The sequence below is a fragment of the Chlamydotis macqueenii genome, chromosome 21 (assembly GCF_036417535.1).
Source record: "Chlamydotis macqueenii isolate bChlMac1 chromosome 21, bChlMac1.mat, whole genome shotgun sequence".
NCBI lineage: Eukaryota > Metazoa > Chordata > Aves > Otidiformes > Otididae > Chlamydotis > Chlamydotis macqueenii.
The window spans coordinates 6900933-7040289 of NC_141576.1; the positions used below are offsets into that span (position 1 = coordinate 6900933).

Sequence of the window (139357 nt, forward strand, 5' to 3'; positions counted from 1 at the left end):
CTTCCACCACAGAACTGTTTGTGCTGGGAAGTTGTAACTGGGGTATCTCGGTGGTGTGGGATGAGTGGACAATCATGAGCATCCTCTTCTGCAGGAGAGTTTTATTTTCCAGGATACCCCACATGCCTTTATTGCTATAATAAAGGCAAGGGTATCTGGGAGCCAAGTGAGGTATGGGAGCAGTTCAGAATTCCTCTTTAAGGACCCCTGGTTTTGGCATGGAGAGGAAAAGCAGGAGAAGGGGGAGATGAATCTGTGCAGAGCGTGCTACTCCTTGGGTAAAAAACAGTTTTCCGGAGAAAAGGAACTTTCAAAGTCTACTTAGCAGTGTTTGGGTTTGATAATCGCTCTCTAGCCTATGTCCAAAGTGTCCCCCACCATAACATCTCACCAGCTTTAGCCCAAGGTGTGATGCAGCCCATCAAAGCACAGCTGTTAACTTGCCCATTGCAGTGAGCAGGTTGTTTCTCAGCATCTGCTTTCCAGCAGAGCTGTTTCCTCTTGGTGTGGGTTTTTGAGTCCATCTGCCCTTGTAGGCGATGACCCCAGTCAAAACAAGTTGTCACCTTTTTCCTCACGACAAATGACCTGATTTCTCACCAGAAAATGACTTGTAAATCTCTTCTAAGTCAAGTTTTCTCCTTTTAATTGTTCCTGTAGTTTGACAGCTTTGTAATTAAACTTTTTAGAACTTTAGTTCACCATGATCTTTTCTTAAAAAAAAGAAAACCCCTCCTATGCTGTAACTACTAGTCTTAATTACCTCTTGGTACTTACTGACTCTGTAGACCACAGGAGATTCGATCTAACAGGGCAAAACAGAGCTTGAAAAATGTCCCTAAATGTGCGTATCTGTGTTAGATCTCACCTCTGGAGTTGTTACTGTTCTCCCAAGTCAATAATTTGGCCAATTACATGTTTGTAGATCTACGCCGCACTTGCACAGAAGGCGCACATGATGCTGATGACAGTAGGCTCACGCGCTTGAAGGGTTTGTATCATGAAAATCCCACTCTCTTTCAGAAACTGTGGAAATGCCATTAAAGACAGCAGACAATTATTGCTGTGACTCTGAGTTGTTCGGGTGTAGTGGGATAATTCCTGGTTGCCAACAGAAATTCTTGGTTTCGAGGCTAACTTTCAGTATCCCTTTGTTTCATGCGGCACAACTTTCCTCTCTGACTAATACGAGATGATTTACTGGATGCCATGTCTAAGCTTCGATGAGATCTAAAGTGAACCTTCAATAATGTAAATATTTTTCAAGAGCACGGAGCCACATGCCAAACTAAACAGCCAAAACAACCCTGGTTCTGCTGCCTGCAAGCTGTTGACTCCCAGGACGTCAATCCCCCAGTAAAATTATTTGCGCTATGCGATGATAAGCTTACTTGCTGCTTAGATATCCAGGAAAGTTAATAAATTATATTAAAGATGATCCACCCTGGGGTGGATGTCCCTCTTGGAGGCACCCAAGAGTGATGTTCTGTTCCTCACAGCCAGCGTGGCTTCAACATCTGCCCGTTCGTTTTTTTGGTATCTCCTTTTTCCTGTGAAAGTCCTTGTAAGCTGCATGCAAGTCACTTCTTGGTCTTCCTAGCATGAACCGAACAGATTATTTATGTCTGGGTGACTGTTGAGTAAGATTTGCAGGATCAGACCTCGAATATCCTACATCTTCCATTCCAACATAACCGTGTCGGGGCGATACGTCCATGTGATGTTCTGGGTAGGTTAGCAGGGTGCCAAATTAAAATGAGGGAATCGATGCACGGTGTACGTGTTGAAGGATCAACCTCTTCCGCTGTGTGCTTGTACATACAGATTAGGTGTGTTAGGAGCAATCAATGCATTCAATTCCTACGGAGTTGCTGGAGGCATCTCAGGACTGCAGGGATAAAGCAGAGGTTTTGTCGCTCTTTCATCAGTAAACATTGCAAATGATCGATTAGACTGTGAAATGTCCAGGACAGCTTTTGATTATTAGGTTTCCAGCTTCTTCAGCCTCTCTGAACCAAGCCAGGGCCCCTTCAGCCAGGAGTATCTCTTCCCTCAGCAGCGCTGCTGGACCAAGGGCTTTTATCCCTCCTCCAAAATGGCTCATCCCTTCAGCACCGTCCGCGCCAAGGGTGCGACATTTCTCTCATTCCATCACATCTCAGGCACGCCACAATTATTGAAACGAAACAACTTTAAAATATCTCGGGAAACAGCACCGCTTTGGAATTAATCACAATTTTAATTTGACAGAAAGCGACGCGGCTCCGCTTGCTGCGATTTCTCCTCTTCCCCACCCACGCACGGAGCCTGCTGCAGGGTGTCTGAGGGAAATGAGACGTGCAGCCTGCCCCTGCCTGGTAAAAGCCTATTTAAGTGATCAGCCATAGACTTGGTTGGACTATTAGGCAGTAAAACAGGTTTTCTAGAAAATGAGATTGCCCCTGGCACTGGTAAATCCATTCAAAGATTGAAGGAAGTCGGGGGGATACGGTGACGTTTGGGAGGCAATAGGTATTTTTCTTTCTTAATAATTTGTATTCTAAGAGACTATAAATTAAATAGTTTTCAAACACAAGACCTAATCCTGCTCGTTTTATACCTGTTTCAGTCTCATGTATTTCATCGGTTTTAATAAAGGGAGAGAAAGCTTGGGTGTAATTTCTGAAATGACGTTAAAATCCAAGGACCTGCCTTGGTATCTGGTAGGGTCTGTAGTGGGAAGTGACCGGCTCCGCTCATTCAAAAACCTGATGTTTTAATGCGGGGGGAAAGCCAAAGAATGTTTTGCCCAGGTCAGACAGTGACAAGGACGATGCTTTTGGCCTCAGATATCTCTGGGAAAGGATTGAAACCCTTGTGACAGGTCTCCATCCAAGCTGGCTGCTTTAACGAAGCGCTGATTTCTCTGAATGAAGGAAGATGGGAGAGCTGTGCAATGTGCGGTTTTAGTAAATTAAGCATTACAAATGCTGCCGCCAACCATCCCCCCTCGCATATGTTCCCACTTTCCCCAGTATTAAAAAAACAAATAGTCTGCAAAGCAAAACTCTCTTGAATCTCATTGCCTTGTCTACCGCTCTACGAAGAAGGAGAAATCTGATGGGTGGTGTATTCCAGCTGTATATTGCCAGTCCTGAGCAGAACAGGACCATAATCAAGGAGATTATGCATGCTCGTGCGAAGTCCTTGCTAGATTAGCTTTTAAATATTTCTGGTTTCCAAGAGGAAGAAACAAATAAATGAAGTGCGCTTCCCTGGGGCTGCACCAACTGTTGGGAGGATTTTGATTACTGTTGGCTGTGAGGAGCGGGCTGTGATTAAATATTTGGTGTGGAACTCAGAGATGAACCCCAGCAGCGGCAGAGGACGCAGCGGTGTTGTCCCCGCAGCCCTCGGATGGTAGTGGGAGGTGAGTCTCTGGGAAATGCAGAACATCTCATAGAATCATGGAGTGGGTTGGGTTGGAAGGGACATTAAAGATCGTCTTGTTCCAACCGCCCTGCCCTGGACAGGGACACCTCCCACAGGACCAGGTCGCTCAGAGCCCCATCCAGCCTGGCCTTGGACACTTGCAGGGATGGGGCATCCACAGGGCAACCTATGCCAGTGACTCATCAACCTCAGAGTGAAGAGTTTCTTCCTTATGTCTAATCTAAATCTACCTCTTCCAGTTTAAAGCCTTTACCCCCTATCCTATCACTACATGCCCTTGCCAAAAGTCTCTTCTCAGCTTTCCTGCAGGCCCCCTTTAGGCACTGAAAGGCCATTATGAGGCCTCCCTGGAGCCTCCTCTTCTCCAGGCTAAACAGCCACAACTCTCTCAGCCTGTCCTCACAGCAGAGCTGCTCCAGCCCTCTGATCATCTTCATGGCCTCCTCTGGACTGGCTCCAACAGGTCCACGTCCTGCTGATGTTGGGGGCTCCAGAACTGGACACAGTACTCCAGGTGGGGTCTCACCAGAGCGGAGCAGAGGGGCAGAATCCCCTCCCTCGACCTGCTGGCCATGCTTCTCTTGATGCAACCCAGGATGCGGTTGGCCTTCTGGGCTGTGAGCGCACATTGCTGGCTTATGTTGAGCTTGTCATCCACCAGCACTCCCAAGTCCTTCTCCTCAGGGCTGCTCTTGATCCATTCTCTGCCCAGCCTGTATTTGTGCCTGGGATTGCCCTGACCTTGCACTTGGCCTGGTTGAACTTCATGAGGTTCTCATGGGCAAACCTTTCATTTCCATTTCTTGCACTCAATGCTTTCTCCAGAACTGGGAATAAAGGAAGATTTTCCAACAGTGCCGAGCCAGGACTTGTGCAGGGAGGAGAGCAGTCAGTGTGTGGGTGGCAGGAGCAGAACAAAGGCGCGGGGACTGGCCTCTTGGGGTATCAGGCTGGAAACGGAGGAGGTGTGAAAGGCAGCCCAGCGCTGAAGCCTTGCGTAGGGGAAGAAGCAGTTTTGTTCGGGCTCCACGCCTGTCTCGCCCTCCATTACCCTCTTGTAAATCAGGAGGAGCTTTGCTGGCCTCAGCGAAGAGCAGACTTGGTGCCCTCACTTCAGGGGAGGGCTGATGCTGGAACAGAACTGGCAGAGCACGCGGCCTTATTTTTGGGAAGTGCTGCAGGTAATGCTGGCTTCAACCGAAATCCGTGGGAGCTGCATGTGTTTGCATCACTGGGTCTGACAGAGCAATAAATGCATCCTCCCTGTGCTGCCTGCCTTCCAGGAATATTAAGAGGCTGCTGTTAAGCAAACTGTTACGGCATTGTCTTCAGGGCGCGTGCCAAGTTTCAGCCTGGTGCCACGTGAAGAGTGAAGGTAGAGAACCTCAGAAATGGAGGTGTGTGATGGAAGTACTGACAGATGGTTAGTTGAGAGATTTGGCAGGATAACTTTGTGTCTCTGACTTTATTTTTAGAGTTTGGTTGATAGCCCAGGAAAGAGGAAAACTTGAATCTTTGTTCGGAAGGAGTCTGCAAGTCGGGGTTTCCCGTTGTGCCGTGTTACGGTTACTTTCAACGCAATTCTTGTGTCTGATTAAAATAATTCAATGTGTTTCTGCAGCCGGCGGGAGGTTGAAGCTGTTTGTGCGATGCGAAATGTAAGAAATATTTCTGAAGACAGGGAAAAATATTTAGCGAATCTAAACCAGAGCCAAGTCCCATCTCTCTTAATTTGACTAAACGAGGCGGTAGATAAGGGTTCTGTTTTTGCAGAGCAGGAATTTCAATTACTCACAGGAAGTTTTCAAATTAAGAAGAAGCAGGCTAACAATGAAAATCATTTCCTTAGGTTTCAAGTTTTGCAGTGTGATGAGCCAGGATTTAGAGGTGATTAAAACGATAAGCAGCTCCCTAATCCTTGCTGGTGCCCATGCACTCCAGCTATTTACGGCAAGAAGTGAGGGGGGAGCGGGACGTCCTCTCCCAGCAGACGGCTGCCACTGGTTTGGGCCCAGTTTGGCACCTTGTGTTGTGTGAATGAATTGCTGGTCCCTGTTAAAACAAAACAAAACAAAACAAAAACAAAACAAAACAAACAAACAAACAAAAACCACAAAAAAAACCCCCAAAAAACAAACAAAAAAAACCCCAACCAAACCAACCCAGACTGCAGGAGTAGAGCATCAGCTCCACATAGGAAAATGTACGGAGCGACCACGGGGCTGCTTAGGCAGGTCCGGGATGGGTCTATGGGAAGGCAAAGGCAAGAAGCCCAGAGGCAGAGTAATACTGGTGTTATTTTTTATTTTTCCTAGAGCAAACATGTTTTCATCCTTTCAGACCTCTCACTGTTTCTGACGCTCTGCTCTGGGTTGTCCCAGTTTCCTTGCAGCTTTCCTAACGTGCAGTGGCAAAAGTGGGCAGCACAGTTCGAGCCATGCAAGAGAAGCAGGATACTGACCTGCAGCTGTGTCTCTAAAAGCAGATGGATTCATCTTAGTTTTTGTACCAGTGGACCTGAGGACCCACCTCATACCTGTGGCATGACGCAGGCACAGGAGGGATGCAGCCACCAGCCCAGTGCCTTCTCGGCGCAGCGAGGAGGTGCCATCTCCAGATGTGCCAGCACCTCTGGAGCCTCCTGGCCTCGCCCACATGTCTTGGATGCTTTGATCTTTCCAGGGAAAAACCAAAGGAATAGATGTCAGAGGCGGCTGCGGCACCAACCTCCTCGTTAGCACAAGTTCAGCCCAGGGAAAGCTGCTGATCCCACAGAGCCTCCATGGAGGCTTGATCCAAGCCTAGGTCTACCCGTGGAGCTCATATTGTGAGTATTGGCCTGCGACTATGTTAATAAAGAGGCTAAAATAAGCCTCAAATATTGTTCTAAGAAGCTAAACATCAGCCATCCTATTTAAAAAAAAAATTTAAAACCTCAGTATTGAACCTGAAATAGAAACAGGACTATTCCATAAAAGCTGCAGTGACAGGATGTTTGAGGAATGTGGATTATTGGATGGGAAAGCCCGGATTAGCCTGCGCTGGGCTCCTCTGGCCCCTTTCGGAGCGATGGGACGGTGCGAAGGGAGGAAAGCAGGCAGGGGGCTGGGACAGCCAGCAGCCTCCCCTTGCCCCTCATTATTCGTGGCTCCATCAAAATCAGCAGGAGGTCATTTTTCAGCATAACACTTGTGCGTAAAGCCCAGGGATAGAGAGATCATGGCCAAATTTAATAAAGCTACTAGCGTTTTCGGAGTTGTTTTATTTATTTTCTATTATGTTTTTTATCACCCTCTTATTAGGCAGCAGCTCTTCTGTGGCCCCTTTCAATCTCTTTCCATCAGACATCTGCCTCGGTAATAATTTTTTTTTTTTTTTTTAAGCACGGATCTCTTCCGGGTTTGAATTATTTGGATTTTATTTAAATAAATGTGCATTTGTGTGGAATGGAAACTTTGCTCCTTATCAGGATCATCCGTCTTGGTGAAATGACTGGCAACAGCTGTTCCGTGAAGCAAAATCTGATAGAAACACTGGGGCTGGATATAAACACAAACATTAGTCACCATGGAAACAAAAGTTACTGCGAGATGCCTCCAAAAGCTGTGTTTCTATATGTTTCTCCTCCTAACTAAATATTCCCAGGGGATTTTGCCAGCCACTTCATTTCAAGTTGTCGATGACACGTTCTGCTCGCATCCCTATAAATCATGCCGGAGCGGTGCAGCCAGATTTCGGTACCGCATAACTCCGCTGTGAAAAGCGATGGGGTTGTTGATTTATCCCGGCTCCCAGAGGCTGGAGAGGGATAAAACACCATTTAAAAATATCAAATGTCAAAGCTGACCTTAGGTACTGGCAGAAAAGTGTGCTTGTGTTTTAGGCTGCTGGTTTAGTCCAGTTCCAGACTGGGATGCTTGCTCTGTGTCGCACCATGTGAGGGGTCTGGGCTGCTCTACCCACACACTGGGCCATAATCTGGAAAATCCGGGGGTTTTGCTCCTCTATCTGCCAGTCCTGCAACGACATTGTGCATTTTAAAAAATACATCAAGGAGGGAAGAAGGTTCATCCCCCACCAGAAGGGCTTCAGCTTAAAACCAATTTGTCTGTTGAGGGAGGAATTGCATCCTTGGATCACCCTTGAGGACTGCCAAAATAAATAGAATTGCTGGACTGGGACTGGCATCTTGCAGAGAGGAGCCAGCAAAGGCCTCATTGGAGATGTTGGCCATGGTACGGCGATAACCACCAAAGGGCGAACCTGGGCCTGTTTGAAGGGAACAACTTTTCCGGCCGGAGGCGGTAATCGCGGCTCAGGGTCTCGGGCAGCATCCGTATGTGGCCTTAAGGCCTTCCTGCAAAGGGGCTGCTGCTCCTGCGCTTTCTTGGGCCTTCGGTCTGCTTTTTGCAGGAGTTTTAAGAAAATCCACAGTCACCATAGCAACCGCCGGCTCTGTGGCTCGGCTTCCTGTGGCACACGCAGGGGCTGGGTGATTCAAACAGGGGTGTGGGGCTCAGCACCCTAATACCGTCTGGAGCACTGCCTGCCCTCAGCCCCCGAACCTTGCCAACCAGTCAGCCCAGCCTGAGGGGACATGCTGAACTGGTGTGTTTTCTCCCTTGGGCTGTTGATATGGCAAAAGTTTGTGTGCTCACATGGAGCTGAGATGCAAGTTCTCACCACCGATGTGCTTCGTGTACCACATCCCTGTCCTTGTGCTGTTGCTGTCCTTCCCTGTTTGGCTGCCTTGGGCGAGGCAGGGAAATCATTATTAATTGTTTTAGCATCTGCCCGGGTGGCCCCCTGGGCATCCTGATCTCGCTACGCAGACCGTTAAAAGGCCACCTTCGGCCTTCCTGTGCCGCTTCTGGGGTCAGCCGGCCCCCCGCACCACCGCCGAAGGGCTTTGTACGCAGCCTTCCCCAAGCTCTTTTGTAGCCTGAGTCGCCCAGCAGCGTCGCTCTGCGAGGCAGGTGGTTTGTCATGGGCTTTTGCATGGTTTTGCACAGTTTCCATCAATGCAGCGCTCAAGCTTTTCGCAAACTTTTGCTGAATTCCTCCTGGTGATGCCTGGCGGAGCTGGGAACACATCAGAGCAGAGAAATGGGTCGGGCACATGTCTGCGTGTAAAGGTGTTGTTTCTTTGGTGACTGACAGCTGCTGGCAAAATGCGTTTCATAGAATCACAGAATGGTTTGGGTGGGAAGGGAGCATTAAAGCCCACCCAGTCCAACCCCCCCCGCAAGGAGCAGGGACATCTCCAACCAGATCAGGTTGCTCAGAGCCCTGTCCAACCTGGGTTTGGACACTTTCAGGGATGGGGCATCCACAGCTTCTCCGGGCAACCTGGGCCAATGCCTCATCACCCTCACAGTGAAGAATTTCTTTCTTATATCTGATCCAAATCTACCCTCTTCCAATTAAAAGCCATTACCCCTTGTCCTATCACTACATGCCCTTGTCAACAGTTTTGAGGTTGGGGACACTTGGTTGATGCCTTTGAAAAGTCCCACTGCCTTACTTCAGAAAATAGTGACGTATAATTGGGTGAGCCAGCAGGCACATCAGTTCTTCTATCAAAAAGAAGGTAAAATTCAAATTTTTTTTTTTTATGGCTCCTTTCTGTAGGCATCTTGCTCCTAGCTAAAGAGCTCTTTTAAAGGAACAGAGAAGAAAAAGCAAAGAGCAGAAACTGAGGTGGCCAGCTCCCTTTGAAGTCTGGCTTCTCCCATCTCTGCGGCCATTCGAGATCAGTTTGAAAATGGTGACGGGCTGACTTCTATCTGCTTGGGAAGCCCTGGGTGCCGGAGGTCTCATTGACCCAGTCGGCACAGGCGGATACTGAAGCTTAGAGAAACTTGCTGCTGTGTTCAGTGACACCAAGGGGTTACGAAAATTAACACTTTTAAGGAACTATTTGGGACAACATTGAGAGAAGCACGCATTAAGGGTTTTTTTTTTTGCGTGGTATGCAAAAATGCAATTTATTTTGTTGTGGGAAATGTAAGCATTGTTTTTCTCCCCCTGTATCTTTCTTCTTAATTGTTTTATTGCCCATTAACTTTACCTGAAAACCCCTTTTTAACTTAACCCCTCCTTCCCACGCACTTGATGGAAACCTGTTGCTCGCCGTTGCTGGTGGCATCTGAGCTGAACCAGAGAAGGAAACTAATCCCGGGCTGTCTGAATAGCCAGTGCCTACTGAATGGGGCGAGGTCTGGGTATCTCATTCACTTAGACTCCTCCTCCTCTTTGTAAATCCCAGCCTGGTTGCTCGCAGTGAGTATCCCACGCCAGACTGAGCCGTGTTGGCAGGCACGGGGCTCAGCAGAATAAATTATCCTGGCTTCTCAGCTCATCCCCCTCTCGATGTTTTTGGGGATTTCATAATTACTGGGGAGAGCGGGGTGTTGTGCTTCCGCACCCACGCTGAGTTTGGCCTCGGCGATTCCGTCAGTACGGCCACAGCAAATATTTTGAATAAATATTAAACAATCCTGCCAAGGCAGGCCTTGTTAGCAGTAGCAGCAGAAGACGTGTGGCTCCGTCGCCATGGGCCAGGAAGGGAAGGCTTTTGCCATTCAGCCCTTCTGAGGAGCCTTTCAGCGCGGGCGCGCTGAGGGAGATGCCTTCCGCATCACTAAACGGGTTTGCCAGGCCATTGGGATTCAGTAGGCCGCGGGGAAGCCCTGGCGATCTCCTGTCCGGCTTGCAGCGGAGAATCTTGTTCTGTTTGCAAGAGCTGCTGCTTTGCCTTCTCTTAGCGTTTACCAGCCCTCGGGACCCCCAGAGACCCCCTTTTCAAAACAAATAAACAAAACCTCATCAAAGAGAATAATAATTGGAATACTATTATTATCAAGGATAATGATAATTAGAAAAAAAACCTGGGTTCTCGCTCATTTTCCTCCCTTTTCTGTTGAGTTTGTGTCAAACTTGCAGAGGCCAACCCAGCAAAGAGCTGTGGTGCCCGTTTCATTGCATCCCTAAGGGAACGCGCCTAGAGTGAGCGTCGAGGTGGGATGCCAGGTCATGAGAAGGGGGTGAGAAATATCCACTGGTAGATCGGAATAGACATAACCCCCAGGAGATAAGGGAATTGCTCCAAGAAGCTGGTTTTGTGGTCGTTGCACAGCCACGGGGGTGCTGGGGATTGGTGCAATACAATGGTCTTACTGGGTGAGCGAGGTTGCGGGGGCTGCAAGGTACCGAGTGTTTAATCTGGGGTTTGATAAAGCACAGCAGATTGAAGCTGGACAGTAGGGCAGCTTCCCCAAACCCAGCATAATTGGCTCTTTAATCTGCTCTAGAGATTCCTGAGCTGGGTACCAGCGCTATCTCCTCCTTTTGATGAGGGTGGTACAAAAAGAAAAAGAAAGAGAGGGGAGGAAAAAAAAAAAAGGCACATGATGTGAATTTATTTGCATCTCCCAACAATAATCCAGTCATTCTGCCCAGGAAATGCGTGTCCTGCCTAATGCCCCTCTATGCAGTCTTTTTATGATGCCCAAGGGTTTATTTGTTTATGTGCAGATTTATTTTGCAGAGGTGGAAAACAAGAGGCAGAAAATGCCTTTCCAATTTTTATTTTTTTCTCTGTATTTTATTATGTCTTATTTGGTAAGCAGCGAATGGGCCAGGGCTTGGCTGAGCCTCCTGGCAGGTGGGAAAACGCCGGCTCCCGGAGCCCCAGCTGTGCCGCTGCGGAGAGCCAGCGGAGCAAGTCCCGAGGCCTGCCAAGGAATCGCATTTCCTAGGGAAATAAATGGCGGTTGTCGGAGCTGAGCGCTTCTATCCCGCTGTTATCGCCCGGTTTTGCCCATTCCGGCTCATCCTGGTTGGGGTCTAAGCCCCGGCTCTTCGACGCCCAAAATTTGGTATTTACTAAATACCAAGGCCAGGTCAAGACTCTGGCTCCATACTCAGATATCTTGGAATCCCAAGTAGAGAACTGCACCGTAATGTTTTTCCTCTTTTGTATAAACTACATCTGGAAAACAGAGAATTGCTGGGATTTTGAAATAGGTGCCTTATTTCAACTTCGCCTGCTATAAACGATGCTGTTGCACAGGGTAATGACATAATAAATTTGTTAGAGGAATATAAAGCCATAAAAGCAGTGGTAATGGTTAGCAATTTAATAGCTGAATTGTAAATGAATTTTCCTATAGCAGCTTTAATGTACCAGGCTGCCACAATTAAGAGAACATTCTTTGGGGTGCCTTTAATTTTTTGTTGCTGTTGTGAAGTTCAGTGTCATTAATTCTCTCGTTTAAAGAAGCCATAGAGTTAACCACTCCAAGCCGTAAAAAGGCAACTTTGACTTCCTCTGTGACCAACAGACTATTGTCCTGCAGAACGTTTTTCAGCCCATTTGGCACTTCAGTTTTCTTATAGTTGCTACTACGGAGTTGCACCAGGTACTGAGCTTGTGACCTTCATCCTTGGTACCATCCATGCATGGTGGTATCTCCCACCACGGTGGTGGAAAGCTATGCTCTCGTGGTAGAGACACCTTGCTCATAATCTTTTTTTATTTCATTCTTTGTTTGCTGAAAGAAGCCATAAAGGGAATTGTATGGGTATTGCAGTGCTGCGTGTGCCCCTCCAGCCCTGGACCTCTCCGGGCAGAGGGAAACTCTGTTTTTCCTCCCACTGCAAGGATGCTCCATCCAGCGACAGAGCCCCATTATTCCTCCTTGCAGGAGATCATCCCCCTCCGCAGTGCCAATCTCTTTCCCTTCCCCTTTCCGACCCTCTGGATCTCAAACGTCATTCAAAAGCAGCTCGAGTGTACTTGGAAATAATTCCATTTGAGCAGGTGTCCCCGGCTGTGGGCACGCTGACCCCTCACGTGGCGTTTTCAGCGACGGGGTCCCCCAGCGCCAGTTTCTCTAGGTTTATCTCATCAGGTTCCTCTTCTCCTTCTCACATTCGCCTAATTACAGCTTTCCACTTGGATACCAGCGTCGCCTCGGTGGCCCATGTTTGAAGGCAAACGCCGTGAAACACCAGCTCCGACTTGCTCGCAAGCATCTTTGGGGCAACTTAATTTTTTTTGTAGTTAGTGATGGCACATAATTACATTGCCAATAACGCCTGCTATGCCCATGGAGGAGCGGGGAGGTGTTGCGCCGCAGCGCGTTGCAAATGCAAATTGACGTAGGCAACCCTCATCTGGCTGTGGCGAGCGATAATTAAAAGTTGCAGTCGTACGCGAGGCCAGGGAAGCTGCTGGAGACCCGAGGCTGCTCCGATGGACGGCTCTGCATCCCCTTCTCCCAGCGGGGAATCCAGCTTTAGGGGAATGCAGAACACAGTGCATGTCCTAATGCAATTTTCTCTCTTGTGCATCCTTATTGCTGTAGCTTGAGCTTCAATTTTAAGGGTTTTTTTGTTCATCAGCCCTTAATAGATGGCAATTTGCGCTCCAGCCCGCGGGTGCGATGTGTAGAGCCCTGCCCTGCTTCCAGTGGACATGTGACCTTGCAGTTATTCCTCCATAATCATAAAAAATCCATTCCCTCGTTGCATTCTAGACGGAGGCAGGCAATAGGGAAAAACAATTCAGTGAAGATTGGTCTGAAAAGTGTCCTCCCGACGTGCCCCCTGCCCTTCTTCCAAAGACCAGGAGTACAGCAATGCTGCTGGCAGGCTCAGGCAGGGATGCAGCCGGAGTGCCGGGATGTGGCCGTTGTCAGCGTACCCCCTCAGCCTTCTCCCGAGGGAACCAGGCAGCCAATTCCTGCGTCACTATGCCCGCTCGCTTGGGAGATGACTGCAGCCCTGCTGTGCCTGAGAGTTGGGAGAGCAGGCTGGAAACCATCCTCTTCCTCCCTCCAACTCCCCAAAAATACAGTTGGGATACTGCTACGAGGTCTGTGGGGCACAGAAGACTTGTAGGGTGCTACGTGACCGAGCAAAACCAGGGTCCTCTATTGCAGAAAGTGCTACCCAAAATAAAAAACCAAATCCAGGGGTGTTTTTGGAGCAGAGGGGTGAGCTGGGAGCTCCTGCTGCCGCCTTCGGTGGATAGGAAGGTACCCACCGGGCTGGTGAGCGGGGATGCGATGGGATGCCAGCACTGTCGTGCCAGGAATCTTCTGGGAGAGGCAGCACCGTTGTGTGTGGCCATGCTGCATTCTGGAGCCTTTACAGGTGCAAATGGGGAGCAGGGGAAGGGAATAGAAAATGTAAGGATCCATCGTAAACCCTAAAAGCATCGTGAGCACTGAAATCTGAGCTCCTGAGCGAAAGCTGGAGTCCATGCCATAGGACTTCAGGCAGTAAAAAAGCTTCTAGGAGGATTTTGTGATGCACGTTAAACCCCTGGCTCTATTTCAGATGTCCTGTACAAACAGACCCCGGGCGAGGTCGTGCTGTTTTGTGGATACACCACAACTTTCTCAATTTTTCTCAGAAAAATTGCCGAGGCCTTTCAGTTTCTCACCCCTCCACCTCAGTGCTTGTTCTTGACCTTGCAATCCGCCGCCTGCCACCTCACCTCTTATGCAACCGAGGCCGCTCAAACTCGTCACACGTCCCCGTTCGTGTTCGCCGAGGTAATTTCTGTAAGCCTGGGCCAGTGTTTGTACAGCACCCAGCGCCGGAGCATCTCGGCCTTTTTATCTAACAGGTGCTTCCACAATATAAATATTTAAGTACAATAAACAATTATGATCAAGTTTCTTGGGTGACTGCACACAGCAAGTGAATTTAAAATTCATTTCCCACAGGTATTCAGGCTTCAAATTCACTTTCTGTGGATGTTCATGCTAATAAAACTCCATTGCAGAGAAAGGGAACACAAGAGATGCAAATACGACAAGGGCAAATTTGCTTAGGAGTTCAAATGAATATTCACCTATTTTTTATGATTTTTAAGTATTCCTCTCACTTTGCTATGAAAAGATTATTTTAGCTTTACTCTCCAAGCTCAGCGAAGCATGTATTTCTGAGGTACAGTATATATTTCCTGGTACTAATGGAAAGTTTTGTTCCTAGCAAGGAAGGAGCGCATTTAAAACATACTTTATCTTCAGGAAAAGTCTCTGCGAAACCCACAGGAGTTCTCACCGTCCCGATTAACATCTGTATTTCAACACGTCTTGCAGTTCATGGCTGGGATTTTTCCAACAACCCTAAGGGACATAAGAGCTGAAATGAAGGGGGGGTTCAGAAGCAAATTCCCTTCCTCTCCTTCATAAACCCCGCTTGATAACTCTGGCTCAGCATCCTCGCAGAACTAAGCCCAGCCCAGGAGGTTTTCTCTGCTATTTCTGCGGCTGGCTGCCCCAGTCCCAGATTTTCCCCCCCTTTTAAAGTCGCAGATTTCGGATCTGAATCCTTATCCTGTTATTTTCCTCCGATTCCCTTTGCTCGTCTTTCACCTAGCGCTGACCTTAATAATCACGAGGATGCCAGAGATGCCTTCTCTTCACACCCTCACATTTGGAGGGACTTGGGGGTCACCCTGTCTCCTTTCTGCCTCAGGCAGAGGTAGCACTGTTGTGACACCTTCATTTGAGTTCCATCCTAGGACTGAAAGAGATGCAAATTAGCAATAATGAATATTTTCATCAAGAGTGTTTAGACATTATCTCTGCGAACAGGATAATGATGCTGCTGCTTTCTGTAGAACAGTCTGAAGTAGACCCAGGCAGCTTTTTTTTTTTGTCAGAAAAGACAACATTTATTTAAAAAAAATAAAAATGTACATGAAATTAGGGTAATTGCTAATTATGTAACTTTAAATGAGGCAGATCCTTTATCATGAGGCAAGTTGGTCCAGTGCAGATGATGAACCGTTAATTTTAATGGGCTGCTGTCAGAAGGCACAAAAATCAGCCAGAGGGTCCTCAGTCATTTCTCATGCTCATCGGGACAGCGAGGGGTGTGCGGGACGGAGCATCACCCCTCTTGCTGCAGGTCTGGCCTGGCATTTAGTCTAGGAACATAAATGTGGATGTTTTAAATGGCACCATGTTTTTCTTTTTCCCTTGTCCCTTCGTCTTTGTGCGGTGCCACCTACCAGCCCCATGTGCCCCACATCTTCCATCTCAGGTTTGAGGTCCCAGATTTTCCAAGCTTATTATCCACCCTTGGGCCTCTGGCAGTATGACCGACCGCACCCAGCGCCCGACAAAATTTCATCCTGGGGTTTTCGACGGGGAGAGGCTTTATTTTGCTATACACACTGGAAGGAAGTCAATAACACAAGAACTGCCCTAGAGCCAAGTGCTGCATCATGAAGTCACAGGCTTTGTAGGATAAACATATTGCCCTCAAACACTCTGCAGCACATGGGTATTGGAAAAATGAAACACACTTGAGTAGCTCTGTAGATCTGTATCTCTGCATCCATAAAACTTACTGACAGTCAGCAAACACAAGAGCTTGACAGTTGTCCTGCTCTGTTTAATTGCCATCGATGGGTTTTTTTATGCATGACCTTAAAATCCCTCTGCCAACATCTCTGCCAGCTTAGTGACCGGAGCCTTGTCCTGCAGACCTTTGGGGTGACAAACTGGTCCCCAGTACCATCCGTGGGTGCTGGTACCCATGGAGAAGCTTCTGCATACACCGGAGCTCAGCAACATAGATTTTCCTAAGGAATCCATCCAGCTGTGCTTTTAAAAAATATATTATTTACTTAGCATTTTGCATCCTTTTTTGGGACAGTCCTACGTACCTGCCCTGACTTTCTCTGAGACCTCCCGTCGCGTTCCCTCTCTGAGAAGGTCAGCTTTTCCTTCCATCCCTCTTGCTCTGCCAAGCCTTCATCTGAAGGCATCTCCCTCTTCTCTGGTGCACCAGGCATGGGGAAAACTTCCCCGCTTTCCTGAAAAGCTGTTAATATCAATAATATTAATATTAATAATTCTCACCCGAGTGAAAGGCTAGATGATGCTTCAGACCTTCTCTCTAGCAAGAGGACTCCTCTTGGCATGCTGGCTGATGACCAGCGCATCATCTGGGACCACAGACTGCTCCCAGCGGCAGCTGGGAATCTGACGGAGGGACCTGGGTCTGGCTGTGGCAGCTCATGGCCGGTCAGCCTTAGCTCCAGTTTTCCCCAGTTTTAGCGTAGGAAACGATAAGAAAATCCTGGAGATTTTTCCCTGGACGTGGCCGTCCTGTGGATGGGGGTAGCTCGGCGAGAGATGGGTGGGATGGGTGCCTGGCTGTGTGGTGCTCCCCTGAAGAAAAAGGAGAAGTGCAGGAATAATGGGGATAATTTTAGATTATTTTAACTGTTGTATATTAGAAGCAAAGTAAAATGCCCAGGTGAGTTGCCAGCACCTCCATTTGATCTCTGCCATGGACTGACTTAGAGCCAGAACTTTTCAAAGGCTGCTAATTGCCCCGGTATTGATTTTATACCGAGATACTTTATCGCGCTTGTGTGTTTTTTGAGGGACTGTGTTTTTTTAATTTTTTTTTTTAAGTAATCTATGTCAGTCGCTACACAGACTTTATTAGAAGCAGCAGACCCCCGGCTCTTCCCTGCCAGGAGTGTCACACTGTATGAGAGTACCGGTAATTTTTTAGGCAAGAGATGAAGGAATTGTTCCGTATTTAATGGGAAAGGCTTGCTGTGTTTGATGGGTTGGAGTAGGTGCCCTTTTCCACTGGGTCACAGCACCCCTTCACACCCAGTTTCAGCCCATCCGTGCCTCAGTTTCCCCATCCTGTGAAACGAGCTCTGCGGTATTTTCCTACCTAACCAAAGAAATAATAAAACACCTGTGAATTATCTCAATCCTGAAAAAGTGCTATTTTTCACAGAGTCAATGACCAGTTAAGAGATGGACACCAGTGTGCTCCGAGCCCCAAATGCATAGAATCAATTAATACATCGTGAAGCCATAAAATACAACAATAGATCATGCAATGTGTAACGTGTAGGAATATTGCTCCAGTTTTTCAGCTAGAAATGTTAATGCTAAATGTTATCTAGGTATATTTTTAGAGTTTTTACACTTTAGTGGGAAATGTAATTGTACATCTGTAATCTTAGGCAACACAGGATTAGTCTGTATTTTTAAGATGCTGCCTGCTGGGAGCATCAGAGGAAAAGAAAACAAGCAAAAAAAAAAAAAAAAGCTGGTTTTATTATTCCATCCTCCCTAGCCCACTCTTTTCCTGTGAAAGCAAATGTTTTTTCACTGGGGCAATCCTCAAACTGGGTGTTCCACCAGTGTCGGTGCTGCCGCCACAGAAACAAGGGAGGCCAACGGCGCTTACACCAGAGCACGCTTCCCCTGCATGGAATGCAAAGGAAGGAGGCCTTGCCTTGGGTAGCCTTGCAAGAATAAATTAAGTTTCACTCTTGTCTGGATTGCACTGTTCGCTCCCCGAAACACCTGCGGGAATTTTGCGGATGCTAAGGTGCTCCCTGGGCGGCGGGTGGCAACGGGGAAGGTGCGCTGCACATGCTAAATCCCCTCTCCTGTACTCCCACTCTCCATCTCTGCATCAATCTTTGGATTATTTGAGGCCTGAACCACACTAGAGATCTCATCTTTTACTTCCTTCACAAATATTATGGTCAAAAATTACATTTCTCTCTAGCATCTTCCTTCTCCAGGGTGCCCCAGCTGACTCTTCCCACCACATTTCTAGTTTTCTTCACTGGGGAGGGAGGGAAGGGCTGCTCTTCCCCTGGTTTTGCCGATGGTATTTATCGGCACCATTGAGACGGATGGGTACACATGTTGCCTCCTGCCCAATTTAGGACAGCAGCCTTGCCCGTCATGAGCCAGGCTAAAGCATCGAGAGGGTCATGAAGTCAAAGGTGTCTGAAATTCACCGTGCCTCTCGCTAACATCAAATCTTCACAGGACAAAAGCTGTCAGATCAATGCTGATGCTGAGTTAATGAGAGCGTACGGTGACCCACCTCGGTGCGTCATCATTGTTGCCGAAGGAAACACACCTAATTTAGGTATATATTTGTCTGCTGATTGATCACACAGGTTTTTCTGGTACCTATCATCCTGCTATCTGAGCGCCTCGGAATCTCCCCCCGTTCATTTAAGTTTTTATATGATCCTTGTAACAACGTCTGAACAGCCGGTGGGTCAGTTTTGCAAAGCAAAGTCTCTGCTTTGGGATCTTCCCATTCTTCCCGAGACCACAGACCATTTCTTGTAGCAACTCAGTAGGACTCCATCTCCCAAATGACCCCTGCAGTTCTGCAAACACCTAACCGCGTTTTTTTTCCCCATCTAATTTGCAATGGGGAAAAGGTATTTCACACCAACTTGGCCTGAAGTTCCTTCTCCTTGCTCTCTGGTTCTCTCTTCCATTACGGACAGGTATTTGTGAAATCCAAGCGGTTTGACAGAACCAGCGTGCAGACCTCGCCGCTGCTGCCAAGGGTGTCAGTACCATGCACGCACATTTGGGTCTGCACTCACTCTCCTTCCGAGTGCATCCCCACCGCGTGCTACAGAGCTGTTTTGTGATCCCCAGCTGTGCTGGTGGGTCTCCAGCACGTGCTGGTGTTCCACCCACCCACCCGTGACCGCGAGAGTTTTAACGGCTTCATTCACCTTTCAGTTGTGTGGCACAAGCCACAGATGGGTGGGAGGTGTGGGACTCTTTATATCTCTCAGGTGACAGTTTATATCTCAATGGGGAGAAAAGTCCCCAAATTTCAGCTGAAACCAAGCAGGTTTATGTTCAGCAGAGACCCTGAAACTCCTGGGTAATTGCCCTTCCAGTTCTATAAAACTCAACAGCAACTAACTCCCCACACCAGTCAAGAGAGTAGAAATGTTAAAGGGTTGCGGTGGGCGCTCGTTGCTGACACCGATACCTGCTCGTGAAAAACTGGCTGCTGACATCTTCCCTAAAAACATTTAAATATAGGCTGAACGTACACGAATTCGTTGGATTGCTGCAATTCGTTAAACAGTTGTTGGGTTTAACAGAGCCGCGTGGAAAGGCCGGTGCCATGGATGTGCTCAGCTGTGAAATATGCTGTGGGAGTCGTTTGTTTGCAAGGGGTCTAGAAATCTGCTTCCTATTAACATAAAATTGGCTTATGGGAGAAAAAAATCTCTAGGATCACATTTTTCTCTCAATTATCCCTTCTCAGTGGGATTCCTGGAGGTTTGCGCCGGGTAACTGAGATGCGTCTAAGCTGGAGGGTTTGGATCTGGGGTTTGTTTTGATCCATTAAGCGTGTATCTGGCGGCAGTGATGTAATTCCCCCAGTCCGAGACGCTTTATCAATGTTAATGGGTTTGTTTCCACGGCCCCCAGGGATGTGCAGCACAAGAAGGTCGCCGGGACCCTTTCACCCGCACAGGAACGGAGATGGGGAAAGGTGTCACCTCAGCATCGCGGGGGAGAAAAAACAGAATATTCACCCAAATTTTCAACCTGGCCATGCTTAGCTCTGTTTAATCCGGTTTTAATAATTTATTAATTAAAGTGCAAACATTGCAGCTGCAGCGTGGCAGTAACGCGTCAGCAAGGTTTGCGTTGAGATGCTGCTCCAGACTCCGACCGAGGAAGAGCAGAGTTGGTGCTCAGTGTTTTATGAGCGAGACAGGGGGGTCAAATGCAGTTATAAATACACAAATAAAACGTGACTTCTGTAGAAGGGAAAAAAAAAAAATTGTAGACGTTAGCAACTGTTGTAACTCGGCTGGAAATTGCTTAGCGGAGATGTGCTAGGAGAGACCATGGAGCTTGGGGCGCGCTGGGCTTTCTGGTGATGCTGCTAAATTCTGCTGGTCTCTTGGACCGGATTTTCTCAGTGAGCTTTTCTTTGCTGGTGAATGGCCCTACAGATGCTGGTGGTGACATTTGGAAATGGGCAAATTGCACTGCGGCGTGCCAGGGCTTAAGAAAATGAGATGCGAGGATCAAAAATCCCATCTTTGGTGATGATCTTTTCCAGTCACAGAAGGTCCATGTTGGAGGATGGGCTGGTACTTGCAGCCCGTTGAGCTGGGAGTTGTTACTGCAAACAGGGATACAGGGAGCAGATGAGAAAATAACGTAAATATACAGGCAGAAGGCAATTTTTTGGGGGTGGAAGTGAGGCACAAGCAGATACAAAGCGATCAGCAGAATTTACATAAGCCTTCAGCATCTCGGAGGTCATCATTCTGCAGGATGACACAGTGAAATTCATTTTTATTACGTTCTGGCTGATTATTTAATTGGAAAAGAAAGGATTTAATTGAATCAAGTCAAAGGGCTGTATTAGATTAGGTTCAACCTTGACAGAAAAGGCTTTTCCCGTTTAGTTCAACTGGTTCCCTTGCATATTGCACTCACGGAATGGTACAAACTGGTGTCTGAACAGCAAATTGAAGAGTTTGGAAGGCCTGAAGGGTACTCGTGCGCTGCACAGCCCTTTTTCACCTCCTAAACCTTCTCATATTCCCTCCACCGCATTCTTCAGGCTGAAAAGAGAGCAAACAGGACAGGTAGTATTCTCAGATCTTCCTCCATCCATGTTCATCCCATCTCCACGTTCGTAAGAAGCAGCCTGCCCGGATGCAATGCTACTACAAGAACGTGTTGCCCAAAATTGAGTTTTTTTCAAGTTTTCAAGGCTGCCCTTGCACTGCCAGAAAAGACACTGAGCGTAGCTAAGGCTGAATGGAGACTCAAGACTCGCTGGTGTTGATTCAGGTTTCCCAGTGGTATTTTTAGGAAATATCCCCAACCTCTCCGTGCCTCACCTGTGTGGCCAGGGACTCCCATCCCTTAGGGACACAGAGTTGCTGCACAGCTGTCAAGAGCTGGAATTAAAAAAAAATCAAAGCAATTTGGGGAAATATGATGTTTCTAATTTTGGCTATGTAATTAGCTTTTCATTTAAATTTTTTGTTAATACAAACCTAACAGGAGAAAGGGAATGAGGGGCAATTCATTTCCTAACACTTCATTTCATCCCAATTTTGAGGATTTCAGCGGAGGCTTGGCCTTCCGAACGGGAATCAGCACAACCCAAAATAACCCTTTGAATGTACACCCTGGTGATATTTGTCATCCTTCCGTCCCCAAGGCCCTTTCGGGCTTGGGGGGTCACCCTTCTCGCAGAGCCAGGGAGACAGCGCAGACAGATTTTGGGTCAGGAACACGTAGGGGGGCTGTGTGGGCGACAGGGTGTGGGATGGTGAGTCGGCATCGCAGGCGGCCAGCGAACCCCAGCCACCCTGACACTGGAAATCCCTTTGCCGCTCGCTTTCCGTCAGGCTCGAGCTCTGCCAGCCGGTATCTCAGGATCGCTGCGACACCGTGCAATCTTGCTGGGCGGAAGCTAGGAGAAATCAAATCCTGCTCAGAGAGATTGAAATCAATTTTAAACAGACCCAGCTGCTCCCTAGTAAGGATGGGAGGAGGTATGGGGAAGGGGAGGAAATATTTCAAGATATCTTCAGGGGAATCTTCAAGGGACTTAAAGTAATAAGGAAGATTTTTTTAAAGCAAGGTTATTAATTTACGGAGGAGTTCCAAGTTTAAGAAATATTTTTTAAATAGCACATGCGCTAATGTAGAAATTCTCTTGCGTCGGCAAATTAAAAAGATTCCAGCGCCGCCAGTACAGCGACTCAACTAGTCTGTTATTAAGGTTCGATTGAGTAAGAAGCATAATTTGGACTTTGCATCAGCAGCTGAATGTGTTCTTGGAAGGCTGGAAGCAGTTTTAACCTGATTTTTTATCGTAAAAATAATGTGCCAGTACTTTAAAGTTGAGTTCCTTTCTGCTGAAGCTTACGTTTTATCCCAGCGCAAGGACCGAGTTTTGCATACATGATACTGTGATTGCGCATTGGGGTTATCTGGTTACACACATAATTCTCTCGTTTGCAAGTGCAGTTTGCAGCAAATACTCATGCAAATGAGGCACGAAACCAGGCATTTATCTTGATGAGAATTTAGTTTCTACATATACTTAAAGAACTTTATCTCATTCGGGATGATGAAGAAAGAATTTCAAAAATTGCATTTATTCCCCTTGCGGGTTGTTTGTCCACCCTTCGGGAATCCATTAAGGAAAAATTCCAGCAATTTTCCAAGTGCCCCGGCCCAGCGCTAGCGGTTGGGTTGCAGGCGCTGCTGGAAACTCGCCGTGAAAAACAACTTTCCCTTGAAAAAGCCGCTGTACCATTTATCCAAATACTGGATTCCCTTTGTTTTACAAAATCCCGTGACACGTTACAAGGTCTAGGTGCCACTTGACAAGGACTCGCTCTTGGAGAGCGGGCTGTAAGCACGATGCAGCTCAGGTCCAAGGTTCTGGGGGGACCCAGGCCCATCTTAGTGCTGTTTTCCAGCTGATGGACATGACAGATTTACCCAATTTCTGTTCCTAACCGCTGCCTGCGGACACCACACGCCAAACCCCTCTGTGTCCACAGAGCCGTGACCCGGTGTTCCCTGGGGACCGGCACCGCACGGGACGGTGACACGCTTCTGCTTTATCTCGTGTTGAGCCTCTCCCAGCATCATCTTCGCAGCTTTCTGAGAAGTGAAACCCTTTTCTATAATTTTTTTTTCCCGGCATTCTGGCTAAGGTCTTTGCCATGCCAGCGGTGATGCAGGAGGAGCATCCTGATGCTCCAAACAGGAGCATTTGGGAAATGCCCCAAATTTTCAGGTTTGTTCATGCAAAACCCTGAGTTTAGGCAGATGCTGGAGATTTTAGCAAATCTGTTCTCTCTCTTTTCTTCAGGGTTGCAATTTTCCCTGGCTTTTCCCTTGGCCAGAGCCGCGGGTTCCTTGCTGCCCTTCCCACATCCACCCACACTTTTGCAGTCCCCCACCCTGCAGCCACGGGGTTCTCCTGCCCCGTTCCTAAACCCTTTACGAACTTTTCAAGACACAACCTGCCGCTTTCAGAGGCAGGGATGCTTTGGGGAGGTGCAGCGGCACAGGCCGCAGGTTCCGGAGCGGGACGATTTCATTTTGGCGGGGATGAAGCCAGCCTGCATGGCTGCCTCGCTGGGGACGGCGGCTCTGCGGGTTTACTGTGGCCCACACAACACAGATCCCTGGGATGCATCCATAAGGCAGAGGGAAACATCAGCGCTCCCTCTAGCAGTCGCCAGTGATGATACCAAATAATTCTCGGTTTTTTTTTTTTTTTTTTCCCCCAACCCTGGGTTTGTGCCACGCGAAGCGGCATCAGGGCTCTCGCGTTTGCCACAGCGAACGGGGGGCTCAAAAATCCCCCAAGGGAGATGTCTGGAGCTGGATTTCCCTCCACCTGCTGCATGCAGCTTTTGGCGATTGGGGTGAACCTGAGCCCAATGAGCAGAAAAGGCGCTTAATTAGTGCCCTTCTCACCGCACCCGCGCGGCACCGCCAAAATTCCCCCGGGGCGTGGGGAGAGGGGGTGGGTGGCTAATAAATGCAGCGCTGCCGGCCTAGGGCTGCCCCTCCATCCACTTTTTTGGTTGCCTGCCCCTCCCCTTTGCTTGCCCGCTGTGCAAGGCCGCGTAGCCCCGCTCGCCTCCAGAGGGTGGGGGGGCAACAGGTAGGGGGCAAATCCTTATTACCCCAACCTGTTCCCCCTTGCACAGCCCTCCTCTCCCTTTGCCCCCCCCCGCTCCCCACCTGCATAGCTCCCCACCTTGCACAGCCCCCTCCCCGTTGTCCCTCGCTGCACACCCCCCCCCCTTTATTCCCCACTTGCACAGCCCCCCACACCCCCCTTTCCCTTTGCCGCCCCCTTGCATGGCCCTACCACTTCCCCGCACAGGCCCCCCTGCACCCCCCCCGCCTTTGCCCTCCCCTTGCACAGCTCCTCCCCTTGCACGCCCCCCTCCCCTTTGCCCCCCCCCCCCGTTGCACAGTTCCCCCTTTACCTTCACATCCCTCCCCACGCCAAACCCCTTTTGCACAGCCCTCCCTTTACCTTCGCACCCCTCCTGGCACCCCCCTTTTCCCCCCCGTTGCACAGACCCCCCTTTACCTTTGCCCCCCCTTTTGCGCGCCCCCTCCCCTTTTGCGCGCCCCCGTGCCCCTCTCCCTTTTGCATCCCCCTTGCCCCCCCCCCCTTTGGACCCCCCCCTTTGGACCCCCCCCCTTTTGCGTCCCCCAGCCCCCTCCCCTCGCCCCACCCCTTTGCCCCGCCCCTTCCCCTCGCGCCGCTCCCCCTCCGGCAGCCCCTCGCCTGCGCGCGCGCCGCTCCCGCTCTCTCTCACCTCTCTCCTCCTCTTCCTCCCTCTCCCCTCCCCTCCCCAACCCCCCCCCCCCTTTTCCCCCTCTTCCCCCCCCTTCCCCCCCCCCAGGCCAAAATCCTGCACATGATGGACGACAACAAGCAGCTGGCGCTGCGCATCGACGGGGCGCTGCAGGCGGCGGGCCAGGAGGTGACGGCGCTGCGGGCCGAGCTGGCCGCTACCGGCCGCCGCCTCGCCGAGCTGGGCAGCGACCCGGCCATGGAGCACGGCCCGCACAGCGCGCAAGGTGGGTGCCCGCCGCGGAGTGGGGTGGACTGGGGGGAAGGGAGAGGGAGGAGGAGGAGGTGGAGGGGTTACCCCGGCTCCCTTCACCGGTTCGGTAATTCGGTCGGGAAGCGGCCATGTTACAGCCGCCATCCGGCCACGCTGCCGCCTCGCCGGTGTGAGGGGGGACAACTGGTCACCTCGGCAGCAGGACAGCCCCCGTGGCGGAGAGCTCACCCCCAAACGGCCCTTACCCCCCAAAAATAAGCGGTTTTTTGGGGGGCGAAAGGCTTGCGCGGACCCGCTGCCGTGCACGCACCCCCGTCCCGCCGCCCCGGCACCCCTCGAAAGTTGTCAGCGGGGCTGGGAGAGGCTGGGGGGGTGCCGGGCGTGGGAATTGGGGTGTGTGGGAAGTGGTTTTGGCTTTGCCCGTAGGTTAACGAGCAGGGTCCGGATGGTTCCTGCCGCCCTCTCAGCGGGGTCCGGCTCTCCCCCGGCCGAAATCCGGTGTTTGCTGCTGGTCGGAGTAGTGCTGCCGTCACTGTCACTTTCAAAACATTTCGGTACAAACCTCTCCAATATATTTACCAAATAATCGCAGGCTTGCGTGACAATTCACCCTGGAGCAGCCCTGGTGTCAGAACAGAAATCCTGCACGCCCTCCCCTTCTCCGAAATTTACACCTGCCTGATAAAAACCTCAGTACTTGTTATTTCCTTGTTACTTACTTACTGTGAGTATCTCTCGGCGTGGAGATCCTGCGAGTATCTCCTGGTGTGGTGCTTAGGTGTTACTTAACAGTTGCGTTTTGTTTAAGCCGCTGCTTTTTAAAATAGCCTGGCTCTTGGTGGGCATCGCCGCTCCTGCACGGCCCGTGTTTTGTGGCATTAACACAAATTGATTTTAGAGCGATGAATTTGTGGATTTCTTCCATCCAGCTTGTTGTATTTTGCCGTTTCGGTAGCTGGGGGGGGGGGGGGGGTGTGGCGTGTGGAATCTCACCTGCTAAACAGAGTTAATCCGTCATCAGGTGGGTTTGCTGTGCGGAGGGAGCCGGACTCGGCAGAGCTTCTCGCTAGCTGCGGGTATGTGGGGAGTAAAGTTACCTGTGGTGTGGTCAGGTATTTTCAGAACTGATACGTACGGTGCCTGTTGGTATAATGTGGACTGGACCCTGCTGTATACCACATCCATGCTACCCAGGCGTTTTATAATAATCTGCTGAAAGGGCAGGAGGAGGATGCCTTCCTCCCTGGGGGATCAGGAACGCAACCGGTGACATGCTGTAGAGAGCATCAGTGTGAGTGTGGAAAAACAGCCTTCCAGCTAGAAATGCAGGTAAAATCCTTTGGCTGCTCATGCACGCGCCTGTTTCTGTGAGCACACTGTGCTTTGTTTCTTCTCCAGGAGACTTTTGGAGAGATGCGTGTGTTTTTTGCAGAGGGGTGGTGCTTTTGTTCCCACAGTGTGCCCTGGCAGGGCTTCTTTTTTGTGTTCCTCTGTTGAGTGATGGAAGAACTCCTCTTTGGGTTCCTTTACTGTCAGCGTGCTGGAAAACAATGGGTATGGTGTAACGGTGCTGAAGAAATGCTCTCTGTTCCACAAACTATGTGCACTTCTGCTTAATAACAGGGATTACATGCAGTTTGGAGTGAAAATTGAAAGGCCAGGGCTTGTGGGGTCCCTGCGACCAGTGGTGGTCCCATCTTTGGGCACAAGAGTGGTACCTCCAGCGGCTACTGAAGTTGCTGGAGGGGTCACTCCATCTTCCTGCTCCTTAAGCTGGCAAATTTGTCTCAGCGTGGTAGTGTCTAGGAGCTAGGAGAGAGGGCACTTCCCTAACGAGGTGTGACTCTGCGGCCTGCTAGCTGTAGATGTGGTTTTTATCTTCCCTGTGAGTTTAAGAGGCTGTTGCTTAAAACATGATATATCCAGCCACATTACCACTGGTGGCGTAACAGAAGCCAATCAGTTAAGTGTAAAATCTGGAGAGCATTGCATTCGTTGAGGAGAAGGGGGAGATTATTTGGTCTCGGCAAACCCCACTGATGAGGTTCACTCTCTTTTGCGTTTCCTCCCGAAGTTGGGTACTATTGTTTACATACTGCCATAAATGCTCTCCTACATCACTGTTTGTACAGGCGGGCCCAAGATAGCTGTAGGCAGCCTTGTGCTTCTCCTCAAGGTTTTTGAGATGACGTTGAGAAGAATGGGGTGAAAACAAGCATCTCTGAATAGCTCAGCTGTCGTGTGTCTCCCAAGTAGGAGGGTTGCCAAGCTGTTTGATTTACACAAATACGTTAAAGGAAGGCAGGATGCTCGTGAATTGGGTGGGCAGCTGCTTGCCTGCAAGTGCAGATGTGGGGTGTGCGGTGGGGATCTGCTTTGGTCCTGGCCGAGAAGCACGTGGCAGAATCATCAGGTCCCTTTGCTCCCCGTGGGAAGGAGCTCAGAGATCTCATCGCTGCAGGCGGGTGCTCCAGGTCACTCCCAAGTTGCATGAAAGGAGGCAAACGGGTGCCTCCGTGCTGCACTCAGTCAGTAATTAATACTGGGTTTGTGAAATGTGTGATTCCTGTCATTGTGGTGCAGCTTGAGGTAACGGGTCTGCCCCTTTTGTGCACAATGTGATTCTTCCCTGCTGTAATGCGCTGGTTTTGCAGTGGCGAGGTACCCTTCAAGGGCCTGTTTTACGTAATTTAGAACAAAATTGGAAGAATTCAGCAAAGAGGGAGAGCACGAATGGATGGTGGGTGTGCGTAGGTGGGGAAGAATGAAACTTGAGTATTGTTACAGTCCTTAGCGTGAGTGTTAATCATTCAAACCTCTCAGTCCTCATAGTTGGTTTTTGGTTGTTTTTTTTTTTTTTTTTTTAATGGCAAGTTTGCTGGTGGAAGTATTTTGGCTGCAGCCTCTGTCTAAGTCTGGATGCGAACCAGGGTGGAAATCAATACTGCATGTCCCCGGCGCTTAGCACAGCAATTACAGGCAGCTCTTGGTAACATCACTGGAGCCGTGTGTCAGCACCCTCGTGTTTGAATTAATATTGGTTGAATGATTGCAAGCAGAAGGCGTGCCTGTGCCCTCTGGTCCGGGTCAGGCTGCTGCGGCGGGGCGGGATGTCGGTGACGCTGGGGGGGGATGCAGGCAGAGCATCGCGGCAAGCGCTGCTGCAGCTTTGTGGTTGGCTGTGGCCCCCGTTTGTGCTGGGCTTAGGGTCTTTGCTGAATCTATACCTGTATTTTCAGTAGTCTGAGTAAAAGCAATATCTATGGGGAAATCCAAAGTTTGGGTGCAAGGGCTTGCTGTGCTGAATGAGGCGGTTGGTCCATTTAGCCTCGTGTTTTGGCTTTAGTCTCCTCCCAGTGTTAAATGGAAAACACGTTAATTAATGTTGGTAAAGTGCTTGAAGATGTAAAGCACAATCAATAACTGCGTGTTGTTAATAAATACCTTGCTCAGCATTTGGCTTATCTCGCTTCTTATTTCAGAGTGTCGGTTGCACGCGGCAGTCGCTGTGTCCCAGCTCACGTTGCGTGGTGCCGGGGATGACGGTGTTTGCACGGACACTGCCGAAATTCAGCTGGGAAGGGAGTGGGAAGTTGCCCCCTGCTCCTGGAATAAAGGATTTTGCCCTGCTGTGCAGTGATCTCGCGCGTACGCAGCGTAAGAGAGATTTCAGTCATGTCTTGGTAGTTGGTGATGCCAAAGGGCCAGGAGGACCTTTCTGCTCGTGACTCCCTGAAACAGAGTTTTCTCTTTGATCTCTGTACGCTCTCATAGCTACAATGCAAAGACTTTGACTTTTGCCCAGGAGGCAATCAGTTACCTCTGTGCTGTTGCTATTTTGCGAGTAATCATCTCGGGCTCTTGAAAATGTACCATTTTCATCTTTTCAGAAATCTTCCCTGCTATTTGTTCTTCCAAAGCCTGAGAGCTGGTATTGTAAAGGAACCTGAGGAATTTTGATACCTCAGTCCGGTCATGTATCGCGAGCATTTTTGCACCAAGCTTGTTGCAAGATCGAGATCTTGCTGTGCTATTACTCTTTCTAATGATTTCCTACTTTATTTGCTGCTGTCCTGTATGGTTCATGGGATGGGGGAGCAATTAGTTTCACAGGCTGGAGCAGTTGCATGCACTGGGGAATAAATTTGTTGGTAGTAATATTCACATGGTTGTTTTAGACACAAGGAACTGCCTGTAGATAGTACTTCAGGTCCCTATTACATCTTAATCTTCGAAGATGTTAACTTAAAATATCCTTTCTTGAGTTTTCCTATTCAAAAGCCTCATCTGGCATGGCTAGCATAATATTTAGATTATCATTCCTTTAAGGCCTGTCCGGGGGAGTTTTAGCGAAGCTCCTGAGGATAAGTAAGATCAAGTAAACTCTGAAGTTGAAGGAGGGCTTACTCTGGGGTTTCTGACTCCCCAGTCTGTAGCATAACCATGAAGATGTTTGGCATTAGACTTGAAGATAGGGAGAGAGGGAGGTAGGAGCAGATCCCGGACTTAAACTCAGGGAAGATGAAGGGTGAGTTTGTCTGTTGGATTTGGGCACCCTCTCAAATAATCACTGATGGGGCTGGGCATCCTCCAAAAGGGCAGCCTTCCCTGCCATCACTTACTCTTCGTTACTCCAGATACGTTGGTAAACTTGGTGTTCTCTGGCACCGAGGCCAGGTGACGCAGAAAAATCTACATCCTTAATACGAAACTCCGTGAGCTGCAAAAAGAGGCTTTGTAGCTGGGGAGGCTCAGCGCCCAGCCTGTGAGGGCAAATATCTTTCCTGGAGTGGTCCCTGCTCCTCTCCTTGTGCTAAACCTCAGTGCTAGCGTGATATATAGCACAGCTTCGGTCTCCAGCTTATTAAAATTCAATTCTCATAATTTCTTGTTGACAGCGAAGCGTGAGATAAGAGCTCTTGATACTGATGCAGCAGCTTGCAGAACCGGCGTGCTGACGGCATGGCGTGCGGAGCCAGGCTGCGGTTACGTCTGCCTGTGAAACCCTGGGGAATCGGTCACCCAGAGGCCTCGTTTTTCAGGCTGCGTCCTCACTCACGGGATGCGGAAGGCTCAGGGGGTTGCTCCTCGCTGCTGCAAACTTTGCAATCTCTTACTGTATAATTGTGCTTGCAACTTTACGGCTGATGCTTTTGGGTATTGAGATGGATTTTGTGGAAGCAACAGGCCAAGCTAGACAAATGCATGTTTCGATGTTTTGGAGATGCGTACTGCGTTGGTGGGAGATGGAATGGGGTTTGTTGGTTTGTTTTTTTTTTTTTTTTTCCCAAAGAAAAAGAAGCAGCAGGTCTGGGCTGTCCCACCAGAAAATACATTGAATAAACTGCTTTTGAAAATGTTGGCTGGAGTCCTTTTCACAGTCAGTTTGTTTGCAGAAGTTGCAAAGGTGAGGAACAGCTTTTTCCAAAGTTTTCCTCGTGCACCCCTGCCCGAAGAGGGATAACTGGGGGGGGTTGGGGGTGCCAGGCTGGGTGTTTGGGCTGAGGTTGAGCGATGGCGACAGGCTGTGAACCAAGGGGACCTAAGATAACAGAGGCTTTGCAGGAGGACAGTGCGTCGCCGGGTAAGAACAACTTTGCGGACGTATTGATTATGATTGAGTGTGACACTGGCTGGAGGCGGTGGCTCCCGGGGATATCCCGATACACCGGTGCCCCTCAGCCTGGCTCTGGCTGCACGGCTTCAGTAATCTGATAAATTGCTTATTTCTCTAATCTTGTTAGTCCTCTCCTTCCCCAGATCCCTGCGAGGAGCTGCCGGGATGGGGACAGGGCTGGCCGTGTGCGATGCCGGCTGGCTGCTCCCAGCTAGGCTTGGTGTAGGTGGCTTTTGGGGCAGGTTTCTGGTTTTTGGCCATGCCTGATCAAGTAAATCTAAAAATTGCTAAATTGCAAAGACCTCTGCTTTTGAGTGCAGAAGATGAGCTGCAGCAGGGAGCTGTTTTTGCGCGGAGCACCTGATGAGAAGTGGGCTTTTGTCAGTCAGTAGGATTTCCAACACCTGTGTGGTGTGAGAGCTGCAGTGGGCAGGGCTGTGTTTGCCCTAAGAAATGGAAAAAGCTCTGGAATTTTGCTTTTCAGCTGTGTGGTCAGCCGCAGATTTTACATACTTGTGGCACCGTGGCTAGAGTTTGCTTTCAGAACACTGGTACAATGGGAAAGGAGCAAAGATGCCCATGGAAAGATGAAGGGGAGTGTGTTGCTGCAGTAAAGGTGTCGTGGATCTCTTTTGGGCACTCAGGAGACTCAGTGCTTGGGAGAGGATCAACTTCATCACTGAAGAAGGAAAAGGAACTCAGTGATGCTCTGCTGAGGTGTGGTCCAGGGCTGGGCTGCGTCCCAGTCTTGGAGAATTGCCTGTATCTCTTGTTGCATCTGCAAACCTGTTTTTTGAAAGCAGCATCTCTTCTGAGGCCATCCATAAATCTGTTTCTCGCCCTTCTTGGTCCTTACAGAGTCGTTCTGCCTCGCATCTTTTCATGCCACTTCTCCCTCTAAATTAAAATTTCACAGGTTTTACAGGCTGCGTCTGGGAGCTGAACCTTGGGGGTTATCTTACGGGGGGAGCTGGTGTGTCGCAGCCTTTCCTGCTGCCGTCCCCAGGGACGTGCTTCTCTCCCGTGCAGTCTCTGCTTTATTGTCCCGCTTTGCTGGGTGGTGTCCAGAGGAGAATCCTAAACCTCTCCATCACCTCCTGTCTTGTGAAAGTGTGCATCCTCCTTTCTCAGCGGGGAGTTAAATTGCCTTTCTGCAGAAAATAGCTTGCATTGGGGGGGGGAAAATAGTATTTGGTGTGAATGCGTGTAATATGTGGGATGTAAAGAAAGCAAATGAGCACAATGTGGTGCTGATACCTATCTGCAGGTTTTTCTGTGACTCCCTTTTGCAACAGCAGTCAAACCTGGAGAGCTGTCATTGCTGCGGAGAAGTAATTTTTGGCAGAGAAGATGAAACGGAGCTTGTGGCTCTGCTGCAGCAGATTGAGGCCGTTGTTCACGATGTTTGGGGTTTGTAACCGAGAGCCGCTCTGAGACCCGAGTCTCTAGTTTCATTTGGCTTTTGATTCTTATTAAACTGTGGGATTTACAGAAGCAGACGTGTCTTCCGGATCCCTTGGCCACCTTACAACAGGAGGGTTGTCAAACCCAAAGCAAGCGCACGCGAGCACGCACTCCGTTTAGGCCCAGAGATGATGACAGATCAGGGCTGCCAGCGCACCCGCGCACTTCTACTCCAGCCCGTTATTTTTAAGCAAACTGTCTGTCATCTTCCTCTGGACACTAACTGGGAAAAACAGCGTGGGGTTACCCTTGGCCTGAACTGATGGGCTAAACGGGGAGTCCAGCGCTGGGTCTGTGCAGTAGTCATGCAGGAGGCTGATTGCCCCAGTAACAGCTTCCCCTGCTCCCTTTTACCAGCGGAATATCCTAAAATGCTTTGTTTGATGCTGCGCTCTTGTTTAGGTGTGCACAAGAGCGTTGCGTGCCCTTTAGGAATGTGTTAAAAGGTCTTTGTAAGATTCTGCTCTGGGTGCTTGGGCTGGTTTGCGCAATCTGCCCTCCCATCATAAAGTGTTTTGTTTTTTTTTTTTTCCCAGGATATTTCTGATTGCTGTAAGATAGTATTGCGGGTCCAAGTTTGCTGTAGGTGTGCAAGCGTGAGAAGTGTTTGCCTGTGTTCCAGGGAAATGTGCTGTGTTAGGGGTGGAAAGCAAAGCAAATCGATTTGAGGAACAGATTTGAGGAACTTACCTTTGATGTCTAGATTTAGATGGTCTAGACAATCTCTTTAAGTTGCAGGAGGGGAAAAAGAACATCTTAGAAGAAACCTAAAGGACTGCTGTAAAGGTTTTAGTGGACTACACTGAGATTTTCAGTTGGAAAATCTCCAAATGCAGCTGCCTTTTGAATTTTGAGCAGCAGCTGCCCTCTGATGTGCAAGCCGGGAGGGCATGGCATGTTTTGGCTTGGCTGTTGCAGCCCGCTGCGCGGGCTCTGGGCACAGTGGTGTTGCTGGAGAGGATCTTGGGGGATCTGTCCCAGAGCCGTGCGCATCCGCAGTGCTTCACTGGAGCAAGTCCTCGCTGAGGGTGTGAGGAAGAGCAGAGCCCAGCTCTGGGTTACTCGTTAGTCGTCGGATGCTCCACTGGAGCTCAGCAACATCGTTTTGTGATTTTGTGCGACAGCAGCACATTCAGAAAACGGATTCATCATCCTGTGATGGCAAAATATTCCCTCTCTGTGTACAGCGTTGTTTTTTCAAGCCTTAAACGTACCCAATTACTTGCTTTTGTGTTTGTCAATTATTGCATTATCTACTCAGGCAAAACCTGTTGTTTTATCCACCTGCAGATGCTTAACATTAGTTCCTCGAACTTTTATATCCCCTGTAACATATCTGGAGTCGTTAAATAGCTTTGCCCAAATTTGTTGTTATTTCTTTCCTGCCAAAGTGATGGCTCCGGCAGGAAAGGGGGAACCACTTCAGGTGGAGATGCCACATCCTCCCCGCGACATTTGCATCATATAATTGAATCTGCAAAGATCGTTTTGGTCATCCTTGGGAACAGAGTTTGTTTTAAAGCTCCACAGAGTTCTGTTCCAGTGAGCTTCAGGGTGGATTCCTGCAAAGCCCCCTGATGCTTTTGTACATGGATGCTTTTGGTCGGTTGGAGAGAGGCAGCAGTGGTGGGGACAAGCCTGGGAACAGAGAAGAGCTGAGCGCCTCTTCACCGGCCGGTCCCCAGCATCTCCTGGAGATGTCCCCTGCTTGGCGCCCAGCGCTGTCTGCCCCAGTTTAGGAGCTGCTGAATGAGCAGGCTTCAAAGGGAGAGAAAGGGGTTAACGGGCCATGCTGGAGCAGGGGTTGGGGGCTGCCACCTTGCTGATGTTCTTGTGCACATGTCGTTGTGTGGCTTTGGTCCAGCTCTTAGACTTGAGCTCCCAAGAGTTGCTCGCAAGCTGCTGAGGTTTTGCTGGAGTTGCAGAAAGGTCTGCAGCGTCCGTCACTCCCGTGGCAAGGCGCGCGACCCCTGGGCAGGTTGTTTGGAGTGCGGCACCAAGTACAACTTATTGTTGCTTTCAGGCAGAGCCAAGCTTCAGGAAGCACTTTGCATTTTTGCCACCTTTGCAAAGAATCTTTTTGTGTGCTGTTCCTCCTTGGACGTGCATAATTTCTGGGGTATTTTGGGAAATGGTCTAATTTAACACATCATCTACACCGTGCTTATCGCTGTGGTTTCAGAGCGCATTCATTAAGGACCAGTTTGATTTTTAGGTGCAATTCCCTTGATGGGCGCATTTGCTCTGCCACGGCAGAGCGTCTTTGATTCAGCATCACGCGTAGGGCAAGATTAATGGGAAGCACTTTACTAAATAGGTCTGAATACCTTGTAGGTTCCTTAAAGAATCTTTTATTTTTCATTTAAATGGAATCGTGTTATCTTGGGCTGAGATTTATTTGGACTGCTGCACACCCATGCCTCTGTAGCTCCTGGAAATAACCCAGTGCTAAATCTGGGTATGAGTTTGTGATTATTTTATATTTGTTTTACTTGGAGCGGGGAGCATGCCTAAAAATCACCGTGAGAGCATTGCTCGTTAATTAGTCTGACAACAATGTGGTAATGACCACCTTGCAGGATTAAAAACCCGTATGCAGATAACGCGTTACCTCTGCTTGTTGTCAGCATTAAAGGATCCAGATAATATCAAGGGAGCAGAGCCGGCTGGTGTGCCAGCGACAGCCTGTCGATACCGTGATGTCAGCACGCACGCCTTTGACCTCATCACGAAATTTCGTCGAACCTGGCTTTGCACAGTCATGTTTTCCAGTGGATGTGAACGTTGTGCAGGGAGAAATCAAGTAAATCCTTGTTGGTGGAAGACCCTTCGTGGCTGGCCTCGGGAGCAGAATTTGGGTGTAGATTTGCAGGGCTGCAGCCCGGTTTAGAGCTGTTATGAATGTGGTGATAGATCCGGTTCTTGGTCTCATGGCATCTGGTGCAGCTGCTGAGGTTCGTTTCCCTTAATTTCGGAGGTTCTTCTCCCTGCCTTGGTGCCATCCAGAGGTGGTTACCGGCTCCGTGACAATGTGGGTGACCTGATCTGATTCTTTGCCGCAGCACGAGCCGAGTGGGGCTGAAGGATTTGGTGAGGTATTTTGGCACCCGTGTGGTTGTAGAGACCTGCTCCTTGGTCAGGACAGGCGTAAGGGGCTTTGGCTGTTGCGTTAGTAGATACCTGCTGCAGGGCCTCGTGCTGAGCATTGCCCCAGGCTGGGTGCTTGAAGTCACGCAGGGACCTTAAAAAATCCCAGTACTGGATCCTCCAGCGTATTCCCAGCTGGGAGCAGCTGAACTTCTGGGTTCTCTCAGAGAAGGAAAATTATCTGAGCCTTGAAGACTTGCTGTGATTTGTGCTGCTTCCTTTTAGTTGCAGCTGTACATAACGACTTCAAATTGGGGGATATTTTGCTTAACTGCAGTTTTTGCAAGATAGCTCTCATTTGCTGATTCATTTTTGGTTGTTACTTCCAATGCAAGTATGAGCTTATTTTGCAGCAGTGTTTTGCGTCTTTCCCGGACTTGAATCAGCAAATGAGTGTTCATATCTATGCGACAATCTGGTGTGAAGACGGGAAGTGGGAAAAATTGGAGTGATGCTCTGAAGATAATTTTATTGGTGCTTTGGTTTATCAATGGTCCAAAACATTTGTCAAACCAAGTATCTTGAGTAAGAAGGTTGAGTTGGGTACTGCTGGCTACAGGTGGATGGCATGAAGGGACGTAGTGTGGTAGGTAACCTGTAGGAAATTATTAAACGTGCTCTGGTTCCTCTGGGGCGTGTTTTTAGTGTATCTTGAATTTTTTTAAGTGTGTGTATGCAGTTCAGAGGGTAATGCCATTAATCAGACCAACAAGAAAGACTAATAAAGAAGTATAACCCTCTATAGTATACTGGGTTTATCCCTGATTAGCAGAGCTGCTCTGCTCTCATCGTACATCTGTGTATGTGTCGTTAGGAGAGTAGTATTAAGTTGGTAATTAATATTGCAAAAAAAATTCATAGTTTTTTTCTGTTGAAAATGAGTGAAAAACAGTAACAGAAATAAAACACCACAGAACTTTGAGTATAGGATAAAAGCACAAAGATTTCCCTTTATTCCGGTCTATTAGGGAACAAGCGTGAGGAGAGGAGACGAGACGCAGGGTACCATGGCTGAAACTCGAACGAAATCAAGGAGGACGTCAGCTGCCTGCCCGTAACCCATCCCCTTGCTGCCTGGCTTTTGGAGGCTCCCCACCGTAGCGGGCCAGGGCCCCTCTCAATATGTGTGCAGCACCAAAACGTCCATTTCTGCCTCCACGCGCGTGAGCACGGCCCCCGTAGTTGGGGGGAGTTACAGGAGCCTGTCCAGAGCAGAGCCTGCAGATCTACTACAAGTGCTACACAAAACACCGTGTTTTATCAGCACGCTCACAGTTGAGCTGGGTAAATGTGGTAAATATTGTCCTGGACAATACACAGCCAACTCTTCCTGAATTTTAGCCAAGACTTTGCCAGGTAAAGCAGCAGGCATCTCCGTTTCAGATGGGGGGTGTGCAGGAAAGCTCTGTTATTCACAGGCGAGTTGTTCTGGGTGTTACAAGTATTATCACCATGGGGCTGATCAGGTGCTGAACTGCCTAAAAACAGGTACGCTGTCTGTGGCAAGTGCCGTCCTTGACGAAGAATCCTAACGAGGAGCCATTGCCGGTGCGTTATCCTGCTGGGATGGGATCTGCGCACCTTCCTGCCTGTTTATTCAGGCAAGCATGAACTTGCTTTGTTAGTTATTTCACCTCTTATAAATGATGGCTAGCAAGGAAGATTAGCTATGTTCTGATAAACTTACAAATCTATGGTTTTTTTAAATTTATTTTTATTTTTTAGATTAATTTTAATGGTGGATAACAGCAGCACAACCAGATTTTTGCTGTGGATGATATCTGTGCTGGAATTTTTGTCTTTACTTCCCTTCAGCGTTTCCTTTAGGCTTATTTGCATGAGGTTGGAACTGCTAAGCAGATGTTCCCAGAGTTTTAACCTGTCGCACAGCTGCACCATGCCTTTCTTAGCCTGCTGTGGAAACGAAGGAGCTCCCGTTATGTGGATGTGCTCGCAAACAGAAAAAAGCAGTGAGGTCCTTATCAGCGCCTCGTTGATAAACGAGGGCATGAAAGCCCTGGCGTGGACCCACATCTCCGACTTATTTGGAGATGGAAAGCTCTTGAGGCTTTGGTTTGTTGTGAAAGTTAATTGCGAAGCACTTGAGCTTGGCAGGGCTCCCACGCTGAGACTCGTCATGCCCCAGCCCTCCGGACAGGTATGGGTCTTGTCCGGGCTGGTCGATGAGCTCCCTCCCTGCGCAGTTGCAGGGGAGGGACCGGTACCTCCAGAGGGCATTTTTTCCCCGATATTTTAAACATAGGAGATGAATGGAGAAGATGAATGGTCCTTAGGAGGTGCCGGTCCCTCTCCACCAACTAGCGTGAGCCAGGGCAGTGATCCCACCCATAAGGTTGATCTCTCCCGCTGGCTGTGTCACTGCTGAGGCACCGCTTCAGCTTAATTAAGGGTTGTGTTTGGTAAAGGCTGTCGTGCTTGCGTCAAATTACATCTGGAAGTGCCTGTAAGCAGAGTTGGTTCCTCAGGGGTGTTCCCAGCACTGCTCCTTGCCCAGTGCATCTCCATGACGTTTGTTCTGTCAAGCCTTGGTGTCCCAGAGCATCCACTGAGATCTTCTTGCTTCTTTAGGAGTTGTGACCCACATTCAGGAGCCTTGTGGTTGTGGGTTGTTCCTCCAGGTCCTCCACGTGAAGCTGGTAAGGAGGTGCCAGTGCTGGCAGGTGGATGAACCCAAAAGGCCATGCCTTTTCTCTCTGTGCTTCGCCTTGCCCCTTTCATTAGCATTTAAATGGGCTCGCCGTAGCAGCTTTCTGCATTGCTGGTGCTCTGAGAGATGTCAACCAGCCAGGCTGCTCAGCACAAACCTGAAAGAAAAGCAGAAATAAAAGCTGAGCCACATGATTGCACAGGGATGAGGTTTGGGTTGTGATTTTTTTTTTTTGTGGGGTTTTTTTTTTTTTTTTAAGATGCTTTCGGGTAGCTCCTTCCTGGCCAGTGCCTGTGCAAAACTTTGCACGAGGGATCAGCTTGATTCTCATAAGGGGGCCAAAAACCCTGAAGAGTTTTGACTATGACAAATAAAGCATTCTGCATCTTGAGGCTCTATCCTCCATTTAAAATAAATAAAAATACTGCCCCACCAGTATGGTTTTCTACTTGGGCTTTTACAAAACAAAAGCAAATGTTACCGATCTGGCAGCACAAACGAAAGGAGGACGAGAAGCGATGTATGAAGTGAATCGCCAGCCAGTCATTAATTAAATTCAAAACCGATTATTTACTTGGTGTTGCGAGCACCGGGCAGGACAGAGACTTAGCGCGGAGAGACGTGGGCAAGGGGTGGCAACTGGCATGCAAGTGCTATGGTCCTCGCATTGCCAACAAAAATGTGAAGAATGGGCATTTGGTGAGAAGATGACACTTAAAATACACGAGAGTGTTGGGCTGTCTGTGGTCTCCCCCAGTTGTGGCCAAAATCAGTGTCGCTGTAGGTGTTGCGGGCTTATACTGGTGTGTACTGGTGCAATGCAGTGGGAAAGAGGAGGTGCTGGGTATTTATGGTCAGGAGGACAAATTAATATTTAAAAAATAAAAAAACCCCTACAGGTTGTGGAGTGTGAGTGTTTTGGTGCTGCTCTGTTGGTGGTGTTAACCTAAATTTAAGCTGACCTAAGTGCACCGGGATAGAAACAAACATTTACCCTCAGAAAAATCCTCCGACTGAATGTTTTTCACTGTTGGCTTTGGGCTGTTTTGCATTTTGCATTTCTTTTCTGTGGGTTTCAGTAATGAAAACAAACAACCTGGCTTCACCTTGGGTTGTGCTGAACTTGGTTTCCAGTCGTTTTCTCTTTTCCCGTGCGTTAGCACACTTTGTACGTGCTCTGAGCTGCGAGGCGGCGAGAGGATGTACATTTTTCGTCTAGATTTAAAATGTTTGTCTTCTAGCACGATGCAGAATCTGTGAAGTCGAAGCTGACCAGTTTCTCCTGAAGGATCTACACATCTGATTTGGATTCCTGACCTTCCTAATTGTCTCCAGCTGAAACTCTCCCTTCAAAGTGAGCTCAGAAGGAAAATATTTCAGTGCAAAATGTTAGCATGTTTTTGGGGGAAGAAAGCCTCTTTTAAAAAAGTGGAGCATTCATTACGGAAACCAAAAATGCTTTATTTTAGTAAAGGTGCCTGGGGATTATCTGGAAGGAGGAAAATGGAACGAACCCAACTGTGAGTTACACTCAGCACTCCAAGGGGAAGCTTAACCAAAAACCTCTTATTCCTCGTCCAGCATCTAACTCGGTGCAGGTTACCGGAGGGAGGAGTTTGAGGACCTGTTTGCAAGGAATGACGTTAATTATTTGGGACTGGGCTAAGTAAAATTAATTTTGGACGCTAAGTGAATTAATTTGTCCTTGTCATAACCCCCAATCCACGCAAAGAGCGCTCAGGTTATTAAAAGGATGGTTTAAAATGATTTTGCTGGCTCACTATCTTGCATCTTGGTCGGAAGAAGGATGTTATTTTAAAGATCAATTATCGTTGTTTGGGTCCCATTATGGCATCTCAAAGACATACAGTGTTTTAGATGTCTTTTTGTTTATTTTTAAAATGTTTTGCAATCAATAGTTTTCTTTTTTTCTCTGTATTTTTTTTCTTTTTGTGCTACATTTTCTTTTTGTGCTATACCCTGGGGTACAATTAGGAGCACGTGCTGCCTTTCCGCATCAGAGCAGTGCCAGGACTGCAGCAAGCGCGAAAACCCTCAGAAGGTAAATGTGCAAAGGACGGAACAGGAGGAGTCCTGGAAAAAAAAACAACGAACAACAGTGTCTAGGGGATTTATCCACCCCTTGATGTTTGAAGACTGTGGAGAAGGGGATTGAGGGCTTGTAGGATCTCGTGGACCATGAGTGGGAAAGACCGGATCCAACTGGGATCAGGGAGGAAGTGTTGGTTTGAGCTGTCACCCACAGAGGTGTAAGGTTGGGTGCTCGAGGACTGGGCAGAGGCTCTTGGGTTTGCAGTGGTGCAAGGAGGTCCCATATTCTGTGTTCCCTGAAATGCATGTGAGATGCTGCAGCTCTTCCCGCAGGACTAGAGCCACCCTTCCCTGGGGGAAAACTCCAAAAACCTCAATTTTGCTTGTTCTGCTTCTGCTGAGGGTCCTTTGAGCATTGGTTGTAGAACAAATTGTTCTTCATTCTGCATCAGAACAGGAAGAAACAGCATGGTTAAAGGGCCTGGTCACACGATCCCTGCAGACATACGCAGCTTGTGCGGGTAATGATGGCTGAGCACATAAGGTTGTGTGGATAATGATGGTTGAGCAGATAAGCCAAGGGCTGAGCTTCGCTGTAAAACGCAGAGACCTGCTTGTGGGCTTGGGTCGTCACGCAATGGGGGAACATCACGTTGTCCAACGTGTGGAGAGAGCGTGGGGATGGAGAGCTGGACCGAGAGCAGCCAGGGGCAGGATGATGGGGTGCGTCCCCCACCCTTCCTCTCCACCTCATGTTGTCATATATGGCAGGGGATGAGTCTGGTTCATGTGCAGCACAGAGGGGCTGGGTGATACCAATGGAAAACTGGGAGAACCCTTCCTGTGCGTTGAGTGTGCAGAGGCATCTCTCGTTCCCCTGGCTGTTGTTTGCGGCAGCATCCCTGACCCCCACCCTGTGTCCTCTAACGAAGCAATTACATGAACAGAAGCATGCTTGCTCCCAATAAGTGCGTGCTTGCTCCCAGTAATGCTGGGAGGAAGTCAGGGGTTCACACAGTGCCTTTGCAGGTTTAACAGGAGTTGTCCTCCCTCAAAAGCCCCCCGGGGAAAGGCCTGAGTTTGCATCTCGCGTGGTGCGAGGAGCTCCTGGCTGGACCAGCATTTTTTGTATTCCAGAAATTTTTGCCTGTCAAAACGGTGTGTGGGCAGGAGAGAAGGGCTGGGGGCGGTCGGGGAGAGAGCAAGGCTCTGAGCAACCAAGGCAGGGTCTTAAAAGGAGTTTTCAGCAATTTTAAGGTGAATTGTATTCATTGAATTGCAATAGGCTTCCAATGTTCCTGCCATTTGATGTGTCTGAAGAGATCAGCTGCTCTTTTGGAAGATTAATTTACACAATTCAGATCACACTTGTAGGTTTTTTTTTTTGTTTTCTAGCATTTCTTGTTCTACAAATTGCAGTTGTTTCACGTCCTCTAATCCATTATACTTTTTAATAAGGCATATAATTCATTATTTAAGTGGTAGTGTTCTGATAATTAGATGAGTTATTTTTGTCAGCGTTGATTAGTTGGTAAGTACAGATTAATATTTGAAGACATAATGTGATCCCCTTGATATTTTTGTTTCAAAGAGGTGATGGGACGCTTGTTTCACAATGTTCCCGACAATTTTCATCCCTTATGGCAGGAGGAAGGTGCCAACAAATCATAAAGAGGATTTGAAAGGTCCAGATTTCGTTTCCCCTGTAAAAATCATGGAAACGCCAGCAAGTGTAAGCTGGGTCTGGGACGTTGAAACTGCAGCTCCCTGGGCAGGACTGGGTGCTGTGGGGGTCCTTACCGCAAATCAGATTTTGGGATATGCAAGCAACATCTTGCACGTTGCAGGGCACGAACCTGCCGTTGGCTGGGTGTGTCCTAGAAAAGCTTTGCCTCTTTCCTAATAGAAAGCCTTGGCCTTTTTGTTTATTTTTTTTTTTCTTTCTTTCCCCCTGGAGTTAATTGCAGCGCGGGACAATGTGGGCTTTGTGCACCGGTCCCCGTGCTGGGCGAGGGTTTCTCCTCTCCCCCTCCTGTGATGCTGACAGCAGAGCTGTGCTCTATTTGTGATGCAGAAGCTGTTTGCAGGATTAAGGTGGCTTTTTTTTTTTTTCAGTTCATTTGCAGACTGCTTAATGAAGGGTGTGGTGGCTGAGGGGAGGGAGCGGGCACCCGCAGAGCGTTATGACTCAAGTGCAGATATCTAGGGGGTGAGACATCCCGGCATTCCCCATCCCCTGCGATCTAGACCAAGAGAAACAGTTGATACGCTGCAGCGTAATTAAGCATGTGTTTTTGGAGTTGCAGCTTTCTGCCTTCTCCAGGATGATATGAACCATGCTGCGAGAAGAGATTATGGAGTTGGAGCTGAGCCATCACATTATTCCAGACCAGATCTCTGGGAAGAGGGAGTAAAACTTTTTTCCTTCCCCTTCCCCCCCCCGCCTCCTTTTGTCACTTGGTCACCCCTACCAAGGAAACCACAGTACTCTTCAGTGGCTCGTTTTCATTGTAGACTGTTTCAACCCTCCCTGGTTTCGCAAATAAGCCTCGGGGATGCCTCTCGCTGCCTGTGACCCCAGGGAAAGTGGAAACCACATTGGAAATGAGCAGGGATGAGGAGATGCCTAACGTTTTTCTTGAGCAAATAAATGTGGCGTAGAGGAAGCGAGGGTAAGCTCTGTGTTTATCAGCGCTGTGAGCGCACCTTGGGCAAGCCCTGCGGTGCAAAGGAGTTCCTGATCCCGGGTGGTTCAAGGGCACCCATGTTAAATCGATGGTCTCTGAAGTATCCGCGAAGGTTTGCAGGGTTTGCGTGCGTTTCCAGAGCCTTTCTGCCCGAGGACAGGAGTTGAAATCACTGGGATGCTCTCCTTTGAGTTACTGAGGGATGAGTTTGGCACTGTCTGTGTCTTTCACGTGGAGATCCAGCTGTGAGTGGTTGTGGGATGGTTGCACAGGCTTTGAAGGTGAGTTTGCAGACTGGTGTAAAAGCAGGGCAAGAAAAGGGTTTACCAAAGTAGAAACAGAAGAATAATACCGAGGGATTTCCATACTTCCCCTGGTTTCGAGTCCGTGGGCTGTGGAAATAGATCAGGGGCTCAGCAACGGGAAAAGGGGGACGGGAGGATCTGCCAGGAGGGCAGAGGTGGAGCAGAGAAGTCCGATGATGTCTCCACCACCCCGTTGCCATCCCGTAACACAGCCTGGGATTTCCAGCCCCTCTTCGCTTGGGCTGTGGCGTTGGAATTGGCGCGTTGTACGAGAAATGGCTTGTGCTTTATGCGCCATCTCGCTGCTGCTGAAGAGGGGGGTCAGAGTGTAAGTCGGTTAAGTGGACAGATTGCCCTGGTATGTTTGCCACAGGATAATGGAAAATTCCTATGAGGAGCCTTGCTTGATCTGGGGCCAGAGGAAACAGGATGAATTCTATTCCACCAGTGAAACCATAGAAAAGTACATGGTGCATCTTCCGGCGCCAGCTGCCAATGTTTTTATAGGCTTGAGATTTTATTTTGAAGAAGAAAAATAACTGTGTGTAAGGCCAACCTGCGGTCATGCCAGGCTTCTTGCCTTGCGTCCTCCAGCACTGCGTTTGTGTCTTTCCTTTGTATAATTTTGGAGGACCGCATGCACAAAGCCCATGATAGCTTCATTTTCTGCTTCCCGGAATGACGGGAGGAGTTTAGGGCTGCGTGGGTCCCCTGTGGTCTGTCCTGACACGGCATACCAAGCACGTCAAGTCTGCTGACATGGATGCGAGCCTTTCAGGGGCTGCAAAAGGCCTTACATCTTCTTGCTTTCCCTGAGTGGGTTTGGGTCCACGCTGCTGCATGGAAATGTAAAAATTGCTATCAGAGTTTGTGGAGTTAAGAGGAATCTTAGAAAACTACCATCTAGTAGAAATCTTTGGAAGGAAGTTTTAATATCTCCTAGGACTTTGTGGGGTCTTTGTGGTGTCTGGTGTTACAGAACCATTTGTGCTGTCAGGCTTTAGACTGAAGGATTCGGTCCGGATTGCAGTTCTCAGGCTGTTATCATTAATAAAATGACTTTGCACTTTGATAGCCCCTTTCATTCAAGGATCTAAAACTGCTTAAAAAATGCTAATAAATTAAGCTCCTTGATAGCTCTAGAGTGCAGCTCTTTGTACAGGAATTTGGTCCAAAGCCTTGTAAAGTCGGTGGAAGGATGTCCATGTCCTTAGCTCACGCAAATCCCTTAATCCCTCTGTCCCTGCTTGTCCCATCTGCAGCCAGAGCTAATGACATGGACATCTTCCCATGCCAGAGCCCTCATCCTTTCCCCATTGGGATTTTTTTCCTTGATTTTTCTGCCCAGTTCCACTGCTGAGGAGAACATGGGGGTGATTTAAATGGTCAGGGTTGTGCTTTGGAGAAGATGACAGTTCCTGCGGGACGTAGCTATGGACAGGAACAGCAGTGCTGGGGTGTAAGGAAGAGTGCGTTGCTGCTGGTGGAAACTCTCTTTTGATCCAGTCCTTGGCTGTCAACTGAACTAACAGGAGAATTCTTCTTATCGTATTAAAAAAGAGAAAAGCAATTATGCCTCTGGTAAAGCTGTAGACACGAGGCGCTGTGAACATCTTGATGCCCCTTTCCTCTTCCAGCCATACAATGAGTCGTGTAATGTCCTCACATCTGATCAGCCGTGACAATCTGTGTTTGATGGATTCTCGCTCTTTGTCACCCTGTTACAATCTCCCCTCTCCCCTACCTTTCATTAATTGTCTCTCAAAGCTATCTCATCGCTGCTCTGATGATTTTTTCCAGTGGATAAGCTTGTTGGAGATAATCTAGTTTGCTGAATTTCCTTTCCGCTGGGCAATCTCCTTAATAGCCACCTCGGAGGATTTCAGCGTGTTTGGTATCGGGATGGGGCTTTGTATAAATATTTTGCTTCTCCGTGGTTGTTCTTCTGATTAAGGTCTGCTCTTTCTCCTAAATAAACTGTCTGATAAAATACTTCTGAGAGGGGAGAGCTTCACAGAGACTTAGTGTGCGTTTGGTACTTCTGAGAAAATTGCGTTGGCCAAGATGGTAAAAATTTCCTGTTGTTTTTGGATAGGTCAGCTTTGATAGTTCAGGGGCCAGAACAAAGGGAAGAAGAGAGATGAGAGAGAGGGAAGAGTTATAATCCTTAAATGTGACATCCCACATACCACGGAGTGGAATCCTCCGTGATTGTGGAGGTGTCCCCTTTGGGATGCACCATGGACAAAAGAAGGTGGCCAAAAAGCACATCCCTCCTTCTTTTATCTGTTTCCCCGCTATGCAACAATCAATAACATCATTTAATCTCTTTTAGAATTTTGTCAGACTTCACATAACCTGATAAGGACGTTTGCCACCACTGCTCCTTTTGAAAAAGCTCATGTTCAGCACTTTTATAAACAAACCTCTCCCTTTTTCTCCGTGCCTCAAGGATGCTTTTTTTTTTTTTTGCTTTCCCTGTCCAAATCAGTGCTGGATGTGGAGGGTCGGGAGATTAGAGTTCTGTTCCTGGCGTTGCCAGCAAGTCGCTGAATGATCTTCAGCGATTCATTTGATCTTTCTGCGCCTCGTTCTCGCAAATAAGGATGCTGGTAATAACTTTCTATTGTTAAAGCTCTGGTAATAACTTTCCATTGTTAAAGCTCTCATACAGAAAGTGCTATACTGGAGTTAGAATAATTATTGTAATAATTTCCAAGCGAAAAGCTCTGGAAATAAAAGTTTCTGCAATAGAGGACCTTAGTTCTTGTTGAAGGGAATTATTAGAAAAAATTTGGCTGGAATGACCAATAAAATGTGAATAAGGCAACTGCTTCTATTGAATTTCTAGTCAATGGGGAGCTAGATGATTGAAAGATAGAAATGGGTGGAAGGTGTAGTTTTCCGTTTGAGCCTTTCTGGGGAAAAAAAAAAAAACAGAACAAACCCAAAACTTCTGCTTACTCCAGCTGATTTTGGTCTTGTCTAGCATCTGTACACTGTGTGAGTTCTTTGTACATCTAGCAACGAGCCATTTTGGCCACTATTTAAAAATAAAAGCCCCAAAACAAAAAACCAACCCCTAAACCCCAACAAACTAACCCAAACCCAGTGACATTCCCCCCATCGCTGCCACTTCTCGGGCTGTTGCTGCACAGGCTGATTTTCTGCAAGGAGGCAACTCCAAAAAGTAACGCTGATGGTGATTGTCCGTGCAGAACCTAGATACGGCAGTTGTAGGTGCATTGGGATAACAGGGAAATAGATGAGTTCACTCCATACGTTTCTCAACTCCTGGCTCCCACCCTGTCCCTTGTTGCCTCTCGTTTACGGCTTGCTAAAAATAGATCTGGGAGAAGACTTGGAGCTGTTGAGACACAGACAGAGCAAGGCCGTAAATCACTTGACAGCTCATTTCCTTATAGCAAATATCTTATGACTATATGTTTAGATTATGGAAGGAATAGAATGTAGCAAGAACTTGGTTCAGTTAATGCACCATTCAGTCATATTTCTTTATTGTTTAATAAATAATAGCATAAGTAGGTAGGAATGGGACAAATCCTGTAGGAAAGGCTGGAACTGGACATCAGTTTCTACCTTTTAAACACCTCAGATTGGGGGTTTTTGGCATGTGAAGGAGAGCTGTGGTTAGTCAGGAGGTGGGATCGGAGTTGCAGAGTTGCGTGCGGCTCTGTGGGAGCAGTGACAATGCCCGCGGTGAGTGCCATGGCAGTAATGTGTCTGGGCTGGGTTTTCTCACCTGACCCTCCATGAGATGGTGGAGAAGACACCTTGTTTCCATGTCTCTTTTAGCCTCTGGTTTCCCTGACGCTGTTCTCCGCAAGCCTGCAGCCAGTGGGGAACATTGCCAGTAATTCCAGCTGGGATGGGATCAAGACCGTGATGGTTGTTTCCTTTCCTTTCCTTATGCACACAAGATCTCCAAAGCTCTTTGCAAACACCGGTTAATCTAAGGCGCTCTCGTTAGGCGCGTGAGGTGTTATTCAGTTGCCAGTTTAGTATTATTCCCTTGGGATATTTACCTTGTGCTCTGGCTGGGGATGAGAAGCTAGCAGCCAGCGCTGGGGCTGTTTTTCTGGAAAGACATGGGCACCTCTTTCAGAAGACCTCCGTGTCCACCTCCATCCTCTGCAAAAGCCACATTTCGGAGCAGTCTGGTGGAGGTTACCCATATTTTGATGCATGTTGAATTTCCTCTATGCTACACCCCACATAGCCCAAGCTGCCGTTCCCGTTCTTCCTCACTCCCGCGAAGGGGCCAGCCAGACGAAAGCAGATTTTGCCAAAGCTCCACGGTGCGACTAAGATTCATGGGATCAAGCCTGTAATAACAGACTTCATCTTCCGTTGTGGCAATCTGTGTTTTGGATGAGTGAAATTAGAGCCTTGTCTTGCTGGATGCAGCTTCTGATAATCAGATCCATTACCTGAACGTCACGCTGTTGTTTCACAGCAGATATTTACGTGGTGTTATTTGCATCGTTTAATGGCAGAGATCTCATCTTGGGAGAGATGAGTTGTGCTTCCAGATCTGACAATAACCTGCGATAAGATTGCAGACAAGGCTCCTCTTTCACCTGAGCTGCTGTTTCCCGACCTTCACGTCTTTGCAAAACCAAAAATGCTATATGACAGCCAGGGGTTATAGCGTTGCCTTAGACTTACGCTATCTATCTACATTGCACAACAACAAGAAAAAAGGAGTTATCAGTGTCCCAGGAGGCAGAGAACAAATTTAGGTCCCGATCTTGCATATGCTTATACGGCTAATTAGCTCTCCTCAATGGAGCCCATTCAGCCGTTAGCACTTGTCCTTCATCTGTTCAGGACCGCGTGTGTGAATGCTCATTGAAACACAAAGTCAATTGACGCATTGTCGTGCGAACATTTTTCCTCATGTTCTTGTTTGAAGCGAGGAACAGTCGCTCCATTATAGAAACCCTTTTTAAAAAATGTAATACAGCTATTGCTGTGAAATTACGGGCCCAGGTGAATTTATGCTTTTCCATTCCCAGGTCTGAAGTTGCTGAGCTCGGCTGTTTTGAGGCAGGAAACACTTAGCGATATTTGTCATCGCATGGGTTGATGTGGCTACAGACGTGGGTGTCGTGCCAGCTCTGGGACTTTGAGTAACAGACACATAATGACTGATTACCCGATTGTTGTCGGGTGGCTGTGTATCAGGACCTTTCTCTCCTAGCAATTAATCTGCTCGTTGATGAACGCTCACCCAGATCCTGCTGGGATCTCTCCCGTCATTTCAGCCATTCAACGGCAAAAGTTGCAATGAGGCTTTTATTGCGTTTTGGACTAGAACTTTACTGATTTCATTTAAGGATAAAGGAGTACGTAAAAATGAGCAAATCCTGTATGCAGCAGGAGAATATGAACGTGACGTGCGCTGTTCGGATGGGCTTTATGCATTGAGCGCCAGGTCCTCCCGAGCCCTGAGTCCAGGTCGGGGCATGAGCTGCTTTTATTTTGCTTCTACATTAAAACTACCTTGTGACAGCTACAACGGAGCTTAAAAACCAGAATTTACATAATGATTTCATGTAAATGCTATTAATATAACGGCACTAACAATAGCTTGTTAAAGGCAAATCTGCAGAGATTTCTGTTTCCGTTTGACCTTGAGCGTTGACGTTGGACTGGCTCAGTATCACATTTTTTTACCCATGTTTGAACTTGAAAGGCTCTTAATACTCAGTTCAGTGTTTCTGTTTTGCTTTTTCAATTCTGTATTATTTCCCATGGCTGTAACGCGCAGCGATACCCCGTGCCAGGTCACTTCCAGGACTTGGACCCGAGTTAGATTCGGTAGCTGGAAGGTGCTGAGCCTCAGAAATGTTTGTACATGATTCGGTTCCTGGAAGACAAAGGCTCGTCCTTGGCCACGGAGCATCGTACACGCGACTCTCCTTGTGCTTCCAGGCACTGTAAGAAGAGAAATGTGGAGGCAGGCAGTTCCCAGGATGGTCTTGCCTAAAATTTCCCGCCTGCATGGCTAATTTTGAGTTTTGTCTCCTTTCCCAGCCAGATTCTCTCTCTGAATCTTTATCAGATGCTAATTAGCATTCGTTCCCACCCAGCACTGGGATGTTTATTAAGGTTTTTTGGAGAAAGCTTTGCAGTTCTGGCACTGTTGCAACCCTGCCGATGAAATATCCTGGAACCCCTTCACACCTCGGCTCTCCCACGTGTGTTGGTTTGCAAGCACCCAGTGACCCTGAATTACTGAATTTCAGCCATGCTCAGCTCAGACATCTTGTGTTGAGTAAGTTTTTGGGATAAATAGGGTTACGGCAGGACCTACTGCACTGGTGTGACTCCCAGCTTGCTGCTTGCTAGAGATGTTCCAGTTGCGTGGTCCTGCGGAGCCCAGGGATGGCCTATGTTGGTTGGAGATGGATTCCAGCCTATCGTTTGAATCTCTAACATACGCTGTTGCCTGCCGGCTCTGTGCTGTGCGTTACCCAAGTCAGCAGATGCCATCACGCACTTGCTCGCTGTTGCTCCCTGCTTATTTTTATTTGCATGCTTGGGATTCTTGCCTTCGGCTCAGCAGCAATAAACGAGCCATTTGCATAATGAAGGGTTTTGAAAACTGCGTCCCCGCGGTGTCTTGAGCCTTGCCCTTCAGAAGGGCCTGTTTTCCCAGAGAGGGTGGCGTGATTCAAAAAGCTGAAATCCCTCTGGGGAATGGAAGTTGGACGGGAAGTACTCAGGTTATTTTTCAGCTAATTTTTCCTGCGGTTACGTGATGCCCTTGCGCAGCTCTGTGAGCACGGCATCGCAGAGGGTTTTGAAGCAAGGGGAGAAAATGCTGCGTATTGCTCTGTTACAGCTGGGGGGGTCAGATGCAGCTGGGTGGGAGGGGGTGCAATGGCCACAAAATGAGCGATGGGGTGGGGGGAGAAGTGCTGGAAAAGGCTGCTCTGCTCCAGTTCCTGCCGGTTATTTGCTGTAGAAGTAACTTCATTTCTCCATGCCTTGTTTTTCCGTGCTGGGACTGGGGGTTACCTTTGTTCCTGGGTGGGGAAAGCAGCCTGGTTTTGGGGTGCTGTTGTCTTTCACTCTGTAATGTAAAAGCATGCAAGCAGGTTTAGTTTCCTACCCATATTTCCCTGAGACCCTCTGAAGGGGAAAAAAGAAAAAGAAAATAAAAAAAGGAAAAAAGGCATTCAGCGCATTCCACGCTCTCCCTTCTGCCTTTCCCTGTGCCTGTTGCCATCCTGGCAGCAGTTTTGGCTCCTTTGGGATAAATGTTCACTTAGTGCCCTGTTGTCACCCTCCCACAGCGATGCTCCCTCCAAGGACAAACCTGGCAGCAGGACGTGTGGCTCTTCAGGTGGAGAGGCTTAGCAGAGGAGCGGTTCTGCCAGCCAGCTCGGTTTTGCTCACATTCATGCAAAAGTGGCAGTTTGGAAGGGGATTTTGGCTAAAAAGATTGAGAGAGCACCTGCAGAATACCAGGGAAAAGCCAGCATTGAGAGCGGCGCTCGGCAGCGCCTGTGCCGTGCAGGGGTTTCCTTGGCAACTTCTTCATCTGGTCTGCTGGGCGTTCAGGGGCGAAACAATGCATTGATATTTGGTGCTTGGGAGGTTGTTGGTCCTCCCCAATCCTTGAAAGGAGGAGCACGGTTTGCCTTAATAATCCAGGCAAGGTGAGAGCTCTCCTGTGTTCCCATGGACCCTTTTGGGGTGACCCCATCAGTGACCACGGTGCCACCAAGCACCCGAGACCCCCATGTCCTCCACCTGAAACTGAGGCATCCCATAAACATTGTAGGGGTTGCTCTCCCTACTGCCATTGGGATCATGGAGCAGAAAAAGGGGTAAATGACCCCAGAACAAGCCCCACTGCCCCCAGAGGGGCAGGAGCCTTTGTTCCCTGTGCACAGGGAGTTTTCTGCCGTGTTCATGTGGCTGAGCAGCCCTGCAGCTCGGCGGGTGATGATGGGCTCCCTAATCGTTCCTAATACAGAAAAGGAGGATGAATAACGAGCAGCGATAACTCTCCTGCAAACGTTAGCATCCTGCTCGCTCTGATAAGACGTCGCTCCCTTTCAAGTCCCATAAAATGCTTTCTGTGTTTTCCAGATGCTTATTGCAAGAATTCTGTGAGGCACCAGTTTCTGATTTTTTTCCTTTAAGCCACTCTCACATTTTTTTTGTTGGCCAAGTTTGTTGAACTCATAGCAAGTTTCGTTTGAGGAAGAGATGAGTGTAGTCGAGTCCTTAATGGCAAACAACTCTGAATCACAATCCAGCCCCAAACCCTGTAATCTCTGCCCTGCACAAGAAAACTCCACTACAAGGAATAAAAGTAGGAAAAAATAGGTTGGATTTAATTGCTTTGTATGCCCTGTTACAGCAGAAGTGCGAGAAGACGATAAAAGATGCAATTTAAAGCTCAGCAGCAGTGGGTTGGGAACGCTAGGAGTTGGATACCTTATCTCCAGCACATCTCTGCTGAGTTAAGATAAATGTCAAGCTGTTAAGTTCCTGAGAGCAATAAGAGACGGGGAGAAGGTCGCTTACTGCTTCCCCTCTTTTGGATTTGCCTCTGTGCCGCATCATTTGCGCTCTGATGCTGTAAGGAGGATCCCCTTTCTCCTCGTTTGGATTGGAAGGGACCTCAAAGATCATCCAGTTCTACAGGGACATGCCCCCCCCCAAAAGTGCCGGGGGGCTCAGGGCAGCCTGACTCAAGGCATGGGGGGTTGCTTCACCCCATCACTGTGGGACAAAGCCCTCAGTGATTGAAATAGCACTGGGGATGACAGGCAGCTTCCAGGGCGGTGAGGACTCCACCTGGCCACCCGTGAGGGTGAACAAAGCTCAGGAAGCTGGGCTGGAGGCGGTTGTGCCGTGCAGGCAGAGGTTGGGTAGCGCCCAACGTCTGATGTTAGCGGTAAAATGCTTTGGAAGGGCTTTAAAATTTGTGGGCACATTCTGCTGAGCAACTCATGCTGGAGTCGTGATGCTGAGGATTGTCCAACTGGGTGCCAACGGCATCCGCAAAACCGGTGGGTACCCCTCTTCTCTTGGTCTCCTGCCCCGTGAGGTGGAAAAAGCTGGAGCAGCGGGAAGATGCCATAGAGAACGTGACCGGGCCAGCAGCTCTGCTTCCGTCTCCCTGCACAAATCCCGGTTTCTCTCCAGACTTGGAAGGTTGTGCGTGGCTCTGCTGGATAAAAGACTGAAGTGAGGGAGGACAGAGGAGGGGAACGAGATGAGTCTCCCGCATTTGTTATTCTGTACGCAAAGAACATCAAAAGCACTAATGGAAAAAAGCCTTTTTATATTTTTCATCAAAGCGGTTGTTCAGATTTGGCAGGCTGATTAAATAACGTTCAAATATTTATGAATGAAGCAGTTGTGGGGCGGTGCTTTAGGAGCACAGCAAGCGAATGCTCCCTCCCTCCTTGGTAAATACGTTTCTCCACTCGGTCCTTTCTCCTCCCCTTGTTTTATTTGTGTTACTTCTCTTAGAGGAATGTGCAGCCGAGTCAGGGATGAGTTTGCAAAGCGCAGGTAGTAAGGTGTGTTTATTTTTTGCTTTATTTAGGTCAGGAGAAAAGAGGGGGCAGCGATAAACCCCTGGGTAGGGACAGCACCCCGCTTTCTCTCTGCCAGCGCTACCACATTTAACCTGAAAACCTCTTGACTTATCTCTATAGCTAGTAATTGATCAAGGGTTTTGTTTTTTTCTGCTAAGAAAGGTAATTGCACTGACCTAAATGAAGTTTATCTTCTTTCTTCTCTAGTAATTAGACCCACCCACACGTGGGGAGCATGAAATGATTTATGAAGGTGTTTTGATCCCAGTTTATTAATTCCTAACCCTGATTTATTATTATTCTTTCAAATTTTGCATCGTCACTCGATGAGTAAGATAGTTCAGAAGACACGGATGAAGAGGTAATATTGAATTTCCAGTGGAATATCAGGTGCTTAGAAATGACGGGCTCACAGAGGGAAACCTGCAGTGTTCCCGTTCATCTGAGGGGATGGGATAAGCAGCAGTCGATGTCGGTGTAAAACCGCTGTGTCCAATCTCAGGGGCAGTGATTTATTTTAATAGAAATAAATTCTGGGCTTTGTCCATAAGATGGTAAATCTGGTGCCATTACAAATCAGTGTTTTGCACAGTGATCCTGTTACCACCCATCCCTCCTGGAGATGGTGGGCAGATACCACTGTCGCTACGGGGTCCCAGTTTGGGATGCGGGGGGCTGAGCCGGGGTGGTGGGGCGACGAGGAGGAGCTGCTGCGGCTTTGTAGAGAACATGGGAATTCTTGGGCGTCTCTGGCTCCGTGTGTGCCTGCGCAGTGGGTGAGGAGGAACGCAGCTATTTAAACTTTAAAGCTGCGTTGCCATCAGGGTATTGTGTTCTTTAAATATAGATCCTTTGAAATGCGATCGCTTCGGTCACTGAAGGATAGTAACGGGAATTGTATAAATATTTATCTCATGTAAATTAGCACAAAGCAGTGGTGCAGCACTGAGAGAGTTCTTTGCAATTCTGAAAAGTCATCTTGAAATCTCCAGTTTTGACCAGATACGTAGGTGGATCAGCCCGTAAAAACCAGGAACGGTTGTCTGAGCTTGTTTCTGTCGTTAAAAAGTGCATTGATGCCCTGAAAGAGCATCAAGCTCCAAACCTGCGGTTTCTGAAGCAGAGCTGCGGGCTGCTTGTACCCCGAGATGCGTGCGTCTCCCGGCTGGCGCTCCCCGGTCCTGGAAGTGGGCACATGCGTGGTTGTGTGCGTGAGCAGAAAGTCCTGGCGAGCCTCCCGTGAAGCCTTCGCTTCTGCACGGCAAACAGAGGAGACATAATGACATTTTGCATTTGTTTGCTCTTTTAATGTTTCTTTTATTTTCTGTGTATTTTAATATTAGAGTGCCTTGTAGCAGGCTTTCTTATTAGATCCTGGTGTTGATTTAGCATCTGGTCAAACATCATCTAATCACTCTCCTCTGTCCAAATACCTCCTGCTAAGAGGAGTTCTCCGTCCAATAGCTCTCGCTGTCCCTAATGACCATCGTACCCATTTGGTTCCCTTGCTTCTGGTAAAAAAAATGCCCACAGTGATGCTCTTCCAGGAACCGGGTGCCAAAGGGAGAGCCTGTCCCCGCCACGACTGTGGAGAGGCGAGAGTCGTCCCCCACCAAGCTGCCGACGGTGTGTGCTCGATGGAGAAGATGTAAAACTTCGCACGTTCAGCACGGCGTTAACTTTCTGGTGCTAGCAGGGCTCCAGCAGTGAGCTGGAAGGAGACGGGCTATTAATCCTCCTGACATCCCCTTTGAATACCATCGTATTTCAGCCCTGTTAAGCTGTTGGGCTGTTGTTTATGGGTTTCGTGCTGAAAGGAAGAGCTGTGCTGAGCCTGCAAAATGCCGCTTTACTTGTGTAACACCCCTGCGAGAGTGGGCAGCTCGTCCTCACTACCAATGATCCTCCTCCAGCCCCAAATGCTGCCCTGTGCCCAGCTGAACACTTGCCCAGTGCAAAGCCCTGCGTGGTTGAGCTGCTTGGAAATAGAATCATAGAATGGTTTGGGTTGGAAGGGACCTTTAACGCCCATCCAGTCCAACCCCCCTGCAAGGAGCAGGGACGTCTCCAACCAGACCAGGTTGCTCAGAGCCCCGGCCAACCTGGCCTGGAATGTTTCCAGGGATGGGGCATCCACCAGCTCTCTGGGCAACCTGGGCCAGTGCTCTACAACCCTCACTGTAAAAAATAATCACGATAATCACATCGTTGTGCAGATCTGCTTGCTTGAGGGCGATACCTTTTGTCAGTGAGTGACCCTGTTCCCCATTCCTTCCTGGAGTGAGAAGTGGGTAACGTGGCCAGTGGGTTCCTCTCTGCCTCTACTCTCCCTGCTGTTGTTGTGCTGCGGCTGCTCATCCTTTGCAGGGAGATCGATGGAATGTGATTTTTTGCAGGGTTGTGGGTTAACATGTTCATGAAACCCACATGCTGCTTTCCTCCCTGCACTTGTGTCGCGTCTGATTAAAAGCACAGGACATATGGGCATTGGCAAACACAGAGAGAAACATCGAACACAGCCAGACATACTCCGTGAGCGAAATCATTTGCTTTCGTTGTAACATAGCTTGTTAAGCAAGGCTAATCACAAGGCCTATCCGCCAGGCAGTAGAAAGCAGTGTGCTGCTGGCTGAAACGTCGTATTCCATGCAAACTTTAGGAAGTACTGGTCATGAGCTGATGGAACGGGAGCTGCTCGGGCTGTGTGCTGTACTGTGGGTAACCCCGGTCAGTTCCCACTCTCGCCATGGCGATGGAGATGTGATGATGGAGCTGCTCCACAAAACCACCCGGCTCTGGAGAGCGGCTTCAGCGGAAAGTGGGAAAGCTGGGCTCGGGGTGCTTGGGGCAGGGAGGGGAGCAGGACGGATCCTTGCCAGCAGCCTGGCCTCAGCAGCGACTTCCCCGGCCTGTGCTTTATTAGTCGGGTTTTATTTCTTCCAGTTGGCGTTCCTAAAGCCCAGGGTTTTCTTGCATCCATCTTGCTCGCACGTGTTTTCCTGGAACTGTGGGAAGGAAAAATACTTTTCTGCTTTGTCTCTGCCACGTCCCAGTGCCAGCTTGGATGTCTGTGCTGGGAAACCATGGCACGGTGGTACTGGGAGCAGTGGAGGGTGCTGCATGGTCAGTTATGTCACCAGCCACAAAAAATAGCATTCAGCTGGAAAAACGGAGTTTTCAACCAGGAGCCAACAGTCCCTGCCTGCAGCCTGGCACCAAGCAGCAGAAATATTCAAGTCATAGGTTTGTTTAAGCATCTTGTGGCAAATTTGCTGAATGGAGATGGGCTGACAGAGATACTGCACTCATAAAAGGGAGGAGAGGTGAACCCCGCCCGTGGCGTGGTCCTGTCCGATGAATTTGTGGGTGCATCCCCGAGCATTGCCGTGGCTGCGGCTCCAGCTGCCAACTGCGCTCTGTGCAGGAGAGGGTTGCACTGATTTTGAGGGCAGGGAGCTTTCCTCCTTCCACCTCCGCAGGCTGTAATTCCCTGGCATTGTAACGTGTCATTTTTCTAGCGCACCTGAGGAGCTGGGAAATAATATCTAAGCCTAGAGGAACAGCAAGGATGGGCCCTCCAAAGGGAGGAGAGTTTAGAGTAAAGAATTGAAGTTGTCATTTATTTCTATTTTTCCATCCCTCCCAGCCTGAAAAAAAATGGCCGCATTCCTGGGGATCCCTTTATTTTATAGCTCTGAGCTTGTGTGTTTTTTTCTCAAAGCCGGCAGATGCTGCCAGTTCCCATCACTTAATCAAAGCTGCTCTGTCGAAGGGCCGGCGTCAAACGAGCTGGCGGTCTCATTATTACATCCCATTATACCCTCCGGCAGTGGCTGTACTTCATAACCACCCAGGAACGCTGACAGGTAACCAATGGGATGCATATTCCAGCGACAACCTCCTGGCCCCCGGAGAGCCGGGACCCTCTTCGGAGCCGAATCCGGGTCTCGTTGTGGCTGGGTGCTTCCCAGGGAACAGCTGGGACCATTGTCTGTCCGGCTGCCCCTCCGCCGCTGAGCACGAGGCCATGGCACAGCGAGGTTTGCTCTTTTGTTCCCTTCTGATTTCATTGTCCGTTCGGTGTGGATTGCCATTAAATGCCTGCGCGCTTGTTGGCTCCATGTAAAAGGGAAGAGGACACGAGGACAGCTGCGCCGGAGACGTGGAGAAGGGGGGGTGAGCTGGGAATCTGGGGAAGGGAGGGGGGGAAAATCTAGCTAAATAATTTGATCGTTGCAGCCAGGTATTGCATCTCAGCGTGGCCTGATGGTGCATTAATTCACACCTCGTTTTGCTGATGGGATCAGCCCGAAGCCTTAGGACCACCACCCTTCAATCAGTACAACACAGTGCATGGGCTGTGGTGTCTCGGGCACCAAAGGAAAAGGAATTGTGTTGGTTTTGGAGCAGTGTCTTCCCTCTGTCTCTCCCCAGTGCTCGTTTGTTGTCTTTTATTGTTTGTCATCGTGAAGTATGGAGAGATTGAAATATTTGGATATTTTATATTTTTGAGGCCCGTGCCTCTAGGGCAGGGCGGGAGGGTTGGACTGGATGCGGAGGGGTGAGGGATAAATTGGGATTGGGAGGGGTTTTGGAGTTGGCTGAGGTGGAGCGTGGTGCCTGGGATAACTCTCTGGGTTAGAGCTATTTGCTGGTTTATTGCTGAGTTAGTCGTGGGCTGCTTCTCTGTTTTTTCTATTTTTATTGCAAAAATCAAAGCGATGCCAGACTTGGCTGGGTCTGGTCTGGTGCCAGTAAATCTCAGGATGCTGATCCGTCAGTGGGCTGCAGGCAGCATGTCCATCCAGGCACGCAGGCCCGCATGGGGGAATACTGGCTGCGGCATTTCATTTCTGCAAGGAATTGAGGTGTCATTAGAGCAGCCCGAATAACCGGCAGTTAGCGAGTGCCGGGCGGCCTTGGGTGAGACCCAAGCACGCACCCTGCGCTCGGGTGGCTTTGAGCACCCTTTGGTCTGAGTCGCTTGCCGCAGGAGTGCGAGTTCAGGGCTGCAGCACCACAGCATGAACTAAGGTTGTGGATGGGTGAAGTCTTTCTGCCGTTAAAGTGAGTTTTGCCCTCCTCTGTCATTGTCTGGCTCTGATGGATGTGGCAGCCAGAGGGACTCCAGGAGCATGTTTATTCAACAGAGGTTGCCTTCAAATCCTCCGGCCCCTGAACATGACAGCTGCTGCATCACCTGTTGTTATGCTGAGAACAAAGCTGTCCTCCATGAACAAAGGAAAGATAAGGGTCTGCAACTGGGGGGAAGGAAAAGCATAGCAGTGGGAAGTAGATGGTGTCCCCTGGGTGATGTCAAGAGCCACCGTCAAAGCTGCCAGGGCTTGAGGGGTGGAGAAACCTCCCAGCGTGGTAAATAAACCCTCAAGTGATGGCTGGATCCATCTGGTGATGCTCCAGACAGCGCCCGGTCACGTGCTGCAGGATCTGAAGACCGAGGAAGAGCCTCATCCAGGCTTGGCTGCTCTTTGGGTTGAATATTGCTCAGTTCCTTCAAGACTGTCCTTGATGGCCATAAGGAAGAAATGGGGTGTGGACATGGATTTCTACGTAGCGTGCCCATGTTTGCTGGTCTGTAACATGGGGATCCCCATGCCTGCGGCGGGGCGGCTCTTAGTCCTGCAGCTCAGCTCTCGGTGACACAATGCCATCAAAACCCCGACGCCGGTTTCCTCCAGCAGCGTTGTTTGTGCCACCCGAGGTTTTCCCGCAAGCTGTTTGACCTCCTACGGAATAAATCAGGAAAGCGAGAGATGCTTCTAATAGCCTTTTGATGCTGAAAAGTTAATCCCTCGCTCCCAGCCCAGTGTAGGTGTTGGACACAGACACCACGCAAGCAGCCGGGAAGCGCGCTATGGCATGGGAGCTACTCAACACCCGATCCAGACGTGGCACGCAGCGGTGGGCAAGATTTTTTTTCTCTTGCGCTTCTACAAAGCACTTTGCTCCCCGACAGCGCTATCTAAATAATATTAATAATTCAGGGCCCAAGCTGGGCGTGGATATGCTTCCTGGGGGCTGCCACCGCTCACTTAAGCGACTGCGGCCAGGCTGGCAGATGCCACGTCCTCTCCTTGATGGCCTTGGCCATCCCCAGCAGCAGCGCATGGGTTGAGAGGAGCGGCAGCGATCGCAGCGGGAGCCCTTCTCAATATTTAAAGAGTATTGATGGGCGAGTCGGGCTGGGATGTTACAAAGAAGAAATGTCTAGACGTAGCAGACAGCGAGGAGGCTTCTTTCCCTCAGTGCGTGATGTCCATCAGGAGAAAACAAGCTGCTTGGTTATTTTTTTCCTTTCTTTTTCAATCGAAAAGTTATGTTTTGCCCTATTCTGTGGTCCAGCTGACGATGCTGGAGGAAGCGCACTGTGTTGTAGGAAAAACCGGCCAGTGGCTTGAGGTGCCACCTTGAAATCTCCATCTTCACCCGCACTGGGAGCAGTGGGACACCTTCCCCTGCATCTCAGAAGGGAGAGGAGTGCCTCGAGTTTTGCGGTGTTGTCAGCGATAACTAACAGAGAAGCAGGAGGAAGACTTGTGAAATAACTGTGGAAACGGGGCTCTTCGAGGAAGAAAGACGCGTTGATGGGAAGAGAGGATCATTAGTCAGGGGTTGCTTTTCCTGTAGATCTACATTTCAGGTGCAGAAGCAGACTTTAATTCCTTCCGTAGCTCTTGCAGTGGCCAGTGCTCCGAAAGGAAGCTCTTGCAAGGGCAGTATGGTTTGCAATTGCTGTGATTTACGCTTTATATATATATGTTGGAGAAGGGGGAAGGCTGGCTGCCGAAAGCTGGGTGTAAAAGGCACAGCAGAGCATCATCTAAAGAGGATGCTTTTAAAGTTGCTGTAAAACGTAAGGATAAAAGAAATCAAGCTCATTTTTCTCCAAGGACTGTAACATCCTTTAAGGCTTAATTCTGCCTAATATTTTCTGTCCTCTCTGCATTGTTACAGTTTAATCTGTAACGATGCAGCTTTTGAATCTAGAGACGCATCTGAGGGCTGGGTGCTGTCAAGCTCTGCTTTTCCCATTTTCTCACTGGTTTTGGTGGTGGGGAGCAGCAGGCAGGATTTTAGCGTATACATTAAATGACAAGGGATGTCCTGCCTAGGTGACGGCTGCCCCCGGTGACCCTTCGGTGCGGTTACCTGTGCAGATATCCAGCTTTTTCCATTTCTCCGTGTTCAGACGGAGTCTGACGTGTCTCTCCGTGCTATCAGGGCAGGGAGCCGAATTAATTTTACCTGTCCGTCTGCTGTCAGTGTTTGTCTCAGGAAAGCACTTATACAATTTCTTTGAGAAGTTACCATCTCCCTTCACTGACCTTTTATTTCTTCTGTGAATGGCGCGTTTCTTCTTCAATATCCTCTGCAATCTTTGTTTCGGCCGCCGCTTATTCTCTTATCGCTTTTTATACACTCGCCTGTAATCTCCTCATTTTGCATCTACATCTTTCCTCGAGTGCTTCCCTGCTCTTTAACCCTTCAGGGGCTGCTGTTGATTCCTCTCCTGGATGGCAGTGGCTCATGTACTTCTGCTGAAGGACCTCATTAACAGTTGAGCTGAGTTAATTTATTTTAAAACAGCTTTACTGCATAATTGCACTTGTCTAGAAGCAAAGTGCCTACTGTCCAAGAGTGTCTGGCCGCCTGAAGAGGTGAGGTGGCACCCCGTGCCCTCTTCTCGTACCGCTTTTCGTTGATGTAGGATCTTGCTCCCAGTCCCTTGGAGCTACCGAAGTGGCGTGAAGTCAGCCGTCGCCTTTGGACCCGTTTCCAGGTCGGAATGAGTGAGTGACTGTAGCTGGTAGGCCATGCAGAGCTGTGTCTTTAACTTTCAGACCATGAATTTCCTAGTAGATGCTTTCTGTTTTCTTTCTCCATCTTTCCCCTTTATTATTTAATTCCATTTATCCCAGTACTTCAGTGCCAAGTTGACAGGTTTCTTACAAACACCAAACAAAGAAGGCATAATGGATTGTACTCAACTTTTTTGGTAGAGAAATGATTGAGGCCACTTCCTCCCCCCAGTAAGAAAAATAAATTATTGTCTCTTTATTAATATTTCAAAGCAATAAGGTTTTCTTGCTCCAGTGGCCATCCACAGGACCCAAACTCTCCTGGATCTGTGTTGGCCCTGTTTGCCCTCTGCATGCCGCGCATTCCTCGTGTCCTCGTGGATGAGCTGGGCTCTGGGATGTCTCATTAGTTCCTCGTGACCCTTCTGGCTTTTTGCCATTTTCCCAGCCTGTCTGTCCTTGGAAGAATTCCCCTTTTCTCTCCAATTCCCGTGCTCAGCTTTTGGTTTAGGAGAAGATGCCCTGGCAGAGAGCAATGGAAATAATTTTGATGACTTCAATGGAATTAGAGGAGCTGACAGGGAGTTTCCTGGGTTGCTGATGGGAACAGACTGCTGTCCTCTCATTCAGCACGTTGATTAAATCCCCACTGAGTAATCACCACGTTACCTTGCTTTTGTAGGCACCCCAGCGTGGTTCTCCAACGGCAAGTTTACAGCCCCTCAAGAGCAGAGAGAGGGAGGCTGTGCCAAAATATGCCTGCACCGTTTTTTGTTTTGTTTTGTTTTTTTTTTTTACAAATAGTGCTTGAGATTGTTAAGATGACATAGTGGAGACCACTAAGCAGATAAACATGGAAGGCAATGATGATTTGTCCTTGAAAAGCTCCGTGGGCGGTTCGTGAGGAAAGGGGAGATGCATTGACTTGGACAGCTACTTACAGAAAACAGATGTGCAAGTTAGGAAACACAAGTGATAAATCTGAACCCATATGGCAGCCCTCTCACCAGCGTTTAGAGTCACAGCCGGCCGTGGATGGCGCTCAGCTTCTCTTTGGAAAGAAGAACTTGCCGTCGCTTGTAAAACACAGCGATGGTTTTGTTTGTGTGTGTCGTCCCCCCGAAATCTCCATCCTTCTTGGATGGAGGAACCTACATCCTCCAGATATTCCCCGTGCGCTGGGTAGGGAAGGAAGAGCGGAGTTGTGTATCATTGGGACAGGTTTATGGTTTTTCCTGTGCAAATATGCCAGGACTGAAGACAGGAACAATTAGTGCAGGCTCTGTGCTGGTTTATGTAGCTGCTGGGGGCTGGTGCTGGTGCGGGTGGCTTTCAGCAGCACCCACACTTGGTTTTAAGCCATGGTGAAGTCTGGTTTCTTGCAAAAAAATAAACTTCTTTACTTGCTGTCTCAGGGCCCTCCACGGATTCTCGGCAAGGCTGGGGGATTTCTGCTCCTTCCCAAACCAAACAGGGCAGGACCCTTAAGCGATGGACGTCTTGGACCTTCAGGAGGACCTGAGTTCTGGATCGTAGCTCTTTTTCCCTTTCTTCTCCCCTTCCTCAAGCTTATGATGAGAAGTCATTTTAAGCTAACTATGGACTTATTTTTCTCATACCCGGCTGAAAAATGCTTTTCAAGCAAGTTGGGGCTTATTGTGCTGCATAAGCTCCTCTGTGTTGGAAAGCCTCTTCTGCAGTCCTCCGCCTCCTCTCAGCCTGTGGCATCTCTTCCTCATCCACACTTCTAAAGTCCTTTGTGTGGGAATCTAATGGGTTTTATTGGTTATTGTCTTAAGTGTGCGGTCTATGAAATTAGAGTCCTTTCCCCACAATATCGTAAGGAGATTAAAAAGAAAGCCCAGATTTATGGGAAACAGAGAATTAATACAGTTATAATCTGAAGAAAGACTGTAGAAATGGTTCATAAGGAAGCATTTCAGACCTCAGATCCCAGTTTAACCCAGTGATTACCATTCAGATGTGGGTTTGTTTGGTTTTTTTTTTCCTGTTTTGGGATTTGGTTTGTAGAGGTAAGCATGGTGCAGGTGCTCTGGTTTTTTGTCATTACCTTGGTCTTGCAGCTTATGCCCTGGCAAGCTGATGTCCCCGTTACAGCGGGGCCAGGCTGTTGTTTACTTTCCATCTCTTTTTTGACGTATTGCTGCACCCTAAATTAATTTCCTACTGATCCCATTTGCAGTTGTGTTGAGTAAATGGGTCTCTGGAGGGGACCACGTTGTTGACACTGACAAACTTCATGATGTAGCCGTGCACAAATGGACATAGCTGAGGGAAAGAAGTAATGTGAAGTAATTAAGGAGCAGCCTGGCTGAAGTCCATGTCCTCTTCCAGCACTTGCCAAGAGTTTTGGTTTGGAAGGAAAACCTCCGAGCACTTACTGAGGCCACAGGTAGGAGGAGTGGTGGGGAATGAGGTCCCGGGCAGAGTTCTGGCTTGCTGCGGTTCATGGTTAACCTGCAGCGGCACCGCCCGGGAGGCAAATGCTTGTTGGGAAGCACACGTGGGGTCATCCAGGGACTCATTCTGCTCACGGAGCAATAGGTCCTTAGCTGCTGGTGACCATCTACCCCCCCCGGGCCCTCCGAGGCTTATGGGTTGTTCTGTGGCTTTTGCTGATGGGCAGGTTTTGGCATGGAGTGAGCAGGATCATGAAGGTTGGCCTCCCACCCCATACATAAGGTTTTAAAATATATACATGGATCTGTTGCACGTCTGATATGCTGCCACCGCTATGCTGGCCAGAATTGCCTTGTCTGCTTCTGCTCCTCTCCTGCCTCTCTGTGTTAAGTTGGCATCTTGCATCTTATCCTGAAGACTGCAAGGCATTTGGAGAAAAGCCACGCGTTCGTCCTGTGGGCACAGCACCTCGTGCGGTGGGGTACCGGCCCGCGGATGCATGATGCTAACACCTTGCTGCCTGGGAAGATCCCACCCCTAGCCCTCTGGGCTGCTCTCGGGACTCGGGGAGAACTGCACGCGTGTGGCACTTGGAAGTGAAAGTGTGTTAAACTCCGCAGCGATGACAACTATGCCAAATTACCTGTTAAGATGACCTTGGTAATTACAACAGGAGAGCCAAATGAGGATAGCAGGCCATCTAATAGCGTAGGCGAGGCTGTCATTTACTGAATGAGGACCTTCAGAAACTTGCAGGGCTTGTCTACGACAGAGGCTGGGACAACTGTTTGATAAACTTGGCAAAGCCTTGTTAATTAACACGTTTTTAAAGACAATTTAGTGCTCACTTCAGAGAAGCAGCTTCCAGAAGTGGTTAACCCCGGCCTTTTCAGATGCATTTCTGGTATTGCTGTGTTTTCTCAGGGCTTTGGAGTGGGAGCTTGTGAGGGAACACTCTGGTGCTTTGTTTGCGTTAAGCAGGCTTAAGTCTGACTCCAAAATATCCCAAGACCCCAGAAGATCTGGGAGCTCAAATTCCACTCAGATTCCCCCTTTGGAAATCCCAGCTGCCGTGCCTCCCGCTGAGGATGAGTTTAGAGGTTTTGCAGATGGCATTAAATGAAAATGCCTGTGGTCGGTCCTTTCGGGTTTCATTTGTCAGCAGCAGCAGTTCATCCGAGGGCAGGGCTGACTCGCGTCCTCTGCATCGCGCTTGGCAGCGGAGCTCGGAGGCCTTTCTTGGTTTGAAGGCAGCTGAGGAGGGAGAGCTGGGTGCGTACGGAGATGGGAGTCAGCTCCCTCCAGCCTTTAGAAAAGCAGTTGCTGGTGGACAATGTCCCTGACTGGTGTAAACCTTGGCTTGGGGTTGGAGCCGAGTCCTTGGCAGAGGTCTGCGAGGTTTGGTGGACTCATCCTGGAAGCGATAGCTCTGGTACCTCCTGCCTCTACCCGCATAGACCCTGCTTTCTTTTCAGCTTTCCTTGCAGTGGTAATGGTAGAAAAACATAGAAATCCTGCCGCTGGGGAGTCGGCGTTTGCTGTGGCAGTTGGCATTGCCAAGCGCTGTTTGTATTGATTGGAGCGGAGGCAATTAAGAGGCTCCCACTGCTTTCGCTGGAGGTTTTGCTGCATAAGGAGGCTTGAAGCAGAGGGGAGGACTATTACAGCGTGTAAACACTGTGCAAGTATCTTGCAGCCTCGTTGAAGCCTGAAATATTCCTTGCTGACTGACAAAGGGGCCAACAAGAAGCACATGGCTTGGCAGTGCATCTCCTTGGCTTCGCAGCACGTGTCCAGCAACGGTGCCCTCCCCTCTTCCAAAGGCTGCTGAGATGTGGAAGGGGGGTCAAACCCCTCCTTGCCGGGCTTTATCTCAGGGGCTTTCTTCCAACGCAAACTTCTCAGAAGTTCCTTATTCCTGGACGTGTCCTTAAATCTGCCCATATCCCATGCAAATGTCTTCTTTTTTTTTTTTTTTTTTTTTTTTTGTGGTGGAAAATAATTTCTGTCCATGAGGAAGCCGAAGCTGTGAAAGGATCGTTTACATGGAAGAGCGGAGTCTCAGAGCCTGTAAATTGTCCTTTTGGAGAATTCCATGGCATTGTTTCCTTCTCCTCTGTCCCGTGCTCTGGGTTAGGTGTTGGCGTTGGCCATGGGTTCGGTCCTTGGCTGCCGGGACTTTGCTTGGTTCCCAGCTTAGGGGAAATAGTTTCCTGCGTTTCCTGGCAAGAGTTTGCAAGTGTGAAATGTAAGAATTTGGGATGGGTTGTAGGAAGTTAATTCGATCACTTGGCAAGGGAGTGGGGTAGTCCGGTTCCCATGTGTGTTTTAAATCTCTGTAATTTCATCTCCAAAGAAAAGAGTGGCAGCAAAGGAGCTTGGTTCCCAGTGCATTAACACATCCCCTATTGTCCTGATGCCTTTAACATCGCTCTTTAAACGTGATATTACCCAGCAGCCCTTGGGGACCCCAAATTCTGGTTAGATGAAATTGGATGTTTCTAATTCTAACGTGGCTGGGAGAGGGCTGCTGTGAAAATGCTGGAGAAAAGAGTACAATATGACCTCCTCTCACTCATCCTGCAATATCCCCTTCGCTTTAATGCAGGATTATTGGCTGGAATCTCAAAATGCATGTTTTATTTAGTACTAACACAGGTAGTCGTTTGTCTGACTGCTCTGGTGATGCCGGCGAACTCTTGGGAAAGGCAGCAACGCTGCTGGCGTTCCCCAGCAATGCCGTGTTACAGGGACTCGTGCGTGGTGATGGTCCTGTGAAATCCGTGGGAGCTGGTGGCAGTGGGGTGGGAAGAGCTGGAGGCGGGTGCTGATGAGGCTGCAGTCACCCCTCCCGGCTTTGGAAGAGGAAACGCGGCCCCGGTGCCGTGCTGGGTCGGGCGGATAGGATGCGGCTGTTTGCTCCCTGGGAGAAAGGAAGTTTGGAAATTGTAGAGGAATTGCAAAAATGCATCTACTTACTTGAAATAAAACAAAACAAACCGCCCAAAGTGGATCTCATTTTCACATTAAAATGATGGCTTTGCTCTCAGTTCTAATTTTGTTGGCCTGAAAACTCGTTTTCTGCTGTAATTGGGAAAAGGTGGAGGAAAACATGTTTTCCTTTGCTTTGCCTTCTTGTGCATTCGACAGCTGTGGGTACCTAGTCTTGATTTTTCCCCACTGAAGATTTAATTTCCTTTTAGTAAGGGGATGGAGAGACAGGGGGAACACCTGAGAGTGCTTGAAACTCATTTTAGAAATGAAGGATGACTCTGTAGTGTGTCATAGAGCGTAGAAGCATCCAACTTAGAATCACAGAAGGGGTTGGGTTAGAAGGGACCTTTCAAGGCCACCCAGTCCAACCCCCCTGCCAGGAGCAGGGACATCTCCAACCAGACCAGGTTGCTCAGAGCCCCGGCCAACCTGGCCTGGAATGTTTCCAGGGATGGGGCATCCACCACCTCTCTGGGCAACCTGGGCCAGTGCTCTACCACCCTCAGTGTAAAACATTTTTTCCTAATATCCAATCTAAATCTCCCTCCCTGTAATTTAAAACCATTACCCCTCGTCCTGTCACAACAGGCCCTACTGAAGGGTCTCTCCCCATCTTTCCTGGAGCCCCCTTTGGGCACTGGGAGGCCGCTCTAAGGTCTCCCCGGAGCCTCCTCTTCTCCAGGCTGAACAGCCACAACTCTCTCAGCCTGTCCTCATAAGAGAGGTGCTCCAGCCCTCTGATCATCTTCATGGCCTCCTCTGGACCCTCTTCAGCTGGTCCATGTCCTTCCTATGTTGGGGGCTCCAGAACTGGACGCAGTAAACTTGTTCTCTGACTCTTTCCCCTTTCCTCTTTGATCCGAGCCAGAGGAAACTGCCCAAGCCCGAAGAGCTGGCAGAGCAGCACCGATGTGAAAGAAAGGAAAACGCAGTCAGCACTCAGTGCTGGTCAATCCAAAGGACTAAAACCAGGTGTCTGCGCTGCACAGGAGGGCACTGCGGGGAAGGGCTTGGTGGCCTCAGCAATGGCCAAGCCCAGCCAAGAGGCATGCTGAGCCTCTTGTTTGCTCTAAGCCGTTTATTTTGCTGCTGATGGATTGTTTGGCTGAGTGGAAGCAGCCAGAGAACATCACGGACTGAAATTGCCTCCTACCTGTGATAAATAGATATATATATAAAATTTATCCGTGCATTTGGTAAATATATGCTCAGTATTTACTGAGGTGGGGCGAGGGGCGTTTGTCTTTGACAGCAGACTGAGACGCAGAGCCCGGGTCCAAGGCCAGGTCAGTGCAACGCAAGAATACAAAAAGCTTTCTGGAAGGCTGGCTCGCATCCGTTATAATATTGCTAAACACCGGAATCCTGTGAGCCCTCGCTTTGTGATACGGTAATGAGTTATTCCAGCCAAGGCAGGGTGCTTTGGGGAGGGAAAATGTGAGGGTTTGGGGTTGGTTGGTTGGTGGTTGGTTTTGGGTTTTTCCCCCTCTTCTTGCTGTGGCTGAGCTGTTTCTCTCTGTTGTTCTCCATTCACAAGATGCTGCAACAGTTTCAGGAGCTGACGACGTTCAAGGCTATAAAAATGCCGCTTTCTCAATATTGCCTGTCTTTTCCAGACGAGGTGAACTGTTGTACCCTGTTCCCTGAGAGACCAGCTTGTCCCACAGCCTCTCCTGGAAAAAAACCGCATGATATCAACTAAGAAATAGCCGCGTGCTCTTGGAGCTCAGCACGAGTGATGGGAACGGTGTTCCTGTGTCCTGCTCCGTGTTAGCACCCGGCAAAATGATGTTGTTTGGATAATAATGTTGGAAGCATCTCGCAGCCCCCTCTGTGTCTCAGGTCTGAGGGCTGCGTGTGTTTCTTGGTGAGGAAATTGTGTGGTGCCAAGTGCCAGGACTGCTGAGGGGGAGGGAGCCGGTTCTTGCTTGCTTGGAAAATAAAGTGAGAATGAAAAAAAAAAAAATTGTAGAGGAATGTGCCAGCCATTATTTGTAAACTCATTAACTTTGGTTTTGGGAGCGCTTGGCAGCTCTGGGCTATATTCAGAGTCAAGACAGACACTCACATAACTCCTCCACCACAGAGCAGAGGAAGCATGGATGCTATTTTATAGCAAAATACACTTTTTTTAAACCTTCCTTTACTCTGATCAAAAGTAAACACCCTTCAAAATCAGGTCTGGTGCTGGCTTTTGCTTTGTTTGGGTTTTTTACACTCTGTGGATGGGGACGTGGCCATGTCCCTTGGGCCACCACCTGACCTTCTCCAGCCCTACGCCTCAGCGCATGGCACCATGCTCCAAACGCTATTGTCCAGCAGCGCTAGGATGTGTATTAATAAATATCTGAAGCTGATAAAGATCTTTTTATTATTTTGCAAGCACAATAATTCCCACCTAGAGATGTTTTCCTATAGCTTAAGTGCTCTGCTCCTGCTCTGCACGTGCAGGACACACGCGTTTGTCCTCAGCTGCTTGAATATTGTCTGCAGAACCAGGATTTCTCTCAGCACGCTGAATAGCAAAGCGTCACCTTTGATGAGCTGCTTAAACAGTTTTTCTTCTCTCTCTATGCAAAAGCTGAAGGAGGGGCAGAAGAAGAGATTTGGATTGATTTATTCTAGCACTCATTAATTAATGTCGTGGTGAAGGAGCCCTCCACTTTGCTATCTGGGAGAAGACAGCCCGGTGACAGTTGTCACGTCGCGACGGCTCGGGGCAGAGGCCTGCGGTGGGGAACCGTGCTGTTGGGGTTGGAGGAGGAACCCGTACCCATCTGCCGTATTGGGAGGTGCTGTCAGATGTGGGAAAACGCGTGAAGATTGTCTTTGCTGTGCTGGTTTTAACCTGTTGCGTGCAGGCACGTCGTGCCGTTTGTACGTTCTCCCCATGCGATTTGGGTGCTCCTCGTGGAGCAGGGCGAAATTTCCAATGGAAAATGATGGACAAATGACAAAGTTATGGATCAAAGTCTGGCTGCAAAGTGGTCAATAGGAGCTGGCAAAAAGCTACGAGTTATCTACTGTACTAAAAATAATAATAATATCCCTGTGAATCTGAATCCAGATTAAAAATAGTATTTTCCAGGTAAATCTGCACAGATGGATCGCTGGCGTAGGAGGGTGATGGTGCAGGAACGGCAGTGCTTGGTGTGTGCAGATGCGAGTGTGGGAGGGAGAAAGAGGAGTAAATCCAGTGCTTCATCTGTGGCAGGACTGTGGAAAGGACGTCATTTTTGAAATGCTTGTGTTTTAAACAGCTGCTCCTGATAGGGTGAGTTAAAAAAGAAGGGTTTTACCTAGATGTGCAGTGGCCGTCTCCCCTGGCAGCACATCTGGAGGCAGGGGTTAACACAGAGCATGGAGGTCTTCTCTGGTTGCCCCATGTTGGGTGGCTATGAGGTGGTCTTTGTGGTCACATGGGCTCTGCCATTGTCCTCTGGACTGTCATCCTGGCGCCTGCTTCCTGGTATTTTGGAGAGCCACCGGAAAAGTGCCCTGGGCACAGGAGGAGAGGTGGGAGCGACGCCAAAGCGGCATTTGAAGGGGACGGGAGGTTTGCAGAAGATAGCACAGGGCTGAAGATACAGCACTCAGGTTGGGATAGGGCAGTACTTCCCCACCATGCCAATTTTTCTTTCTTTTTTTTTTTGTTCTCTCTGTTGAAACAGATGTATTTTCTGGTTTTTCACCTGCCTTGTCCTCCTCAGGGCACTGCAGGTGACATGTAAAGGACTTCTTGCAGGGTTTGGCCAGTATAAATTCTGACAGCTCAGAGATGCCTCCACCTTGGCTGCTACATGGTGGAAACCAAACAGCAGCTGAAAAAGCTGATAAATCCCATGGTTTAAGGTAACTGAACTCCTCGTTCCAGCTTTTCCAGGTTCTGCTTTCCATGGCGATGTGTGCCATAGGTCTGCAGATGTAAAGCCGCTTGCTGGGCACCTTTGGGTGATGCCTGCGTTGATCCTGCCACCAGCATCTTGCCCAACATCACCCAGTCCCATTGCAGGGGACTGTCACCGTCCAGGTGGCACTTTAACTGCCAGTTCCAGCTGAATACCGGCATAAATACACTGTGGGTACGTTTTTCTCTCTGGATTTCAAAAATGTGGTCTTTGCCATGATAGCTCGCAAATGAGCTGATCACAGTTCCTCCGTGGTGATGTATCTCTATCAATTTATTTCTCATTAAAAATTTTATGCGCTGCAATAAAAGTCAATAGTGAGAAAACAGTGGAGCTTTATAACCTGTTAAATCAGGCCTCCGCTTCTACGTACGGCCACCTTAGGCTGTCATCGGGGTTTAGAGTGAAGCTAAATCAATCCAGCGTTCCCCTCGTCCTGTCACTGCGTGATGCTCGATACAAAAGAAGGGGGAAAATCGTTGCGTTTCAGTGACTCTTACTGAAGAGTTTGGCAAGCAGGAGAGGGATCGATCTCTGGATGATCTGTGTTACAGACAGCTTTTTTTTTTTTTTTTTTTTTTTTTTTTTTTTTTTTAATCCTTTGTGTGCATGAAAAGCAAAAGAGGTTTGGGTTTGAGGGAGCCTAGAGTGCAAATCTTTTTAATTAACAGTGGATTAGAGCTGGAGTCATGCTTTAGCTGGAACAGTGGAAGACTGTGCCTTGTTTTGCTGGGCAGCCAGGCAGGCTGGCAATTATTGCTTGTGAGGGCGGGGGGGGTGCAGTGGGGTTTGTCCCCCATCCCATCCCTTTCTGGCACCGGAGTCACCCCTTACGGCATTTGCTCTGCTCATGCTAATGGGAATTTACTCCCCCTGTTTTTATTCCGATCAAATCTTGTTCGTTCCCCACTCCAAGTTCACTCATGTCTTCTGTTTTTGGGAAGGGCTGCACACCCCGAGTGATGCTGCAGGACGGTGGTACCTTGTGCCGGTGCCAGGCGTCCCCGCCGCATCCCCTCCCCGCCATCGATTCGGCTCCGTTGCATCTGGAGGCTCTCGCCATGGGCCCGCTTTGCTCTGAGTGCAAAGGGAGGAAAATCAATTCCCATCAGCTGAACAGTGCCCTTTGATTTATCACTGGCGGAGGAAGAAATTCTTTATCTTCTTCTCATGGAACGGATTGCTTTGCTGGTGGGTGTTAGGGAGCGATGCTGTAACAGCCCCCTTCCTCTGAACCCTGGTATTTTGATAACCTTTGCCAGCCCGAGGGCGTTTGCTCTCCTGTTTTTACTGCGAGAGCTCTCTTTTGACTAAGTAACTACAGGTATTTAATGATTTCTTTAATTTTGAGCTGCAAGGTTGTATGGCCAGTATCCCTGCAGAAGCAAAGCCTGGAGAGGGACTTCATTTTGGTTTCAAACACAAAAGGATGCTGAGATGACAATGATGAGCTGGATGGAGCCAGCTCGCAGCCATCCGCCAAGGGTCCTCTGCTGGCTTACATGCATGTGGTGTTTGATAGAGTTCTTGCAATTAGTTCCTTGCCTGAGGTCTTCTTGTAGTGGCAAAGCCGCATTGCTCTTCAGCGTGGTGGTACTGTGACAGTGGTCTGGTCGGGCCATATGGACCCCAGTCTGGGGACACCTGGACATGCAGGTGGCTCTTTCCCTCCCGTTGTTTGAGGGATGCTCTATCCAGGGAAGAGCATGCAGGTCTGGAAACAAAAAGGCCTTTACGACTGGTGTCCAGGGAACGCGATTAAGAAGTGGGAAGAACGTGCCTCAAGGTTTTGAGAAAGCCGCAACAATCCCTCTGTATTTTTTCTGTGCATCATACATGGTACTGTGTAATTTCTGGTATCCATCAAACACAAGTTACAGGTATTTGCACTTAACTTGTTGCCCCTGCAGTTCCTCCCATGACACATAGTCACAAAATTGTTCCCCTCTTGTTATCACTGAAACAGGAGGTCGGCGCATGTGGGCTGGTTGCAGTGGCTCTGTTCTGCTCCTCGGAGAGCAAGAGCTTCGTGTGGCGTGGTTGGATCTGCAGGTGAACCTTGAGGGCACATTCCCAGAAAGTACCCGGGAGCAAAAGCTTTGACAGGTTTTTGGTTTTATCTTTTTTTTTTCTCCCCAGAAAGTTTCCTGTAGCATCATCTGGCAGTGGAAGCCAGTGTGCACAGTTCATTTGCATGTGTGTCCTCGGCACGAACGTGGGGTCGGGTAGGATAGTCACCTCTTCAAATAAAACGTGGTATTAAATAATACTCGATAGAAATGTGTGTTTCCGCCCCGCATGCCTTTCCGGTGCCGCGGTGGCACTGTCTCAGCAAAGGCCCCCTGTATTTAAGGGCTGTTGAGACCTTCCCCAGACCCATATTTGCTAGGTTGAGGAGGAGTTGAAGGTTCTGGTATCTTCTCTGAAGATGTTCCCTGCAGACACAGCCCCCTCAGCACCGCCAGCTGCCCTCCCTTCACTTTTGCTCCAGCTCCTAGGCAGTTGGACTGGATGATCGTTGAATGTTCCTTCCAACTGAAGTAGTCTATTCTTTTTTTTAAAATTCTATTCTTTTTGCCTTCCAACCCCCAATCATCACCCTGCCACAGAGAGTAGTCGTAAATGCATTGATTTACACCCTTTGAAGGTTTCCCTCCATCCTTCATCTTCCAGCTGAGGCTCAGAGCAGCTGTGGGAGATGGGCACAGCAGAAATCAGATCTGATGATTCTCCTCTTACAGGGAATGATCTGAATCGTAATGACTGCAGGGTGATGTTTTAATTATCCATAATTGCTAAAGCAGGTTAGTGGCCAAATGAGCAACTGCAGATGCACAACTGGCCTAATTTGTTGGCAGCAAGTGTGAGCTGATACCCTGACAATACGATTAGCGCTAATTTTGCATTTCTGCAAAAAAAAAATCCCCTCCCTTTTGGGATCTGAGGTTGCTTCTGGCCTCGGTTCCTGCTACCTGTCAGCCTCTGACGGTGGGTTGCCATTGCCCAGCCTCGGTGGAAATGCGAGCTGAGTTCTTGGTGCTGAGGTTTCTCTGCAACCTTTCCTGCAGGGTGACTGATTTGCAGATGCCTGCGTATGTGGGTCGTGGCAGCAATATCTGTGATGCAGGGATGATGGAGAAAATTCAGACGGTCCCAGTACCGTCAGACGGTCCCAGTAGCATCAAAATCAGCTTGTCTCCTCTTGTAGTTGCTCTGGTAGAGTTTATTTGTGCGCCTTGTGCGACGTCAAGGTTTTGCATCATCCGCAATCCATCAGTGTAATTCCCTCTTTAAAGCAGTGATCATGAGTCTTAGAAACAGAAAAAAGAAAGCAGCCTGATAGGCAGCAGGGAGCTTGTTTCCAGCCTCAGGCAACACAGCTGCAGGCATGAAGTTCTCCTGGAGGAGAAGCACCGGGGGTGGTCACCCCCCACCAGCAGTCCTAGCTCTTTTAGGCAAATTCCAGGGTTTTTTTTTGAGCAGCGGTTTTGTGCAGATGAACTTCAGGGCTGTGTGAATAAAGATAACTCCTTTATAAATGAACCCTGGGCTGGTTTTGCATAGCTGGGGATGATAGCTACTCTGGTTGGCCTTGGATGAAGCTCCTAATGCCCAGCACCTGCCTTGAGTGTGTTCGCTGGGGTTTTTCCTCTTTCTTCATTAGCAGGTAATGGGGAAAGCGGGAACATCTGAAGGGAAGGGTGGGTTTTGGAAGACCTGTGTGGTAGAGGATGCTGCCCATGGCTGTTGAGGTGAGTAAAACCTCTTGAGTGCTTCTTGCCTCTCTGGGCTGGCCACGGTGCAGAAACGCTCCATTACTGATGGCGAGAGGTCAACTCAAGGTAGGTGTGTGACAAAATCTGGTGGTTTTATGAGGGAGGCATATGAGATTTTTAATAGAGTTGCCAGGGAAGGTGAGTGATATGCAGGGGTGGTGACCCTGTGGAGAATAACCATAAATCCGGTGGTGGGGATGAGGTACGTGGTGTTGAGTGTACCTCAGAAAGCTGAGGCTGGTGTTAATTTGGGCTGGATTCCGGTTTTAGGCTGAAGGTAGCTCAATTCAAACCATTGTGGTTGATTTCATGCAGATTTCTGTGTGATTTCGTGTGAGTTTTGGTCTAGAGGACTTCTGTATTGTGGTTTCTGTTGTTTCACTGGTGCTTTCAATCCCTGTTTGTGAAAGATGCTGAATCCTGCTGTGGTAACCGTATGGAGAACTCAAAGTAAAATTTTAGAGGGTATAAAGGCAAGAGGGTCCATTGGACTTGTGGAGAGCTTGGCCAAGGACCAGAATGTGTCACATGTACTGCAGAGCAAGCTTCTTTCTGCAGGATTTTACAATGCAAGGCAAGTACAGAGCTAAACAGTGTTCTTTCAAGATTATTATAATTTTGCCTCCAGTATGGATGCCCTTGCAGAAAGGCCATCCCAGTCTGGGCTGGGGCAGTTCTCTGGTGTATTGGAGTTGAATCCAAGTCATTAGCATCGTTGCAGCATTAATTACTCCAAAAGCAAAAGGTTAATTTGAAGTTTTGTGGGTTGCAGAAGGTACCAGGAAGGGCGAAGCCTTTAATTTGGTGCCGTCATGTAGATGCGAGAGAAAAATGTATTTTTGTGGAAATGGTTGGGTATGCTGGATCCAAGGAGATGGAGGGTCTGTGAGCTCCCCTGCCTTCTGGAAGCTAAAATAAAAGCAAACCTCTATTTCTTGTATTGATTTTACTAGTGTATCCTGGATTTAAAAAAAAAAAAAAGGCAGGAAGGGTGGAGACTTTTCAAAATAAAAAGAAAAAAAAAAAAAGAAAAACAATTTGTTAAAAAGCCAAGCTTCACATTTCCTTCCAGTCTGAGAAAGCAAAGTATGTCCTTCTCTATGATATACCCGCTTTTTATCTCTTTGTTCCAGGGAAGCGTTTCCAAGCAGCGGGCGTGCAGTTATCGCTCCGCAGTAACTCAGCCAACATCAGATTCCTGGCACAAATCTTCGGAGAACAGCCAGGATCGATAGAAGGTGTTTGTTTATTTTGAGACAGCAAAGCAAGGGGGAAAGGAACAATCAGGCAGGTGAGGGAAAACAAGGGCTTCAGCACATGTTGTTTATATAGAGTTGTTGAGCGTGTTTTTAAAAAAATAATAAAATGAAAGCGCTGATCAGATTGGATTCAGATTTCCAGCCCGGATTCGAAACGCGCACGATGCCCCTGAGCACAAAGACCGCCTTTCACGTGTGGCTGAAAGGAAGGAGTTGTGCTTCCCTTGCTGGTGCTCCCTGCAGAATATTTGAGTTCCTACTGCAGAAAAATTTGGGCTGGAAACCGAGGGATCTGCCAAGCTTCTTTTCCCCAGAATGGTGGCTACCTGTGCAAAACGCTGCTTAAAATTTGCCTATGCTTGCTTGGTGTGGAGGAAGCTGCCGTGGTTTTATCGTGTGCTTTTTGCTTTCTGAGTGGTCCCATGGCTTGTCCTGCCACAGACACCACCCCCCCCCCCCCCCCCCCCCCCCCCGAACCAGAAGCCCCCCAGTATTGCCCCTTGCAGAAGCCCTGATGCTGAGTGCAGCCACCCTGAGGGGAGAAGGCAGAGACCCCAGGAGTACGCGGAGAATCAATCTGCCAAATTAATCATGGGAAATAAAATTACCCCATGAATTTGGCTCATTTTTTTTTTCTGTGTGTGTGAATTAATCACCACCCCATTCAGTTTTCTGCTGCAGCGCTGGCTGCTCCTCCATTTATAGCCCAGGTCGGTAACTCCTCGCCCAGCAGATAATTCCGGGTGTTTATTTGCCGCAGGGGCTCGGTCTCTCCTGGGTTTATGGTATTGCTGTTCCCTGGTCAAAGGGATGGGGAAGCAAACAGCAGGCGCTGTGATCTGCCCGTGGATGTGAATAAGGGTATCGATCGAAATATTACAGCTGGGCAGCGGTGACAGAGAGCTGGTGCATCCTCCCCTGGACATCAAGTGTCTGGGGGGACTGGTCTGTTGTGGCTGTGCATGCGATGAAAGGGGAATTTGCCCCCCCTAGTTGCCCCGTTAATGCCGGTTGTCCTCCTCCCTTCATCAGAGGAAGGGCAGAATCTCTGCAAATCCCTCGCTGTTCTTAAAATTGGAGTTTGCTGCCTGTTTCTAGGTTGCAGCTGACTTTTAAACATCTCGTGATGCTTTTGGAAGAGCTGCCCTCTGAAAGTTGATGGTCTCATTCCTGTTGCTGCAGCCCCTTGGTTTGAATTCTGACTTGCTGAGGAGCGTTAAGCTTGCAGAGCAGCAAGGAGAGCATACGTTTTGTTTTCGCTTGGATATAGCAGGCATGCAGCAATTATCACCAATTAAAACACATTTGACGCGATACAAGCCAAACGCGCTCGGGCATGTTCCTTCCCTGTGTTATTGGAGACGTTCGCAGGAGAGTTCAACTGGCTTGAGGGTGGAGGAAGGAGAGCTGGGAGAGTTTGCACCCCAAAAGCACATCTTGCAGCTGCCTCCCCTGTCCCTGCGACCCCAGAAAGGAGGAAATCGCCCCAATTTGGAGCCGCGGTGTGTTTGCTGGATGGGGTGTGCGGTACCTGGGGTGGGATGTACAGTCCCTGCACTGGGCATCTCCAAACACTCCAGCTGCATCCCTTTGTCCGGAGCGCTGCCGGCATGCCGAGCGGCCGCCTCGGATGCGTCTCCCTCTCGGTTTGCCCCTTGCTTTAAAGGTTTATCCCATGCTGGGATCGAGGTGAGGGCCTGTGCGAAGCGGGAGGAAATTCAGGGGTTTTTTTGTTGTGTGCCCATTTCAAAGAGACTTAGTAGATGGCGATCTTCCCTGCATCAGGATACTCACAGCGATAGAGCAAGAGCATGGAAAATAAGAAAAAAAAAATGAGAGAGAAACCCAAATAGCCTTTGCTGTGCTGCATTCCCTGGGTCGGTGAGGGAGGGGTGGGAGGTGGCATGAGGGGGTACTTGTGGTCTGCCCCAAAATGGGGCTCCCCTGCCCCATATCACAGAGCTGTGGCTCATGGTGGTCAGCAGCTTCTCGATGGTGGGATTAGGACGTGTGGGTGGAGGTATTTAAGTGTTTAATGACACTAATGAACACCGGCTGGGATTTAGGGAGGTAGCAGTATTCAAAGGGACTTCTAGTGGGATTTAGGCACCTAAACGGCTTAGGTGCCTCTGAAAATCCCGCTAAGCTCTTAAATAGCTGCTGAAAACATACGCTGGAGGGAGGGATCCCAGCCCTCCATGCGTCCCTCTGGTACCAGGCGCGTGGCTTGCGGGGCTGCAAACGGGGGAAATCCTCCCTTCTCCCCACATCAGCCCCAAGCTGCCAGCGAGGAATGAAACTGAGCCACCTGCGCCGTGCCTGCGCACCTTTTCCTGAATCACCCCGTCCTTAGCTCAAACAGTGTCTGGGGGACAACCATCGTCCTAATTTAAACTGATGGGTTTTTTTTTCCCCTCTTGCTACCCTTGGCGTAGTTTTTTCCATTTATTCTCAGTCCACCACAACATCTTCCTTTCTCCTGCCTTTTGGATGGAGTGGAGCTGGTGGGGGGATAAAAAATTTAAAAAAAAAAAAAAAAAAATCAACAAAAAAAACCAACCCACAAACCTGAAAGAGGAAGAACTCTTGGGGCAAGTTGCAAAAGCAGGATCCCAGGAATGTGGGGGGAAGCGAGCGGGAGATGTGAGCGAAGTGCTCCGGGTCATCAGAGCGGTGCCAGAGAAAATTGTAATTAGGGTAATGTCTTTAACTGAACTTGGAAGTGAAGCAAAGAGGGGAAAAGTTGTGCTGGAAATGAAAGCTGGGACTGGATGGCTGTGGGATTGCCGGTGGGATTTGGGAGCTTCCCAGCTGTGGGGTGGCGGTTCCTGCCTGGCCCCGCAGCCTGGGTATGGGGCTGCTGGGGGTTTCCTCCCAAAAAGGGGAATCGGGGAGCTTGTGTTGGATGTGTGCATGGCTGGGGGTGGTTTTTTCCTTGCTGGGGCTCCCGGTAGTCACTGGAGCTGCTGTTTCTCATAGCAATAGCCCCTGGTGTGGATTTAGAGGAGTTTTGCATGGGAATGTGTGCTATCCCAGCCGCAGGAGCAGAATACAGCCAGGAAGCAGGATAAAACAAAATCAGATAAAACATGTAGGAAAAAAAAAATGATGCCTTTTAAGCATGCTGGGGCTGGGTGATGGTGCTTTCCATACTGGCTGCTCCTTTCCCAGCAGACGTCTTCCCACGTGCACTGGGAGCAACCCATGCTTTCAGGTTAGCGATGCATCTCCATCTGCTTGGCTCCTGCAGACCCACCTCAGAGGAGAGGATAAGCCCAGTTCTTAGGTGGGTGCTGCAATAATTCTGCAGTTCTCGGCGAGCTGCTCTGCCCGGGGACTGGTGATGCTGGAAAGGCCTGGCCGGCCTGGAGGAGCTTGCCGGGTCAAAGGAAGGAGAAAGTCAGTCAAACCAGCCCTTTCCTCCATCTCCTTTTTCATCAATGAGTGAATTAGATGTGTGGATCACCAGGGGCTAACCACAGATGTCCATTTTTGGTGTTTTAAGGGCCTTTTGTCATATAATGATATTCTAGGCAAATGGAAGTGGGCCATAGGCTGAAAAAAGCTCGAGTTTAAACCCAGTATTGGTGCTTCCAGGAGGCAGGGTTGAGCTCAGCCTAAACCTGTAGAAAGGCAGAACCTAGGGAAGCTCTGGGACCTGGTGGGGCCTGGTGCTTGCTGAGGCGGTGTTGCTGCTGACAGCCCCGGGTGGGTTTGACACGCCCTGGTTTGGGGCTGGCGGGCTCTTTTTCCTCCCTGTCCGTGATCCAACATGTGCTTTTCAACCATGCCTTGGTGCAGTTCAATTTTCACCCTTTTTCCCCCAGCTTTGTTTTATCCCGGGTCAGACGAGATGTTGGGATGCTGCTGGCAGAGGGGGTGGCTAGGCCACCCTCAGATGCCCATTGCAGATGGGATTTATTCAGGTGGGTTTTATCGAGGTGGTCTTGTTGCCTACAAGGAAACCTGGTGCACGGTTGGTTGCCTCAGGAGGCAAAGCCTCCGGGTTTTATCTCGTGGTGGATAAAATATTTCTTTCCAATGCGCTTGGCAAACAAATGAGCACGGCAGAAATACAGATTGTGTTTGCTAATCGTAGTGCTGTTGCCAAAGAGTGCATAAACTGCTATTCATGGGAGGGAAATTCCTCTCTTTCATACGACATGTGTGAGCTGAAAAGCCCGGCATAGCAGCTTTGCTGAAATTCCATTTCTTGGTCAGAATTTTGGTGCAGATCTTTCTGGGGTGGGAGTTAACGCTGCTGCGCTGAATGAGGGGCCGAGCCCTCGCTGACGTTGGGTCAGGATGAGATCCTCTGGACCTCAGCAGCTCTTGGGGCAGCTGAGATAAATGCCAAGGGTCTGTTGCATGGATAAAAATTAGGTTTGTGCTTGTGTCCTTAGTGCTCCGGCTGCTCTGGGGAGAACTGCTGCTTTGCTGCGAGTGGAAGGATGATTTTGGAGGTTAGTCCAGTTAGATGGCATGTTCCCCAGCTCCTTGTGTCCTCCTTGGGCTTGTTACTTCTGGGATGTTGAATGTCTTGTACTGAGGAGCACAAAATTCCCTGTCCTGCCGAGGAGGAGCAATGTTGCTGTGCCGAGGGCAGGTTTTGGTTCTCGGTGTTTTCTGTGGGCAGATGCAGTCAAGGCCGTATCTGCGTTTATGTGTGTAGTTATGTGTTAATGCATGGTGGTCATTTTGGGGTTATGTAGTGGTCATTTTAGGGTTCTGTAGTGGTCGTTTTGGGGTTGGTGATCTGAGCAGAGAGGGAACTCGCCCAGCCCCGGGGATGGTTTGACTGGGGCTCAGCATCCCGGTTCCCTGCACCCAAACCAGCTCCTGCAGCTCCCTGAGGACCAGTCCGCGGGTTTCCAGTTGGAAACGGGGTTTGGCTTTGAAGTTACTGTGTGCAGCTTTGGAGATAGATGAGAAGGAGAGCTGAGAGAAGGGGAGATGAGTGAGAATATTCATGTGTGGAATTATCTCTTGCAAATATTATATTTTTGGAGTATGCTTGTTTCCCCCCTGTGTTTTGGGTATTAATTTAAAAAATACTTTTGATTTCAAATTAAACAATTTAAAATCAAAAGGCCTTCATGTTTAAAAGAGCACATTAGGGTGCATTAAGTTATTCCTGGGAACCCCTCCAGAAGATGGAAAGGGCTCGGGAAGTGCGGTCTCCGTGGGGCATCGCTTGCATCGCAGGATCCACGGGGCTGGTGGAAGTATCCACGTGTGAGCTGAGGTGATGCGCGTCCTGAAGAACATCCTGAACATCCTACGCGAGCGAGGATATATTACACATGCTTTATTACGAAATTCCCCCCGGCGTGGTGGAGGTACGTATCTCCATCTCACCGGCGCGCTGCGTTTCTCCCCGAATGGAGCAAAGCCCTGCTCAAGGAGCTGTTAAAGGAGCACTGAGTGTTTGTTCCGTGGAGGATGAGGAGGGGAAACAATCAATTTGCAGCCCTTGGAGGGCCTGAGCATCCCCTTCATCAACCTGGCAGCCTCCTTTGCTGTGTATTGCTGAGTATAAAAGGGCTGTAATTATTGAAAGTGGTGCGTGTAGGAGAATTTAGCCTCTCATTTCAGCAGTCCTAATGACACTTCAACAACTAGTGTGGAAGATAATGGGCTTTGTGGCAGCTACACTGCTGTATGTGAATGGCTGGGATTCAGGCTGGAAGCCGGGGTGATCACACACAGCTGCTTCGTAACATATTCTGGCAGGAATTGCAGAGCTGTCCATCCCAGCTGGTCTGCTTCCCCTCGCAGGGTTTGCAGCCGCCTTCCTCCCTCGCCCCTAATCCCGTGTCGCCTGCTCACCGTGAACGAGGGGATGCTGAGGGCTCGGCATTTGGGTCGTCTGTATGCTCCAGTCTTGCTTCTTCAGAGCAGGTGCTGATATTTGTTTCCCAGAAAAACCTTGAATAGCTAGAAATTAGGCTTTTAATTGGCATTTGCATGCCCTGGCATATGCCTGAGGCTGTTGGAAATATTCAGGGCCATATGAGTCTCTGATCATTGCACAGTTACCTTTTTTTTTTTTACCAAAAATAACCAAAAAAGAGTTGTGTTTGTGTTAGGATGATATTCTTGAAAACCATGGTTTCAGTCCCTGCTGAAAAGCTGTTTTCTCTCTGAAATCGTGCTCATCAGTGCCTGGGAATGCGGTGCCTCACTGTTCGCAACAGATTTGCAGTTCCCCTGCGTTTTCCCTGTATCCTCACTCAAAAATCAGGTGTACTGAAAAGCCCAGTAACAGGTAAAGAACCTCAGTGTGTGCATTTTTACTCATGGGTTTCTTTTTTTTTTTTAAGCTGGTTTTGTGGTTTTGCAGGGCAGGGCCTGGGTTAGAATCATTTGCTGGTGACTGTACGTTTACTGGTTGTACGGTGGGGTGCTCGTCAGTGGGTGACAGCCCCAAAATGCCATCCTGCGGCAGGCGAGCAGGGAGGTAGGATGAAGAGGTGATGAGCCCGGAGCTGGTGACTCCAGGGCTTGGAGGGGTAAACGCAGGGCCACACGACATCGCCACGGGTACCCGTGCGATTGTACAGTGTGTGTTATATCCCGCTTTCATCCCCTACGGATTTCCCCAGCCCTCCTTCCCTCTGTGTTTTCTTGTGGTTTTCTCCGCCTGGCTCTTTTGATCTGTTTTTCCTCCCTTCTGCTGCTGTGATGGAGGAGCAGAGACCGTGAGAAGTGGCTGGAGCAGACGCTGGTTGTCTGGTCCTCAAGTCATAGCAGTCCTTAAAATGTGGGTATCTCCCCAAGGGCTCCCTTTTTCCTTCCCAAAAAATAATTCTTCTGGACATCTGGAGTGAAACTTCAGCGTGTGAATCTGCTGACGTTACTGCTACAGATTATTGAAAGCTTAGAAATCCCATGAAAGGTATAACTGGGACCTGGTGGCATGGATTCACCCCAAGTAATGATGGCTGCGAAGAGGGTGGAGAGGAACCGGATCCTAGATAGATGCAATTTCCAGGGAAAAGCTGGGAATGGGACAAACCCCATTCTGCACCCGATCTGAGAAGTGCTTTGTGTGCTGCTGGCCCTTCCACAATTGAGCTTAAGGAAATGAATTGCTCCAGGTAGCTTTATTTGTGACCCTAGATCCAAAAAGGAAAAAAAAAAAAAAAAAATCTTTAATCAATTCCAGATAACTTTCTAGCGGCAGAGTAATCGTGATTGCAATTCCCAAGGGCAACTTAACTGAAATAACCACGTTAAGGATCCCAGATAGCATCCAGTCCTCCTCTATTTATAGCTGCAAAGGCCAGGGGTGGAGTTTCTTTTGGACTTGTTATCTCTGGAGATGCTGCCTGGGATGCTGTGAAGCTGAACCCGGCTCTCTGGGGATTTCTAGGAGGGCAGCCCACGTTTCCAGTCCTCCTCGGGACCCCAGCGGGGACGGGCTGCTTTCTGGCCACCCGACTCGTTTTTCTCCAGTAAAAAAGGGATTTTGGGACACTCTGACTTTGCAGGTGGGCTGGTCTGGTAGGGTTTATAGGTGCTTTTCTCCGTATAAGAAACCGTAGGCACAGCACACCCAATTTCCAGGTGTTTATTCCCAAAAGTCACAGCACGCAGATCCCACTGTATGTTTCTATTGCTGTATTTTGATTTTTCTCCGCAGTGTTTAGGGCTGCCACTGCCTTGAAAAACCGCCTTTGCTGTATTCCTCCGGAGCCCTGCTTTCCTTCCCTGGCCGAAGCTGGATCCGGTAATCTCTCTGCCACGCTTTGGCGATAAGGCAGGAGGCTGAGCAAACCTGCTGCTATCTCAGTTTTAATTTTTATTTGCAAATAGCGTCGAGCCAATGCCTCTCTGCCCGGATCAGCTCCCCTTATCGGAGGGATTATAACTGACTCACTAAACAGTATAATCTCTCTATAACCCCCAGCAGTCTTTCAGGAGGATTTTGCAGGTGGCTGAAGTAAAATCCCTGACTATAGGATTAATTTGTAGAAAATCAAGGTTGTATTTGTTTCTGCTTAAACGATCCCTCGGTGGCTCCTGATTTATAGGCACGGGAACGTGGATGCGCGTAATGGTGTGCGAGTTTGGGACTTTGGATGTCAAAAGCGTTTGCTCTCGGGGCAGTGCTGCAGGTCCAGGATGTTTCGCTGGAAATAACATCATGTTTGTAGGCAGTGTCCTGCCAGGGATGCTCCGGGGCTGGTCCTCATCTGCATCACCACTCCGGGGCTGAGCCTGGTCCAGGCTTTGCTGCAGGCCATGCTGCTGGTCTGCAGCTCTCCCAGGCAGCTTGGGCAGGTTTGGCAGCCCAGGGGAATGATTTTGCTTCCAAATCTTTTTTTTTTTTTTTTTTTTTTTTTTTTTTTTTTATGTGCATGTCCTTTAGTTTCTTTGAAACTCAGCGCAGAGTTTGCCAGTGGTTTTCCTTGTGCTTGCTGAGCTGCTGGTATTGACCGAAGCGGGCAGGCTGGGTTACTGAAAAGGTTTTGGGTTCCTTGTTGACTGTTCTCTTTTTTTTTTTTTTTTTCCTCTGATAGAAGGAAATCGATAGCAGTAAGCAACACCAAAAAGCCATGCATGGCGCGATTTGATTCTCATCCTGGGAACCGGCTGAAGTTATCGGTTGACTTTGCACTGTGAATTTTAATAGCGCTAACAGGAATGTAGCCGCGTTGTTTTAAAACCCCATCTAAAGTTGCCTTTGTAACGCAGAAGCACACATTGCTTGGGTTGTGTTTCTCCTCCCTCGCCTGCAGAAATCACAACCAGAATGAAGAGACAGATTTGGAAGGTTAAAACTTCCCAGATTGTTTCCCTCTCAGTTGTCATTTTGGGATGGTTTTGTTTTCCTTCCCAATGCATCAAATATTTGTAATCCTGCGGGGACTGCGCTGCGAGGGTGAATCTCGCTCAAAAAAAAAACAAAGGGATTTTTTTTTTGGTTATTTCTGCAGCGTAGCTGGGGGGAATTGGTGAAAAGATCAGTTATCAACCGCAGCCGAACTTGGGGAAGGTCCGGGCTGTGCTCCGCGGTGCCTCTCCTAATGGGGTATTTGAGGCATCACCTGGGACTTTTATGTTTAGAAATACTGAGCTGTCAGGTGGAGGCCCTTGCACCCAGCATGAATTTTAGATATTTTTGCTTTTATTCTGGTCTCAGGTGGCCCCTGGGAGAGGGCACTTGGCCAGCGTCCCATCCCAGCACGCAGGAGGCGCAAACCAGTAAAAACCTCCCTGTCTTGCTAAGGGGAAAAAAAAAAACCAAAACCAAACAAACAAAAAAAACCCACAAAAAAACAACCTTAGAACAATTTTGAGTCATTTGGGTGTGCTCTGCATCGTGTGTGTGGGGTGACGGGTGTCCAATGTGTCGATTAGCTACTAATTCATTAAATTTTCCAGTTTTAAAGCCAATCCTGGAGACGCCATTAGGTGGCAAGCGGTGTCGAGCTCCCAGTCACCCCGAGAATCTCTTGCCGCGCTGAGGGCTTCGGACACAGCCACCTAACCCATGGCTGTCGCCCGGCTGAGCCCCCCGCCCCGTTGACGCCATTACACGGTCACTCTGCACGTCGGTGCCTGGCACCACGCACGACCTGTCTGTCCCCAAAACCCCTCGAAATTTCCTGCCCCCCTTGCACCCCCCCCCATGCCTGGAGCATCTTGCAGCTGGAGCAGGGTCTCTTTCCCGCACACTGTTGCTCACACCGAGTTAGATGCGTTGCGTTTGCTCCCTCACGGCTTATTTTTCCCCTTCAGATCCCCGAGTTGCGTTAGTTAATGTTTTTGTTACTGTTGGCCTGATCTTCTCAGTACAACAATATTTTTTCTGGGGCAGTGCCCAGTGCTGGGCACAGCTCGGGAGAGGTCATGTGAGGGCAACGTGGAAGAGGTGCATGACATCGAAGCCTTTATGTGAGTAAACAGCAGGAAAAAACTTTTTTTTTTTCTGTGTTGCTCAAGTAACGCAGTGAAAACCCATATGTGAATGATTAGTCTTGATCGCATTTAGCTTTGAGTTAATACTCTTGCTTCCTGGGTACCTGTCTCCTAGGATCATTTATTATTATTTATTATTATTTTCATTTTCTAACTCTAGCTATTTGAAAATCATAGTTCAGGTTATAAAATATATGCGGGTTTCTTTTTATTTATTTTGCCTTCTGAGCTGGTACAGTACACGGTGGGGGAAGATGCAGAAGTCTTTTCTGTACTGGGGGAGGGTTGTGAACTTTTATAAGCTGAAAGCTGAGATTTTCATAAGTCCATTTGAGTTAAAAACCTGAAGTTTTGGAGGAGGGGAAAAAAAATTATCTAAACCAAATAATTACAATGAGACTTAGAATCATAGAATGGTTTGGGTTGGAAGGGACCCTCAAGGGTCATCCAATCCAACCCCCCCTGCAAGGAGCAGGGACATCTCCAACCAGACCAGGTTGCTCAGAGCCCCGGCCAACCTGGCCTGGAATGTTTCCAGGGATGGGGCATCCACCACCTCTCTGGGCACCCTGGGCCAGTGCTCTACAACCCTCAGTGTAAAAAAATTTTTCCTAATATCTAATCTAATCTTGTGATGGAGTCGTGAAAATTGACAGCTCCGTGGACAGCCCAAGCACAGACGCTGTCCACGAAGGTGAAAACTGGGGCTGCACCCATGTGAAGGTCCTGGGGCGCTTCTCAGACCAAAGCAATGGGGGTGAAGATGAGCAGGGAAGGGGATGCAAGACCTCAGGTGTTGATTGCAGGAGCGGTGGGAAGAGTTGCAGCAATTTTCCCTCGTATCCCATCGTATTGTATGGTCTCACCAATGATGCTGTTGGGACTGACGTCTTGCACGTGATGCCCAAATCCCTTAAAAATGTCTCTTGGTGGACATGTCCTGGTACTGCAAGGTTTCCAACTGTGGGGTCCTTGGCTAGCAGGGTGCTTGCCAATGCTTTTGGGAGCTGCTGCGGCAGGGATGCTGGGGACCAGAGCCACCCTCTCCATCAAGCTCAGAAACACCAAGAAACTGGAAAGCAACTTTTTCCTTTTTGCTCGTAGACCTGTTGTAAAAAGCACCAGGATTTCACTGGGGTCAGGAACATCCATCAGCGAGACCAGGATTTCAGTGTGCCCCGTGCTGAGCTCATTCCATGGGCATCCAGCCCTGGACTCCAACCTGATGCTGCCACAGCCCCGGCTTTTGTTCCTGGCTTTGGCGTGCATCTTCTGTGGCTGCTGCTGCTCCTTTTGGTTTTTTGTTTCCTTTTAATTTTTTTCTTTTTAAATATTTTCTTTTCCTAGCCCTGCTTGTGCCTGGTGCGAAGTGCCAATAACTTTGTGGGAGCAGCCGCCTGCCGACTCCAAGCGCTGCGGCGCGAGCTAAGATTAATAAAAGGCTGTCACTTTTATTAACTTTGCAACCTAATGCATTATTTAATTCCAGGCACCAAGTGCAGCCCTCCAAGCTTTAAATGGCTTTTTTCTGCCATTCTGCATGTGTACGCATGCGGTGTTACGCTGCCTGTCACAACGCTCCCCTTGAGTGATGCTGCAGGGATTTCAGGGGAAAAAAAAAAAAAAAAAGCACATTTTTAATAGCAGGTGGTGTTTGGCTCCCCATTTTCAGGTATGCTGTGATATTCATGTGGTGGTCAAGTTTTGATGATGTGGGAATGGCTGAAAGGGTTGAGGTGTTTTGATTTTTGTCCTGCACCTCCTGGCAGGGAGAGACAAACTTTGCCGTGAAAGAAGTTTTAATAAACACGGTCTGGATGTTCAGCAAGTGGTGCGTAAATAAAATTCATCTCCTTTGCTGCCTAGGCGCTTGGAAAGACCTTCAGGTTTGAGGGATTTTTTAATTTAAAAAGGAAAAAAGCTTTTGGAAGCGGGGCTGTGAGTCACTCAACAGCGATGGGCTGCCGGCGTGGGAGCAGGGATGCAGTGGGGAGCACTGGGGAGCATCCCAGTTATGCACAACGTGGGCTCAGCCTGTGAATTCAAGCCCGCCAAGGCAAGCATGAGGCTTTTAAATTAAGATTAGCCTCTTAAACAGCAGAACTGGGGACAACTTTCCTGCTGTCGGCCCATAACTCTCCCTTAAACTGATGGGCTGCTTCAGCAGGGAGAAATCTGCTCGGTGCTGCCCTGCGCCGTGCTCTCCGTCTCCGTGCTGCAGTGCAGTGATTTTTCTCTGTTATATATTGTTCTCGGTAGAATTATTCTGCCCCCAGCCTGCAGATAAGGGCTGTTACTAAATGAATTTAAGCTCTTCCTTGATGGTGAAATTGCTGCCTTGCAAGCTGGTAAGTAAGGCGGGGAGATGCTTTTTCTCCTTCTCCTCCGCAAAATGCACGTGGGGTTCAGCCCTGACCTGGCGTTTTCATCGAGCGGTACCTAAAAAGGTGAGTATTGTAATAAAATGCTGCCCGTGAGTCCTTTGAACTGGCTCTTTGAGCCCTTTCTTAATAAAATGCACACCTGGGTGCCAGCTCTCCGGTGGGATCCTGCAGCACGGCAGGAGGAGGTGCAGGGATTTTAATTCCCCAGGTTGGGAAAGCTGCTTGTAGGCAGCCCCGGGAGCGTTCCCACAGGATGCAGGGCACAGCTGGGGGATGTGGCGTTTTTGGGTGCTCCTCAGAAACGAAGTGGCAGTTGTAACCCCCACCTCTGAGCGTCGCAGGGGGGTAATTTTGGCAAAAAGCACCCAGTTCTTGGTAGCACCGGTGATGCTGGTCCTTCAAGCTGGAATAAGCCCACCATAAGGTGTTGGCATCTTCTGTGCGTGTGAAATACCTAAGTGATGGCTGCTGATCCTGTCCTGAGACTCCCCTTTCCAAAGTTTGGCGTGGAAGGATTAGGATGGAAAAACGTGTAGAAAACCAGATGGAAAATGCAACTGCTGGCTCCTCAGCCCAGAGGTTCATTTTTCGGTTGGCAAGTGAAATGTCCGTGTATTCAGTACTGGCTTTGACAAGGAGCGGACCGGCGACAGGAAGGCTACGGTGGGACAGGTCGGATGGGTGATCTCAGGCTGTGTATCTCTGGAGGCTTCCCCTCAACTCCCAGTGTCGTTTCTCCGCTATGATTTATAAGGCAGCTGGGAGGGACTGGTCGCTTACGTGAACCCAGCGGGACGGCAGCGTCGGCTGCTCGAAGCGTCTGCGCGAGCCTCCCTGGCTCCAGCACCCTCGCTCCGTCACGCTGGGCGGCTGCGGAGATGCAGGGATTGGGCCCCGGCCGAGCATCCCACCGCGGGGTGGTGGTTCTTCTGCAAGCTGGTTAACAAACACGGCCACCGCAGATTTTTAGAAGCTGTTAGCCTGAATCATTAACTCTTCCTTTTAATTATTCAGGTTGCCTCTTTTTAAATTTCTTTTTTTAAGTGGAGCTAATAGGCTTTGCAGAGGAGGCTTCCAACCGCAGCAGTTCCTCCCCGGAGGAGCTCTGTTTGTGCATCGCCAGCTAATCTCTTTTCTTCATTATCCCTTATCTCCCTCTAGCTGATTAATTGCTTTCAATTGATTTATAAACATTCTGTTGATACGCGCAGTGGACAGGCGGGGAAGGGGATATGTCCGGGCACACGGGGTCAGTGATCTGTGCAGCCCACCTGGGCTTTCCTAACCTGCCTTGCAAAGCCAAGCCGTGTCAGCCAGGCTTTATTCCCTTTTTTTTTTTTTATTTTAAATTTTGCATCATTTAGAGTCTTTGCAGAGGAACAAACCCTGTTGCTCGTTGTGGTGCCAGTTGGGACACTGGGCTTAGGGGCACGCTAAGCTGGGTTTTGAGCTTCATCAGTGGGAAGGAAGGCGCCAGCACAACGCGGCTGTCCAAATCCATTGGTGCATCACATCCCCTCCCAAATCTGCATCTGAACGCAGCGCGTGGCCCCAAAAACGTCCTTACCTGGCAGCTTTGGGGCTGCGGGAGGTGCAGATGGGAATGTGGGTGGGCTTTGCCCGGCCTCCCCGCCGTGCGAAGCCTGGTCCTATGCCCAGGGAGCGGCAGGTTTGGGGTGTAAAGAGGTGGGGTTTGAGTAAGGTCTGTTCATATTGATAACTGCAGCGGGTTGCGTGGGCAGCAGGTGTCGTAAAAAGATGTTTTCTATACTGGATTCCCTAATACCCATATATATATATATATTACTGGAGTGGGTAATGAAGAGGGGTCATTAGAATTGCTTATTTGAAACTCTCTGGAAGCTAAAGTGCAGCCTCGGAAAAGTAATTTAGGAAGGCAGTAACATCTGGTTGGTAAAGATAGAGTCCCAATTTGGAGGTGAGCTGCCTGCCCTCAGCCCCATTAAAATCACGCGTGGCATTGAGGATGCAAAGGGATTTTTAGAAATGGGAGTGCATTTTTACGAACAGATAAATTATTAACCTTTCCTGGCTGACTGGATGTTTCCCCGCCCCTTCCCCCCCGCCTCCATTATTTCTGTGCATGCAGCCCATTCCCTGCGGATGCCTCCCTGCCTGGGCGGCCCTGGGGGACACGGTGGCCCTTGGTGGCCTTGCAGTGACGTTCCCGGCCGAGATAAGGCTTCGTGTGTGGCCGCACAGCAAAACCTCGACGAGGAAATGTTTGCAAAAGTTCGAGCCCTGCTACACAGCTCTGCCCCCATTGCTGCACAAATCAGATGCTGTTTGATTTATCAGTATTTTGATTTATTATTCTCCTCTTTCACCACGGCGGCACAGGCACAACCTCAACGTACAGCAGCTTAATTACATGTTGCTAATTAGGGATTGCCAATGGAGCGGGCTGTTTTAGCGGCCCAGGCTGCCACGTTATGGTATGTTTGCAGGAGCTGTGTGATTTCTTTGTCGTCATGTATGGTAATATATTCGCTGCGGCGTGACTTAAGACGAGGTGCAGTGAATAATGGAAAACCCAGAATAACGCGGAATCTATATGAGATGTGCTCTTCCCCCCAGTGCTGTTTTTAAAAGGAAAATATTGATTCTGGTGAGGTTCAGCGGCTCAAAGCTCTCGCAGAACCCACGTTTCGCTGATCGATACCCAAGCCGGGTGGCCGGCCGGCCATGCCCTGTCCCCTCTGCTGCTGTGAGTATCGCCTCCCTGCGCGCTCATTAGTGCTGACGAAGCTGGGGAGGGCAAGGAGGAGTTGGTGCCATTTGCAGCTGGATCCAGATGTTGCAGGAGCACAGAGCTGGTGCCACCCCAGGCAGTGAGCGGCGGGTGGCTTGCGAAGGGCACAGATGAGGTTTTGGGTGCGTGACAATAAATGACGTGAATTTAAACTGCCAATGAGCTCAGAAAGGGGAATTTTGGGGTTCTGTTCCCTTCTGACCACTGTAGTAAGCGGAGATGCTCATCACCTGGGATGTGTTGGGGTTTAGGTGCCAGGTGAAACAACCCTCCCGAGAATACATCTTATTTTTCCTCAGTTACTATCTTTGGATGCTAATTAGGACGGATGATTTCTATTTATTTTCTCATTTTCTAAACAAATTCCCCTCGTTGTGATCTGTATCATTTATTTTAGTGGCCCATTATCTTGGTCTCATTACAGCCTTGAAAGAAAATTTCGTAAAGAAGCCAGAAGCTGTTAGGCATCAAACGTCTGCAATAACAACCATATTTCTCATGATAAAATAAAAAACACAACAGAAATAACTGCGATGAGGTCAGGAAACTACCAAATGGGATTGCAACCGGGAGCGTACGAACTCTTTATGTTGAGAACAACTTTTCCAACGCTGTTTTGAAGAAGGGGAAAGTCACTGCGGATGGGTATGGACATTAAAAAACCCCAACCTTTGGATTTTTGTCTCCTTTGAGGAGCTTTTTATCTCGGTGAAAGCAGATAGAGGCTTCCCGAGGCACCTCCGAAATTCCCAGCCAAGCGCCCTCCTCGCTGACAATGCCAATTTGTCACCGGTGAAATGTTTGACAAAAATGTGTCATTTCTGCGCAAACTTTTCCTTGAAAGAAAAACCACAGGGAAAAAAAGAAATTGACTCTATTTCGAAACGTCTCCTTGCAATCTTTTTTTTTTTTTATCCAAGACAGAGATGGAGAAGGGGGTTTCCACAGCTGTGGGGAAATGTTTTAGGAAGTTCTCCTGGAAGTAGATGGCGTTTTGATGCAGGAGACCTTGTATGAGGTCTCCTGATTTCTCTGTCCTGGTGTTCCAGTGGATGGGTGTGTGGTTTTTATGGGTAGCTCTGCTCTCCAGGCCAAATGTAGCTCAGCAAGGACCAGCTCCTGTCCAGAGGCGCGTAAATGCAATTGAGAGCGGTAACGTATGTTGATATCCATCTGGTCAAGCTGATTCTGGTCAATCAGCCACCAACTGCTGTTAAGCGTTTCGGTGAGAACGGTACCTTTTTGGGTGGCGATACTGAAGTTGACGCACTTTTTTGACCCCAGCTTAACTCTCTATTGCACGTCTTTGGAAGCCGTTGCAGGACAGTTGGGAGATTTTGGTACCTGACTCGCTCTAGAGCCATCAGATGGAGATGGGGCGTGAGATGCAGGTTTGTCCTGTGATGGAGGCTGTCTGGTTTGGATCAGCCCCCTCCTGCTTCGTCCGCAGAGACCTTCTGGGCCGGGCTTGGATGGGAACGGTCTCTCCTGCCCCATCCCAGCAGAAGGGACTTGGCTAGGGAGGGCTGAAGGGGGCCAGCAGCTCTCCGCGGGGATTTGGGCTGAAGGGCCAGACCCGTCTGCACTGACACCCAGCGCCTGTCCCTTTCCCCATACAGGCAGCAGCCGGGATCCGCGGGAAGTGACTCAGTGGACAGAAATACCCCTTGGCCTCGGCTTCCTCCCCGCACGGGACTGGTGTCCCCAGCCCCAGCCAAGGTGCAGCAGCCACCACCGGCCATGCAGTAACAAGGTCACTCCAAACCGAGGAGAGGAAACCAGGACTCCAACCCCAATTTAACCGCGGCCAACAGCACCACTGCCGCCCAACACGGGTTCGCGCTTAGCACTCGGAGCCTGGCTGCACTGCGCAAAACCGGCCGAGGCGTGTGCCGCCTTTTAATTAACCATCACTCTTTTTTCCGTGCACCTTTCGAGGGGTTTTTAATCAAGGAGGAAGGGACAGAGGAATCCCCGCAGGTGGGCATCGCTGGATTAAAGAGTGGCAATACTGCACCTCTTGGCATCTCGCGCTGCGCTGGGGACGAGGACGGGTGCTGCGGGTGTGAGTAACGCTGCCTGGTCCATCGTGAGTCAGCAGGAGCAAGGACGGGTGCCCAGCCAGGAAGGAGCGCGATTTTTTTGGAGGAGGCTCCGAGGAGCTGCTCTTGGGGAGCTTGGGGCTTGTGCAATGCCTGTGACGCAGAAAACCTCCTACCTTTGCTTTGGTTAGAGCATCGCCGCTCGGCACCGTCCCGCAGCAGATCACACCATGAGGTGCACGGTTACCTTGGCACCATAAAGCAGATTTAAATCGGCAGGTTCTCCCAATCCCAGCGGTGTTCCCTTGCTCGCGTGGGGTTGCTCTGGCTGCCACAGCGTCCCCGCCACGGCGGGAGCTGAGTCGGCACAGACGGGCATGCTCTGACTTGATCCCTGAGGGGGGTTGTGCAAACGGGGAGTGATGGGAGGTGACGCAGCGGCCGGGAGCGGAGCTTTCGTGGGCTTCAAGGAGCTGAGGTTGGTTTGGTGGTGGCAGAGGTTGGGGCAGCGGGTGCATTGCACGCCCCGGCAGCGATGCTGCAAGCGCTGGCGATGCCAGCGGCGTCAGTGCCAGCCCGTTGCGTGCACTGGGGCTCGTTGCAATGGAATCCAGGGCTTGCTGTAAAACGAAACCCAACTCCCTTCCCCAGCCACTGGCGAGGAAGCAGTGGGGTGGGGAGGGCAGCAACACGGGGCGCATGGGGCTGGCTTATTGACCCAAGGCTGTTTGGTGTGTGAGGTGACCGTGACTGCGTCTCTTCCTAGCCGGGAGAGGCTCGCTCCTCCCGCGGTTACGCTTTGTCACCTACTTCCCCAAAATGTCATGGAAGGGCGTGCACACGGGGTGTGCCTCAGTTTGCCCATGCCTAAGATGCTGCTGCTGGAGGGCGGGGGAGCTGGGGTCACAGTGGCTGGCTTTCCAGCGCTGTTGGAAAGCAGAATATAGTGCTTTTTATTTAATTTTTTTTTTTCTCCATCTCAGTCTGTTTTCTGGACTTGGTGCAAGGTTTGCCGTCCCGGGCAGAGCAAGAGGTGTGTGCTGGGGGCTGCTTGCAAGGTGTCCCTGCTCTGGGACCTGAGCAGCATGTGGCTAGCCAGCGTTCATCCTCGCTAGCCCAGGGGGTGGCACAAAATCACAAGCCCGAAGTGCCTCTGCCCAGTTCTTCCTGTCCTTGGTGGGGTGAATAAATGGGAGAAGTGAGTCTGGTGTGGGGGGCTTGGAAATAGGTGGTGTGAGCAGCTGGGTGAGGGCAGGGAACAGTGCAGTGTCTACCAGAGGCAAAAGAGCAATACCCAAGCCATCCAAAAAGCTGCGTTTCAGAAATTTGGGTTTTTCTGGTGTACTGTACGCGGCTGTTATAGAAAAGCAAGCGGCCCCTGCTTTGTCTCTGGGTTTTGCAGTGTCCCCCATCACCCCCTCTCCACCCTTCCTCACTGCAGGGCCACTCGTGGCGATTTGCAGGGGGAGGCATTGCCAAAAAAAAAAACACCCTGCATCTGTTCACCTTGCAAGGAACAGCTAGCAGTTGTATGCCGGAGACGGGGCTCCTCTGCGGTGTGTTACCATCCTTGTGCCTCAGTTTCCCCGCTGTGCTGCCGCCAATGGCTGAGTACTGCAAACAGCGGTGGCCAAGCCGGCACGGCGGGGACATGGTGGGCATTATCGGCCACAGCCTGCTCGGTGGGTGGTGGCAGGAGTGATGGCCAGTGAGCCGGGAATCGTTTCCGCCGCCAGTTGGGCTCCGGGTTCCTGTGCAGCCCTTTGCTCCAGGGCGGCGGGGAGAACGCTCGCCTGCTGCGGGCCCCCGTTTGGCGGCGGGCAAAGCCACTCCTCTGCCGCCGTGACATCAAGCCGGGGAAACTCGATGACCTGCGAGAGGTCAAATTCCCGGCACAGGTAGCGCCTGCTCTACTTCCGTGCCGTGCCGGAGAGGATCCTGCCCTCCCGGGGACCCCCAGCCTCGGGGACCCCCAATCCTGCCGTCAGCCGCCATGAAGTCGGAGCAGGAGGAGAGCAAGCCCGGGACGTGCCGCTGCGAGCACGGCTTCTCCCGGCTCCCGGCCTATTGTTCGGGTCCCTGGGGACAGTGCGGGGCGGCTGGGGGCGATGCTCGGAGCCGGGTGCTGTGCCTCTGCTTGGCCCACGCAGGTAAGAGGAGGGGGTCTCCGGGGGTCCCGCTGTCTTGCATGGCAGCGTGGCGGAGGGGATGCAGCCCAGCGTGCATTTCTTTCCCTTGCTTTGTGCCGTGGTAGCTCGCTTCCTCCTGGGAGAAACAAAACAACGCCGGCCGGCTGGCAAGCGCGCCTCAAAGGCGCCGCGGCCGCGCAGGACGGTGGCCATGGGTTGCTGTGCTGGCCCCCTGTGCCAAGGGCGAAGCTTGGGACAGGGGCGAGGGGCTTCAGCTCCCCCGCAGCGAGGGAAGGTGGGTGGGGGGGCAGCTCCCCGCTCGCCGTAGTCCATTTTGTCTCATGGAGAAGTTGGAGTGTGCTGGGAGTTCGCAGAGGGCTCGGTGGCCGGCGGCGAAGGTGGCAGCCCCCCAGCTTCTGAAAACTTCTGCAGCCTCCCGCCTGCCTCCTGAACCCCCTGCTCTCCCCTTACTGGCGTGCTCAGGAGGCTTGGATCAGGTTTTATTTCTGCACATCTGCTGTGAGACAACCGCCAGTGTGCGAGCAGGCTTCATCTTGCTGGGAATAATCTTTTTTGGGGGTGTTGGGGGGGGTGCCATAACACGGGGGGTTATTTCGCAGGCAGGCAGTCTCTGCGCGTCCCGCCGTGAGTGAGCAGTTGATGGCATGCAACTGGGGGTCCCGTCCCGGGGCTGCAACCGTATGGAAGTGCTGAAGCTGAGCTGGCGTTTTAACTCGGAAAATGCTCAAAAAAGGTGTTTGCGAGGATTTACGCTCGTAGGGTGAAAGCTGTAACCCAAACCTGCTGAGGAGCGTCCGTCCCCATGTCCAGGCGTGACAGCATGCTCGCGGCATCGCAGCAGTAGCAAGGGATGGAATCTAAGGCTTCTTTCTTTAAAATATGGGTGTACGGGGCCAAAATTCACTTTATGAGCCCAAGAGGCTCAGCAGCGCGTGGCGGAGCCACCCCGGTGCCCACCCGGGAGGTGGTGGCCAGCAGCTCCTCTGAGGTCGCGGAGAACCGTGATGCCATGGGAGACGCCGTGCCCAGGGACGGAGCTGGTGGCACAACTGAGCCGGGAGTGCGATGGGCAAATCTCGGCCCCTTGTGCTAACCCCCCTGAGGAGACGATGTGCTGCGAGGGGCAAACCGTACCTCGTGCGGGCTGCGTGGGGGGAGCGGCTGAACTTTTCTGAAAGATACTCGGGTCCCGAAATCGTGATTTCGGGTGATGAGATGTTCTTTAAAGTACTGGCTCCACTCATCCCTGGGGCTTGAATCCATGTTTTCCTCTAATAATGTCCTGTAGCTTCTGACCTTTCTGTCTCCCATCCCAGAACTGAGGTTCATATGTACATATATATTTGTGTATATATATATTTAAAAATACATATTCTGGGCCAAAGCTCTGCGGGATGGAGAAGGATGGAGGGTTGCACCGTGCTCTCGACAGGTGAGGGTTTGGTGGGTGATGCTGTTAGCACAGATATTTTGCATTTTCACATTTCGCCCCTTTTTTCCCTGCTTACATCTTCGTGCAGGGCCTGTGAAATCACTTTTTGGGCTGACCCACCGCAGATTTTAAGTGCTTGGTCCACAAGCAAGGCTTTTCTCCCTGCCTCAATGGTCCATATGCCGCTGCTGCAACCCAGTGCGCGCTTGGGTCATGTGGCCGTTTCCTTGCTGATCTCCTGGATAAAATTGTGCCTTGAATTGTGCCCAGCAAAGCAAAACCATCTTGCCAGTAAACTTGCAAAAGCGGCCCAAAATGCAGCTTTCACCTGAGGTACCAATGTCACCAGCATAAACCTTGTTGTTTATACTGCGTTCATTTTTAATTGTACCCTCTGAAGATAAAAGCACACGTACAGCAGTTGTCTCAGCTGAGTTCCATGGAAATAAAAGGCTTTTAAATGGATATTTTTAAATGGATGCCTGCTCCAAGGCCAGTAAAAGGCTTTGCTCCTGTGTGGCCATCCACCAGTCTGCCACCGAGCAGGTCCAAGATGGGATTTGCAGGAGTCAGAGTGGAAACTTCAGCCCCAAGTGCTGTCTGGAGGTGCTGATCACAACTAAAAATCCAAAAAGAAAAAAAAAGATCTTATTTATGTTGTCTATTAGCACTAATCAGTACTTAAAGCATAGAGGATGCGAGGAGGCAAGTGTCATGGAAGTTGAATGCTATCAACTGGAATATAATTAACCGCCAATTATTTCGGCATGAATGGCAGTGTTCGTCAGTTAATCCAGGAAATGTTTAAATTGCATTCGTTTCATCGCTGCCCACGTGCGGCAGATTCGGAAGGGGCTGGAATGAGCCAGGATGCGACGGGGCTCGTCCGTGCAGGGCGATCCCTCCTTCCCCGCGGGGTGGTCGGGAATTATGGTGTGCAGACAGCTCCCGTGAAAAGGTTAAAAAGAGAAGGGAAAAATGAAGAGGGGTGAAAATACTGGGAAAAATCTGCGGTGGAAGGTTTTTGCATTGGGGTTGTTGCGTTTGGGAGGCGATTCCTAACAGCAGGTTTAACTTTGCACCCTAATATAGCAAAATATGCCAAAACTCTTTTTTTTTTAATTGATTCTGTTTTCTGAATTATATTTTTGCATCGTGTTGTGGATGCGCGTGGACCCCCTTGTGCGGGGCGCTGACCCCCAGTCCCTGTTGAGAGTGCTGATGCTCCTTCCAAGCCATGGAAATCTCCTTCACCGCCTCAAACGGAGGCGCAGACTCGGCCAGCTCGCAGGAAGGTGTGTGAAATCCCCGCCGAACCGTCTGTCTGTGGGACACATAGAGGCAGAGATTAGATTTTTGAAGAAGTGGCTGTATTTTCCCAGTTATTGGAACTTTTCTGGAAGAATCGCCTGCAAACGATGCTTTTTGGATCGTTTTAGGTGCTGAAACTTGGCATAGAAGCGGGGATTCCTGCCCCCCCCAGTTTTAAAATGAAGTTAAAATTTCCTTTTCAAGCTGAATTCCTCTCCTAATGCAACTGATGCAAATAAAATGGGCTTTCTCCGTAGGTTCAGACAGGATGGAGACTTGCAGGAGAGGGATTTCAAGCGGATGCTCGGTGCCGGAGGTGGGGAACTGCTGTGGGGGGATAAACGCGTTGGGATGGGTTTGGTAGATGGACTGGGGGGGACAAGGAGCCTGGGGAAATGTCGGAGCAGGGTGGAAATCCTGCATGGAAATGGAGGTAAGTACAGGTGTAAGGCAGCACGTGGGGTCACCGCTTCGGTCCAGCCCCGGTCCTGGCAGCAGGGGCCACGGAAAAGCCGGATAGAATGCAAGAAATCCCCCAGTAAGTGGTTTCCTGAGGAAACTGGGGAGGGCGGGAGATGCTGTCATCCTCCTTGCTTCCCTGAAAAGCTTCTTTCCCAGAAAATCCCTTAAATCTTGCTGGGAAGAGCGCGGAGGGTTTGACTTGCCTGGTTTCCACCGCGGCGGCTGCCCCAGGAGGGAGTGGGGCAGAGAGCGAGGGCTCCAGCGCTTTGTGGTGTCTTGAAAGAGCCGACAACACGGCTTCTGCGGGTTGAGCCTAAGAGGTGGAGGGTTTTTCCCCTCAAACCTTGGCTGCGTGGGTCGTGCTTTGCAATTTTTATATATGTCTCTCCACAAAAAAAATGGATTGTGCATTGCAATATATATATTGCAAATGGATACATATATAAAAATAAATATATATTGCAAAGCACAATCAATTTTTGTGTGCATATATAAATCTAATTTAAGATATATATATATTAAGAAAAAGCAAGAGTTGGGTATCTGGCTGATCCCAAGTTCAATAATTCAGATTTCTCCGTAGGCTTTGGCTTGCGTCGAGCGCGGTGCTGCGTGCTCCTTTCCAGACCAGACTTATAGCTTCTTATAGATCCTGGCTTTTAATCTTTCCGTAGTTTTTGCCTATACCAGGAGCCGAGTACCAAGCTGGGGATTAAATTCCCTTGCTGTAGGAATGCTTGTGAGTTGGGTTGGGTTTTTTTTTTCCCCCCCCATTTTCTAACTGGGACCGGAGGGGAATGGCACGGTTTCGGGGAAGCAGCGTTGAGCAGCACTGTATAGAAAGGAGCTTTGTAAGGAACAGCTGCAAATCTGCTTTTGGGACCCCTCCGGGATGCTCTGCTGCAGAATTTCGCCCCCAGGCTGCCTTGCCTTGGGTTTTGTTTCCCCTCTCCCATCCCCAGAGTGGTCCCCAGCAGGTGGGAATTTTCTTGGGTTCCCAGCAAAATGTGGCAATTGGCAGAAATCCAGCAGGATTGGTCACCGTTGTGCAAAGTGCCCTGCCTGGGTCCTCCTCCGTCGGTTAAGCGTTGGCCGGGGAATGGCCCGCTGTATCTTCTGGGCGAAGCAGCTCATAAGGAAAAGTGAAAATAAATTATTATTGGGGGGAAAAAAAAAAAAAAGAAAGAAAAAAAGGAGCAACTAGCAGCAGCCACGGGTGTCTTGTGGGGTGGCATGGGGCTTTCCGTGGCTGGCGAAGGTGCTGGGTGGGTTTTGCATGGTAAATATTGCGCCGTGTAGGAGCCCCTCGCATCCCCCTCCCCAATTTCCTCACGGCTGGAGGGGAAACTTCTGCATTTCTGGAGGGGGAAAGGCTGCATTTCTGCAGCCCCTTTGGCCTTGGCCGCTTCTCGCTTTTTGCACAGATTTCAAGTAAACCCCTTGGACCGCAGCGAAATCCCCAGCCCAGAGCTCGGCTGTTCCTCATTAGTGACTTTATTGCTGAATAATTTACAGAATGGGGCCTTGCCAGTTTTCATCCGGGAAGCATTTCAAGTATGCAAAACAGATTTTTATGCCTTCCTGGCGCAGCTGCTGGCGGGGCCGAGGGGGGAGCCACCTCTCCCCGTCCCACCGCCGGCATCGCCTCCCTGCTTTGGAAATGGTGATGAGAACGGCTCAGTGTGTGTACGGGGGACCGTAGCAAAAGTAAGGGGGATACCCCAATATTTCATGCCTACCTGCTGTCCCCCAGGCTGGCTGGTACTCATGGTGATGGGAGAAGGACCCAACTGCAGTTGCTTGAAGAGGGGATGTTTATTTTTTTTTATTTCTATTTTATTTTTCTGGTAACGTGCATGCTGAGGGATTTATTTTTTTTCTCCCGATGCCCACGGGCAGAGCGCAAACACCAGAAATCAATAACCCCTTTGGATGAGCAATGGATTTTCTCCATGTATTCTCAAAACGAGGGGGAAAAGCAAAGTCAAACTGTTTGTTCCATCGTTTTGGATCACGATGTCTGGCTCCTGCAGAGGACAGCGGCGGCAGCGCACATCCAAAAAGCCTTTTGCAGGACGAGGGTTGCAAGGGGAGATGAGGGCCATGGGTGCGATGTGGAAACAGCGGAAAAGCACTTTGTTACGCTGAGCGGGTGCGGTGGTAGGGAATAAGGTCGCCGGAGCTTCTCCCGGTGCTGGCTGCGGAGGGGACCCGGGCTGGGATGCGGCGGGATGCTCCGGCGACGCAGCTGCTTGGAGGGGCTGGGCATAAATCTGGAAAACTCAAGATTCAGCTTCGCAGGTGAAAGCGCCGTCTTCTTTCCAGGGTTGTTTTGTTAAATTTTGGTGAGCGTTTGCCGAATGTGTGGATGGCTGGAAGCAGAGCTGAAGCCCAGCGTACGGGGCTTGGTGGAGCTCATCGGCCCCTGTTGGGTATTGGCCGTACATGCACCCTGTCACTGAGTGGTTTGGGTGGGAAGCTCTTGGTTTGTTATCATCCTTATATATTATTTTTTAATTCTATAATGCAAAAACCAGAAGCTAATACCCAGCAGAGGTCCCTCCCCATCATGTCTCTCCCTCCTCCTCCTCCATTCCCAGGGTGCTGCAAGGACCCCTGCAGATTTTGGGTCATGCAAAGAGATTTGGCAAACGGGGGGAGCGTTTGCCCGGGGTTTGAGCTCACCGCGGGGCCGTGCCGGGAGTTGGTCGCTCACTTCCTCGCATTGTGTCTCCTCTTCCTCCAGCGCTGCTGCGGGAGGAGGTGGCCCAGCTGCAGGAGGAGGTTCACCTGCTCCGGCAAATGAAGGAAATGCTGACGAAAGACCTGGAGGAGACGCACGGCAGCAAGTCGCCAGAGGTGCTCTCGGCCACCGAGCTGAAGGTGCAGCTGGCCCAGAAGGAACAGGAGCTGGCACGCGCCAAGGAGGCTCTGCAGGGTAAGGGCTGCGCGTCCTGCTCGTCACACACCTCTCCCAGCAACACTGAAGTTTCCAGAACTTAAATTAAAAGCAGGAAAGCTGTCCCTGTAATTTGGACTGTGCAGCGTAGGTTCACCGTGTGCACGTGGCAGGGGGTTTGATCGCAAGGCAGTGCTCCCCCAGACACCCTCGCTGTCCTGCCGCAGGGGTGCCGAGCTGGGAAGGACCGGGATGGGAAATAAATGGGGCTTGGGGGGCGTTTGCAGCGTTGCAGAGTGATTCCTTCACGGCTAGCTGTGGAGCAGAGCCAAGAGAGCAGCTGAAATGCAGCTGGAAATGTTTGTGTGGTGGAAGCGGGTTGGATTTGAGCCTCTCGGATGCTTTTATGGGGGAAGCAGGGAGTTTTCCGGGCAGCACGCTCTTCCTTATCCTGCATGGAGTTATCGGAAGCGCCGCAGAAAGCAAAGTCTGGGTCTGCAGGTGACACGCAGGGTCTCCTCCTTTCTTTATGTGCTGGTTTGGGTGTTGTCCCGCGGTGGTTGGCGGCATGCCCTGGGACTGGGATGTGCAGGACGAAAGGCAACATTGCAGCTTTTCCTCCCCAAAATCGAGCTGACAGTAATTTCGGGCAGGACAATTCGTTAGCTGGAGCCGCAGGATGATCCTGAGCAGGGGAAAGCTCCTGTGCGTCAAACCTTGGCAGCGCTGCAGCTCTAAATATCATCGCAAATCCCCAGCGTACCGCATGTAACTTCTACTTGTCAGCTCACGTTTGCGGATTACGAAGAGAGGCTGTCGAAAGTTTTCAGGCTCAGAGGCTGAGCAGCACGTGAGGAGCTGCGGGGCGGGAGAGCCCCAGCCCACGTGTCTCCCCCCTGTCCGGGATGCTGAGATGGACCGAGATTGGGCTGAGTTTGTATTTGGGGAGGGGATTTTAGAAATTTATTTTTTTTTATCGCTCTCTGATTTGCAGAACTGTCTCTGTAAATTGGTAGCAACCAAAATATCTTCAAAATCTTGCCCCCCGCATGCCACCCGGGCAGCCTCGGGCAGCAGGAAGTGCTCTGGGTTTATGAAACTGAAGAAAACCATAACTGGAGAATATCTACTCTGCGTGGACAGGGAGGGGGAAATGCTGATAAATGCAAAATACAGAAAAGCAGAACTCCATTGAGAATTTTGCCAAAAAGCAAGAATAGAAAGAAGTCATCTAAGAAGCTGCAGTGAGGTTATATGCACTTCTGTGGTGGAGAGTTCAGAAAAAAAAAAAAAAAGAATTTGGCTGGAGAATCGTGAGTATTTAAGGAATATGATGTTGGTTATTTTGGGGGCTTTTATTGGCCACGGTATGAGCCGTTGGGCTGGGTTTTCCAGGATTTCTCTGCAGGTGTGATGGCTAGGAAGAGGGAAGCTCAGCTTGCACTGGGAAAGGCAGCTGACAGGAAGCCTTTTTGATTCAATACTCCGTCCCTCTCCTGCGATACTGGAAAGCTTCTGCATAATTTGGAGAAGCTCCCCGTGAGGGATCCAGCCCCGTGGGCTGGGCTGGAGGTGCTGGGCAGCAGAGCAGGATTATGCTTATGGAGAAACGGGATCAGCAGCTGGAGTGGGGGGGGGGCGGAATCCTTTTTCCTCTCTGTGACAAATTTTCCATAGGGAAATGTAGCCAAAAGCAGGGGGAAAATGGCAATAACGATGCCCGGGGAATGGTTCTGCCAGGAGAAACCTATCTGCAGGGAAGTACTGGCTCTGTCTTAAGGAGCCGCAGGATAAAGCAGTGCAGGGAGCTAGGGGAAACCTGACTGTGCTGTCCCGCAGGTCAGGGCTTTGTGTCGGTCGCGTACCGCAGCCGCAGAGCATCTCCCCACTCCCCCTCACCGCCTCACAGCGTGCATCGCTGCCGAGCCCCTCGGTCCTCGCTAAAGGATGCTCCGCACCTGGCAACATCGGCCGCGGCATCCCTGCACCCGCAGCAGCGTGCGCCCCGCGTTGGGTCGTGTGTAATGTCATTAGAGGATAAATTATACGGAAATCTGTCATTGTTGCTGGCGCTGAGCCTGGCAGCATGATGCAGCTGGTTCAGGTAGATATTGGCTCGTCGGGCCTTAACACAAAGGGAAGCGGAGAGGGTTTGCCGGTGGGCTTTGCTTGCGGGGGCTCTGGCAGTTTTAGCAGCCTTCGCTTTGCACGGCCGCTCGGGGTTTGGGTTGCAATGGGCTGGATGGAGGAGTGCGGATTCATCGCCCTTTCTCCTTTCTCTGAGCTAATTCCATCGCTCACACTTTTAATTATTAATATTTTTTTTAAATCAAATAACATCCAAATAAAATCCCATTGTGCTACATCCTATCGTCCTCTCCTCCTTTGCTGGGACTGGGGATTTCAGCGTGCTTACAGTCTTAACCCAGTTGTATTTTCCCCAGCTGGAAAGGGATGGATGTGGTCTGGATTTCCGATGCGGAAATCTCTGGCGGGAGAGGTTGCAGACAGCTTTATTACTGCTGGGTCCTGCTGCGGGCAACGGCCGTGCCCAAGCACCTGGGGGACCGGCAAAGCCTCTTGGCCTGGTGATATCAGTGAGCGTGCCGGCTAACGGCAGCGGCCTGGATTCTGGGAAGGATATCCAATATGCTGGAGCTCGCCTGCGGGATTATCACGCGGAGAGCAAATCTGCTTTCTGTTTCCTTTTTGAGTGCCAAGGTGGAAACCTCGGGCTGGCTTTCCCCACTGCTCGAGAAGGCACAAACTGAATTCGCAGCTGCTCTGCGAGCGAGTCGTAGCCTGGTCTGCCCCCTCGCAAACCCATGGCTTGGAGCTGTGGCTCCCTGGGAACGGCGTTTGGGCTGGGATGAGCCTCCTGCCGAAGCCGTCAGCACCTCTGGTGGCTGCAGCAAGGAGATGGGTGGCAAAGGAACGGGCGGATGGGCTTCCCAGCAGATGGGTGTCCCAGCCACAATCCTGGCCAAGGAACCCTCTCCATCAAAGGGACCTGGGGCTCTGTGCAGAAAACCCGCCGTGCTCCTTTGAACACCCACCCTTAACTCACAGCAGTCATCAACCACCTTGTCATGACCATGGAGGGGCCGGTTTGGAAAGCCCTCGGCCTCCTCACAAGGTGTTTCCAGGTAAACTCCCCTGAGGGAAACGCCTCGCCTAATTTTTCCATGCAATTCAACATTGCGCTCGCATTTCCTCCCTGCGCCATAGCTCCGCACACCCCGGAGCGAGTGCCGGCTCTGCCTGACACCGCGTAACACTGATGTCTTCTTCTCTTGGCGGCTGCGCCCGGGGAGCGCACATGCCTGCTTAATTACAAGGCAAGGAGCGGCGCTGCAATTCCTACACAGGGCTGACTGATTTTCTGGGTTAGTCACGGTGACAATGTTGAATTTCATGGTTGGGATGGAGAAAGAGGTGAAATTAAGTGAGCGGTAATGGGACAAGACGGATTTATGCGTTCCTCTTGCACGGGGCATCAGCCAGGCTCGAGCGGTGCCCCCCAAGGACGCCTTTCGCCATGTTAGAAAATAAATATATAAATCAATAAGTGATAACATCATCTTCAGTTCCATCCCTGGTGTGAAAATCCACATTGTGTGGGGCGAGAGAAGTATTTGCAAGAGGCATCCGGAGGGAGCTGCTCTTTGGGAGGGTCAGGGATGGGCTGCGTATGCTGCCAGTGCCCTGGCTTGTGTCTGGGCTCTGCCACTCTGTCCCGGCAGCGCGAAGCCGGGCAGAAATGCTGTTTCTGTGTTCCAGACGTCGTCAGTTGTCATCTAGTACCGCATGACCGAGATCATCAAGCTCATTATCTGTCTGCCCTCCAAGCAAACCTAGGCTGGATGGTGCGATCACCACCATTTCTTTTTCTCTTTATATTAATAGAATCATAGAATCATTTGGGTTGGAAGGGGCCTTCAAAGGTCATCTAGTCCAACCCCCCTGCAAGGAGGGCGGATGGTGCTTAGAGCAGCCCCAATTTTAGAGGGGAAAATGCCAGGGTGTAGCACGCAGTAGCCAATTCTCATGCAAGCCAAATCGCATGCAGAAGTTGTGTGATGCTGAGGGCAGACAGGAGCCATGGGGTGGTGGCATCACTGGGAGGTTCTGGCAGGGCTGCCCCTCAGGTTGGTGCATTGAGAAATTAGATGTCAGTTCATCAGGGAAACTGGAAACAAAAGGTGCTGGGGAGGGATTTGTAATAGTTTTTGGCTGTGAGAGGAGCCCTGAGTCCTGTCACTGCTCTGCGTCCATCATCCTTCTCCCACAGGAGCGATGCTCGGGGGCCAGATCGTGTAGCAGAAGGTGGGAGCTCAGGTAACGGGAGCGCAGCTGACCTCGTGCGGGATTAATGGTGCAGGCGGGGATGTGGGGAGCGATGGCGAGAGCTGGGGGTCTTCATACCGCCATTCCCGACCCATCCTTCCCATCACTCGCTGCTGGGGCTGGGGCCAAGCTGCCAAGTCCGAGGTGAGGCTGGTGGGTTCCCCCTCTATTTCTGCCGTGCGCTTTGGGTGGGAGGGGGAAATAAATAATGCAAGTAGGCTGTGTGAGAGAAATACTTCCTGCTCACGGTAAGGGTTTAGGATTTCTTGCTTCTCTTGTTGTCTCGGGTTTATGAACAGGTCAGAGGATTTGCCGGAGCCCACCATGCAGGTGGGCTGTAGGAGAGTGCATTCAGATATTCCATGGGGCTTGGGATGCAGAAACTTGGCCCTGGGTCATCAGAATAAAGAAAAAAGCCATTTCACCTCCTCACGCGGCCCCGGTGGCCGGTGAAAACCCGCTTCATTCCTCCCTGGCTGCCCCGACCGTCGCGCCGTGGATCGCATTGGCTCGTTGTCCCCGACCGAGTAATTAGCTGGGATTGTTTGCTGAGGATGTACGAAGGCGCCACGGTGAGCGGTGCGTGGTCCAGGAATTGTTGGCAGCCCTAACTGCTCACTTCAGCTTAACTTTTATTTTTCTGCTGCCTCTGTCAATTAATTTCCTATTAATTGGGTTTGGAATGAAGTTCTCAAACGGCTGATAAATCTTCGTTAAGCTTAGGAGCTAATCAGTTTTGGAGGAGGGAGAGCGGTGGTAATTGTGGGGGGAAATAAGTGTATTAATTATAGCAAATCTCCCAAATATGAACAGAAACAAAGGGAAAATTGTCCTGGTGCGTTAATAGGAAAAATCCCGCTCCTGCAGTACCCCAAGTCCATCATCTTCCTGCGGTGCTGGTTGGTGTCAATACTGGTAAATATTCACCCTTGGGAGATAGTGTGTACTTTTCTCCTAGTGGTACTTTTGAGCGTTTTACTTTTTTTTTTTTTTTTTAATTTTTTTTTTTTGCAAGGAATGAAGTGTTTTCCATAATTCTGTAAGGACCCTGAACGCTGTCGCTAATTAAAGCAAGTTGTTTGCTATAAGAGACCTGTCTATTTAGTTAAATTCATTAGGAGCCTTTTGTTGCCTCCAGCATCAGAGAGTGGCTTAAACTTTTAGAAGAGCCTCGCAGTATCCTGGAGAAAAATTCCCCCAAGAGCCCAAATCACCCAACGTGTCCTCCAGTCTGGCCAGTGCGGTTGGTAACTCTGGGTACCCGCTTCTGTGGGGTCCGGGTCTCGCCCCAGCGTGGCTTGGTCAACCTAGCGTTAATTTTTGTTTTTTCACCAAGTTTTTAGCTGATGTGAAATAACTGGGTACGATGGGAAGTTCCTTTTTGAAAAACTGAGGTGTGGTCTGGCTGCGATTATTTTTAGAGTGATTCTGTAGTAGTTTCCCAAGCTGGAAAAAAATAAGGAAAGGCCCAGTGTCAGAAGGGGCTGAGATGTCCCAGAAGGAGTCACGTTCACTGGAGTGGGAGAGGAAGAATCCCAACCACTCCCGATCACGGGGCAGTGTGAATGATTGTGCTTCTCAGCCGGTTTGGTGGTTTTTTGGGTTTTGATTTGTCTCCAGTGCTTAATGGCAGAGCAGCTGGTCCAAAGACTTTCGTCTCTTGATTTTTAATGGATAAAAATCTCTGTTGTCCCAAGCATCTCACTTTTCCCCCCACTATGTGATCTGATTTTTTTTTTCCCCCCCCCCCCCCCCTTTTTTCTCTGCTGACCTGCAAGCCCGCTCCCTCCCAAGCCTGTGTTTTATCGTGCATTCTCCCAGCGCGCGTGCATACAGCCATAGCCGTGCTCAGAAATGAGTTCCCACCCAAATAAATCTCTTCTCAAGCCGGCGCTTGTGGATGGGATGCAGGAGGTGGCAGAAATGAGCAGGCTAAGCAGAGAGACTGCTCCTGTTTAGGGGGCTGGGAGAGGGCAGGGGCATGAAGCCAAGGGTACCAAAGGTGCTGATTGCACGAAGGAAATTAATTTATTTTTAAGCATGCCATGGTAGTGATTTTCTGGTGTTCCTCAATCAGGACTTCATCCCATACGCGCCTCATCAGGAGGAGTTCGGAGACACGTCGTGGGTCGTGGTGCAGGCTAAGCCCCAGATGAAGCGGCTCGTTACAGGGGTGTGGGGGGTAGGAAACGCAGCGTGGGCTGAAATGCGTGTCACGGATTTCCTTAATTGAACAGAAATAGGTTAGACCCATGCGTGTGCATCAGGAGAGGTCCCACTTGTGACGGCGCGGTCATCTTCTAGCGACTTTTGCAATATAGACAGCTCGTGGTGGCCTTGAGCTTGGTTTTTCTGGTGGGTTTTGGGGATTTTATTTTTTTTTTTTAATAAAAAGGGACGATTTGCAAGGCTCCTTTGCTTGCGATGCAGTGAGTGCAGGGAGCGTTGGAGGGGCAGAGCGTGTCACGCCATCCCGCTCCCTTGCTCAGGGTGGAAAAGCACGCGAGGTCTTTCCGAAAACGAACAGCAGTATTTGTAGTCTGATTCCTAAACTGGGTATTTTTTTGGTGAGGCGGGGTGTATCTGGAGCAGGGAGCGGCAGGGCATTTCTGTGGCTCTGCCAAGGACCAGATTCCAGGCTGGGCAAAGCATTTAATGTCCAGAAATTGTAGAAATTATCAGAATTACTCAAGCCCCTTGTCCTAGGTGGTATTTCTGGAGTTCTCCCTGGTTTTAGCAGACTTCCAGCAAACCGTCCCTGTGTGGGTGGTCAGGGAGCATCCTTCGCCGGTACGTGGGAGAGGGAAAATTTCGAGGTCTTGGTTTGCGAAATGCCCCCGTTGCATCCCGCGGTGCTCCCAGCCTCCTGCTCCGACCCCTCACGGCATCGTTGAGAGGGAAGGGGACACACGGGGAGCCGTGCCCTGGGCTCGTGGGAGCACCGCAGGAATCTGCCTCACTGCTAAAAATAAACCGGTTGTGGTTTATTTATCCTGGAAAGGGAGCAGCAGGTTTTCCTGCGCTGGGCCCTGAGGCTGTGGCAGCAGTTTTGCTCCCGAATCTTTTTTTCCCAGGGGCTGAGCTGCCCCGTGGAGGGTGGGCAATGATTTGGAGCCACAGCAGAGATGTGATGGACATTTTGGGGGGGGCTACTGGGTGCAGCAGTGGGGGCGAATTGGGCATCTGCTCCCAGCCCAGCCCCTGGAGTCATAATTTGGGTACTTTCTCTGCAAAAAAAAAAAAGAGATGGAGGCAAGGGGGGCTGCTGTACCCTCATGCTCGAGCCATCTTCCCTCCCACAGCCATGAAAGCCGACCGCAAGCGCTTGAAGGCGGAGAAGACAGACCTGGTGAGCCAGATGCAGCAGCTGTACGCCACGCTGGAGAGCCGCGAGGAGCAGCTCCGTGACTTCATCAGGAACTACGAGCAGCACAGGAAAGTGAGTGCAGTAGCCCTGTGCCGCGGTTTCGTGGCCCCGGGTGGACGGCAGCCGCGTGAGGGGGCAAAGAAGGGTTTGTAATAGCGCGTGGGTTTCCCCTCCCTGACGGCCACCCCTTGTCCCAGCAGGAGAGCGAGGACGCGGTGAAAGCCCTGGCCAAGGAGAAGGACCTGCTGGAGCGGGAGAAGTGGGAGCTGCGGCGGCAAGCCAAGGAGGCGACGGACCATGCCAGCGCCCTCCGCTCCCAGCTCGACCTGAAAGACAACCGCATGAAGGAGCTGGAGGCCGAGCTGGCCATGGTGAGCTCGGTGACGTGGCGGGTGCGACGGAAGGGTCAGCCCCGCGCCGCTGCTGCGGGCGCTCGGCTCAGCCGTTCGAGAGCTTGAAACGCCCCGGCGAGGTTTGCTGAAGCTAAATACTTGTTGTTCATACGTTTGTTTTTTTTTTTTTACCCCACCACCACCACCTTGGTATCCCTCCCCAGGCTAAGCAGTCCCTGGCCACACTGACCAAGGACGTCCCCAAGCGCCATTCCTTGGCCATGCCGGGCGAGACGGTGCTGAATGGCAACCAGGAGTGGGTGATGCAGGCCGACCTCCCACTGACGGCCGCCATCCGGCAGAGCCAGCAGACCCTCTACCACTCGCACCCCCAGCACTCGGCGGACCGGCAAGGTGAGACCCCCGTGCAGAATGGACGTGACCAGAAGGACATGGACCAGTTGGAGAAGGTCCAGAGGAGGGCCACGAAGATGATAAAAGGGCTGGAGCACCTCTCCTATGAGGACAGGCTGAGAGAGTTGGGGCTGTTCAGCCTGGAGAAGAGGAGGCTCTGGGGAGACCTGATAGCGGTCTTCCAGTACCTCAGGGGGGCCTACAGGAAAGGTGGGGAGAGGCTGTTCAGTAGGGCCTGTTGCGATAGGACGAGAGGTAATGGTTTTAAAATAGAGGGGGGTAGATTTAGATTGGAAATTAGGAAAAAATTTTTTACGATGCGAGTTATAGAACACTGGAACAGGTTGCCCAGAGAGGTGGTGGAGGCCCCATCCCTGGAAACGTTCAAGGCCAGGCTGGATGAGGCTCTGAGCAACCTGATCTGGTTGGAGATGTCCCTGCTCCTTGCAGGGGGGTTGGACTAGATGACCTTTGAAGGTCCCTTCCAACCCTAACCATTCTATGATTCTATGATTCTATAATGGAGCGTGGGGCTCAGCCTGTTTTGGGGAGCTGCCTTATTCCCCCATCGAAGGGAAAAAAGCAAAGGGCAAAACACCCCCAAAAGAGGGGTTTTGGGGTGCATCAGAGGCTTGGCATGGGGTCAGGTTAGGTGTGATGGTAACTCTTCGGTGCCCTCCCTGCCTTCCAGCCGTCAGAGTGAGTCCCTGTCATTCGCGGCAGCCGTCCATCATCTCTGACGCCTCCGCGGCTGAGGGTGACCGGTCGTCCACGCCGAGTGATATCAACTCGCCCCGGCATCGAACACACTCACTCTGCAACGTAAGGCACAGTGATGGGTCCTTTGCGCCCCCGCTGCCTTGGTGGCGCTGGGGGGCATGGCCTCTGGGGATCCTGCAGGTCCTCCACTTCCCAAAATTATGTTGGTTTTGGCGTGGGATACGGGTTGGAGGGTTGCTGACCTGGAGAGCTGCTTGCTTGGGGGTTTATTCCAGCCCCACAGCGATTTGGCTGCCAGAACAAGCCTCTTTTTGCTGTGGAGATGGGGAGTCCTTGGGCTGAATCCATCAGATCTGTTTCCTTCTGCCACAGGGGGACAGTCCTGGACCGGTACAGAAGAACTTGCACAACCCAATTGTACAGGTAGGGCACGAAATCCCGCTCATGAGACCCAGTCCTGTGCTAGGGAGTGATTTGGGTGGGCTCATAGGCACCAGTTTGGGGTTGGTTTCTTTTTTTTAAAAAAACATCCTGAATTGTAAGTCTGAGATGTCTCAGATTTCCGTGATCTGCCCCAAAATCCAGGTAATGCCGTGGGTGGTTGCTGTGCGTGGGACCCGTCATGGTCCTGATTTTTGTGAGGCGGAGCGTAGATGGGGTTATTCCGTGTTTCGCTGTGAAACGGCGCGGCGTTCCAGCCAGCCATGGGCAAACCTTTACATTCCTGGAGCTCAAATCCAGAAGCAGGGGAAATAAGAAGCCAAAATCTCAGAAACGTGGGCCAGGGCCCAATTTCACTGCAAATTCCACCACGGATATTTCGGGAGTAATTTATTTTTAGTCCAGACTTTTGAAGATTGCTTTGGACCTGGACCCAAATATTTTTGGGTCTGTGGCCCATCATCCCTGATGGGGCTTGGGGGGGTTGATTGAAAAGCTTGGTGGCCAAAGCAGTGTCCTCTCCTCCCCGCAGTCTCTAGAGGACCTGGAAGACCAAAAACGGAAAAAGAAGAAAGAGAAGATGGGCTTCGGCTCCATCTCCAGGGTGTTTGCCCGGGGGAAGCAGCGCAAGTCCCTTGACCCTGGCCTCTTCGATGGTACGGCCCCCGACTACTACATCGAGGAGGATGCGGACTGGTGACCCCCCCGTGCCGGGCGAGTGCCAGGAACCTTTCGCCGGCCTTGCCGTCGCCGATGTACATACCCCCGCCCCAGCCCCGCCTGTGGACGTGTTACCTGTTGTCTTGGGAGCGATGCAGCTGTGTCGTAACTTCATTTTTTTTCCCTTTTTTTGTGTTTTGGTTTTTTTTTTTTTTTTTTTTTCCATACTGTCAGTTTGGGTTTTTTTGTTGGTCCTTTTTTTGTTTGTTTCTTTTTTTTTTTTCCTCCTTCTTTTGACGAAACTTGAAACTTGAAGGACTGCTGTGTCTCTGTAAATACCAGAAATATTGTGCACTTTGTGCTTGTGACGTCTCTTGTCCGAAACCCGCTGTTTTCCGGAGCCCGAGCCCGCGGGATGTCCTCGCTCAGGGACGAAGGACCTGCCCAGCTGAGGACCTTAGCAAGAAAACACACACACACATACACACAGAAAAAATCTTCATTTGCTGTGATGTCTTCCTGGCCGAGCCCTGCGGAGGCGACACGGGCTGGTTGTAACGCCTGCCGGTCTGGAAATAAGTGTTTTAACGTTCCTTTTTAGTTGTTTTTAATTTATTTGCACAAACCCAGAGGAGCTATTCTAACTAAATTATTGCAGAAGTTTTTGGGATTTTTATATTTTTCCACATCGGTTGGGATGGGGTGGGGAGGAGGAAGGGTGTGTTTGTACTGTACTGTCCTGGGAAGCTGCTGCCAGGGGGACCGGAGCCGTGGATCCCCTCCCTCGGCCCCGCGGCTGCAGGTGCCCCAAGAGCACTTAACGCCTTGGAAAATGCGAACCTAAAATTGGTGTTGGGAAATCAGCTGGGGGGAAGCTGGTGGGAGCTTTCCTTGCCGGATTTCCCAGCATTTCAGGGGATTCCCCCTTTGCTTCGAGTCAAAACTGGGCGGGGTGGGGGGGGGGACCTGGCATGAGCTGGGAGGAGGGGAAAGGCGGTATTCCGAGATATCCCGAGACGTTGTCCCTCCGGGGCCGGCCGCCCCGCTCCCTCATGGGGCGTTATCGCTGTCGGAGGAGCCGGGAAAATCGGTACAAGTCCCCACCGGGGAGGTTTTTCCGGCGCCGGGGTGATTTTTCCGCGCAAGCGGAGCTTGTGCTCCCAAATCCCCTGGAAATGCCCCAAAACCACCCGCCCCGGCGCGACGGCCGCTTCCGCTCCCCACTAACACGCACCGCGCTCTGCTTATGCCAAGATAAGTACCTTATGCTTTAACGCTTACCATATAATTTTAAGCTCTTAAAAAAATGTATTAAGATTTATTTAATGATGCTATCATAGTGTATTATTTTTCCCAAGTCCGATTCGCGCAGGGAATTTTGCCTGAAATCGTGGAGCTAAGCCGCCGCCGCCCGCGCGCTGTGTATCGTAACGGGATGATGCGGAGGGGCCACGGGGGGAGGCAGGGCAGGGTTTGCCCTGTGGCGTCGTTCTCTGCAGAGAAGCATTTTTATACTTTTTTTTTGTTTTGGGTTGGTGGTTTTGTTGTTTGGTTTTTGGTTTGTTTTGGTTTTTTTTTGTTCTCCTTGCATTTTTATAATTTAAACTGTAAACCACCGGAACAGATGAGCAATCTCCTTGTTACCGAGTAGTTTCCTTTGCATTTCAGCTTTTTTGTAAATTAGGAAATAATTCTAAAAATTACTAAGAGGATGATTTATTTAAAAGAGAACTTGGATAAATAGCATATGAATTATGGGTAACATTAGATTTAACTTTTCCCCACAGGAGTGGGGGAGAATCCTTGAAGGCATGGATGCAAATATAAAATTATAAAAGATCTAAATAAAGCTTATTTTAAAGTACAGATGAACTCCCCGTGATTGAATTGCTTGCCTGACGGAGAACACGGGCACCGCTGTCGTGGCAGCGGGCGCAAGGAGGGGGTGAACATCACCCCTGCCCCCGGCTGCTGTGCAGATCGGGGGTCCCGGGGGTGAATGGGGGGGATGCAGGAGGGGGCTGCATCCTTGGACCGGTTGTTTCCTAGGACCAGCTGCTGGCCAAGTGCTCACATCCGGACGCAGCACCGCTGGCAGGAGGCTGGGGGTGTTGATGCATCCCTACAAAGATTTAAGGTAAGTGAAGATTTGGGAATGTCGGGGAGCAGCCACATGTCCCCCTCAGATACAGGAGATGGGATGCCAAGAAAAGCAGGTGAGACGGAGAAATGGGAAGTTTGTGTGCTCTGACCCTTGCTCGTGGACAAATTAACGTTGAATACATTATTATTAATTGTTTATGGATGGCGTTTCTCCCTTGCAGGGTTGTGCCAGCCCTTCCCGCGGGTCCTCAGGCTGCTTCAGGGCCGATGGCTGCGTGCGCAGGCTGGAGCCAAGCAGAGGACGTGCCGGAGGCAAGGGCTGCGGTGCAGCAGAGCCAGGGGCGGCTGCTGCCGCGGTTTGGTGGCAGTGGCAGCATCCTCAGGGAGGGCGTACGGCAGGGTCGGGATGCCCTGCTGCAGGGCAAGCATCCAAAAAATAAAAAAACCCCAACATTTCAGAATCTGCAATGATTTTCTCTTTTTCAAAACCATAATGAGGGTAGAGATGAAGAGACATAACTGTTCTCTTCTTTTTTTTTCAACAGAAATGTGCTTCTGGGGTTGGAAGCAAGTGCAGAGCAGGTAAGAGCCACCTCAGTCTTGAAATGAAATTAAAAAAAAAAAAAAAAGAATATAGAAGCCAGCTGGCTATATAGCTCTGTCACATAAAGCTGTAATTCGGTATTAATGGGATTTAAACACGGCATTAACGCGCAGCTATAGAGGCTGGCGGAGATAAGCCGGGCGCAGACCGCGGCAGGGTTTGCCACACCTGGAGCGGTGTCCAGCGAACGGCTCTGCCCCGTGCCCGCAGCGTGCGAGGGACGGGATGTGGGAGCTTGCCCCCACCATGGCGTTGAACACTCTGGGTGCCCTTGGGCAGCTGGGAGCGCGGCGGAGCTGTGGGTGCAACACTGGTCCCAGCGTGGTTTTTGCTACTCGTGGGTTGCAGCAGGAGCATGTCCCTGTGCCGTGGGGATGACATCCAGCGTCCTGGGCCATCGCCTGTCCTGTGGGCTTGTTCCCTGCGGTCCCTGGGCAATGTCCTGTCTCCTTGGTGGCTTTATCCCTTCCCAACCTGCATTTCCCCAGCAGTGGAGGGCCAGCACGCCAGGGCTGTGGGATTCTGTTCTCGCTGCTGTGCAGCTGCTGCGTCCCCCTTGCATCTCAGCCACATCCCCGCTGCATCCCTGCGTGCTGCGATGCTGCCATCGTGTGAGCAGTCTCCAAGCTGTGTCCAAGCCTCCGGCCGCGAGCACTGCAGCCGCTCTGGAAAACGCAAGGAACAGGGCGGCTGCCCCGGTGACCCTCGTGCCCGCCGTGAATCCCCACACCCACGGCAAATCCCTGCTGCCGTGCGGCCAAAGGCTTGCGTGGCCAGGTGACCTTTGATGGCCAAGTCAACGAACACCCCCGCAGCGCCCCTGCCTTGAAAATATGGCTTATCCCTGCCGTAGAGACGCAGAAAGCAGCCCAACAAACGCAACACGAGGCAGTTTTCGGGCCCGGCCCGGGGTGGTGTTTGTTTTAGGGCTGACTCGAAGCTGTTTGTGCACTTTGCACCGATAACGTTGTTGTGCAGACGGAGCCGCAAGCGCATTTCTCCGGCGAGGACTTTAGACCGAGAAAAGAAAATATCGCAGCTCCGTGCCGGGGCACGAGGTCTTGTGCTGAGACGGCCAGGCTGCCCTGAAGGAGGAGGGGACCCAGGGACCACGCGCTGCACACCCATACCCATGGCTAGGCAAACGGGGCTCGTCCCAGCGGCGATATAACCGGAGCCGTGTGAATAATAACCTGGAGCTCGGGAGCAGGTTTGTGAGAAGCAGGGGCGAGTGCTGGGGACACTGCCTGCCTTGGCGCTGGCTCACCCCATCACTTCAGGAGGTGAGCTCGCCTCTCTGCACTGTATTTTTTGCGTTAAAGAGCTAAACCTGTGCACACCAAACAGCTGAAGAAAGCAGCAGGATGGTTTTGAGATGTCGGTCACAGACTGTGGGTGATGGGGGTCACACAGAGTGGCATCTCCCCAAACACTGGTGTTGAGGGCTGCTGCTGAGGCTGCTGGTATATTGCTCAGGGTCGCAGAAAATTTGGAAATGGTCATGCCATTTACACGCCCGTTTTTCAGTGTTCTCCGTGAAGGTGTCTCCTACTCTTGCTGCTTTGTGCATATGAAGCCAATGTTGGAAATGCCTTCCTGAGTCCTCGCCTGCGCAGCCCAGGGGATGTGGCAGTGCCCGAAAGCATCCCGCTCTGCTGAGTGAGCGTTGTCCCTGTAACTGTCCCCCACGTCAGCCCCGGTTCTCGCCTTCCTGCTGCCCCAACCTGATGCAGCTGCGAGCGCTGGCAGCAGCGCAGATGAAGTTGCTCCGCTCCATCCAGCCGGGACATTGGAGCTGCAATCAGGCCCCGTATCCACGTGATAAAGTTTCCTTGAAGTTTTATTGTCGCTGGTGAGTGATTTCCCAGCATTTTCCCTTTTTCCAGCACGAGCCGTCGCTCACCACCTGCTCCTAATTCTGCCAAGCTATGTTAAACCTGTGCTCAGCTCTTAAATAACGAGCCACACGACACCGGTGTGGTGTTCTCCTCCAGCCCTGGGTCTCCTTTTCCCAAGCCCTCTCTTGTCCCGATCGAGCTGCTCACTTCCCAATAGCAGCACCCAGGGCACGGAAGCCCCGAGGAAAACGGAGAAGTTCCTTACCCCCCTCCCACACATTGCATGGGTGGCAGCAAGGGGCTTTGGCAAGCCAGGACTAAGCCAGAGCATCGCAGACGAGACGCAGAAGCCCCCAGATGGGTGCCAGGAGGAAGCAGTGGGTTATTTATTAATCTTACTGGTAACGCAGCGGCGTTACTTACGCTGTTTTCCTAGTTGCAGGCATGCGTGTGCTTGAAATGGCAGACGGTGACCTGGCGCGGCGGTTAGACTGGTTGTACCGGAACCGCGTCCTCTGTGCCGCAGAGGGGACGGGCTGCTCCTCTCGAAGCACGGTGTTGGCGTGAAGGGCAGCGCAGGGGCAGAGCCGGCTCCTCGCCTGGCCGGGGAGATGCCGGCAGGTCGCATCCTCCCACCGAGGATCGTGTCAAGCAGGAGCGTGCGGAAATGCCGCCGGGGCTGCTGCTTTTCCTCGTTTTTTCCACTTGCCCAGCAGGTTCCCAGCCTGCTGCCCCAGCAGGCGCTTTCTAAATTGGGGTATAGGTACCAAAGCACGGGGAAGAGAGATCCCAGTATGGCGCAGTGTGGGCTGGGAACTGGGATCTGAGAGCGAAGGCCTGAGCTGGCCAGGGAGCCCATCACGGAGCAGGCTGGGATGGATTTCTCATCCCAGGGGCAAAGCCAGGGCTCTGCTGTGCTCTGTGTCCTCATGGGAAACATTGGGAAAGCTAGCCTGGGCTGGAGGGGGGTTTTGCCCCCCATATGGCCATGGGGCTGCACCGACCCACGCTTCACCTGAGCATCACAATGCCTAATTAGCGCAGCCAGGGAAAAATCATTTAATTGGTACTCGGGCTGCCCCAGGACCTCCTGTTTTGTTTTCCTGTGCTTGTTGCTGGTGCAGCTTTGCAGGCCATGTGCCGAAATTCCCCTTTCCTGCTGGCAACCTGCCTCTCCTGGGACAAGAGTGTTCCCCATCCTGGGGTGGGAAATTGAACCTTCCCCTGCGGAACAGCTGCGCTGCCAAGGGAAGGGGCAGCTCGGGGGCTGGAGGGCTGGGAAGACAAGGGAGTGGAAACCAGAGCATTCTCCCCAGCCGCTGATGTGTCACAAACCTCTGGTGCTAATTACCTGTAAGAAATAACTCTCTGTGTTAACAGGTATGCAGTCTGGGGCTCTGGTGACGTGACTCTCGTGGACGGGCTGTTCCTCTTCTGGGTCCGGCTGTGCGGCGTATCACCCCCAGCACTGGTTTTGGCTCGCTGTCGGTACGGTGTGGAGGAATCCCGGGGTGTTGCTGTGCTCTGGACTGAACTTCACAGCAGCGATTTCAATGTAGGTGTTGAGCACCTTCCTTGGAGCAGGAAAAAAAGCAGGGAAAAACTGCCAGTGACCAATTTCCGCTACTGACGTGGGGTAACGCGAGTCCCTGGCAGCTCCGGCGAGTACCAGAGCATCGAATGCCCCTCTGAAAGGCCCTTTTGTTGCCTCCTCACAGCTCCCGGTGGGGCTCCAGTTTCCTCCCTGGTGTTTCTGTATAAGCAAAGTCTGTATCCCACATATTTGCCTGGATAAACACCCCAGAGAGGTACCAGCCCAGGCAGTGAGCATTTGCCAGGGGAGGATTTGAGCTGCCTGCCAAGAAATAGCCGTGCCAGGGTGGCTGCATGGCTGGAAAGGCAAATGAGCTGAAGAAATCCATGTAAATTTGTTAGTCCCTGCCAAGGTACGTGACAGAGAAGGCAGGTACAGTAGCAGCCGGCCAGGCTCTGCCCTTTGAGGGCTGTGAGCGAGCTCCCTTCGTTTAAGGACGGGCAAACCAGCTGGGGTGAGCATCACGAGGGGAGAGGAGGAAAAAATCTGCTCCATAGGGGACAAGGGAGCAAAGGGAGAGCCGAAATGGTTGGCGCGTGCCGACGCAGAAACGTGCGGCTGTCTCACCCATCCCTGCTGCTGTGGAAAAGGCCGTTTCTGGCCGATGTTCAGCATTGCCGAGCAGGAACATGAGGAGTCATGTTATGAATGTCCCCTTTGTACTCGTGGGCTGCTCCGCGAGGTGGGTGACCCTGCTCTGGCTCGGTCCAGGCAGGATCAGTGACAATCGCCACAGAAAGTGTGTTTCTCCCCCAGCTTTCTCGCAGGTTATACCTGTGCAGAAGACAATTCCCTGCTGTGGCTACCGACTGCCGGAGCTGCTGGAGGCGGCAGGTTTGTGTTTGATACGGAAAGGTGCTGTGGGGAGTGGAAGGAGCAGGGGCAAGTTACCGGAGCAGCTGGCCAAGCCTGAAAAAGCAAAACAATCCATACAAGAAAAAAAAAAACCAAACAAACATATGCATCTGTATTTAATTATTATTTTTTTTTTAATAGCATGGCTGTCAAAATTGGCCTTTGATTAGAGACGGAAGGTACTGTGAGCGGGGAAGTGCAGTGCTGCCGTGCACGAGGAGCTGGGGCAGGTGAGTCAGTGGAAAATACCCTCAGCTCCGTGGGGATTGCGCTGGTAGGGAGAGATGCAGGAAAACGGGGCGAGGGGATTTCCACCTGGCATCCCCAGCACCGCTGCCCCGGAGCCAGGGCTGTGGCGGGCTGACTCATGCCAGGAGATGTGACAAGGTGTGTTGGGTTTGTGATGGTTTTTGCCTCCGTGTGAGGACTTGGGGGCTAAAGGGACAGGAAAAACTGCAGTGGCTGGTCCAGCAAGTGTAGCGATGCTGCTTTTTTTCGCTCGTGGCTGGGACAAACCCACCCTGAGTGTCATCTCTGGCAGAATTTGTTTATTATTGCGGCCTGGCGTGAGAAGGGCCTGGAAAAACACGTCCCAGTTGCTGTTGGGATGGCAGCAGGAGAGAGGTGACACTGGACACAGCTCCTGCCTAGGGAGTATGGGCCCAGTTCCCGCGACCCTGTGCAGAACTGCGGCTGTTAATTGTTCGTTAGCGATGTCCTAGCCGGTGAGTTGGTCCCTGCAATTTGGCCTGGAAGCCATGGGACTGTCTGGCTACCAGACCAAGGCACGTGGCCAGTGGCCCCAGTGAGGGCCATACCCAGGATGGCTCTTTCCGGAGAGCGGGTGGTTAACTGTGAGTGTTTATGGAGGGCAGCTGCCTGATAAAAGCCATTTCCAGGCTTGCTGGGAACGCAAGCCCGGCTTTGTGGAGTTGTTGGCTTCACCCTGTGGAACAGGAGCGATGAGCCAGATCGATTGGTGTTTCCTCCAAACAGGGCTGCTGGGAACTGCTTGCTTGAGGAAAGGCTTTGCCTCACGGCTATGAGCCGGTTTCGTAATGCGGATCCCTCGCAAACTGGTTTTTATAGCAGAAATGGGGGCCACGGCGCTCAGAGCGCTGTGCGGGCCCTGCCTGGAGCGGGCCACACGCACCCCGTGGGCCCAGCCGTGACCCGCGCAGGGGACGAGGCATGGGGAGAAAGACGTGCTGGATTGCAGGAGTTGGGGCAGTAGCGGATGCCAGCGGTGGGCTGGCATCTGACCCCTTCGCAGCCAGCCGCGCAGCGAGCATGGGAAAATGCAGAAATCCGGTGTGGGTGCCGCCATTGCACATCCTGGCCGAGCCCATCGGCGCTGGAAGCGCATGCCTCCTGGCGAAGGGGAACCGAAACGCGTGTTTTGCCCAGCCGCCGCCTTTCTGAGAACTTTGGAGAAAAATAATGAAAGAAACTGCAGCTGCGGAGCGGGGACGGAGGGGAGCGGGTCAGGGGGGTCAGGATCAGCCCTGCGGTGCAGAGGGCTCCGCTCGGGTCGGCTCTGGAGCGCGGAATTGTGTAAAGTTTGTCAAAGCCATGGGAAGGAGGATGGGAGAGGGGGCTCTCCGCGGGTTTGGGGTCTCTTTTTCTGTGCTTCTGCCGTTCTTCAGTCTCCCGGTTTGCAGCGCCGGTCCCCGCTGAGGGTGGGCCGGGCCCGGCAAGCACCGCCCCGGGAGGGGAGGGCCCGGAGGGGACGGCACCGAGAGGGGACCGGAGCCGGACCGAGAGGGGAACGGACCAGGAGGGGACCGGACCGGGACGGACCCGCAGCCGCCGCCGGGGAGGGTACGTGAGGCCGGGCCGGGGGCGAGGGGACCCCCTGCCCCAGGACGGGACTGGGAGCGCTGGGATCGGAACGGGAGCGGGAGGGGATGGGCTCGATCCCGCGGTGCCCGGGGCAGGGGGAGGGACTGGGTCGGGCCTAGACCCGGGGCAAGGGGCACGCAAAGCTCCGTCCCAGGACAGGACCGGGTCAGGCTCAGTCCCAGGCTGGACTCAGACCCCGGGGTGAGGGCCGGACCCCCCTGGGTTTTGTCCCCCAGCCCCGGGGCAGCTTGGAGGGGCCCGAACCGGCCTGGTGTGGGGGGTTTCAGAGAGGAGCACCCAGTTTAGAAAGGTGAAATCAGCCGTGGAGGGGCTGTGGGGGAAACACCCCCAAACCAGGGTGGGCAAGCAGGCGATAGAGAAGACGGGGGGGATCAGGATTTGGGGAGCAGTGGTGTGGCGGGGGTCCGTCCCTGCCATCACCTGTGCGTGACACATGGGCTTGGGGCACCTCGGCAGCTCTTGCAGGTGTCGGGGTGGCCTAAGAGCAGCTCTTCTGTTGGGAAGGAGCAGCACGGCGCTGGGGAGAAGGGGAGGGCGCGAGAGGAGCCCTGTGCCAAGCCCACCCGTGTCTGTGCGGCCGTGTTCCCACGGACGGCAGCGTGGCAGGCGAGCGGCGTACGGGGAGCCCGGCGCTCGAAGACGTCAGTCACCAGGAAGGTGCAAGGGACGCCGTGTGCGCGGGTCTGTTTGGAAAGCAAACAAAGGTAAAGAGAAGGAAACTTGTGCTGGGCAGGTCCATGCTAGGTGGTTTATGAACTGGACAGCGGTCAGTGGGGTTCCAGGTTTTCCTGTTGTGCCATTACCGCCAGAGAAAGAACGACTTGGCGCTTTGAAGGGCTCTGGCAAATCTGCGAACATCTCTAGAGTGATGGTTTAGAAAGCAATCCCACCGTGAGAGTGAGGCAGCAACCACAGCGGGGGTTTTGCAGCCGGTGTGGCCACCAGCGTGTGTGGTTAGTCACCCTAGGCGTGCACTGGGTCAACACGCGCCCTCCTGCCCCGTGGCTTTGGGATATGGCCCGTGATGGGCACAGACAGGAAGCTTCTGTCTCTGCCTGCTGCAATGATTTAATTCCTGCATCATCCTGATGGGTGCGGGAAGAACTGCGAAGTCCTCAGGTAGGAAGGCAAGGTTGGGTAGGAAACCCCAGCAGGTGCAGGTTTTTCGGGGGCTGCGAGTTTCGGCAGCCCGGTGCCGGTGGCTGGGAGGGGAGGAAGCCTGCTGGCCCTGCTCCACCCACGCTGAGCATGGCCTCTGTCGCAGCCTCTTGCCGGGCTTTGGGCACTGAGACTCGCAACAGAAGGGGGGTGAGGTGCCGTGTCGCTGCGGAGGTTGCACGTGAAGGGGATGTTGGGGGTCACCAATGCCCTCCTGAACCTGGGGGAGCCACACTTGCCATCAGTGCATCCCACAGCAGCAGTCTGCAAAGATGTCGGTGTTTGCCTTTTGGAGCCTTGCATTTGTTGGGAAGTGCGGCCGTGTGAGCAGAAACCATCCGTTCTGTGAGTGCATCCCGTGAGAGACTGGCTGCCCTTGGCTTTGCGTGGTGGAGCCTGGGCGAGGGGAAGCTGCAGCAGGAGGGGTGGACACAGCCTGCAGCTCGCGGGCTGCAGCTACGCGTGGGCTTTGAGACTCCTTGGAGCTCCTCTGGTGCAGACTGCGGCCGCCGCTGGGTGGGATGCAGCGGCGTTGCATCCCTCTGTGATGTGACCCAGCATCCTGCAGCCCTCCGAGGCTCTGGACATCTCAACGTGACGGCCAGAAAGGGAAACGTCCCGGGTGGCAATGGGGAACGCGTGGGTGTGGGGCTGGCAAAGCCGACCTTCAACCGAAATGACTCGGAAGTATGCAAGAGGCCTTTGATTTTATCTGTAGCTAATTACACAGGCGAGAAAATCCTCGGGAAGGGAAGTGCCTGGGGAAGGAGGAATGTTTGGCCCGGCAGTGTCCTAAGGACAGCCCAGTGTCGGTGACGCTCAGTGGAGCTTGGCGCCGCAGTGGTGCGGTAAGGCTGCCCACAGCTGCGCTCCCACCGAGATCCCAGGGCCAGGCAGGGCAGAGCCAGCAGCCCAGGTACGTGTCTGTCTGCCAAACAGTACCCAACGCTGTTTTAGGTCCCGCTGTATTTCTTAGGCAGAAACTGGTGTCGAGGCTCTGCCAAAGCAGCTGGAAATCCCATGTGAGCTGTGCAGGTAGCGTGCAGGGCTGTAAATCCCTCAGCCAACCTCCATCCCTCCCCAAAATACCTGTGTCCGACTGGCTGCACGCTGCTGCGTTGTGCCTGGCTGCCGCGCATCGCTTGGCTGCCCGGCCGGCTCCATCCTTCCTCCCCCGCACTGCCCGCCTCTCCCTTTTGGCCCTGTTGGCTCCTCTCTGCCGTCAGCAGCGGGGTCGGTTTGTGGGTCTTGCTCCCTGGAGAAGGCTGTTTGGAAAAGGATGGGGAGAGGCGAGATGAAGGCTGGGGCTGAGGATGAGGAAGGTGAGGCTGATGGAAGTGCAGCATTCTGGTTACGGGCTTGTGGTGAGGGGTGCTCTGGGGAGGGGAGATGAGGCTCCGGGGGCTCCCATGGTGTGACAGGAGCTGCCTAAAGCACTTCAGGAGGGCTGGGAAGCAATCTGAGGCAGCGGGAATGCCGGATTTGGCACCAGGAGGACAGATGGATCACGTCTACGGGCGCTGAAAGGCTCCAGAGGAAAGCGGGTTATCTGGCACAGAGATGGGGCGAGGTCACAGACCCTCTCCACAGCCTTCCTGTGGTTTTTGAACAGCTTTGTCTCATCAGGAAACAGCAGAATAGGAAAATCTTTAAAAAAAAAAAAAAAAGAAATACAAACACAACGGTGCAAAGTGGAGTCCACAGGAAAGTGGGAAGGAGACCAAGTCAAAGCGCTGGGATTTTCCCAGGCCGGCATGCTCGCCCAGTGACACCGTTATTCCCAGGAACAAGTGGCCAGTGCTGTAAACAGAAAATCAACAGGACTCTCTGTCCGAGTCGGTTACGGGTTTGCAGCAAGCGCTGCTCTGGTGGCCACAATGAAGTGGTGGGGAGAGAAAGTCTGGAAGGCAGCATCGCGGGTATCGATGGCAAGGGCCAAGCGAATGCTGGCTGTCGCGTAGTGACGGTTTAGGCTCAGAGGATGCGGCTGCTGTGGCTTGCGTGGTCGGTGCCGGGTCTTAAACGGGCGGTGACTGTGTCCAGCGCTAGGAAGGACACGGTGACGGATGCCTTCAAGCTGGAGAGGGGGCCGGGCGCTGTGTTGTGCGAACGGGGCGTTTTGCGAGCCCTTTCGCTGTTATTCTGCAGCCGTCAGCGTGGCTGCGGTGGCCGGGCAGATTGCAGCAGCCTGGGCCGAGGAGCCTGTGCTTCCCCGTGATGCCCCTGTTTTCGCAGGAAGCTGCGGCGCTGGGGGCCCTGGGCTTCCGTCTGGGGTGGGCTGGCGCCGGACTGGGACGGGGGCGCGCCTTGTGCAGGGGTTTAAGGGAACCCTGTTGCTCACCTGGTGCTGTCTGCAAGAATGCCGCTGAGGAGTCATCAAAAATAGAAATAAAATAAAAAAGATGGTGAAATGGCTCTTAAAGTGTCCATAGGGAACGCAAAGAGTGATGAACGTGGGTGCGTCCCCGTGCACTCCTGGCAGGAAACAGAAGCAGCCAAATGTGGAAAAGCCCTGATAGTCAGCACGGGGCTGTCCCTCTGGGTCTCCGTGTTCCCCGGTGAGGTGCTCTAAAATGGGCTGGCGATTTGTCTGGATGAACAGAAATTGGCCAAATCAGCAGCGATGCTGCTGTTCCCCAGGCCAGCTGGATAGCTCTGGGTATTTCTCTCCCTCCTTTCCCTGCGGGGAATTTTCTGCGTCCTCCAGGCTGCCTCTGGCCAGAAATGTCCCTGCTGCTGGGGCAGGTGTAATGTGGGCTGCAAGAAGGAACCCCCCCGCCCCCCCAAAACAAAGAAGAGTTACTGCCACTGTGGGAAGGGGCTCCTGAGGATGTGTGGCAGACAGCAATTAGCAGGGCAGGTGGTTAATGAGAAGGTTGTCTGGGACAAGTATGAAGATGAAGGCAGCGCCTCACGTGCTGGCGCTGCTGCAGAGGAGCTAATGTGGGGCAGTCTGTCCCCCGCAGCTGGGGCTGGGCGGGGTGGTGAAGCCCAGCCTGGCTCGGTGTGACCCCCATTTCTGAGCAGCTCAGCCGGCCCTGGGGCTGGGGCCAAACCCCTGGGACTTCCAGCCCCACCTCCAGAAGGTGCAAAGCTCTCTGGAGATCCCCGTTCATGAGCAAGCGATCTCTGGCGTGGAAGATTCCTGGGGAAAATAGCTGGAGGACCCTGTGGGTGCAAACTGGGGAGAGGTGGGTGCAGATCTGCTGCCAGCCCTGGGAGCGGCTTGGGGAGAGGGAGAGCTGTGCCTCTGGTCATCTGACATAACCTCGTGTGCAGTGGCCTCCGCGCTCTGCAGGTATTTGGAGAATAGTTTTTGTTTTTTTTATCCTCAAAACATTTTTTTAGAGAATTAGTCTTGTGTTCAACAGCTGACACTGGAGTTGCACGCCAGCTTGTGGAGGCTCCAAGGGGATGTATCTCTCCGAGGTGACGTGCTTCATCGCGCTTCAACTCCTCCTCAGAGCGAGGAAGCCCTAGAGCTCAGTGCCCTGTGACTGCATCGGGGTTTGACCCGATTCCCAAACTGCAGACTCATCCATGCTGATCCCATGACCAAGGTGTTGCTGCTGGAGCGCGAGTGGGAAGGTGATGTCACGGGAGGGGAAAAATCCAAAGGTTGCAGAGGGCAGAGGAGCGTGGGTGCTGCCAAGAGCAGCGATGGGTGTCGTGTTTCCTTGTGAGTCACCCCGATGGGGCGGGCATTTCACCGGGAGCACCGGGATGTGGAGCGTGATCCGAGGCTGGCTCCGTCACAGGGTCTGTGTCCTCATGGTGGGACCAGTGTCTCCGGTGCGATGCTTGAGAAGAGGCTTATCCCGAGCTCTCGCATGCCAAAATAACAGTTGGAAACGTTCCAGGAGAAGTCAGAAGGCATCCCTTGGCTTCGGCAGCCCGCAGGGAGCTGGTGAGAGGTGCAGGAAGCACGGCGGAGCACCCTTGGTGTTGCAGCTGCACAGGTGAAGTTTAATGATTCGGAGATCCTGGTGTAAATCGTTGCCAGCGCAGTGTGGGGCCGCGAGCGTGCGTGGGATGGGGATGAAGGGCGACTGGCTGCAGGGAAGACCCAATGCTGTGGGTGGAGGGAAGGGGACGTGGGCAGGCTGGAGGGGGACAGGAGTGCCTGGCCACCGCTCGCCCACGAGGCAGAGGGGTGCAGTTGCCAATGGGGGCTGCAGTAGGCGCTACCTTGGAGATACGGTACCAGCCACAGTGAATTTTTTGGGGTAAGTCTGGTTGGTTTGAGGCTTCCCTGTACCCTCAAGGTGCGGCACCCCTTCGCTGTGCGCCTTTGCTGCTCCAGACAGTGCCAGGGATGCGGGGCCCGAGGTGGAAACAGCAGCAGCTCCTTTCTCTGCCCGCTGACGTCAGGGCCCCGGGGTCGTTGCTAAAGCTGCGATAGGAGCGTGCTCTGGGAAGGCGAAAGAAGAGCTAATTCAATGGAGAGGCGCCTGTATGGCAGGTCTCCTGCTGTAATCTGATTTGCCTGGGCTGCAGGGCAGCACAGCAAGGGATCTGCGTAAAACTTTTAGGCGCAGAGGTGACGTAGAAGCCTAAATCCTGGGTGAGGTGCCCATGGAAAGCCAGACAGATCAGGAATGGACCTGGAGGTTTAGACATAACGGGTGAATGTTACAGCCCTGCGTGTTTGCAGTGCCCACCATGCGTGCAACGTAATTTCCCTGTCCCACACATATGGCGGAGTTTTGCAAGTGACATCTCAGCTGGTCAACGTCCCTTTGTGAAATGCTTTGCCAAATAGCACGGAGATGGGAGCCTGTTTGGATAAACAGGAAAGGGAGAAAGCCACCAGCTGCCCGTGTAGCAAAGCGTGGGAGACCCAAGATGAGAAGGAGGGGTACTGATAAATGAGAGTCTCAGCGGTGCTCGCCACAGGCTTGGGCATCGCCAGTGCAGCCAGGAGCGGGGACTGGCAGGGCAGAGGGAGGACGAAGGAAGAGGACGTGTGATGCAGTTTGCCTTGTGCGTGATTTCATGAGCCTGCGCAGTGTGGTGAGGTTGCGTTGCGGGCGCTCTCCTGAGCAGAGCAGGCTGTTGGGAAGCGTGAGGTGTAGGCAGTGCTCTGTGTAGGCATTGTACCCGGCTGGCAGGGGCGGGCAGGCAGAGAGCAAAGAGTTTGTGTAGGAGGACAGAGGCCGCTCCTGGGACCAATGGTCGCAGGCACAGAAGCGCTTAGGGCTGAGGAGTGGCAATGGCTCTCGGGATGCTGGTGAGGACCTTTGGGCCGTGGCCTTTTTTTGCCGCTGGCTAGGGCCGAATTAAAGCCAAGAGCAGGGGATTTCTTCCCCAAGGGGCAGAGGGCTCTGCCTGGCAGCAGCCTGGCTCTGGCAGCGAGGCAGGGCACAGCACTGAGCCGTGCCTCAGGGAATGGCGGGCTTGCCCCTGCTTGCCAGGAGCTCGCGTTCAGCAGGGCTTGGCAGCTCCTGTTCGCCCAGTAAACCCCGGACAGGCCACGGGAGCGATGACTTTGCCATGTTTGGATCCACACGAATGCTGGCCACCCTGATGCTGAGCCATTCCTTGGGGGGGCTCTGAAGTGGTGATGGGGCGCAGGCGGTGAGTGGGCCTGCGACAGGGAAGGAGCTCTGCAGATTTTTCCTTTCCAGGCCTGCGTGCGCATCTTTTCCTGCAAGCAGCTGGAGCTGGTCTGTTGTCTGGGAACTCTGGTTTATTCTGGCCGCTGACCCTGTGAGCTAGGCGTGCACTCGAGCTAAATAAGCAAACGGCGAAGCCTGGGGCTGGCGAACTGAGGGGTGAGGGCGTTTACAGAGGCAGCACGCAGCAGCAGCAATGGATCAAAGGGTCAACTGAGCACAAACAAGCGTTGAGAAGCCGGAAAGGACAGGAGAAAACCCTGGCGCGTTTTCTGCAGCTGCACACTGGTTTTGGCACGTGCGTAAAACTGGGAGGCCGCTGAATGGCTTGCTCAGGTGGAAGGTGGGGAGCTTTGCTGCAGGGATCCGAGTTACTCGCCCACGGTTTGCTGGGAGCGAGCGCATCTGGTCGTGGCGACTCGGAAAATGCATACGTTCAGTCGAGGCGGCGGAGGAGGAATTCCCACCCATGCCCTGGCAGCGGAATCGGTGTCACTCCGGGGTGGGCGAGCGCTGGCCAGAAACAAGCTGCGGGCTGTGCCGAGGACGTGATTTTGGAGCAGCCCTTGCTGGCAGCAGTCGCAGGAAGCAGTGCAGTTGGCCTGGCTGCGAGAGCAGCAGTTTTGCTTTCTTTTTTCTGGGCAGGGAGGCATTGCAGGGCGGGCAGCCAGCGCCGCAAGCAGCCCTGCTCCATCTGGAGGAGGGGAAAAGAGAGGTGGTACAGCCAGAGATTTGTTTCTGAGCGGTGTCAGGTTTGCGTTGACAGCAGCTGGTTGTCTAAGGCAGCGCAGCTCCACCGAGCAGGGAGCGTTTCAGCAAACAGTGGAGTTCTTTGTGGTGGCGGCTTTTTTGTGGTGCACAGAGGTCAGCTAGCGCGTTGCTAAGGATGGCTAACAGAAATCAGTGCAAATGTAACTTATTTGGGTCTTTCCTGAGGCTTGTGGATATTGCGGCTGAGAAGGTAGCCAAGGGTCAGATTTGGAGGGGATGTCTCCCTTTGACAGGCCCCTGGGGCACTGGGGGAGTTCAGGTCTGTGGTGAATGCTTAGCAGGAGTTCTGGCGAGGGCTGGAGAGGAGCCTCCCCTTGCCCCTCGGTACGGGACGCTCGACTGGCACAGCGGCTCAGCTGAGAGGGAATCGCAGACGGGAGCGGTGTAATGCGTCCGGTTGCACTGAAGCTGGGCAAAGTCTTCCTGCAAAGGTGGGAGAAGGTAGGAAAGAGTCAGCGGCACTGCTTCCCTGTCTGTGCTGCAAGCCCAAAAGCGGCGGTGAGGGAGGCAGACGAAGCCGGGGACGGCTGCTGCTGGCCAGGTGGCAAGGAGAACGGCCGGCATGTGCTCTCCGCAGGCATGGTGGAATTAGACTTCCAGCATAACTGGAATAAAATAATGTTGTGGTGGCCACTGAAGTGGTAGCTGTGTGGATTTTGCATCCCGCTGTGCGCTAACCATGGCTTTGTGTCTCTTCCCAGAGCTCGCCGCCTGCCTGGGGAGGGGACCACACCCGCGCTAGCAGGACTGCAGCCCCCCCGAGCCGAGCCATGCTGTAAGGTGGGGGCAGCCCGGCCGGCCAGCCAGCGGCAGGAGCGATGGCCCAGTCCCGAGCCAACGGCTCGCACTACGCCCTGACGGCCATAGGGCTGGGTATGCTGGTCCTCGGCATCATCATGGCCGTCTGGAACCTCGTCCCCGGCTTCGGCCCCGCCGACAAACCCGCCACCCACGCCGCGAACGGCAGCAAGCCCGACCGCGGCACCGGTGGCGTTTTGAAGAGCAAGACCTTCTCGGTGGCCTACGTGTTGGTGGGGGCGGGTGTGCTGCTGCTGCTGCTCTCCATCTGCCTGAATATCCGGGACAAGAAGAGGCAAAGTGAAGATATCGCTCACGTGCAGCACCAGGCGTCTGCCGAGCCCTCGCACCAGGAGGACAGGTGAGCCTTTTTTGGGGAGAAAGGGAGTGGGATCGAGAGTAGGAAAGGAACCAAGAGCTGTTGTAAGTCCTCAAGGAGGTCAGGAGCAAGGAGAGTGAGGCTAATAGCAGCGAGTGCTAAAATAAAGGCGAGCAGGTCTCGTGGTTTAGGGATCGGACATGTCACGGAGATAGGGAAGGAACGGCTCCAGCTGCGTTGACGGTGCTGTGGCTGAAAGGGAGCGTTGGCTGGGAGGATGGTGGGACGTAGACGGAGCTGTGGCCGAGCCGGCGTTGCTGTGATGTGCCATTCCAGGCTTTTGTGAGGACACAAGCGGTGTGTGGGGAGGTGGCACGGAGCACGGTGGTTAACGGTTGTCGCAGAGGAGCAGGATCTCGGCGGCAAGCCGGGTGAGGAGCAGGAGATGCAGGACATGCCACCTCGCTGGGTGCAGCCTGAGGTAGGCAGCGGCAGGAGAGGGAGTGTAGACCTGGTGAAAGTCTGCAGGGCTCTCCTGTTTGCACAAGGAACGAGCAGAGCAAAGGCTGCTGCCGCAGCAGGCATGGTCTGAACAAACACAGGGTGCGGGAGAAGTGGCCGGCCGTCTCAGCAGCGTGGGGAATCAATGCAGTGGCCGGTGCAGGCTGCGCCTGTGCCGAGAGGCGAGGGAACATTGGCACAACGTGGGGTGGGAGGTGGCAAGAGGAGGCAATGGCTCTGCTGTCCACTGCCTGGGGAACGCTGCGCTCGGTGTGTGCAGAGAAGTACTCAGTGCGTGCAGATCCACCTGGGACTGCTTTTCTCTGGTAGGTTGTAAAGGTAACGCCGTGATGCCAAAGAAACGCCAAGTACACGTGTGCAGGCTACGCACAGGCACCTGTTGCATGGATGCGCACGTGTTGCGCAGCCCAATCTCTAGGCAGCAAAACTCAGCATAGCTACCCAACCCAAAAGGCAGCTGAATGGCAAAGACAGAGGGTGGTGATGTCCCTTTCAAATGAATTTTGACTGATTTATCGAGAGGGGAGAAGGCTGTGTTCTGCTGGGACTGTCAGAAACGACTGCTGTGCAGTAAGAAAGAGGTTTTGTGGGCCAAGGCAGTGATGCGCAGAGACAGATGTACGTCACAAGGAAACAGTAACGTGTCTGAATGTAGGTGAGGTTGCGCTCTGTTCTGTCACAGCGACAGGAACTGGTGTGTAAGGTAGAAGGGCAAAGAAAATGGGATTTTTTTGCTGTTGTACTATTCTCTCCTCCCTGCCCCTAGTGAAGCTGAAAAGATGTGCTACTGATAGCTTGAATTTTGTCCCCTCTAGTCCAGAAGAGGACGAAGACACGTCTTCCCAGTACTATGTGCCCAGCTACGAGGAGGTGATGAACACTGGCTACTCTGAGGCCAGAGACTCGGACAGGAGCAACAGGATCAGTGTCTCTCTGCCCTCCTACGAGTCGCTGACGGGGCTCGACGAGAACACCCAGCTGCCCGGCACAGCCGACACGGAGCCCGACACGGAGCGGCAGCCCAGCCGGCACAACTCGCGCCTGAGCAAGCGCCTGAAGCCGCTGAAGGTGCGGAGGATCAAGTCGGAGAAGCTGCACCTGAAGGACATCAGACTAAACCTTGCAGAGGGGAACAGCACGGCCCCTGTCACGATAGAGCCGCTGACCCCTCCGCCCAAGTACGAGGAGATCCAGGAGAAAGCACCAGGGAGCCAGCAAATGACCTAAAAAGAGACTCTGTGATGCTGCTGGGGTTTGGTGTTTTTTTGGGTTTTTTTAAAAAAAACCAAACCTACAGTAAGAGGGGCTCGGTCTGTGGGCGCAGAAGCGGTCAGGGCTCCCTGGAAGCTGCGCCGTGGAGGACACGATGGGTGCGTAGCGCTGCGGCAGGAGGACGAGACAAACTTTCCCCAGAACAGGGTTTTTCAAAAGAGCGTGGGGAAAGAAACCTGAATGCCGCTGGGTCTGGTGCGCTGAAGTAAATGGAGACTGGAAACAGCAAAAGTGTAATTTGTGGTGTTTTACAGAAGGACCACCCCATGTATCTTCTCACCCCCTCTCCCCTCGTGCCCGCCAGACTTTTCTGAGCCACCAAATGGATGCCAAATGAGGGTTTCCCAAGTGGAAAAGGGCAAAGCTCCTTTTGTTAGTGCCCCTTCTTTCTGAGTAAGGGAAACGGCGTTGCCAGGGTAGCGCTGCAGCTTTCCCCTGCTCCGTTCAGGGCCTGGGACGGTGGCCCCGGGCCAGGCCTGACTCCTGCCAACATCTGGGCTTGCTGGTGGGCAGCGGGCAGAAACGAGCCCCACGCTGCTCGGGGAGAGGACAGATCTCTTTCCTGGGTTGCTTTCTCCGTTGTGGTTTGCGCTCAGATGCGAAGGGGACGGTCCGTTTGAGGCACATGGATCAATCTGGGGGCTTGGGAGCTGTTGGAGTGCACCGCTGCCAGGTGTGCAGGGTGAAACGGCAGCTGAGCACGCGGTGCGTGCAGACGTCTTTTGAATAAATATTTTGCACGGTGTGTTTGTGCGTGTGCGTGCACTCATGCGTGCTTGGTCCATCCCAAGGTCTGCGAGCCGGAGCAGTGTAAAAGCAGCGGCTGGTTTAGGGCGGATGCCGCTCCGCGGGCAATCTGGGCCACGCACTGCCTCCCCGGTCTTCCAGGTAAGCGGTCAACGACAAAGGCTTCTCCCTGTTCAGCCGCGGGCTCCCTCAAACGGGGTGGATCTGGGGGGTGTGGGTAGAGAGCAGCATCTCTCCGGAAGCTGGAGCGAGTGTAGATGACTCCCAGCCACTCTGGGCTGCTGGTAGGGATGTGTTTGGGTTGGTTGGAGGCTGATGTCGATGTAGTTACGGTCCCTGCAACCAAAGATACAAAAGGAGCACAAATAGCCAAAGCCCAAGCCGAGAGGAGGTGCTGGTCCAGACCCATGTCCCAGTTGCTCTTGTTGGTTATTGTTTCTTAGTGCATCCTGTGAGCTCTGGAGGTGTATTGCAGCAATTTCACTTTGCTGTGCCCCAAGGCACGGTGCCAGGTGGGCAAAGTAACGCCAGGACGTTAGGGACTCCTTTATTCCAGAGAAGGGGAAAAAAGTAGAAGAATATACCCCAGAATGAGGGAGTTGGGCTGGGGGGTGCCGTGAGGGGTGGTTCTTGTTGTCGAGGGGTTGGGAAGGTGGTGCGGCTCCTTGGAAGGTGTCGCGCAGGCGTGTGTGCCTGTAGGAGCCCGCCCGCGGCAGGAGGCCAGGCACGAAGGTCTGTCTGCCTGGTGAAGGAAGCCAACCCGATCGGGGGTCCTAGAATATCGGGCTGAATAAAGCGAGGCATCCTGTCTGAGCAGTTGGGACCTGAAGGTTCATGGAGCGTCTTTGCCAGGAAGTCCTGTGTAATGGAACAGACGGGCGATAGCAGCGTCTTTCGCAATGGCTCAAGTAGGAAAAGAGCTGGAGAAATGGCGGGAAGTGCAGTGACCGTGGGGAAACGGGCTGTGACTAAAGTAGGAATTATGTCCCAGATGGCTGAACGGCAAAAGAGCCTCGCTGGCTGCCTGCGTACTTGTCTGCTGATGGTATGCTGGAAAGCCAAGGAAGACGTGGGATGCTGAGGAACACCAGCGCTCCCAAACCTGTGACCATCGCTGTCCCAGGACAGCTTGCCCCTGTGTGCGGATGAGGTGGCACCGGAATATGTTGTAAGAGAGCAGGTATTCCTGGAGGTGAGCGTGATGGAGATGGCTTTGCCAGGTAAGACGTGCTGGTAGGTGAGAAATAAGGATATGGTTTTCCTAGGCAGTTTGTAAGAGTGCACATATATCCCAGCCTCTCTGGAGGGTAACTTACGGTCAGCGGAAACGCACGAGATGTGCGGATCTGGTGTACAGACCTGGTGTTCCTCTGTACAACCAAGGAAGCCTGATGTTGTGAGGAAAGCAGGGGATGAAAACGCCAGCGAGGGAGGCTGGCGCTGAGGCATGTCCTGAGGAACCGCTCCAGGGTTTGCCGAGGAGCGCTCCTTTGTAAAATGTACTGCTTCAGTCTCCAAGTGAAGCCTGACGAAAGCTTGCAGGACGTGCTAGCTGTTCTCCTGCAAGAGTGTCGTTTGCAGGTGTGGTGGCAGGCGCCGGCGGTGCCAAACGGCCACAGCACGGCTGACCGTGCTCCCGCTCAGCAGAGCGGCCCCTTTGTGCGGACGTTGACGTTCAGGTCCTGCCGAGCACCAGAGCAGCCCTGGGAATAGCGGGAATCCTGTGCTTGCAGGACATTTGTAGATTGGCCATGTATGTTTGGAGGGAAGCGATGTGGTTTTGCGTGTGTGCGTCTGAGCTGGTGTGCTGGTGACTTTCAGCCCGGCCGCTCCTGCTGTCTGTGTGCCTGGGAGTTTGGCCGAAGGCTGAATTTGTGCTCCGCCTCCTACATCTTTCAGCCGGGTGATGTGGGAATTTGTCAACCGTGGGAGCGGGGAGTGGGCCAAGAAGCGATCTTGGGGTTTGCTGTTAAGAGAAATGCAAGGGTTAGGCTTGTTTCCGCAGGCCTGGGGTGCCTCATCCAAGGATGACAGGGGTGTCATGTATGGCACGGCAGGGCGGGCCAGGGAGAACCTAACCCCTCCCTCTTCCCAGGCTTAACTTCAGCTAAAATATCTCCACCTCCTTACCCGCCCCCAGCGGCACAGGGGCGAATGGCAGTGGGGGTTACGGTCAGTTCATCACTTGTGGCTTTACGCTGCTCCTTCCTCATCTGGGGGGAGAACTGCTCACGTTCCTCCCCTGCCCCGAGGTGGGGTCCTTCCCGGGCTGCAGGGGGACAGGCTGGCTCAGCAAGGGCTGCAGGGGAATCTCTGCCGTTACCCCTTCCCCTCCTTCTCCGCTGCCTGAGACTCTTCACATCTCATCTCCTCTCCACTTCTCGCAGCCGGGCCGGGCCCAGTCGGGCCCAGTCGGCCGCCCGGCGGGAGGCCAGAGGGTGAGGCCTGCAAGGCCCACAAGGCTCGCACCTCCCCCTCTCTGCCCCTTGCCTCTGCACTGCGTGTGGCGGAACACTGGCACTGGTTGCCGGGGAGGCGGTGGATTCCGCACCCGTGTAAACATTCCGTGCCAGGCGGGACCGGGCTCAGAGCGGCTGATCCGATTGGAGTGGCCCGAGTCGTCGCTGGCAACCTAGAACCACAACGGAACCTCTGCGTTGCCATGGTTCTGTTCCGCGGCCCGGCTGCGTCAGTTGGTGTCGAGCAGAGCTGCTGTTGGCACTCAACTTTCTCGTGCTGCTGGGCCAGTGGCCAGGCAAAAGGAGAAGCGAGAAAACAAAACAGCAAAACAAACCCCAGCGAGAGGAGCACCGAGGAGGGCATCAGCGAGGGCTGACGCGGCTGGGATTTCGGAGGCTACAGCGAGGCGGCAGCCCCGCTGCCGGCCGGGGCAGAGCCGCCCTTGGAGCGACGCTGTACCATCTGTAGCACGTGAGTTGGTCAGCACGTTTGTGGCTGGGTTGCTGTGCGTCGGTCGGGGGATTTACTCAATGGTAGTAGTTGTTCTCTGTAACGTAAGCCTTGCGGGCGAAGGGGCTGGGGCAGCTGATGTAGGAGACAATGAAGGTGGCTCGTCGCTGCCGTCCGGGGAAGCTCTGCTTGTCGGGAGGATAGCGGAGAGTGTCCGAATTACGCGCGTGACAGGCCCGGCGTAGGGGGTGGTGATTGCCGTGGCAAGGCAGGAGTGCAGTGAGAGGCTTTGGGTCGGCTCGCTGCACGGGAGAAGTGACAGGGTGGGGCCACCTGCGTGGGAGCCGGGAGAGGCGTGAAACGAGGGCTTTCGGATAGTGCCGACGACGTGCAGAAACAGGGCGGTCGAATGGAGAGAGAGAGGGAGGAGCTGGAAAAGCATCAAAACCCAAGGATTTTTTTTTAACTTTGCAAAAGATGGGGGAGTCTGGATTTAAGTCCGATCCATGGGGAACGGAAAGGGGAGAGGACTCAGACACTCCGCTGAGGTCTGTGCCTGGGGTTTGTAGGACATAACGCACGCGGCCCAAGGGCTAAGGAGGTGCCTGAAGTCTTGCTGCTATTGGGGTCTTTTTTCCCCTCACAGGTGTCCTGTACCCCCGCACGGAACAGGCAGCTCCAGGTGGCTTCAAAGGCCGAACTCTCAAAGTTTGTGCCTCATCCGCCCCTCTCCTCGCTGTGGGGGCAGCACGCCCCCGCCTCTTCCAGCAGCCGGACTCCCGGCATGACCAGCCACGTGCCCCGTCCGCCATCACGGAAGCGATCTGTGAGTCCTCGGCCTAAGGGCATGACCAGCTCCATCCCGCTGGACACTTTGAGCAGGACCTCCGCCGTGAGGCCAGGTACTCCCCGATGCCGAAGCGGGTGGTTGGTAGCCTGGTGTCCCCTGTGAGTGCCTTAGCCTCGAGCGGAGCGGATCCGAGCAGAGGCAGTTTTGAGAAGGGCCGCCCCTCGGCAGCGGTGGGCTGTGAGTCCTGGACCAGTGGAGCTGGCGGGAGGTCGTGTGCGGTCCTGGGTGGCACGTGGGTCAGTTAAGAAATGGGTTGAGATGTCCCAAGGGGAATGCCGTTGCCCTGGTAGGCGAGAGGGACGTTTCCTCTTCCTTTTTCCCTGTGTGTGGGCGGGAAGGGGAAATGATGGTTTTTCCTCCTTGGCAGCGCAGTTACTGGCTGCCTTGAGTGCAGAAACCTGACACGAGGGTTGTAGTGAACACGCCTCTGGAAATTCTGCGTGCCATAGCGATGAAGCGCGGGCAGGGGCTTGGAGGAATGGTCCAGCTGGAAAACAAGACTGTTGCCATGAACGTAATTTGGTACGGCCTGACTCCCAGTCTGGGGCTTTTCCTGCCTTGAGATTTGGGTCGATGGAGCTGGCCGAAGCTGTACGAAGTCAACCGTGAGGTGGCAAAGTAGAGCTGGCGCAATGGGGAAATATCACCGGAGCCTTGGTCTGCGGTGTCTCCGCTGCCCTTGAGGCTCGTTGGGGTCCCAGAGGTGTGTTGTTTCTCTCTGGTGTGCCGACTGTTTGCACTGGTGTCTTGTTAGTGCCGAGGAGTTGGTGTCTGTTGTGGCTGTGAGGTGAGCTCGTGGTCTGTCAAGTAGCCGCTGCCTTGGAGTAGGTTTGAGGCGAGTGAGCGGGACGTGGCGTGCAGCCAGTTCCCGTGCTGACGTTTGCTGCTGTGGTGTGTGCTTTTTTCCAGTCATGACCGGCTTCCCAGGCAGCGGTGCAACCGGTGCGGAGGAAACCGCTTTCCTGGGGATTCAGGAAGGGGATATCATCCCACAGGAGAAGGTGAGGTGGGGGAAGGTGTGAGGGACGCCGTGCCTGTCCCCGTCCTGGGCAGAGCAGGCGAGCCCCGCCAAATGATTTTGGCTCTGAAGAGGAGTTTCCCTTAGCGGCTCCGGATTGGCATTTGTGGCAATAAATACGTGCGCCCTGGCAAGGTGCTAGGTGTACAGGTGTGTCTGCGTGCTGCCGCGTTAGCAGGGTCACCCGGCCCCAGCCACGCGTTGCCGGCCTGGGAGACAACGCCTCAGTGTGCCTCTTGTCTGAGGGGTGCGGCAGGAAGGGTCCCAAGGAATCTAAGATGGTCCTCTCCAAAGCGAGAGGCGGGCACTCCATCATCGCAGCACGTAGCAGGGCTGGGGCACCGAAGTACGGGTCGACAGTTGCTGCAGAAATGACGGCATCTGCCTGCTCTGACATCTTGTTTTTTTCTTCCTTGGGCGCCATTCATTCTAGTGCTCTAGACAGGAAGAGAAGCGGGAGCTCCGAGAGCGAGAATTGACTCTGAGCCGAAATGTGAGTTGCAAGGCGTTTGGGGCGATGGAGCGCGCGGGCGAGCAGCGGGCGTGGGAATGCATCGCTGAGAGAAACAGCGACTGGGCATTTTGAGGGAGGTGCTTTGCCTCCGACTCCTGTAATAGAAGGTGCCTAATGTGCAGAGGGAGCCGGAGAAATGTAAGCTGCGGTAGAAATCGTAACACCGCGCTGCAATGCAGGAGAATGGTGTCTGAAATAAGAGTGCAAACCACTCGCAAACCAACCTGACCACAGTAAACGTTGAGAGGAGAAAGCTCTGGGCTAAAGGAAATGGGCCAGATGGGGAAAATGTAGGGCTTAGTGGGAGAAACCCTCTGCAGAGGCAGTGCCGAGCTCCTCTGGTGAGAGCCTGCGCTGTCCCGGGACTCTTGCAGCGCATCAAGGAGCTGGAAAGTGACGTGGAGTGGCTGCAGCGGGAGGTGCAGAAGTATTGCGCCGAACAGTGGATCACGCGAGGGCAGCTGGCCGAGAAAGCCAAGGTAAGGATCTGGCTGTGGGGTACGCGGCGGAGGGCTGGGAGGGATGGGCACGAGATGGTCTGGGCAGAAGCGCTTCTGGCGTGTTTGACTGGTCTGGCTTTGATGTGCAAATGCTCTTGGCTTGCAGGCTGAGAAGATGCTGAAACAACACCGCGCCAAGCAAGCCCTGTGGCTGCAGGCCATGGGGCGCAAGAAGCATGTGCTGAGAGCCGACTTGCAGCAGGCCAAGGAGCAGGTAGGGCATAAGTGGGCATGGGGCAGGATCGGCAGGATCCAGGGTCCGGGCTGGAGGCAGCTACAGGACGAGTGTTGCCAAGGCGAAGGTAAGGTCATCGTGCCTGAGCGCAGAGACCTCGGTGTCGGAGGAGGAAGGTGCCAGGACAGCCTTTGCCTTGGTATGTAGAGGGCTGGGTTGGGCAGAGCTGCAGAGCTGCTAGCAGGTTTCAGTGATTTGTGTCTTCCTGTGTTGATTTCTGGTATAGCTGAAGTCCTTCAAAATGCAAGTGTCCTGGGTGAAGGGCGCGGAGCGGCTGCTGGCCAGCGCAGGGATGCAGCAGATGACGTCTGGCAAAGGTCTGTGTCCCGCTGGGTGTCCGGGTGAGCTCACCTGCTCCAGGTGGCATGTCCTAGCTAGCCAGCTGTAGAGGAGAAAGGCTGGCGTGAGCCTGAGCCTGGGGATGTTGGGCCCCTGCGCTGGTGCGAATCTGAGGCGGTTTGGGCAAGTAAGAAACCTTAGGAGAGAGAGCGAGGAGGGGATGGGGGACCAGCAGGGAGGAAGGCTTGCAAGTCATGGCAGCAGCCTTCCCCAGAGCAAACGCAGTGGGCAAGGAGCAAGAGGTTCTTGTCGAGGGGTTCCTGCTTGTAGGAATGGTTGCCAGCGTGATGAAGGTGTACGCTCCAAGGAGCTGCATCCCAGGTTTAGCAAGCCCTGATGGCGGGCAAGGAGCCTGGTGCCTTTGCTGCCGGTCTTTGTCCTGTGACACTCGTGGAGCGAGGCTTTCCTACAGGGTCGATGTGCTCGTGCAGTGTGTGCACTCTTATTGCCTGCCAGCTGGGCTGCGTGCACGGTCAACAATGGTCCATTCCAGCGCCATCTCGACCATAGCAGCCACTTCCTGGGGGTGGGAATGTGCCGCAGTTCCAGTAAATGCGGAGGGGAGGCCTGGGGCTGGCCTCTGGGACACCCTCAGAGAGGATCTCGGAGCCTGAATCCCGTGGTGAGAGGCTGGCGAGGGTCTCTGGGCTGGTGAGTGTCTCCAGGCTGGTGAGGGTCTCTGGGAACAAGGCAGAGCTGTTGTCTATGGGCAGAAGAGATGCTGAGTGAGGAAGGATGTGAGGAACTGTCTAACCAGTATTGGAAGGGGCCCTGAGCGTGGTGGGTTTCTGCAAATGGGTGGTCCTCAGTCGATGGGGCTGTTGGGGAGGAAAAGATAGATATAGCGGAAGTGAGCGGGCCAAACGTGCGCATGACCAAGAAGTAATGCGCCGGTGTTAACGTGTGCCGTAGAGTTTCAGGGCAATGGCCGTGAGTCGACGCTGGGAACCTCACTGTATGCATCTTCTGTCAGGGAGCCGCCCTGTTTTCTGAGGTAAGGTGTGCTGGCTGGGCTGGAGGGGCTGGGAGAAGAGCGGCTGTTGCCTGGGGAGCGCAGGGAAGGCCAAGGGGCATTGCGCAAGCAGCCCTGAGGTGGAAAGAGTCCTCTCGGTAGGCTGAGATGGTCTTAAGTGCGTGTAGTTTCCACGTGATGCGGAAGAGCGTGTAAGTGCTCCGCTGTCCCATGCGGACGGCTGCGAGCAAGAGAGAGGGAGCTGGCGAGGCCAGAGGTGTGAAGCTCAGGGAGCGAAGGGCAGGTAAAAGAGCGACGTGCGTGTGTCGATGATGAGATGGGGCTCAGGAAGGCGTGCGCGGGCTCCGGGAAATGAGTCTGTCGAAGCAGCTGTGAGAGCGGTGGTTCTCTTTGTCAGGAAATGCAGGGAGGAGCTGGCGGAGAGGCAGAACGTGATCCTGTCCAAGGAGGACGTCATCACCCGGCTAAGCAGCGAGCTCAAGGAAACCAGAGGCAGGATGTTGGACTTGAGAGGTGGGTGAAGCATACTGCATGGCCTCCGTCTTCCCGTCCCTCCTGCGAGCGGTAACGGGGGCGGTAGGTGTGAAGCGGGCAAGGCACAGCTACGGGAAAGAGATGTCCCCATGCGAAAGCGAAGCTGTAGGGCAGCTTGGGGCAACGCAGGCGGTCCGTTCCCTCTGGGGCTGGGTGAATTCCTCGCTGTCCTTGGGTAAGCGGTAGCAGTGCTGGTGAGTGAGTGTGAGCAGATGCCCCGAGGGAGATGGGGACACAGACACAAATGGAGCCCATCTTTCTCCAGGATGCCACTGCTTGGGCTCCCTTGGAGCCGAAGGTGGCCTGAGGCTTTGAATTGGGAGAGCCTGTCCGGGGATCCCTCAGAGGGAGTGACGTTGCTTTGGGGAGGCTGTATGGGGCAGAAAGGAGCCTGAGGTGTGAGACGAAGGGATGCGCGTGGCCCACTTTTGCGGGCCATAACGGCGTGAAGCGAATGAGGAAGGCAGGTAGGTGAAAGCGGGCAGGCCAGGAAATGCTGGCGGTCCCGCTTTTCTCGAAGCAGAGGGCAAGTGGCTGTAGGGAGCCGTGACTGCGGCATCTGCCCTGACAAAGAGACCGGCCCTGCGCTGTGATTTAGGGAAGCAAGGTCTGGTGGCCGGGCCCAGGAGGCGAGGGCTGCGAGCGAGGGCAGGGCGAGGGTTTGCGGGGACAAGCCCCATGATGGCTGACGGCCCTCACGATGATGCCTTGTGAAAAAGGGACGTGGCCGCGGACATCGGATCACTGGGAGGTGCGGATCCCCCAGGGCTTGGGTGATGGGGGAGCCAGACACCCATGGAGCTGTGGTGTGCCTAGGGGAGCTGAGCGAGCAGCGCAAGTCAGAAGTGGAGCGGAACATGTGCCAGGTGAAAGACCAAGAGCGGGAGCTGCACCTGCTTAGGAAGGAGCTGTTGGAGATGGCCAGGGTGATGAAGGAGAAGGACAGAGCTCTGCAAGCAGCAGCTAATGAGTTAAGGTACACGCAGCCGTGAACTGGGGCCTTGGCCAAAGCTGCTTTGTGGATTCCCAGCAGCTGGCGGCATTTCGGGATCTCCCCAGGAGCCAAAGGTGTGTGCGAGAGCCGCAGAGCGGAGGTCAGCAATGGGGGCTCTATGCAAGCGCCACGTGAACTGAGATAGGGGTTTAGTGGAACGCGTGCCAGTGGCCGTGTGTTGAAGTGACCACGAACTG

At 51.6% G+C, this 139357-nt stretch overlaps 2 protein-coding genes and 1 long non-coding RNA gene across 7 annotated transcripts; 2 read left to right on the top strand and 1 right to left on the bottom strand.

The window, feature by feature from the left end:
• Positions 1-19841: 19841 nt before the first annotated feature.
• On the bottom strand, positions 19842-21390 carry LOC147598175 (uncharacterized). Its single transcript, XR_015260860.1, has 2 exons — positions 21143-21390; positions 19842-20412 (listed from the first exon to the last, which is right to left on the bottom strand). It is a non-coding gene; the product is annotated as an uncharacterized LOC147598175 (long non-coding RNA).
• A 3341-nt stretch (positions 21391-24731) lies between these two features.
• KAZN (kazrin, periplakin interacting protein) lies at positions 24732-112100 on the top strand. Of its 3 annotated transcripts, none has more exons than XM_086764667.1 (8): positions 24732-24878; positions 99801-99992; positions 107603-107739; positions 107868-108038; positions 108224-108413; positions 109105-109235; positions 109506-109556; positions 110107-112100. In XM_086764667.1, exons 1-8 carry the CDS (start codon positions 24851-24853, stop codon positions 110272-110274), a joined length of 1068 nt encoding a protein of 355 aa, XP_086620793.1. In that variant the 5' UTR covers positions 24732-24850; the 3' UTR covers positions 110275-112100. The 3 variants fall into 3 exon arrangements, with proteins under 3 accessions (XP_086620793.1, XP_086620794.1, XP_086620795.1); XM_086764668.1 differs by lacking the exon at positions 24732-24878 and adding an exon at positions 90055-90302; XM_086764669.1 differs by lacking the exon at positions 24732-24878 and adding an exon at positions 93712-93849.
• Positions 112101-118979: 6879 nt separating this feature from the next.
• On the top strand, positions 118980-129903 carry TMEM51 (transmembrane protein 51). Of its 3 annotated transcripts, none has more exons than XM_086764563.1 (3): positions 118980-119049; positions 127337-127794; positions 129090-129903. In XM_086764563.1, exons 2-3 carry the CDS (start codon positions 127454-127456, stop codon positions 129499-129501), a joined length of 753 nt encoding a protein of 250 aa, XP_086620689.1. In that variant the 5' UTR covers positions 118980-119049; positions 127337-127453; the 3' UTR covers positions 129502-129903. The 3 variants fall into 3 exon arrangements, with proteins under 3 accessions (XP_086620689.1, XP_086620690.1, XP_086620691.1); XM_086764564.1 differs by lacking the exon at positions 118980-119049 and adding an exon at positions 121171-121284; XM_086764565.1 differs by lacking the exon at positions 118980-119049 and adding an exon at positions 126706-126728.
• Positions 129904-139357: the final 9454 nt, after the last annotated feature.

Excerpts from the sequence above, each read along its gene's own strand:
- KAZN (XM_086764667.1), top strand. The coding sequence starts at position 24,851 with ATGGAGCACGGCCCGCACAGCGCGCAAG. Across the intron at positions 108,039-108,223 it reads TGGAGGCCGAGCTGGCCATG|GCTAAGCAGTCCCTGGCCAC; the intron begins GTGAGCTCGGTG and ends ATCCCTCCCCAG. Across the intron at positions 109,236-109,505 it reads GAACACACTCACTCTGCAAC|GGGGACAGTCCTGGACCGGT; the intron begins GTAAGGCACAGT and ends CTTCTGCCACAG.
- TMEM51 (XM_086764563.1), top strand. The coding sequence starts at position 127,454 with ATGGCCCAGTCCCGAGCCAACGGCTCGCACTACGCCCTGACGGCCATA. Across the intron at positions 127,795-129,089 it reads CCCTCGCACCAGGAGGACAG|TCCAGAAGAGGACGAAGACA; the intron begins GTGAGCCTTTTT and ends TGTCCCCTCTAG.